Source organism: Sturnira hondurensis, unplaced genomic scaffold (genome assembly GCF_014824575.4).
Source record: "Sturnira hondurensis isolate 20B ecotype Veracruz unplaced genomic scaffold, ASM1482457v3 Scaffold0002039, whole genome shotgun sequence".
Classification (NCBI taxonomy): Eukaryota; Metazoa; Chordata; class Mammalia; order Chiroptera; family Phyllostomidae; genus Sturnira; species Sturnira hondurensis.
In genome coordinates this window covers 371-144,549 of record NW_028074670.1, presented here as the reverse complement: position 1 = coordinate 144,549, position 144,179 = coordinate 371, and the positions used below count along the sequence as shown (strand labels likewise).

Below are 144,179 nucleotides of genomic sequence, written 5' to 3'. Positions count from 1 at the left end.
AGTTTATAATCACGTGTCTCAACTTCTTTGGATTCTATATTTCCCCCACTATTCTCGCCCTCCCCCCTATCTATTTTCTACCTACCATCTATGCTATTTTCTGTGCCTTCTCCCCACTTCTCCCCCTCTCACCCCCCTGTTTCTAACCCTCCATGTGTTCTTCATTTCTATGGTTCCACTCCTGATCTAGCTGTCCTCTTGGTTTGCTTTTGTTTTAGGTGTGGTTGTTAGTAACTGTGAGTTTGCTGTNGTCCTGGAGGTTCCTAAGCCTCTCCTCATTGTTTTGAATTCTCATTTCTTCATTCCTTTCGGGTGGGATGTTTTGTTCTTCCTTCTGGTCCATTCCATTGATTTGAGTCCCAGTTTCCTTTCCATCGCTATTGGTTTCCTGGACATCTCCCTCCATTTCAATTAGTTTAGCCTTCATATGTTCCTCTAATTTGTGACTAAGTTCCTCTAATTTGTGACTGTACTCTACCAATTCTGTGAGCATCCTGATAAATAGTGTCTTAAATTGGGCTTCTGAGAGGCTGGCAATCTGTTGGTCGCTTAGAGTTATTGGCTCTGGGACTTTGAGTTCTTCTTGCACCATCTTTTGGGCTGTTCATGCCTGGTAAGTAGCAGGAATGGAGCCCTAGGTTTTCACCAGAGCAGGGCAACTCAGTTGCTGGGTTGTGAAACGTCACAACGTGGGGGCCGGGTCAAAGAGGGACAATGGCTTCCCTCTGCCACCTGCTGCCACGACCCCCACCAGCACTGCAGCCACCACCGTCACCAGGCCCACGAGTTTCGTTCCACTGCACGCGAGTGTGCCACCGCTGTCAGCCCTCCACCACTGGGTTCGCCCCCTGGGGCCTGCGTGGTCCGTCTCACTGTGCGAGAATGTGCGACTGCAGTCAGTCTGCCCCGCACCCCGACTGGTTCTGGGCTGCCTGCGTGCCTGGGTCAGGGGATCTGTCCTGCCCGACCCCGCTCCGCTGCTGGCTCCACCTCTCTTACCGTCCCCGTTGAACGGTTCGTAGCTGTCGGACTTCTGTATAATTCCATTTTCTGGTCTTTGGGTGTGTCCTAGTTCTCCAAAACTTTTGTTGTATTCAAACTTGGTTGTGGGAGAAGGCACAGTGTTTCCACCTATGCCTCCATCTTGGCGGAAGTCGGGGTTTTTTTTCTTAATCCCTTCACCTTTCTTGCCCACCCCCACAATCCCCTTCCCCTCTGACAGCTATCAGTTTGGTCTCTATGAATCTGATTCTATTTTGTTTGTTAGTATATTTTGCTCATTAGTTCCACAGGAGTGAAATCATATGGAAACCATTTTCTTTCTCTGACCGGTTTATTTCACTTAGCATAATGTTCTCCTGGTTTATTCACGCTGTTGCAAAGGGTAAGATTCCCTTTTTTATGGCTGAGTACTATCCCATTGTGTAAATGTCTCAGTTGCTCTATCCACTCATCTACTGAGGGACACTTGTGCTGGTTCTAAATCTTGGCTACTGTAAATCTTGGCTATTGAACATAGGGGTGCACATATTCTTTTGGATTAGTGTTTTGGGTTTCTTTGGATATATTCCATCAGTGAAATTGCTGGGTCATAAGGTAGTTCCATTTTTAATTGTTTGAGGTAACTTCATACTGTTTCCACAGTGGCTGCACCAGTCTGCATTCCCACCCACAGTGCACAGGGTTCCTTTTCTCCACATCTTCGCCAATGCTTGTTGTTTGTTGATTTATTGATAACAGACATTCTTACAGGTGTGAGGTGATATCTCATTGTGGTTTTAATTAGCATTTCTGTGATGATTAGTGACATCAAACAATTTTTCATATGCCTAATGGCCATCTGTGTGTCCTCTTTGGAGAAGTGTGTATTCAGATCCTTTGCCCATTTTTTAAAATTTTTATTTATTTATCTTTAGAGGGGAAGGGAAGGAGAGAAGGAGAGAAATATCAATGTATGGTTGCCTCTCGTGAGTCCCCTGCTGGGAACTGGCTTGCAACCCAGGCATGTGCCCTGACTGGGAATCGAACCCCGATCGTGTGATTCACAGGCCCGCACTCAATCCACTGAGCTATCCCAGCCAGGGCCCTTTGCCCATTTTTTAAGTACATTTTTTGTTTTTTTTGGTGTTGAGTTTGGAAAAGGTTTTAATAAATTTTGGATATTAATCCCTTATTATATGTATTATTGGCAAATATGTTCTCCTATTTGGTAGGTTCTCTTTTCATTTTGTTGGTTTCCTTTGCTTTGCAAAAATTCTTTAGTTTGATGTAGTCCCATTTGTTTATTTGTCTTTTCTTTCCTTTGCCTGAGGTGATATATAAGAAAATATTGCTAAGAGAAATGGCTGAGATTTTACTGCCTATGTTTTCTTGTAGGATTTTCATGGTTCCAAGTCTAGCATTTAAGTCTTAAATCCATTTTGACTGTATTCTTGTGTATGGTGTAAGAAGGTGGTCTAGTTTCTTTCTTTCTTTTTTTTGCAAGTACCTGTCCAATTTTCCCAACACCATCTACTGAGTAGACTATCATTACCCCATTGTATGTTTTTTCCTCCTTTGTAAAAAATAAATCATAAAGGCATGGGTTTATTTCTGGGCCCTCTATTCTGTTCCATTGATCTGTGTGTCTGTTTTTATGCCAGTACCATGCTGTTTGGATTACTATGGCCTTGCAGTATAGTTTGATAATAAATAGTGTGATTCCTCCAACTTTGTTGTTCTTTCTCAAGATTGCTGTGGCTATTTGGGGTCTTTTGTGGTTCCATATAAATTTTTAGAATGTATGTTCCAGTTCTGTGAAATGTGCCATTGGTATCTTGATAGAAATAGCATTGAATCTACAGATTGTTTTGGGTAATATGGACTTTTTAACTTTGTAAATTCTTTCTTACCATGAACATGGTATATGTTTGCACTTATTTGTATCTTCTACAATTTCTTTCTTTAGTGTCCTAATTTTCCAAGTGCAAGTCTTTTACATCCTTGGTTAGGTTTATTACTAGGTATTTTATTTTATTTTTTGGTGCAATTGTGAATGGGATTGTTTTCTTTATGGTTCATTATTGGTGTATAAAATGTAAGTCATTTCTGGATGTTTATTTTGTATCCTGCTACTTTACTGAATTCACTTATTAGTTCTAGTAGATTTTTGGTGGAATCTTTGGGGTTCTCTATTACATGTTGGGGATCACCACCTCTGGTTCTTGCAGCCATAACCCTCAGGCAGTATGGCCTGAATACAGGTGCGGCGCCAGAAGCCAAACTCGGCTGGAGGGAAGTAGCAGCAGGTTTTCAGGGGAAGGTGTCCCAGAACATGATCCTTTGTATGAGGTAAACAAACCTATTAATCAACTTAAGCAATTGTAGTCTGCTTATCGAAGCATTTAGCTTTCGAGCCAGGCTGACCTTTACACACGTAGTTTATGTTCAACTCACATCCTGCTTAGTGGTTACACATTACTTTGTTAGCTCTAGAGGACACTGTCTTTTCCTATGAGACGAGTTGTACAAAGATTTGTGTGGCAACTGACACTGTTCTCTGTTTTCACAAACTATGTATGCTTTTGTACTGAAAACCAATTTCCCAAGCTTAGGGGATGATTTAAAATGAGTAAGAATCACAAGGTGAATGGGGAAAAGCGAATAAAAGCCCTGTGGGAAGACTGGTCAGGATCACTCTCTCTCTACGGAGGGTTGCTGCCCCGTTCTCTCTCCAGGCAAAACAGTTCAAGTTGGGCCTGGATAGTCTTTCATATGCATTTCGGGAGACTGGACCAGAATCCCGCCATACATTCTCATGTCATCTGCAAATAATGACAATTCTATGGCTTCCTTTCTGATTTGGTATTAGTTTTGGGTGGAATCTTCAGGATTCTCAATATATGGTATCATGTCATCTGCTAATAGTGACAATTTTACCACTTCTTTTCCAATTTGGATGCTTTTATTTATTCTTTTTATGTGATTGCTGTGGCTAGGGATTCCAGTACTATGTTGAATAAGAGAGGTAAAGGCAGACATACCTGTCTTGTTCCCAACCTTAAGGGGAATGCTTGTAGTTTTTGCCCATTGAGTGTGATGCTGGCAGTGGCTTTGCCTTTACTATGTAGAGGTATGTTCCCTCTGTTTCCGCTTTGCTGAGAGTTTTTATCACAAATGGGTGCTGGATTTTATCAAATGCTTTTTCTGCATCTATTAATGTGATAACGTGGTTTTTGTCTTTCATGTGGTTTATGTGGTATATCACATTTATTGATTTGTGAATATTGTACCAACCTTGCATCCACAGATAAATTCCATTTGATTATAGTGTATGATGCTCTTAATGTATTGCTGGATCCAATTTGCTAATATTTTGTTGAGGATTTTAGCATCTATGTTCACCAGAGTTATTGGCCTATAATTTTCTTTCTTTAAAGCATCTTTATTTGGTTTTGGAATTAGGATAATGCTGGCCTGGTAAAATGAGTTTGGGAGTCTTCCCTTCTCTTGCATTTTTTGGAATAGTTTGAGAATGACAGGTGTTAGCTCTTCTTGGAGTATTTGGTAAAATCCACCAATATTTGGTGAAGCCATCTGGTCCAGGAATTTTGTTTGTTGGGAGTTTTTTTTTTTTTTATCACTGCTTCAGTTTCACTGGTTGTAATTTGTCTGTTCAGATTTTCTGATTCTTCCTGATTCATTTTGGGAGATTGATTATTTCTAGGAATCTATGCGTTTCATCTAGATTGTCTAATGTATTGGCATATAGTTGTTTGTAATATTTTCTTACAATCCTTTGCATTTCTTTGGTGTCCGTTGTTACTTCTTTTCTCATTTCTGACTTTATTTAATTGGGACCTTTCTCTTTTTTTCTTGATGAGTCTGGTTACAGGTTCATCAGTCTAGCTTATCTCTTCAAAGAACCAGCTCTTGGTTGCACTGATCTTGTGTATATTTTTAGGCTCTATTTACTTGTCTGATGTTTATTATTCTCTTTACTCACTTTTGAGCTTTGTTTGTTCTTCTTTCTTTTAGTTCTTTTAAATATAAAGTTGGATTTTTAATTTGAGGTTTTTCTTGTTTTGGAGGTAGGCCTTAATGGTATAAATTTTCCTCTTTGTGCTGCTTTTGCTGTGTCCCATAGAATTTAGTTGTTGTGTTCTCATATTCCTTTGGCTCATGGTATCATTTGATTTTTTCCTTGATCTCCTTGTTAACCCATGCATTGTGTAGTAACATGTTATTTAGCTTCCATGCCTTTGTGTGTTTTCAGTTTTTTTCTTGTGATTGATTTCCAGTTTCATACCATTAGGGTCAGAGAAGATGCTTGATCTGATTTCAGTCTTTTAAAATTTATTGAGACTTTTTTTGTATCCTAACATGTGATCTATCCATGAAAATGTTCCATGTGTACTTGAAAGGAATGTATGTTCTGGAGATATCAATTAAATGCATCTGATCTAGTGTGTCATTTAAGGCCACTGTTTCCTTGTTGATTTTCTGTCTGGAAGATCTATCTATTGATATCTGTGGGGCATTAAAATCCCCTAATGTGATGGCATTACTGTCAATCTCTCCTTTATATCCATCAAGATTTGCTTTACATATTTAGGTTGCTCCTGTGTTGGGTATGTTAGGTAGTATGGGTAGTAAACCATACTACCAAGTAAACCAAGGCTGGGAGGAGGAGGGAGACATGTCTCATTCATTAACTCAGGAGTCTTAAATCTGATTTGAAGATTGCCAGGTGTTCTGAGAATCACAAGAAAAACCATGATAGCACAGGAGGAGGGGAGCCCTTGAAATTCTGTATGTGTCATTTCCACTAGCTAAGACAGAAAGCCTTTGAAACTGTGTATTAATCCCAAGGTCTGGAGTGGGGAGGAGAAGTAGGAACCTAGAAGCTGGCTGCAAGCATAAAACCCCTAAACTTTAATAGTTTTAGTTAAGGGGTTTAGTTTAGTGGGCACCCAGACTACCTGGGTGCCCACTTGCAGCTTTGTGCTAAAGTGTATAATACAAACATACTAACAAACTTCCTACCTTATTTCCACTGTACATGGGGCATTCAAACTAGCTGAGTGCTTGCTTACAGCTGCCTGCTCAATAACCTTGCTATCTCATTTCCACTATGTGTGTTGTCTCTCACACGAATTCTTCTCTTGTGAGCAAGGCAAGAATCGAGGAGGCAGAGGCCCCTAACTCAGGTCTCCCTGGTAACAGATGCATAAATGTTTTCAAGGGTTATATTGTCTTGTTGGATTGCTCCCTTTATCATTATGTAGTGACCTTCTTTGTCTCACTATATAACCTTTGTTTTAAAGTATATTTTGTCAGATATACTATTGCTACCCCAGCTTTTTTTCCTTTCCATTTGCATGAAATATCTTTTTCTTTCCCTTTACTTTTAATCTGTGTGTATCCTTCATTCTTAGGTGAGTCTCTGGTAGACAGCATATATGTGGGTCTTGTTACTTATCCATTCAGCTACCCTATGTCTTTTGATTAGAGCATTTAAGCCATTACATTTGAAGTGATTACTGATAGGTATGTATTTATTGCCATTTTATTCTTTTAACTATGTTCTTTTCTCCTCCTCCTCCTCGAAGACCCTTTAACATTTCTTATAATACTGGTCTGGTGGTAATGAACTCCTTTAGCTTTGTCTTTTCTAGGAAGCTCTTTATTTCTCCTTCAATTTTAAGTAACAGCCTTGCTGGGTAAAGTAGTCTTGGTTGTAGTTCCTGGCTTTTCATCACTTTGAATATTATGGGAGCTCCTTTGTAGTTAACTGTCTTTCTCTTGCTGCATTTAAGATTCTCTCTTTGTCTTTAATTTTTGCCAGTTTAATTATGATGTGTGTTGGTGTGGGCCTCTTAGGGTTCATCTTGTTTGGGACTCTCGGTGCTTCCTGGACTTGTGTATTTTCCTCCTTTATCAGATTAGGGAAGTTTTCAGTCATTATCTCTTCAAATGGGTTCTCGATCCCTTGCTGTGTCTCTTGTCCTTCTGATACACCTATGATGTGGATGTTGTTACATTTCATGTTGTCCCAAAGTCCCTTAAACTATCCAGATTAACAATTTTTCTTTTTATTTTTGCTGTTCTTATTGTGTGTGTTTTGAACCTTGTCTTACAAATTGCTAGTTTGATCCTCTGCTTTATCCAACCCACTGTTTATTTCTTCAAGTGTACTCCTCATTTTCAATATTGTATTCTTCATTTTGTTTTAAAAAAAGATTTTTTAAATTTATTTTTATAGGGAGGGAGGAGGGAGAGAAACACCAATGGGTTGCAACTGGGCATGAGTTGCCAACCAGGGACCTGGCCTGCAACCTAGGCATGTGCCCTGATCGGGAACTGAACTGCTGACCTTTTGGTCTGCAGGCTAGCACTGAATCCACTGTGAGCATCCTTATAATCAGTGCTTTGAACTGTATACCTGATAAATTGCTTGCCTCTACTTTATTCAGTTTGTTTTTTTTTCCTGGAGATTTATCCTGTTCTTTCACTTGTGGCATGTTTCTTTGTCTCCACATTTTGGCTGCCCCTTTTTGCTTGTTTCTATATATTTAGATAGATCTTCAATGGCTCCCAGTTTAGTGGGGTGGCCTTATGTAGTGGGTGTCCTGTGGGGTTCAGTGGTACAGTCCCCTTGATCACCTGACCTGTGTGCTCTAGGAATGTCCCCTGTGTGGGTTATGTGGGCCCTCCTGTTGTAATTCAGTCTTGATTGCTGTTGGCCCATTCATGCATGGAATCAACGCTCAGAGTGGCTGACAGTGAAGCTCAACCCCAACCATGGCATGTGAGCTGCTGTGCCGCTGCTGACCATATGAAGTGGAATTTGCCTCAGCAGGGTCTATTGACTGCTGAGATCTCTCTTTGAATATGCTATTTATGAAGCCTATTGGATTCTGCTCTGATGCTGTCTGAAACTGGCCATTAGTCTTGATTATGGGCCTCTTGGGAGGGATTCTGGTGCATACTGATGTCAAACATTGCCTGTGACTGGCCCTGGGCAACCTGTTTTGAGCTACAAGCCAATCTACAGTTTGTGGCTGCCTCTGCTATTCCTGGGTGTTCAGGGGAAGGACCAAGCTGTGCACCAAGGCTGACTTTTTACCAGTACTGGGCATGAAGGCAGACCAGCAAAAGTTCCAGAGCACCACAAGATCTGCCTCTGCCTGCAAGCTGCCTGTTAGGCTCAGTCACCAGAAGAGCCTCTGGCTGTACTCAAGTTGCATGAGGAAGGTTCTCGGTGAGTCACCAGGTTAGGGACAAATGGTGTTCACCAGATTGATACAGGTTCAAACTTGGTGTCACTGCTAGGTCTGAGGCCACACAGCTAATGTCCCAGGGTATACCAAGTCTATCTGCCACCTGTGGTTGTTCACACACCTTTGGGTTGGGGTGAGGTCTCAGGGAGTCATCAGGGTGAGGTCAACAGGGTTATCAGTCCTAAACAGACCAAGATCTGGCTGTGTGAAGGGAGGGCTCTGCTTCTGTTGGGCATGTGAGGAAAAAAATCAAGAAAATGTTTTGAACACAATGCTTTCAGTATAAAACCTCAGACTATGAAAATCATAAAAGAAATATAAATAAATATTAAGCTCTAGATACTGTATTTATCTTTTACAGTGATATAGGATACCAATTCTGAGACTAATTTCTATATATTCCAGAAGTAATTATATGAAGGACAATGGGAACCAGGTTTCCCACTGACAAAGAAAATATGGAAATGAGAAAGACAAGAATGAACCCTATAAAACTGGCTTGTAACTGAAGATATATATGAATTCATCTTTTAGAATTAGATATATGAGTAGATGTAGATGTACGGTTATTTATATTTCTTTGCTTTGATTACAAATGTGACCTAGTGGCTCCTCCGTAGCAGTGAGCACATCTAGCACTGTTTTGGTGTATAAATGCCATTCTCTGCTAAAATAAACAAGGGCTCCTTGGAGAAATGGCTAATTTTGGAGATGGATAGGGAGGGTCACGATGAACTCGGAGCATCTTGTTTTGCCAGAAAGTAAGAAAGTGGTCAAAGAATAATGAGGACATGTCAGAAGAATGCAGGCACCAGCTTGAGGTTGCTCCCACCCACTGACCGGATCTGGGACAATTTGAGCACCAAAACAAATAATGACAGCAATACATTGTAACTCATTGAATTGAGAAAGAATTCATGAGTCCATACTGATATAAATAAGTAAATGACTAAATATATAAGCAGAAAGTAAGAAAATCTCTTCCATATAGTACCGGGGTGTCAAACTGATTATCACATCATCCTTGAGGTTGCCTTCAAAGGGCCGAATGAAATATTAGGACTGCATAAATGTAACTACTCTGTAACAGTTAAACAAGAGCTCAGCACTGCCGCTGGGTAGAGAAACAAGGTGCTGGGCCAGATAAAACAAGGTGGAGGGCCAGATTCAGCCTGTGGGCCTTGTGTTTGCCACCTGTGGTATAGTAGAATACCAACAAATAAATATAGGAGGTATAGTATTTGAAAATCATTTGGTGACTGTTACATAATTAACTACTGGTAGTCCTAAAAATTGTCAAGGTCATGGAACAGACTTTAGGGAATACTTAGAGACTAAGGGTACTAAAGAGATAAGATCACTAAATGTGACCTGTGATCTTAGATTGGATCCTGAACCAGAAAAATGCATTGTTTGTTACAGAGGCAATTATTAGAACAATTGGTGAAATTTGAACAAACACTATACAATAGAAAATAGTTTTCCATCAATTTCCACTCCCTGAATATGAAAACTGTACCATTATCACACTGTTAGAGAATGTTGTCATTCTTGGGAAGTACACGCTGCAGTGTGTAGGGGTCAAGGGGCATCTTGTCTGGACTTACTCCCCCATGGTGCAGAAAGAAACAATACACACACAGAATGAGAGAATGATAAACCTGGTGAAGTAAATGTTAATCACTGAAAAATATGGATCTCTCTTCTTGCAACTTTTCCATAAGTTTGAAGTCATTTCAAATTAAAATTTTCCAAAAACTAAAAGAGAATGGATAGCTCACGTTTCCCAAAGCCCATACAGGGATATATACCTCAGTGTCCACATGGATGAAAGAGTTATGATTACTTGGTCAAAATGTATTAATGACTGGTTTATTGCCAGGCTGCTTTGCTCATTCTCTTTTGAGCCTTATGGGATATTTCTAAAGCTATAGTATAATTTATTTATAATTTAAAATTATACAACATAATTTCCAAGGAACAACAAGTATAAAAAATTTATGAAGAGCTGACTGTAGGCTGGGACTGAAAGATCCCCACCACTGGACACTGGACCAGCACCTGCTCTGGTGGAGTTTATTGCAACTGGCGTAAAACGTCACGGCCCAGAGACTGCCCCGGGGGGGGGGGAACGAGGCAGCAGCTGAGGCCACGGGCATCCCGTGGGCTCAAAATTCAATCCTGTTAATCAGATGCTTCTGGGTATGGTTAATAGCAAGAACAAATAAGTGCTATTTTACATAAAACTATTTTTTGTATTACTTTTATTTAAGATATTTGGGTTATATGAGAAATATTAAAAGATTGTTACACAAAGCCCTCTTTTACATACTTTCAGTTAGTTGCCTTTCAGTTTGACTTTTTTTCTTAATCTTTATTCTCATAAATGATCTTAGTTTTGAGTTGAGGCTCATGTATACATAAATGTGAAAATTGAAGTTCTGAAGGTTCCTTTTCACAAGAAACTTGTAATCATATATCCTATAAATATTTTTGCACCACATTTTCACTGTTCACTAAGGCTTTACAGACCTCTCCTATGCAACCCCTAAATTCATGGGCACTAAGAAATAGAACTGTTTCTAGAACACTAGCCAGTCCTCACCAGCAGGTGGCACTAGCAGATTGAATGTATCTTATATAAGAGCATGTTTACACTAAATGTCTTTTTAACCCAGAATTTACAGCTTCTAGCTTCCACTGGTGACGCTATACCTGTATAGGCCTCTAATTTAAATCATTAAAACCTTTTTAAAAAAGTTAACTCCCGTCATTGTTTCAGCCATGTTTCGCAGCACATGTTGTTGGCCCCCATCCCCAAAGTTTATCGGGCAGATTACAGAATGCCTTATACTTTCAAATCTGTGTGGTTTTAATCTTCAACCACATCTTCCCTGGAGCCGTTTTTCCCTCTTCAGACATCTGAAAGGCCTTTGCTCTTCCACATTCAGTGGTGAAAGAGAGAGATGCGTCTGCCTCTGAGAACATCCTCCCCTGACTCTTCTGCAGTGGGCTGGGGCTCACTGACGGCAGAGGGAAAGTTTCATGCACTGCACATATGAAACTAATATAATATTTCATATCAACCATAATTGAAAAATAAATTCAGAAAAAGGAAAAAACCTTAATGCAGTCAACAAACAAGTGTGCCTTATGCAGTGCCGTGTATTGCATATTTGTGCAGGTTGCCGATAATAGATTTAGCAGGAATAATACCTTATTAAAGAGCAATTATTTTCACTTCTTATTTAGGCATTTTTTTCTATTCTATTGCCACCTAGTTTCCAAGGCAGATTAGAACTAACATCATTGACTGAACCAATCAAATAGAATTTGGTACCTACTACATCCAAGGCACTGCCTGGGTAGGAAGGGATAAGATTGACAAGCACAGGCCATGCCACCACTACAAGGAGATGCCCATCCACAGAGCCCACCATGCAAGGCAGAATGGCTAAAGTCCTGAGTGTGGATATCAAGAGTATGTGAGGGCTGAGCTTTCTGGTTAAGATGGCAACGTAGGCAGACATGGCTCAGCTCTTCGCACAACCACACCAGAATTACAGCTAAAACATAGCACAACCATCACTCAGGAACATCAGAAATCGAATTGAATAGAAGTCTGACAACTATGGAATTGAAGACACCATATCCATCCAGACTGGGAGAAGGGGAGTGGATGCAGAAGAAGCTGTCCCCACACCCATGAAGATAAAAATTCAGGAGGGATATCTCAGGAGGGAGGAGTCCTAGACCCACCCCAGGCCCCCCAAACCCAGGGTCCCACTGCCAGGAAGATAAGTTCCCACAACTTCTGGCTGCAAAAAATGGTGAGGATTGAATCCGTGGAGGAGGCTGCTGGAGCCCCAAGCAGTTCCTCTGGGGAACCCACACATGGACCCACCTACTCAGACTCACTCCCTCTGAGCTCCAGCACTGGGGTGGCAGCTCAAAGGGCACCAATGGCATACAGGGAGAGAGTGAAGTGTCTGGCATCAGGGCAAGCAGAGGCCACTGTCCCTCTGCTGAGCCTTCCTGCCATAGAGCTGGTAGGTTGGTGCCATATCTGAGAAAATTACACTAAAGCACATCATAAGCAAATCGCACAAAATCAGTGGTAAAAACATTGTAAAAGCAGTCAGAGAAAAAAGACATGTTACATACAAAAGGAAAAATTATAAGGATGACATCCTTCTTGTCAGAAACAATGCAAGCAAGAAGACAATGGAGAAACACTTCAAATAGTACTCAAAAAAATCTTGTAACTTAAAATTCAACAGCCTGCAGAAACACCTTCAAAAATAAAGGAGAAATAGACATTTCAGATCTATAAAAACTGGGAGAATTCATCACGATAAGGCCAGCCCTTGGGGCTATTATGTTCACAAGATGATTGCAGATGGAAAACTGGATTTACACGAAGGAATGAAGGGCACTGGGAACGGGGACAGTGTGTGAACACGGGGTGAGACTAAAGTAGGTTTATAGTTGTGAGCACGTGAAACAAGGAGTTTATTCTTCTATTATCATGTATTAATTATTGTATTATTTTCCACATGTACAACTGTAAACCTGCTTTGCCCCACCCTACGTGTAAGATCTTTTCTTACAATTGAAATATTTTAAGAAGATATTTTACTGTTTAAACACAAAAACACTATTTTGAGGTCTATAACATATATATATATATATATGAGGGGTGAACCCCCTCCAAAAAACAAGATTATTTTTTGGAGGGCAGGCCCCTTGTGGTACAGGCTTCTCCCGCCAGGTGTGGGTTCTAGGATCCCATCTGCATCAGTGTACCGACTGGTGGTGGTGTGAGAGGCTGCATTCAGTTTCTGTGAATTTTGTTTGAAGACTGTTTCAAAGCGTTTATCCATTTCATGATGGGTGATTTACGAGCACACCTGCCCACACCACGCTGAGTGTTCAGCAGTTTTGGACCAAAAACAACATGACCTCTGTGCCCCACCCTCCCCAGTCATCTGATCTCACCTGGAGTGACTTTTTTATGTTTCTCGGGATGAAAAAAGTCCTCAAAGTGAAGCGTTTTGCCAATGTGGAAGAGGTGAAACCAAAAACAGCAGAAGCACGAAAGGGATCAAAATCTACGGGTTCAAAAAACTGTCTCGAGCAGTGGGAAAAGTCTCTATGGGTGTATTACATCAGATGGAGAGCGCTTTGAAGGTGACTGAAGTTTAAACGTGTAAGAATAAATATACAATATTTTATAAGTAAATTCCATTTTTGGGGTCCTTCTCATATGTATGTAAAATCCATGGCCCAGGGAAGGAGAAATGTAAATGCACTATTGTAAAGTTTTCATATTATATTTGATGTGGTTTATCAATTGAATATAGACTGTGATAAGCTGAGCATATTTAGTATAAAACATAAAGCAACCACTAGAAAAACAAAAGCAAAGAGTTATCAGTAATGAACCAAGATAGGAGATAAAATGGGATCATAAAAAAATATTTCATTATTTCAAAAAAAGGCAAAAAACTGGATCAAGGGAATGAATAACAAATAAAACAAATAAAAAAATAATTGCAAGATGACTGATTCAAAACCAACCTTATCAGTAATCATATTAGAATGTAAACTGTCTATCCTAATTAACAAGCAGCAATGTCAGCCCAGGCTCCAGGCTGAAGTGGGTCTTGGTCGGTTGGAGCGTCATCCCATTCTGTAAACCAAAAGGTCTTGGGTCTGATTCCCAGTCAGGGCACATGCTCCAGCTGAGGGTTCGATCCCTGGTCCGGGTGCACACAGGAAGCAACTGATAGATGTTTCTCTATCACATTGATGTTTCTCTTTCTCTTTCTTTCTCCTCCCCTTCCCCTTTTTCTAAAACCACTAAGCACGTACTCAGGTGAGGATAAATAAATAAATAAAAAGCAGCAATGTCAGATTGGTTGAGAAAAAACAGTATCTCACTATATGCTACCTACAAAAAAGGTACTTTAAATATAAAGACATGAATAGATTGAATGGAAAGAATGAAAAATGACATGACCTGCTAACAGTACAAAAAGGAAAGCTGGAATGACTGTGTTAACATCAAACTGGATTTCACAGCAGAGAATATTATGAAGGATTTAGGGAAAGCCATTTCATAATGAGAGAGGAGTTCCTTCATCAGGAGGACATGACAATCCTATACATTTACGCCTCTGATAACAGAACCTAAGATGAATAAAGCAAAAACTGGCAGGAAATTTAGAAAAATCTACAATTATAGTCAGAGATATGAGTAGTCTTCCCTAAGTAACTAACAGAAAAAGTAAACCCAAAATCTGTAAGAATACAGTGGACTTGAACAACACTACTGACTGACTTGACCTAAGTAATCATAATAGAACATTCCATCCCCAAACAGCAAAGTACACACTCTCTCAAGTTCACATAGAACATCTGCTAGATAGACCATACTCTGGGAAAATGTCCATATTGGTGAATTTGGAGCAGTGCTTAAATGAGTATTTGTAGGGGAGGAAAACAACTTTTTTCTCTATCTTCCTACGTTCTCTAGCTGGGACCCTGTAAATTAGACTGACAAACAAACAAACAAACAAATAAACATTAACAAGAAAAAACCAGGTAGCTTCAACCTGACTCTCAGCTTCTCACTTTCCTCTCTGAACAGCATGAGCCTCAGCATGTGCTCCAGCTTCTCCACAAGCTACTGGACCCTGGGCTCCATGTAGTTGCCCAGCTACTGGGTCTGGCTGGCCAACAACACAGCCAGTGTCTATGCAGGCACTGGTGGCTCAGGCTCCCAGATCTTGACGTCCCGCTTCATTGTGCAGGGCAGCTGGGGATCTGGGAGCCTGGCTGCAGGGATGGCCAGGGATCTGGTGGGCATAGGGGGCATCCAGAGTGAGAAGGAGACTATGCAATGCCTGAATGACCACCTGGCCTCCTACCTGGAGATGGTGAGAAGCCTGGAGGCTGATAATCAGAGACTGGAGAGCAAAATCTGGGAACATCTAGAGAAGAAGGGGCTCTGGGTCAGAGACTGGGGTCATTATTTGAAGACCATTGAGGACCTGAGGGCTCAGATCTTTGCAAATTCTGTGGACAATGCCTGCATCACTCTGCAGATTGACAATGCTCATCTTGCTGCTGATGACTTCAGAGTCAGGTATGAGACAGAGCTGGCCATGTGCCAGTCTGTGGAGAATGACATCAATGGGCTCTGAAAGGTCGCTGATGACACCAATATTACTTGGCTGCAGCTGGAGACAGAGATCAAGGTTCTCAAGGAGGGGCTGCTTTTCATGAAGAACCACGAGGAGCAAGTAAATGGTTTATGAAACCAGATTGCAAATTCTGGGTTGATTATGGAGTTGGATGTCCCCACATCTCAGGACCTTGACAAAATCATCGCAGACATCTGGGCCCAGTATGAACATTGCTATGTTTGTCAAGCTGGTTTGAAAGAACTGAGAGGAGCTAGACAAGTACTGGTCCCATCAGACTGAAGAGAGCACCACAGTGGTCACCTTGCAGACCGCTGAGGTAGGTGCTGCTGAGATGACACTTGCGGAGCTGAGGCATATGGTCCAGTTGTTGGAGACTGACCTGGACTCAATGAGGACTTTTAAGCTCAGTTTGAAGAACAGCCTGAGGGAGGTGGAGACACGCTACACCATGCAGATGGAGCAGCTCAGTGGGATCCTGCTGCACCTGGAGTCAGAGCTGGCCCAGACCCGGGCAGAGGGGCAGTGCCAGGCCCAGGAGTATGAGGCCTTGCTGAATATCAAGGTCAAGCTGGAGGCTGAGATTGCCAGCTCCCACAGGCTACTGGAAGAAGGGGAGGACTTCAATCTCGTTGATGACCTGGACAAGAGCCACTCCTTAGAAACCATCCAAAAGACCACGACCCACAGGACTGTGGATGGCCAACTGGTGTCCGAGGTCAATGACAGCAGGGTTTTGAGGCATTAAAGGCAGCAGAAGTCGGGCATCCCTTGGCAGGGCAGGAGGCCAATGAAAAGTAGTAAAAAAAAAAAAATAAAACAAGAGAAAAACAAGTGATTGACATGTGTACATGTGGGAGAACTCAGTGATGAGTAACTCAAAAGGCTGGTTAGAACTTGGGCTTACAGAGTTTCCTACCAAAGACCAATACATTTGTAGAGAGGTGACAATGACAGAAGAAGAGTTGTTTTAGTCCTCCAAGGGGGCAAGCTGTGAGAAGGTAGATACCTGGGGGAAACTGATGGGATAGGGTTTGTTTGTGAGGGTCCATCTTGGCTGACTTGCCCTCTTCTTTATCATCCTAAAATTTTCCCAGCAGAGCAAATTTGTGTTAGTTTTTATTTGTCAGAAGTTTCTGCTTTGGGTCAGATAAGGGAAGCTTGGAGAAAGCTTCTTTCTGCATCTGTTGATTCTCAGTTGCCTCCAGCTCAAAATAATCCCTGTGCCACAGGGGTATGTTTGGAGGTGGCATACTCTAGTTTTCTTTGTGATATTAATATGAACACTTTCCTATATATTTGAAATATGCCCTAATTTAAAACATTGTAAAAACTGACCCTTTTGTCTAATTTTTCCAAGATAATTACTCAGATTTAATGTTTTATTTTTTGAACATATTGAAGCAAAAATGAAAAATCATCTATTGATTATATTAGGAATCCTTAAGAGAGAGTTTGCTTTTCACCATGTGCAGAAAGATATAGGATAAAGGAAGATTTCAGATATTTGAATGGGAAAGTAATACTTTTTTAAAAAGCTATTTTATTGTGACATAACTTGCATACCATAAAAACCACCTATTGTAAGTTAAAAGTCATGAGTTTCTAGTAAATTTTACAGAGTTCTGCAACTAATATGACAGTCTAGTTTAAGAACACTTCTTTTGCCCCTTTGTGACATTTCACAACATGAATGACACAATACAGTATGCAGTCTTTAGCATTTGCCTGCTTTCACTTAGCATAATGTTTTTGAGACTCAACAGGTCATAGTACATATCATTAGTTCTTCCCTTCTTCTGCTAAATAGTGTTCCATTATGGGATACACCACACTTTGTTTACGTACTCACCAGTTGATGGATATCTGAGTTGTTTCTTGTTTTATACTGTTATAAACAATGCTGCTATGAACATTCACATACATGTCTTTGTGTGGATATAAGTTTTTATTTGGTGGGTAGTTTCCAAGAAGTAGAAATCTTTGGGATTATGACAAGCTTATTTTTAACTTTTTAAGAAACTGTCAGTCCTTTCCTGGCCAAGATGGAGGCATAGGTAGATGTACTTTGCCTCCTTGAACAACCAAAGAAGGACAACAGCGGATCTAAAAACAAAAAATAACCAGAACTTCCGTAAAGTTGAATTGTAAAGAAGTGCAACAACCAAGGAGTTAAGGAAGAAACAATCATCTAGACCGGTAGGAGGAGTGGAGATGGGCAGTTGGGGTGGAGAGGACAAGCAGCAAGGTAGCTGGCTGGAGGACCAGGTGGGTGCGGTTGCTGGTGGACTGGGCAAGTCCCACATTTATGGGCAGATAAACTGGGAGGAACAACTGTGGAGCGAGACAGATCATGCAACCCAGGGTTCCAATTCAGGGAAATAAAGCCTGAAAACTTCTGGCTGTACACCCTGTGGGGGTTGCAGCAGCAGGAGAAACTCCCAGCCTCACAGCAGATTTTGTTGGAGAGACACACAAGGTTCTAGAATGTACACAAATACACCAACCTGGGAATCAGCACCAGAAGGGCCCAATTTGCTTGTGGGTGGTGGGGGAAGTGACTGAAATCCAGCTGAGAGCTGAGCAAGCAGCATGATTCTCTTATAAACCCCTCCCCCACATACAGAGCTACAATGCAGAGATGTGGGTTGCCCTGTCCTAGCGAGTACCTAAGGCTCTGCCCCTTACTATGTAACAGGCACACCCAGGCAAAAAATATGGCCCAAATGAAAGAACAGATCAAAGCTCCAAAAACAGAACTAAGCAATGAAGAGATAGCACAGTTCAAAACACTGGTAATCAGGATGCTCACGGAAATGGTTGAGGATGATTGCAAAATAGAGGAAAAAGTAAAGGCTATGAAAAGTGAAATAAAGGAAAATGTACAGAGAACCAACAGTGAAGGGAAGGAAATAGGGACTCAAATTAATGATCTGGAACAGAAGGAAGAAATAAACTTTCAACTGGAACAGAATTAAGAAACAAGAATTCACAAAAATGAGGAGAGGTTTAAGAACCTCCAGGACAACTTTAAAGACTACAACATCCAAATCATATTGGTGCCAGAGGAGAAGAGAAATAGCAAAAAATGGAAAACTTATTTCAAAACATAATGAAGGAGGACTTCCCCAATCTGGCAAAGGAAATAGACTTCCAGGAAGTCCAGGAAGCTCAGAGAGTCCAAAGAAGTTGGACCCAAAGAAGCACACACCAAGACACATCATAATCACATTACCCAAAATTAAAGATAAGGAAACTTCAAAGCAGCAAGAGAAAAGGAGATGGTTACCTACAAAGGAGTTCTTACGTAGTTGCCTACATAAGCCTATCAGTTGATTTCTCAGAAGAAATCTTACAGGCAAGAAGGGGCTGGAAAGAAGTATTCCAAGTCATGAAAGGCAAGGACCTCCATCCTAGATTGCTCTATCCAGCAAAGCTTTCATTTAGAATGGAAGGGCAGATAAAGTGCTTCTCAGATAAGATCAAATTCAAGGAGTTCATCACCACCAAGCCCTTATTATATGAAATGTTAAAGGGACTTACCAAAGAAAAAGAAGATCAAAACTATAAACAGTAAAATGACAACAAACTCACAATTATCAACAACTGAACCCCAAAAACAAAATGAAAACAAACTAAACAAACAGCTAGAAAAGGAACAGAATCATAGAAATGGAGATCACATTGAGGGTTATCAGTAGGGAGAGGGAAGGGGAAATGGAGGAAAAGGTACAGGGAATAAAAAGCATAAATGGTTGGTGCAAAAATAGGCAGGGGGAGGTTAAGAATAGTGTAGGAAATGGAGAAGCCACAGAACTTAATATATGACCCATGGACATGAACTAAGGGGGAGGGAATGCTGGTGGGAATGTGGGTGCAGAGCAGAGGGGAATAAAGGGAAGAAAAAAATGGGACAATTGTAATAGCAGAATCAATAAAATATCTTTTCTAAAAAAGAAACTGCCAAACTCTTTTCCAAAGTGACTCTGTTTTCTCCAATAGCAATGTACCAAGGGTCTCAGGCCGTATGTTTGCCAACATTTGGTGTTTGTCTTCACGACGACCGTTCTAGTGTTCATGAAGTGGTGTCCCACCACATGGTTTCATTTTCATTTCCCAATGGCTAATGACGTTGATAATTATTGTCATTTCATTTTCTTAAGAGCATCTTTCACAGAACAATACTCTAAAATTTTGAAGAAGTCCAATTTATCTATTTATCCTTTTATGGACTGTGCCTGCCTCAAGGTCACAGAAATTTTCTTCTATGCCTTCTAGAAGTTTTAGCTGTTACATTTAGGTCTATAATCAATTTTGAGTTAATTTTTGTGTATTTTTCTTTTTTCTTTTTGGCCGATGGATCTCCATTGTCACAACCGCATTTCTTTAAATGCTTTGAATCTAACTTTGTTCTTTTTCTAAAGTATTTTAGTTACAGGAGATCCCCCCACCCCTGGCGGTCTTGTTGTTTGCCCACCACTGATTAAGAACTGTGGCTCTCAGTGCCAGAGCCTGGTAAAAAGGAAAGGAACTATTTGTTCAAAAGTTCTACAGGTTCAGAATAATGGTGGAACATCACTATTAAATCCCCAAATCCCTTTAAAACACCCACAAACACAGTCCTGCCTCCCCCTTGGAAAACCAGTCTGTTCCATTCCGGGATCCATTCCTGTGTCTCAGGAAAAGAAATAGGAAGTCTGTAGCCTGGCCAGGCTCCTGTTCTTAATTCAAAATCACATGGCACTTGCCTATGGTACGCCAGTGGGAGTCCTGCATCCTTTCAAACCACGTGGCCAAGACCGGGCACTGCTGCTACCCGGTCAAGAGGCTCCTCCGTCCCCAGCCACATGGTCAGGAGCCCTGCACGGCTACTACATCCTTCCTTTCTGCTTCGTTCTAAGCTGCAGGGTCAAAAGAGCCCCCTCTGTGCTCCCAAACCACATGGTAAAAAGCCCCAGATGGCTACCGTGCCTGGGTTTAAGTCCTGGCACGGATCTCCCTCCTTAACCCCATTTCTGACTCCTCTCACACTGGCTTACACCTGCCAGTAGTCTGGTTTCTTCTGCCTTTCTCAGCTGCCATGGTTAGTCTGGGCAAGCGTGGCCCCTTGATGTAAAAGCTGCCTCCAAATCGCTCTTGCAGGCGCCGGAAGTCCCTCCAACTATACTGTATCACAGGTTAGAGTCACACCCACCTGTCTGGCTCTGAGTGCAGGCACAGCTTTTTAACATTATTAAAACACAGGCCAAGTTTTTCACACATGCAAAGTAGCTCTCAGTGGCCCTGCTCTACTTCCCTCATCCCCCAAGTGATAGCCGTGGGGGTTTCTCCATTTTGGGGGGACAGCAGCCTCTTACATTTTGGTTCTTTGCATTACTATATACACATTAGGGTCAGCTTCTCAATTTCTACAAAAAAAACTGCAGGGATTTTTATTGCAATTATGTTGAAATTACAGATCAATTTGGGAAGAACTGTCATCTTGGCCATTTGGGGTGTTTCAATCCATGAACACGAAGTGTCTTCCCAGTTCTTTAGAGCTTCTTTGCTTTTCGTCAGCATTTTGTGTTTTCGGTGTACATGTCTTGCACTTCAGATGTTAGATTTGTTTCTACATATTCTATTTCTTTAGATAACATTGTGACTAGAATTTTTCTTCATTTCATATTTTGATTGTTCACAGCACGAATGCAATGAGTTTTGCATACTGATGTTACATCCTGTGACTTTGCTAAGATCACTGGTTACCTCTCACTTCTTTTTTCTGAGCATGGATTACTTGGGATTTTTCTACATACATAATCATCTCATTTGTGAATAAAGAAAGCTTACTCTACCTCTTTTCCAACTGAGGCACCTTGCTTTATTTTCTGTAATTTTACACCCTGTGGGGCAGGGCTGTAGAGCTCCGGGTCTCTTGTTCTGAGGTTTGTTAGTCTCAGTAGCACTTGAGGCTCAGCTGATCTGCTTCACTGTGGCACTAATGAACTTGGTGTGCAAGTCAGGGCATTCTGAAGATATTCTTTAAAAGAGAGTGTGTACTGGAAGCTGTCTGTTCCCTCCTCCGGGCTGTGACTCATGATGGCAAGGCCTTGGTGGCTATTGTTGGAAAACCCCAATGTCCGGAACAGAGCCTTCTGCTCTGTGAAATGTTGAGAGTGAGGGAGTGTATTGCGTGTCTTCATGTGACTTGTTTCCACAGAATTTATAATTGTGCAGTCTTAATAAACCCATGAATCATTTACAGTTATAGCATCCTTAAGGGGCATCTTTCAAATTTCTGTATGTGCAACCTATTCCATTAGAAGAATTGTACATGAAAATATCCTGAAGTAGCATTCTTTGGGTTACAGTTTCTAGAAGCAATCATTACATTTAAAAACAAAGGAGCTAAGTCATTTAGACATGCTTTTTAAAGCTAAAAAGAAGGCCAGTTTTACTTCTGTTCTTAGAGCTTTAAAAGAAAGAAAATCCACGTGTAGAAACACTGTTCATTACTGAAATGTTCATTAAAGAAAACAAAACTTCCGTTTTCCATTTGTCACCCAAGGTTAGTAAAATGGCTTTAGAGAAGTTAAGTTGCTGTGGTAGCTGATTTACTTTGCGGCTAAGTCATTTTCCCATTGACTCAGCAGATGCTCTGGCTTGCTTTTGCTGATGACCAGAAGTTATAAAGGTCAGGACTAGTCTGGCAAGAATCAATCTGGTTTCTAAGATAAGAAAGTGGTGTTTGCCCTGTTTCCTCAGCAGGGAACCTCAGCTTGGTCGGGGTGGGGGGACGACATGGAGGCGGAGAAAGAACCTCACCCTTCCAAGAGGGCACTGACTCCCCTCAGGTCCCCAAGTCCTGTTGATGAAGCCACCACTGCTTGCCCTCACCTGCATCTGGGGAGGGGCAGGCCCTGAGGCTGACAGGAACTGAACTCAGGGGGAGACTGAAAGGGGGGAATCTTTGGCCATCGACGTGTCTGGATCTGCCCACCTGTGAGCCTAACAGCCATTTGAGGTGAGCGGTGGGGGCCAGTCCTCCCCGCTACACCCAACAACTACCCAACTGTGAGTGTCACTGGTAAAGATGGATTTTTTTTTTCCAGTCAGTTTGTATTACTTTGGAGTGAGTTGGTAACAGAATCAGGGTAAATATTTCTAATATGACAAATAGTGAGTTTATACACCATAAGGAATGAAAATGTCAGAAGCCGCTGTCAGGATGGGTGGGGTAGGACAAAATGGCGGCTGGACTACAACCCGGAAAAGACATCTGACATCAAACCAGAGAGCTGAAAGGGCGGGCTTTGCTAAAATGGATATCTGCATAGCAACCTGAGTCTGAGGAAAAACCATCAATGATGTATCACCACTTTGTTCATAGGGGACCAATCCCCAGCTCCCACAGAGAGAGCCAACAAAAATACCGCGCCCCCCCCCATTCCCTGCTGGGGTGCAACTTCCCCAGCCCCACTCTGTGGACCAGAGAACCTTGCCCGGGTGCGCAAACCCCAATAAAGCTCTATACCGCCTAACTTTGTGGCTGATTGGCATTTCTTCCTCCGCGGAGCCTAAGAAAACCTCTCATTTGGTGCCAGAACCGGGAAGGGTTGTTGTCTGCTGAAGACCGCTCCTCTCCCTACCCCCCAGGAGGCCTCTCGGCTGCCCCACCAGTCCAGACTAAGAACCAGGGTAAGTGCCAGTGCCCTTAAATTTCTGGTCCCCAAACGCTGATTCCGGGCCCCGTCTGCTGGGAGAGACTGCTCTCACACCAAAACCGCAGCGCTGCGTCGGGGTGACCCTTCTTGGAGGGACTGCTCTCCCCTGCTGAGAGGTTCTGGGCACCAGAGGAGATGTCCCTGGACCCAGACCCCCGTTTTTACCCGACCAGATCAGCAGATTGGGTTGAGGGATGCCGATTCCCATCTGCTGCTCCTCGTGGGACCAGGAATTGGGGGGCAGGAGTCCAAACCAGACCCTAAGTCACCTCTAGGGTGCCTCCTGAAAAATTTGCCAACAACTGATCCTGGCCTCAAGCAAAAATGGCTGATTTTTCTATCTACTATGGCCTGGTCATTATATTAGCTCAGTAATCATGAAACCTGGCCTCCTGAAGGCACTTTCGATTTCGTTACCCTTACTGACCTAGATAATTTTTGCAGATGGACTGGCAAATGGTCTGAGGTCCCCTACATTCAGGGCTTTTGGGCCTTGCACTCCCTCCTGGATCTGTGCACGCAGTGCTCCACAGCCCAAGTTCTCCTCGCCCGAGGGAACCCTGAACCCATCTGGCCTCCTAAGCCTCCTGCCCCAGAACCTCCCTCCTCCTTCTCTGATTCCCCTGAAGATCTTGCTTCTCCTCCTTTTTCCCCTCCTTATCAGCTCCCAGGGATGGCTACTCCAGCCCTGGCCCTCCCCTCTCAGTCGGATTCTTCCCCTCCCTGTGAAGACCTTTCTTCCCCGGGGCAGCTCACACACCCGCTCCCACCTGAATCTAGGGCCCCTAGACTCCCGTATTTGCCCTCTACTGGAAGTGGCAGGAGCAGAAGGTGTCGTTTGGGTCCATGTTCCCTTCTCAGTAACTGACCTCTCTTTGATTGGAAAATGCTTAGGCTCGTTCTCCACTAACCCTACCATTTTTATCAGGGAATTCCAGTACCTAGTCCAGGCTTATGACCTCACATAGCATGACCTGCACATCATTTTAACTTCCACCATGACCCCGGACGAGCATGACTGAGTCCTAACTGTAGCTAGGGCTCATGCAGACCAAACCCACACTGCTAATCCCCTCATGCCAATAGGGGCTGAAGCCAAGCCAGAGGTGGAACCAGACTGGGAGTACCAGGTAGGATAGGTGGGTCGGAGGTGACCAGACCAAACGGTCGAGTGCCTGATAGCGGGTATGCACCAATCTGCCCAGAAAGCAGTCATCTATGATAAGCTCAGAGAGGTCACCCAAGGCCCCAGAGAAAATCGGGCGCTGTTTCTCAACAGACTAACTGAGGCAATGGTGCTCCATACCCGTCTTGACCCGGCTTCTAATGCTGGGGCCACTGTCTTACCTACCCACTTTATCTCCCCGTCAGCCCCAGATATTAGAAGGAAACTGAAAAAGGCCAAGGGTAGCCCCCCAAACCCCATCTAAGATCTGGTGAATATGGCATTTAAGGTTTTCAATAACCGGGAAGCAGAGGCTGAGGCTGCCTGCCAGGCTCGCCTACAGCAAAAGGTAGCCCTGCAAACCCAGGCCATGCTAGCGGCCCTGAGGCTGGTGGCAAACACTGGCACAGGGGCGAAGCCTAAGTCTGGGCCAAAGAATCCTCCACCGGGGCCCTGTTTCAAGTGTGGCAAAGAAGGGCACTGGGCCTGCCAGTGTCCTCAACCTTGGCCACTAACGAAGCCTTGCCCCAACTGCTGACAGCTTGGCCACTGGAGGGATGCCTGTCCCCTTGGAGGCCCGTCTCTGGCGCCTCCACGTGGGGGACCAGCTGATCAAGGTGCAGACTCTTCCCTGGCTGCACTGGAACTTCTCAGACTCCTGGATCTCTGAAGCAGCCCAGACTTGAAGACCCCCCATCACCCTCGCTGAGCCCAGGGTAATGCTGCAGGTAGTGGGTAAGTCCATCTCTTTCCTAGTGGACACGGAGGCCACCTACTCTGTTTTACCATCTTTTTCAGGACCTCTTACTCCTTCCCAGATCTTGATCGTAGCGGTTGATAGGACCCCATCTCACCCATGGAGAACCTCCCTGCTTAGCTGCAGTCTGGATGGCTTTCCCTTTTCCTATTCATTCCTTGTCATACTCTCCTGCCCTATTCCGCCCCTAGGAGGGGATGTTCTCCAATTATTAAGCATCACTGTTCAGTTCGCCCAAAACCCCACCCCTTCCTCCTGCCTTATCCTTCCGATATTGGAAAACCCTACTCCTCCTCCAACTCTGCCCATTTCCCCTTCCCTTGTCAACCCACAAGTATGGGACACTTCTATCCCAACCATGGCTTCTTATCACCTCCCCCCACCACCCCATTGTCATCTGCCTGAAATGGCCTGACGTGGCCTGATGTTTTCCCATCCTGACCCCAATTTCCTATTTCCCACGCAAACTTAAAATCATTACAGCCTATCATCACCTACCTCCTAGACCAGAAACTTCTTGTCCCTGTTAATTCTCCATGTAATTCTCCCATTCTCCCGGTCAAAAAACTGTCCGGAGCCTACCGCCTGGTCCAGGACCTTAGACTCATCAATGAAGTGGTCATCCCTATCCACCCGGTAGTCCCTAACCCCTATACTATTCTCTCTCACATTCCTCCTAATACAACCCACTTCTCAGTCTTAGACCTCAAAGACACCTTCTTCACTATTCCACTACACCCAGAGTCCCAGTTTCTTTTCGCCTTCACATGGACAGACCCTGACACTGCTCTGTCACAACAGCTCATGTGGACTGTCTTGCCACAAGGGTTCAGAGATAGCCCTCAGCTATTTGGTCAGGCTTTAGCTCAGGACTTAGCCTCCTGTGACCTAGGCCCCAGCAAAGTCCTCCAATATGTAGATGACCTTCTTCTCTGCAGCCCCACTTTATAAGATTCCAGACAACATACTGCAGATCTCCTTAACTTCCTTGTCCAAAAAGGATACCAAGTCTCTCCTGACAAGGCTCAGTTGTCAAGCCAGCAAGTCACCTACTCCCTCACCTACCTCATGTAGTCTCTCCTCCGCACTCAGCTCCTCCGTAATCTCCAACTACCTATGACGGGAGATCAAATTCTCTCTCTTGGGGCTAGTTGGATTTTTCAGACACTGGATCCCCAACTTTGCCCTACTCACCAAGCCGCTGTATGAAGTGGCCAAAGACACTCCTACTGGCCCCCTCATATCCCCCAAGCTAGTACAAAGCCTTTGCCATCCTGCAGGACATTTTATTACAGGCCCCCGCCCTTAGTCTTCCCAATCCCTCTCGTCCTTTCCGTCTATTCATGGATGAGAGACAGGGAATTGCAATTGGAGTCTTGGCTCAACCGGTAGGCCCAACATACCGCCCAGTAGCCTACTTATCAAAACAGCTTGACCCTAACCTATGTGGATGGCAGACGTGCCTCCGGGTGTTAGGGAGCGTGGCAGAACTTGGGAAGGAAGCCCTCAAGCTCACTCTATGCCAACCTGTTACCGTATTTTCCTCTCATTGCCTTACAGACCTGTTATCCCACCGAGCTCTCTCTCTTTTGAGCCCTTCCTGTCTACGGGAGGAATTCCACCTCCTGTTCGTCGAGGGGACGGCCCTGTCTCTCCAGCTCTCACCACGCCTCAACCCAGCTACTCTCCTTCCAACCCCCACTACAGACAGAACCTGCCCACTCTTGCCCAGAAGTACTAGACATCCTTAGTCAGCCTCTAGACCGTATATCTGACAAGCCTCTCCCCAAGGCAGATCTCACTCTGTTTGTAGATGGAAGTTCAGTGCTCCAAGCTGACAGCCGAAGATGAGCGGCCTATGCAGTAGCAACTTTGACTGAAACGCTTGAAGCCAATAAGCTCCCTGAAGGTACCACCTCTCAGAAAGCTGAACTCATGGCTCTTACCCGGGCACTTACCCTAGCCCCGGGTAAAAAGGTTACTATCTACACAGACTCCAAATATGCTTTCTCAATTGTTCATAGCCACTTGGCTTTGTGGAAGGAAAGGGGCTTCCTCACTACGAAAGGTTTGCCCATTGTTAATGCCTCTCTCATTGCCAAACTCCTCTAGGCCACAGACCTGCCCACTACCATAGCAGTGGTCCACTGTAAGGGTCACCAGGCCTCATAGGACCCTGTTTCCTGTGGCAATGCCCGGGTGGATGCTGCAGCTCGAGAACTCACCACACACGCCCCGCCACACCCCATCCTCTTTCTGACCACTGATACTCGCCCAGCCTACTCCCCCCAAAGTACTCCACTCTCCTCCAGCAGGGCGGGCACCCAGGAAATGACGGGTGGGTCTTCCTCAATGGAAAAAATAGCCCTACCCCAAGAACATGCCACTGCACTTCTCTCTGAAATTCACCAATCTTTACATATTGGTCTGAAAGCTCTGATGAGGTTTCTAAAACCCTTGTTTATTCATCCCACTCTTCTCCAAGCCATCAAGGAAGTCCACTCTAAATGTGCCATCTGCTCCAAGACATCCGCCCAGGGAGGAATGAAGAAGCCTCAGGTCCCGAGCCAGCAACTACACAGACACCTCCCGGAACAGGATTGGCAGGTCAACTTTACACACATACCTCCCCATAAGAAATTCCGCTACCTTTTAACTTTTGTTGACACGTTTTCAGGTTGGATTGAGGCCTATCCCATGACAAGAGAAACAGCGGATACGGTAGCTGACTCCCTCCTCAACCACATCATCCTACGATTTGGGCTGCCCTCCTCTATCCAGTCGGACAATGGCCCAGGCTTCATCTCCCAAATCATCCAGCAGGTCTCCTCCTCCCTTGGCATCACCTGGAAGCTGCACATTCCTTATCCCCGGTCTTCTGATAAAGTAGAACGGGCTAATGGCACCCTACAAACCCACCTAACCAAACTTACCCTAGAAACCAGACATTCCTGGCCCTCTCTGCTCCCTCTGGTCCTCACTCGAATACAGGCAGCCCCACGGGAACCAGCAGGACTTAGCCCTTTCGAACTACTGTCAGGCTGCTTTTTCCTTATTAACCATAACCTGCCAGTATATACTCCTCCTCTGGCCTCCTATCTGCCCTATCTCCCTCTCCTCCGGCATCTTCTCCATGAACACACAGACAGAGTTCTTCCTCCTGTGGGGGGCTGTCTGGAGACAGGCCCAGCCCCTCTCCTACAGCCTGGAGACCAGGTATTGCTCAAGGAGCTCCAACCTGGACCGCTCCAGCCCAAGTGGACAGGGCCCCATACTGTTATTCTAACCACCCCCACAGCAGCGATACTAGTGGGTCAGCCAGTGTGGTCCACCTCTCCTGCCTCAAGCCGGCCCCTGACTCAAGAAAGTGGTCAGCGCAGCCCATAGGAGATACCCGAGTCCGCTTTACTCAAACACCCGGTTCTCCGGATGAAGTCTCTACAAATCCTCCTTCCCTTCCTTCTTGCCTACCCATGCCTGTCAAAAACCCCTCCTAAACTACAAAGCAAATACATTTGGAGGTTCTTCGTACACCAAATATATGACAAAGATAGAGGGGTAATTTTTCACCCTGTCACTTCTGCGGACTGCCCTCCCACTGGCTGCTCTACATCTATCCTTCTCTCTGCTCCCAAGAGTAGCTTTAGGAGGCTAGACGGCTAGACTGCCCCGTAAGGATGGCACACTCTCTGCTTCCTGTATGATCAGATAGATTGTAATTGCAAACTCTGGCCAGACTTATATGGAGGCTGCCCCTACTACTATTGCAAATACCATGAATGGAGTACTCTCCAGCTGTGGCGCTTTACCATTTATGACCCATGGGACTCCAAAAGGGAGCAGGGAGTGAAGGGAAAACTATACCAAAGCCTCTTATATTTGCATCTCCAGAGTTCCAGTGAAATATACCGAACTCTTGTTGCAGGACCATGGAATAAAACCCTACCGACTAACACCATATTAACACATGAACAATCCTTGCAAACACTGATCTGACAAGGAAAACAGGAGAGTGCCCCTTTCTCTTGGCTGAGCTTCATACGCCAAGGAATTCAGCTCTTCAATATCACTGACATAGGAAACGTCACCGACTGTTTCCTATGTGCTTTTCTTGACCGCTCCTCTATTACGACAGTTTCCATACCCACTCCTCTCAAGGTCACGAACTCCCCAACACCTTTTTTCCTAAAAGATGTCTCTCTCTTTCAAAACATAATGAACAGTCCCAAAGTACGTTACACTACTGCAGGTGCTCCTCATGCGACCAGACTGTGCAGATATCGGAAACCACCACCAGTCCCCCAGATACGTTTCTCAGGTGCAATGGAATGCTACTGCGGACCATTAACTCCTCCTCGGCCTTCCCCTGATTTCCGACCGTGCTGACCCCACAGCTTATGCATTATGGAGGAGACCTCAGGGACAAACTAACCAAGCATAAAGAAAAACGAGCCGTCTTCCTGCCCATACTAGTAGGTCTAACCCTCACCACAACCCTGGCAGCAGCTGGGATAGGCAGTGCTGGGTTAACACACAGTCTCAGAACTACTCACCTATTATGAGCTGAGTTGGAGCAGGCCCTTGAGGCCTCTGCCACTTCTCTAGCATCTTTGCAGAGACAGATGACCTCGGTAGCCCAGGTTGCCCTCCAGAACCACAGCGCCCTAGACCAACTAACAGCAGAAAAAGGGGGAACATGTCTCTTCTTGCAAGAACAGTGCTGCTTCTATGCGAATGAGAGCAGTGTAGTAGAAGAGAATGTTAATACTCTACGGAACCTCAGATACAAATTACGCCAAGACCCCACCACTCTCAAAACAATAACCCTGTGGTGGCCTTCCCTGTTTTTTACCACCCTGGCCCCAGTCCTAGGGCCAGTCATAATAATCTGCATACTATTAATGCTCGGCCCTGTTTCCTGAGATTCCTCCGGGAAAGAATTCACGAAGCCTCCGGGGTTACCTTTAACCAGATGTTGCTTCAGACCCAAACCTACTCGCCCCTCCCTGATGAACCAGAAACAGCTGACCTCTAGCCCCTCCCCTCTATGCCCCCCTGACAGCAGGAAGTAGCCGGATTGAACAGACACCCCTTATCCTATCAAAGAGGTCGGATTGTCAGGATGGGTGGGGTAGGACAAAATGGCGGCTGAACTACAACCCAGAAAAGGCGGCTGACATCAAACCAGAGAGCCAAAAGGGCGGGCTTTGCCAAAATGGATATCCATGTAGCAACCTGAGTCCGAGGAAAAACCACTAATGATGCATTCCCACTTTGTTCAGAGGGGACCAATCCCCAGCTCCCACAGAGAGAGTGACGAAAATAAAACCCCACCATTTCCCCTACTTGGGTAGCGACTTCCCTGGCCCTGCTCTGAGGACTGGAGAACCTCGCCCAGGTGCGCAAACCCCCCAAAAGCTCTCTACTGCCTAGCTTTGTGGTTGATTGACATTCCTTCCTCGGCGGAGCCTAAGAAAACCTTTCAGTTGCCAATTGGGAAGCGTAAAGTTCTCTGAGAGAACCTGCCCACCCCTTCCTATGCAGCCACCAGGGGTGCAGGGGCAGGCGTGGCCATGTTTACAGTGCGCCCACGGAAACTCAGGCTCCAGGAGAGTGGAGCACCCTGCCCTATTGCCCAGGAACTGTGTGTGGGACAGGCTTCTGTCCAGCCTTTGCTGCTGGCTGTGTCCCTGCTCCTGGGACCCTGATCCACGCTTCCTCTTTCTATTAAGAAAAGTCAGGAAAACGAGGCAGGGTGTGGGGGGAAGAGGGGGGAAGAAGGGAGAAAAGGAAAAAAAGCACAAAGGACCCTCACAAGGCACAAATAGCCTCCACCTGCAGGTCACGAGTGTTTCTGTATTTCTCTTGACTTGTTCACCGACCTCCCTGGCCCCATCCAAGCCTGGCTGAAGACAAAGACCCAGCTTGTTTCTCTCAGTGTTCTCTCCCCCATTGTTGGCCCATAAGAGCCACTTACGAAAGTACTTAGAGTTTACACAAAGGAGAACTTGAAAGGCTATTTTTAGCTCATGCTCAGAAGACAGTACCCGAGTTTGCTAGATTGGAGTCCCTGAACGTCCGGTCTTTCAAAACCTTCAGACATTCAAACATGGCTGAGAGGACACTGGGGTTGCAAAGTTCTGTGAGATTTCCAATGTCTGAATGATGGAGATCCTGCTCGTTTTCCTCAGGAGAAAAGCAAGTGGGTTGTGGAGGGGATACTCCTCACACCCTGGGCCACCCGGGCCCCAGTGCATGGCTGCGGGGGGATGAAGGAAGGGCCTGTTTTCTGAGGTCCCAGGAAAAGCCAGAAGCCACTGCTGCCTCGCTTCTCTGCTCTCCTTGGCAGACTCGGTCCAGGGGTCCCCACCCTCCTCAGGCCACGCAGCACACACAGAGCAAACGGGGCAGGGTCTGGGGCACCGCGGGGGTCTGATGAACTTTTCATTATATACCTGTTGACATTAGATAACTAAAAGTGGAACTGTAAAACAGAGTACAGTAAGCCCTCGCTTAACAGCCCCAATAGGTCCTTGGAAACCGTGGTTTAAGCAACGTGACACATGATGAAACCATCTTTACCAGAACTTTACCAGTTAAACAAGAACGCAGTTCCTACATCTTACAAACTTCTAAATGGAAGACGCAAAACACTCCCAATATTAAACATTGAAATAAATGGGATCTCTGCATACATTTTAGAGAGATGAATAAAAACATCTAAGATGACAATTTTCCAGCCCTCTGATTCCAGTGGCTGGGCCCTCCCCCAGCCCCGAGGGGCACCAGGAGGGACTACCCTGGACGGAGAGCAAGCGGGGACTTGCTCCTGTCGCTGTAGGGTCACTCACACCCACACTCACTCTGCCCGGGACAGTGTGGCCTGCAGACTGGCCTCACACGCACATCCCTACAGTGTGACAGGAAACCAGGGTCCCTGGAGAAAACACGCCCAGACCCCCGGAGACAGTGCCAACTCCATGCAGATGGCAACCCTGGCCCCACACCAATGTTTTCTTCTCATTCATGTTACAGTGAAGTGATGTTATCCAAGGACCTGTTGTATATTAGACAGTTAATGTGAAATTCATATAAAGCTAGCAAATAACAGTTTTTAAAATTTGTTCACAGACATGAACACACCTTTTATGCTTGGTTTGTGTGTTTTTGCTTGGACTAACCAGTCAGCTCCTGATCATGACTTTACTGACAAGCTATTCACTCTTCAGTCACTGTCAACAAGAAACTTTGTTCAATAGCATAAAAATGCTTCTTTTTTTGAAACAACTATTCAAAAATTTCTAACAGTAGCAATGATTTTCCTTTTCTTTCACTGATAAATGTGGTGCGGGCATTTCTCGTAGCAGTGCAGATTCTTTGCCTGCCCTCAGAACTCTCTCGTGCAGGGCATTTCACAGTAACAGGGGGGCTGCTTACCCTGGAGTCAGGGACACTGGGGCTGGCAGCCAGGACCAGGATCCACACCGGGAAGGCCACAGCCCTGGGCCTGGCGCAGATGCTGACTCCACAGGCTGCGGTGGCCTGTGTGAGGCTGACCCTACAGGGGTCACAAGGTGGCCTGCACGAGGTGACTCACCAGTGGTGAACGACAGGCCCGAAGATGGCAGTGGTCCCAGACCAGCCATGCTGCCCCGAGGGCTGAGCAGTCAACTGACCGTATCAGGCTACTGCCCTTGTGAGCAGAGGAAGGTAGCCTCTGCCTGCCCCAGTCGGCCCATCTGTGACGTAGAGATAATAGTACCTGGTCGGGTTGTTGGGAGGACTGCTGCTGTGCCTGGCACATAGGAAGAGCCATCTATGTTTATTAATCACATTAAAAAGGCTTGCCCCTGGCTGGGTACTCAGTTGGTTAAAGTGTGGTCCTGAAACACCAAGGCTGTAGGTTTGATCTGCGGTCAGGGCACATACTAGAATCAACAAATGAATGCATCAATAAATGAAACAAATTGATGTTTCTCTCTCTCTCTCCCCCTTCCCCTTAAAAATCAATACATAAAAAAACTGGAAAAAAAGGTGGAGAGGCCCTGGAGCAGACCCGGAAACCCCATGCTCAGAACCAGCCAGAAGCTGATGGTTTGGCGTTTCCACTCCTCCCTCCTCCAGGTGTGGGCCACCACAGACCACTCGACTCGGCAGCCTCACTTTGGGGCCCCCACACGATGACGACACTGGCACCGTGGTCGTGGTGATGCACAGATTCACAGGTCAGTTTCCGCGAAGAGGCAGGGACGTCACAGTAACTCAGAAACAAGGCTGCTGTGAGGAGGACCCGGGCACTAAGGCCGCTCCCCGCTGCACCTGCCGCCCAAGCAGGAAAGCCTTCACTGTCCCAGGCTCCTCTGCAATTCATCTGAACTCCTCCCATCCACGCTGCATTTTCCAACCCTCTTATATTTTCTGTTCTTCACCTTTGGTCTCTCTTCAGCATGTTTTTTTTTCCAATCTTTAAGGAACATCCAAGAATGGCCAGAGCAAGTGCCTTGAAGGTCAGGCACCAGGGGGATGAATTCCTTTGCAAGGACACGAGGTTGCCGGTGACCTGCCTTTCCACGCCAACCAGGCACAACACATCCCTCCTCATTTGTATTTTATTAGAGAGTTGTATCAAAGAATTAATCAGTTATGAAACTTTAAATGTCAAAAGTCATTTTTATCAAACATGATTCACAGAAGAATATCATATTTTTCTTAAGACCAGAAGCAATGTCAAATGTGGCATTTCATTTTACAAATATTTTTACATTTAATAGTAAGAAAAAAGATAAAAAACGTTAAAAAAACAACTTTGTGCAAATGTTAACATCAAGGAGCAGCTCTAGAGATGAAGCTGTTAAAGCTTAAATTTTAAAATCTGCAAGATAAGTGACATAAAATAAGTCATCTCTTATTAAAATATAATATCTATATCTCTTTCCACCATATACATACATATTTTTCTCTTGAAATAAATATTGTGTATTTTTAATGATGATGACATACTTAGCAACAATCTTCTGGTGCTTTTGTGCCGTGGCATTTACTTGGAAAGGAAGACAGACACCAGAAACTTCGGGTGAACAAGGATCTCAAAGGCAGAGGAAGCTCCCTGGTTTGGGACTGTCTGTTGGATCTCCTTACACAAGGGCTTCTGAGTCTTCGAAGGAGTCATCAGCAAACAGAAGTTCATCTGGCAGTGGGCTCCCCGAGGGCAGAGTGCTGCACTGGGACCAGGAGACCCCGTTCCTTACAGGCTTGTCCTCCAGGAAAGCACCGCTCGTGCCCACTGTCCCTGTTGCTGAGGCGGCAGAAGTCAGGTCTTCCCAGTTCTCACCACCCGCATTTAGAATGTACCTTCCCTCGTGAGGTCCGTTCTCATGCACCTGTGCCGTGACCACGCTGACAGCAGCGTGGGACGCGCAGGCGGCGATGATGGAGTCCGGGTCGATGTCCATGTCCAGCTGCGCAAGCATGGGGCCCTCAGCCGGGCCCTCGCCGCTCTCTGGAAACTGGGTGTTGATGTAAATGACCTCAGCTTTGTCCTGCGCTTCTGGCAAACTTTCCAAGAGCTTTTCTAGCTGCAGCCTCAGCATGGAAAAGGTGGGCCGGTCCAAGGGCTCCGCCCTCCAGCAAGAGTGCATGATCCCATACCTACAAGTAGAGAACACGAGTTACCTGAGTTACCTCAGCACTGAGCCCTGAGTGCAGTCCACCCTGTTTCTACCTAGTCTTGGGTTTTACTGCAGTTTAATCTACACTAAGTTTTCTTTTTACTGAAATTACTGAAGTTCTCCTTGTGCCATAATATTTGGTCAGTTTGTATTAATGCTCCATGGCTGTGTGATAGTTCCCCCCTTCTCCGGGAATATAGGACACACTATGGCCTAGGGACCAAATCCGGCCCACGGTCTGTTTTGTGAATAAAGTTTTACTGGAATATGGGTACATCGATTTGTTTCTGTGTGGCTGCTTCTACTGCAAAGGCAGAGTTAAGTAGTTGCCACAGAGACCATATGGACTCACAATCAAACTTGGTTACTACTTGGCCCTTTACAGAAAAAGTGAGCTGCCCTCCGTCCTGCACCACCTGACTGGGCTTGTCACTAGGAGAGCTGAGTGAGAAGGGCCTGGGGTGGGTGAAGGAGCTTGTGCCTCACTGAGCAGGTGTCTTGTGGGCGCTGCTACACTTAATCTTTTAAACAGCCCTTGTTACGTAGGATGCAGTGAAAAGGGGAGTGGGCCCAGGAACAATACAGAACATGCCATGGCTATGTGGGCAGCAGGGGGCCGTGCGGGACCTGGCCTCCCACCGCCAGGGCTCATGATGCCCCCACTGTGCTCTGCAGGGAAGACTCCCTTCAGGGGGTGTCCTCACTCCCTGTGAAACTAAGAATTACGGTGAAGGGACACTGACAGGAGCACAGCAAAACAGGGAGCTGACTGAAGTAGGGAGACTGAGTTCCACCACCACTTCATTTGGATTCTTTTCTGTTTTGAGAACATTGGTATTTGTGCTGCTGGGTAAGGAAATGACCCAAATGTTAATCATCTCACACATGTAGTAGATTGCTGCTATCTTGTGAGCATAAATATGAAATTCCTATATTCACAAGTAATCGCATCCTGTAGAACTTTGGCTAATTCTACTAACATTCACACAGGTACAGATAGATCTCACTCATGCAGACATATGACAATCGGTATCTGCATTTCTTACTTTTCAGCTTCTATCAACAAAGCATGAGCTTCTGCAAGTGCTGTGCCCGTGAGCACAGGACACCGAGCTACCAAGCAGCAGGCGTGTGTCCCCAACAAGCCTGACTCGCTCTTGCGCATCCCCTCAGCTGTCTGACTCTCCCTTTTACCTTCAGGAGACAGAGGCTGAGACTTGGCAAACAGCTTCTGTTTCCATGTTTGAGGGTTTTACAGTATAAATCGATTTGCATGGTTTCCTTGATTTCCACAGAGCCTTGACTATTTGCAGTCTGAGATGAGCCTGGGGAAATTCTGTTCTTAGACACACTTCCTTTTCATTAGGCCACAAAGGCGCTGTTACTTAATTCACCCACATTTATCCTATGTTTTAGGAGAAAGTGTTTACATAATCCAGCAATTTTCAACTGTGTGCTACAAGAATTTTTAAAACATGCAGTACCTGGCTATTTAGTCAGGGGTACTGACCTCTTTTCTCTCAGATTGTCAAATAAAAAAATGACAACAGTCAACACATTAATAACCATCTGAGGTAAGTGAATGAAAATTATGCCCATTTATTTTTGTAAGATTGGCAAAAAATATATTTTTGGAGTGCCACTGAATTTTAGTAATTAGTTTGTGTGCCATGAGATGAAAAAGATCAAAAATCACTGACATAATCTAGACTCTTCTTTGTATGACATGGTAGCAATGTCACTTTCAAAGTTCTTTTCCTTCTCCTCTCAACCCTTTATGAAAGATGTAACGGCATAAACATGACCTGCAACACGGCAGCCTGTGTGCTGCACGGGCCGCTCCCACGGTGGCGGGCCCAGGAGGGCGGCAGCAGGGCCGTCCCTGGTCGGTAAGGGGAGGTCCGTGACGGTCAGTGATTTCAGTTTCAGAGACGGAAAAAAACGAAGTTTGGCAGATGCCTTTGTAAATGGTCATGTTCGTTTTTCTATTGCGGCTTTTATACAAGATACAATCACAGAGGTTGCTGGGGCTGGGGGAGCGGAGGACGGGCACTACTGAGTCACGGGGGACAGAGCCTCAGTTCCCTAAGATGGAAAGAGTTCTGGAGCTGATGGTGGTGATGGCTGCACAGCACGGTGAATGTACCTGCACTACTGAACTACGTACGCATCTGAAAATGGCTAAGATGGCAAACAACAGTTTTTTTAAAAAGGAGTTGAAAACACGTAATCATACAAATCTACAAAATGTATGGACTTATGAATTTACCCATATTGGTCAGGCACCTGTTTTCCCTGGCTCTGAGGGTGGCCAGGTGTGTCACATGTGCTCAGAGAAGTGCCATCTGAGAGGCTGGCGTCCTGTTCGCAGCATGTGTCTCTAGCGCTACGCAGGGTCTGAGCTCTGACAGCCGCACAGGGCAAGCCCTGCTGCTCCGCTTCCCGGGGCCCGAGGTGCCAGTGGTGGAAGCGGAGGGACTGATCCGTGAGTATGGGAGGGTTTCTGAGAGGGGGAAGGCGGTGTGAGCGGCATGATGCCAATGTGCCACCATTTCCTCATGCGTGGTGAGGGAGTGGAAGCAGACGACGCCAGGCCCCGCCAGCCTGGGCTTCTCTGAGTCGGTGATATTACTGGTAGGACTGGAGGGCGGGGCACTCTGAAGGATATATGCTGGTTGATGGGACACAGTGGGGTAAATAAAGACCGAGGCAGCTCCCGCATGTCACTAGAGGGTGATGGCAGTGAGCACCAATGCATGAACCACAGGGGTCAGCGGGTGGGGATGTCTGCAGACGACAGCAGGGAGGCCGTGGGCTCAGCCGAGGAAATGCCCTACAGAGACGATGAGGATATCGTGCAGAGGGGCCTCTCGGGCCCGGGGAGAAGACCCGCAGCCTGCTCAGTTGGAGGTGGGTGACACCCTGAGAAGAGGCAGCCTCGGAGGGCAGGGCAGAGGAGCAGGGCACGGAGTGCGCTCTGTCACACCACTGCACTTCTCGGAGCTGGCTTCAAAAACACCGAGGGGCAAGGACCACAGGTGTGACCTCGTCTCAGCTAAGGCTTCACAGCAAACGAAGGTGAGCAGCTCAGAAGTATGTCTCATTTTTAAAAGAAAATGCCCCAGACACAGAGACAGAGGCCCCTTTGTTGGGCAGCATGCAGATGGGACAGGGGACCCAAGAAAGAGGCCTGGTTCAAGCCTGAGGTACAGGGCCAGCGGGAAGGACGGCTGGGGACCACAGGGCCACCTGACCCTCGGTCTGACCACGTGGCACCTGCCGACTCTGCGGCTCTCACCCAAACGCTCCTCCGGAAAGCCGAGTTGGCGTTCTTCGTCTGGCTCTGCGAGGCACCGAGAAACCACAGGGTGACCCAGCTCAGACCTCGTTAAAACCTCAGATAATCGCTGCGAATACCGGCTGCTTGTAGCGCAAAACAAGCCAAGAAAGAACAGCCACAGAACCCTTCATTCAGCATTGTTTGGGTAAAGCAGCTTCCCCTTTCCAGAAGAAACATCTCATTCACGTGGCCCTTTCAAAAACCACCATGAGACCCCAGATCTGACTTAATTAGGATTTCAGAATGTTTTTAAAGGGCTTAACCTTTTTTTCTTTCTGTCATTAACATTATAGTTTACAACCTCAGGAACAACAGCCACTGCGGCCAGGCAGGCCGAGGCCCTGGTCAAAGAAGTTCCCTTCCGGGAATTTCCATGCTCATGTGCGTTCTCCATGTGCATGTATTAAAATCTGATTTTCTCCTGTTAAAAAATAAAATAAAAATAAAGTTTCCTTCTGTTTGGGTTGGACGAGGTCCGGGAGGCCTGCGTGCCGCCTAACCTAGCCCTCCCCTGAGTGAGGCAGCAGGGCCAGAGTGGGGTGTGTGTGCGACAGTTGATGGGGGGCCCCACATATGCGCCCCCAGCACTTCCAAGCCTGAGCCCACGCAGGCCTAAGGTCCTGAAATCTCGCTGAATATGGAGAAAATGTCTGTAACCCCTGTTATGTGGGGAAGATACTCAACACTAGGAAGTTTCACATCACAAGCTGGAGGCAATGCCACAAGCAATTATTTTAAGAAGGTCAGCAAGGGGTTTGGGCAGATGGGCCTGTAACGATGTTGTTACCAATCAGCACCACGTGTGACATGTGCTCTGTGCCTCCAGCAGGCTGAGCACACCACATGTTCTTTGACCCTCCCAACACCTCTGATGAATGTGCGACTAGCCTATAGGGAGCCGTTCCACATGGCGTGGGAATATAGCCCAGCTCTCACTCGGAAAAGCCAGTGGGGAGCAAGGTCCAGCACGCAGGAGCCAGGCCCACAGATAGGTTCTCCTGTGGGGAATCAGACCTGCATTGTACCTGGGCTTTTGCTAAAAAGAGAGACTTGCTTTTGCTAAAACTCCCTCACCCTGGATTGAGGCAGAAAATGTTTACTGCCTATCTCTAAAGTAACTTCCTAAAATCTGTGCTAAACCTCCCAAGTTTGGAGCATAACCAGTTAACCAATTTTCCCCTTGATCTGTAACATCCTTTTCTCTGAAGTAATTAGCAACATTCTTTCCTTTGTTTTCTGTAAAAGGTAATCAGCTACAGCGAACCTGTGCATAGTAAACGCACAGGACCATCCTCAATGTAATGTACCCAGAAAGGCAATAGAAGCCTGTCCAGGCAGGGGTCAGGGCTCTCTCTCTCTCACTCAGAGAGCAGCCATACTGTCCCCTTTTCTCCACAGGACTTCTGTAGTCCGTGTGAATTTGTTCATCGTGGCCACAACGCAACACACAGATCCTGCCAGCCAGGGTCCACATCACTACATTGTACTTATGGCTAACAGTGAGGCACAGAGAGGTCAAGTCAGCTTCAAGGCCTCCCCAGTGGGTCGCTGGAGGCAGCACCTGGGCCCTGTGCCTTGTGAGCCTAGGCCTGTCCCCACACTGCCCACCCCGGAGAGAAGGGGCCTGTCGAGCATGGGCTGTGCACTGGGCCTGCACACCCAGAACCAAGGCTCTCACACTGGGCTGAGAACCTGGTCTCCCACAGAGTGTTTTAAGACATGCGCTTCTGGGCTCACTTTGTTCCAGCAGACTCTCAGTGCCCAGGCACAGAGCTTAAGGAATCGCACCGTGAGGACGTCCTTAGCGTGATTCTGATGGCCAGCCTGACCTCAGACCTCAGAGCCATGGGTTTAGGTTTCTAAGCTTCCTGAGTATGGACATTATTGCAATTTGTTTGTTCGGAATGCTGCACACTCGGGGAGAGAAGCATGACGGCAGCTCAAGAGGGCAAATGGTCATTCAGGTTCCCACGTGCGGTAAGTCACCCCCATCCATCCAGGGCGCGTTTCCTAGAGGTGCCTGCAGACCTGTAGGATGCGTCGGTTCACTGCACTAGTGCATGTACCTCCTCTCACGCCAGAGAGGCTTTGGCCTGGATCTCCCACCTCTGCACACATGGCCTGGCTGAAAGTGGCCCCACTCCCTGCGGCTGGGTGTCCCCAGGTCTTCGAAGACCCACTGGCTGGCCCATGCAGGTGCCTGGTGACATCGAGAAGCTCACTCACAGTTCGTCCAGGCAGTCCTCCGGCTGCTTCAGCCTGTGGCCATGGAGAAGGTAGTCGTACATCTCATGGTTCTGGACCCCGGGGTAGGGCGTCATCCCCCGAGTTGCAATTTCCCACATGGTCACACCAAATGCCCACTGAGAACAAAGCAATGAGAAGTTCAGATGTGAGTCCTTTCAGAAAGGCTGAATGGACTTTTTCATTTGGAAAGGTCATTTCCAAAAGCCCTGATGACCGTGCACAAAGCTGACAATTGTGCCTGAGAGGCTGCGCTCCCAACACGGCAGTAACGTGGGGTTGGAGCGTCACAGCCCGTTTTCTGCTGAGGCTGCTCGAGGAGCTCTGGCGCAGCAGAGGGGGTCTGTTGAGCGCTTCCGTTCCTCCCCTCTGGGTGAGGGGCAACCACCCAGCACCTTTTCTACTACATTTCGGTCCCGCAGAGCCACTGCATGAACTTACTGAATTTAACATAAATATCTTGGTTGTGGGCAATAAGTCACTATATAGTGGCAAATGAAAATGGGAATACATTAAGGGCCCATGTAAAGACAGATCTTTTGAATGTCAGGGGACATCACCAGAATCAAGGACTCCATCTGAATGAGCATCTAGCAATAAAAATGAGAGCTGTGAGCATGCTTCCAACACTCAGTTTATCAGAGTGAAATGTTTGGTAACACCAGCTAAGTCACTTCATTCAGTGTGGTTCACCTCTGAAACTCAAGGTCCTGAATCAAAATTCTGTACCTACCACGTCGCTTTTACTGGTGTAGACTCGGTCCGCGAGGCTCTCTATTGCAATCCACTTCACAGGCATCTTAGCAATGCGGCCTTGACGGTAGTAATCGCCACTGTAAATCTTCTTAGAGAGGCCAAAGTCCGCAACACACACAGTCATGTCATCTCGCAACCTACAGAGAGGGAATTCAAGTCCTCAGACACGTCACAGGCAAAGCTTTAAAGCACAGGCCTGCGTCACAAACAGTTGAGGACAGGCATGCTAAGTGGCCCAAAGACACAGACCCACCAGCCTGGAAGGGTCCTGCTTGGGGACCAAAGGCAGAGCAAGCAAGGGGGAGTTGGGGAGAGGTGGCCCTGCACCCTTCTGGTCTGCTTGGGGATCTGGACCAGCAAGGCCACCCGTGCACCGCCACCTGTCCACCCAGAAGGAGGAGAGGAGCTGCACGGGACGAGCAGAAGGAGCCCAGCTCAAATCCAAGCCTTCGGTGACTCGAGTGCCCCAGCGGCCTTCCTGCCTGACGTTTGGAAGTGGCACTGGCTCTGTGGACCCAGGGAGGCCCCCGGTGGCTTGGGGAAAGTGGGAACGCACAACCCATAAGAGGGGGACCCTGGGCTCCCTGCAAACACGGCCAGGTGGTACTTGAGGAGTTACTTGGGAAATCAAAGACATAAAATCACATTTATAGCCCAACTTGTTAAAACACATCCTACACAAGGAGGAGAAGGAAGAGAAGAAACGAGTGGTATGGAGGGCGGGTGGTGACTGTCCCTGTTTTCCCAACACTGACTTTTAAAGCTGGACGCCCTGTGTCCTGGGAGACCCCTCAGTTCAGGGCACCCTACCTGGGAGGAAAAACATGCAGGAAATATTAAGGGGAATAAAGACTTTCACAGGTCTCCCTCCATTGTAGAAAAACTATTTAAATAAAGAAAAACAAGACCCTCCAAAAATGAGGGGAAAATGTTTGGGGCTGGTCAGGAGGTGGGCAGGCCCCACTGCCATGGCTCCAACCAAAAAGAGCAAATAAAAGCAACACATTTCAGGAACATTCCCTCTCCTTGGAGCATCAAATTAAAATCAAGACACAGCTATTCCTTTGGAGATTCACAGCAGACGGCAGCTCTGCTGGGGCAGGGTAAGCTCACAGCTCTTGTGTACATCCTTGTCACGCTGGCCGGCATGTCCACAGAACAGCGCATCTTCACAAGGCAGCACCACAAGAACTCAGGGACAGACCTTCATGAATGTCACCACTGACTGGAACAGTGACAGGCCACCCCTGTGTCCCTGCCACAAACTCCAACGCAGTGAGGTCCAACCCCCAGGACATAGCAGGACCCTTACATGCAGTTTCGAGCAGCTAAGTCTCGATGAAGGAAATTCCTGTTGCTCAGATACTCCATCCCCTGGGCGATGTCCACCATGAACTTCACCAGTGTCTGCACAGGAATGTACTGGCGGATGGAGCAAGAAAGAAGATTACTTTTCATTTATTTATATTTTTTTAGATTACTTTTAAAAGAAAAACTTGCATGTTATCTCTGCCTGGGGGAAAAATGATGTTTTTACATCTTAAATATGTGGCTGCGAAACACGAAAACAAACCTTTCATTTCTGGATCACTAATAGCACGACTAAGTTTTTAAAAAAGGAATGAAAAAACAAGAAGACAAAACACAAACACTAAAACTGTTCAGCAGACATCACATTTTTTTCTCCCCCCACATTTAAACGTACTGACAGTGAAGGACATTTGTTCCCAAGTTATGCGATCCAGTGGGACCCTCTGTGTCCGGAGTGGCCGTGGACCAACCATGCGTGCCACATGGAGAGCGGACCCAAGGGTGGTCTATCTTCATGGAGGGGGAGTTTGTGCGGGGGGCGAGGATTCTAATGTTTTGAGGCAAAAAGTCCCCATTAAAGGAGCTGTTTCCAACTGTGCACCCGCATCTGCTATCACTTTACTTTGAAATGTTTTAAAAAATGCTTTTCTGTTACAGAGAAATTAGGATGGTCTTTGCTCCTCATCACGGCAATGTTCATTTTTGCTCCTCTAGGGCCCGCCTGTAAGTTTCAGCAGTCCAGTGTTCCCTCCACGTGGTAAAAGCACACTAGGCTGCTGTGTTAGCAACCTCCCAGGTTGGAACTGATTCCGAGGGTCGCAACAGAAGAAGCCCTAACTCAGCCTGACTGGTGTGGCTCGGTGGCTTGGGAGTCATCCTGCAAATCTTAAGGTCGCTGGTTTGCTTCCTGGTCAGGGCATATGCCTGGGTTGTGGGTTTGGTCCCCAGTGGGAGTGCAAACAAGAGGCAACTGATCAATATTTCTCTCGCACATCAATGCTTCTCTTCCTCTCTCTCTCCCTTGCTTCCCCTCTAAAAATAAATAAATAAAATCTTAAAAAGAAGAAGCTCTCTCTGCAGTGATGCACGTGTGAATGCAGCCAGAGCCTGAGAGAGAAGGGTTTACAGGCTCCTGGCAACCACAAATGTGTCCATCCATGACATACTTTCCTCAACACACCGGATCTGTCACGTCTCCTCTGGGCGGCATGAGTCCTCCGAGTGGCAGAAACAAAGCCACTGAAGCCACGTAAACATTTTAATGATTCATGTTTTCCAGGTAAGACCTATGTCAATCACCCGTGGTCTATACAACCAAATGCTTTCCTTATCTTTTACTTTTACACAATGGAATTGTTTAAGAAAAGTACACAGGTCAGGAAGGAAAGTCGTATGCCTGTGTTCTGTATATTTGGGGCTTTAATTTCCTGCGTGTTAATTTCCAGAGAAAGACTTGGGTACCAAGAAATATAAAATCTGCTCACATTCAGGAAGGTAGAATGAGTATCAGGAACTACTCATTTATGTATTTTTCTTGGCACAATGGTTTTATTCTTGCAAACTGTGACCAAAAGTCACTTAAAAGATAATTGCGTGGCAGAACTAATAAATGAGTTCAACACGGCTGCGGGACACTGGATTGATACACAAAAATCAACTGTACTTCTAGACACTAGCAATGAACAATCTGAAAACGAGGTCAAGACAATAATTTTATCTGCATAAAAATGAAGAATAAAATTTTTAGTAACAGATTTAACAAAAGAATTGCAAAACTTATACTTTGACAACTACAACATAGAAGAAACTAAAGATCATCTAAGCAAACGAAATGACAGCCTGTGTTCATGGATCGGAGACAAGGGCAGCAAAGCACTGAGGCCCAGCTGCAGGGACACGTTATGCAACTGAGACCTTGTCCTGGGCCACACTAGCAGGGACAGATGGTATTTATTTCCCCCAAATGGACGGAACCGACAGCAAAGAAAGTCTGAATAAAAGCTTGATTTTCCAGTTTCTCTGGAAAATTTCTGTTTTCGCTGTGACTTCCAGCTTTATTTACGGCTACAAAAGTATTAAAATATGGAAATATATTCCCTTTTCATGTCAATAAGACATGGGAGTTAGTTTCCAACATTGGAGATACACTTGTATTTTTGCAAATAGAAACTATTCATTAGTCAGTGAAACGCTGTGTGCTTGTTTCTCATTACTTTGTTCAAAAGGATGTGAGAGACAGCAGCACATCCGGCAGGCACAGACGAGCTGCTTCTGAGATCATGTGGAAGGCAACACAACCGGAAAAGCTGGAACAGTTCTGGAAAGTAGAATGAATCTGGGGGAATCTCGCTACGTGATCTTAAGAATTACAATAAAGCTGCAGCAACCATCACGGGGATTCTGCCGACAGAGGGGCTCAGGATGAAGAGACGGGCAGGGTAAGTTCACCCTCCGAGTCTCTGACGGACAGCTCAGGGCACCTGCCCTCTGAAAACTGAGTCGGCCCGACACCCAGCGATGTCAGAGTGAACAAGTGAAAGAGAGGTGAGTTCAAAGGAAGCAGGCCACTCTGACAGCCCTCGGATGGACTGTGCTCCCAGCTGCCCCTTCCCCCACAAACAGGAATGACAGGACCTGGGAGCAGGCCTGCCGTGAGGTGGACACCCCATTTCAAACTCTGGGGTGTACAGTGGGCACCAAACAAAGGCCAACGTCCTTGCCTTCCCTCCTTTATTTTCTGGGTTGGACTCTGAGGTTGTCCAGGCCTTGTCACGGCTGAGAGGTGCCCAGAGGGCATGCGCCTGGTAATGAATTACCTTTGATCCCGCCTCCAGTCGGGAGTAGAGTAAATAGGTATGCAGGTCTCCGTATTTCATAAAGGGTAAAATCACCATGGGCTTCGGGGTGCCTTGAGAGCCCATTTCTATACAAACACCTGAAATTAAGAGCAGAGTTAGTTACAAAGAGCCCTTGTTAGCAGTGGCCAGAAAAAACACGGCAGCAGCCGGGCCAAATCAAAACCACATGCTGCCGAGTGAACGGCAAAGAAAACAGTACGTGCTTGTACTCACACACCGTGTTCCAGAACCTGGAACGCGCACTGAGTCCACATCTTGGTGTTTTCTATCTTTCAGATTAGTGCCAGTCTTTGCACGAGAGCTCTCAAAAGTTAAGGTGCAAGAAGTACGGCTGCCTAGAAACCTGGGTTTTCACTGGACTGAGTCCCAGTGAGGGGCAGTGCCTGCACTAGAGTTCAGAAGCAAACCAGTTCCACGTGTTGAGTTAAATACTTAATTGTATGAAGACGTGCACTGAAACCAAATGCTTACAACGATGAAAAGTGCTTTGAGGGCCATTAGATAAAATCCACTCTCTTAAGTTTTCGCGGTTCTACAGAGCGAAAGCTGCGACCCCGTTTACCGTGGAATTCCAGACCTAGAGCCTGTCACCTGATACCAGGCTTGCGAAGCCAGTCTGGCACATTTCGGTGCAATTACAAAGCACGATTGTTCTCGGTCTGCTGAAGTCAATAGCTGCGAACGAGTAACAGTGGTTTCTTTGACATACTATTGTATCCAAACATTAGTATTCACATCTCCCTTAAGTGCCAAAGACACTTTGAAAGTTCCCCAAAGAATTTAGCGGTTATTAAATTGCAGGAGAGCAAACGTAAGTCGTCAGAAGGCCCCCTTATTTTTAGGCTGCGCTCCCTCTTGGAACGGCGTGTCGCTTACACAGCAACCACTGGAACCTGACCTCCCCTTCTGTGTTTTTTAGCTAGTGGTGCTAAAAGCTAAATCCTGATGTTAAATCCTGTCCCATTTTTACCATTTTACCATCAGCCTCTGAAAGTGTGACTGTAAGGTGAAGCCGTTGGAGTGAAAAGGTCCATGTTATGAGTCACTTTGGGTTATGCCAGGTTTCCCCGGGGCACAGAGTGGGTGTGCAGGGCCCCCTGGCCCCAGCCCCTGCCTCTCTGGAGGTACCTAGGAGCCGGATGACGTTGGGGTGGCTGAAGTCTTTCATGCAGGCGGCCTCACTGAGGAACTCCTCAATCTCTCGCTGAGAAAAGCTGTCCACTGAAAGAAGAAATGGGAAATCTCAGGCACGAATGACGTGCTCCATGAAGGGGAGGGGCAACAGCAATTTTGTTCTCTAAAAGTAAAATCGGGAAAGACAAAACATGGCAATGGCAAACAGATGGGTGGCTGTCAGGGGCTGGGCGTGGAGACACTGCAACCCGTGGCATTACGTACCTGTCAAACCCACAGGAGGTACAACACAGAGTGAACCCTAATGTAACTTCAGTCACTAATGTTTGCACGTGGAGTCTTCAACTGTAAAAACGCACCACGCTAGTGCAAGATGTTAACACTGGAGGGCTGTGTATGGGGAGGGTAACGGGGACTCTGTACTTGCTGCCCAGATTTTCTATAAATCCAACACTGCTCTAAAAATTAAAGTGTATTGGTTTAAAAAATCTTAAGCAAATCCAATTAATCTGTTGCAATCAGTTTGGCCTTAAAAAAAAAGAAGGAACATGTGTCCCCCCCTCTCTGCGCCGTGCAAGTCTGCTTGCTCAGTCCTGCCTTGGGAACTGGATACACTTTCACACTAAGTTTCTGGAGTTAATCCAACTTAAGAGAGACATTTAAAAATCTATGCTAAGTGACACAAGTCAGTGACAAGAGGACACACAGTGTGTGACCACACTTGTACAAGGCAGGCAGACGAGTCAACTTCATAGACATAAGTAGTAGGGGCTGTGCTGGGGGTCTGGGGGCAGAGAGCTGTTTACAGAACCAAGTTCAGTTTTGCAAGATGAAGTTCGGGAGCTGAAGGTGTTGGTGGCCGCACAGCAACGTGAATGCACTTAAAGCCGCTGAAATCAGAAACGGTGAGAAATGTTTGGTCTGCCACAATTAAAACTAAGCAAAACCACACCTGAAGCCAGGTGTGCCTTGGGGAGTCTGTTTCAACGGTGTGCAAGGATTAACTAAAATCACTTCGGAGCATCTAGAAGTGTCAGTACACCCAATGGGTTTAGTATATATATTACTCTTCCTACAAAAATAAAGTTTAAAAAAGGTAAAAAAATAATTCTATAGACCTGCCAAATGTCTGCCACTTAGTCCTCACCTTTAGCCTTTGCTGCAGACACAACAGGAGGAACGAAAGGCGGCTCTGCCTGCAAGCCCCTGGCCCAGCGGCCAGCACCCAGGCACATGCAGAGAGGCCCACAGTTAGAGGCCGGAGACTAGTCTTGATTTGTGATGACTGGCATGAATCCAACTTGAATGCAAGTTATTCTAATTAAGTTGAAGAACAGCAGAGCCAAAGCGGGACAAAACAGGTCCCAGGCTCAGCTGCTCTGACCGGGTTCCTTAAGTAAGTGGGGACGATGAAAGGAGCCTCCCTGAGGACACACTGCGGGGTTCCAGGGCAATATTGTGAGGCAGGACCAGCGCTGAGTGTGGCTCCGTGCCACGCAATCGAGGTCCACTTTATGGGTGCCCAGCTGCACAGCTGACGAATCGAACCAGGACAATCACGGGGCCACCTGCTGTCAGCCCATCAGCCCTGCCCAGAGATGCATGCCTTACCTGGAGTCGTGAGTGAGACAAAATGAATGACATGTCATGGCCTTGAGGGTGACAAGTATACAGTGCAGGTATGAAGAGCTCATTCGAGTAACTGTTACAAGGCAGGCCCCTGGGTGCCCTGGGATCCATGGGCGACCCGTGAACTCCAGCCTGGCTTCACGGAGCCCCAGACTGGCGCGGCTGTCCACACCCAGAAGGACGGTTTGACGGGTGGTAACTCACACTTCATGGTCTTCACGGCCACTTTCTGGGAGGTTCCGTCTTGTTGACTAAGACTTCCTTCCATCACGGACCCAAACTCTCCTGCGAAGCCAAACAACACCTGCGTGGGCCTTGTGCGAAATCCCTCCTGCCCACAGAAACACCACGGTGCCAGGGCCCCGGTTCTCCTGGGGCCCAAGGGCCCCACACACGGTGGCTGGGAAGAGCTGCCAGGCCTCCCACACTTGAAAACCAGGGCACAGGCCAGGCTGTGACACCCTGCTTGTCACCACCATGTTGGTGTGGACTTCGCTCCGTTTACTTTGTTATAGGACAACATAGAAAAATGTTTTTAAAATTCATAAAGTAGAAACTCTGAACACTATCACCATTCATCCTAATGTCAGGTTGACAAATTAAATGTGTTTTCCTACTGCACTAGGAAGGTGCCAGCAATTAAAAACTCGACAATGAGGAATACATGTAAATGAGAGAGCACACCCCCCTCCATGAATTCCGTGCCTTTTCCGTGGAGGCAGGGAGTTCGCGGTTTCAGGGCCTGCTCTGTGCCAGGCACTGCAGAGCCCCACTCATGTGCCAAGTCTTAGTTTCAAAAGCACTATTTTTTCATTTTAAATGATAAAACAGACTACTTGTGTTATCAAAGTCACAAAATATTACTTGTTTAATAATATGTACGGGGTTCGGCAGAAGTGATGCTGATGCCATTGAGCGTGGCTGGTAGGTTACGTGTCCATGCCTCGCATGAGATGGACCGCAACTTGAACATCGCGCCTAAAATGTCCTGTGCTGGCTTGATGTGAAGTTGTTATGTTTCAGAATTCTGTGCCAGTGATTTTGTAGTAAAAGATCTGGTAGAGATTACCAGCTCACAAAGGAGGAGTGTTATTTGTGCTGGACCCTGAATTTTAAAAAATTACTGTGAACTGCTTTCTTACCCTGTCTGTTAAAAGAATAAAACTGCCTTACCTTCGCCCAGAATTTTTCCAAGAGTTAGAAGGTTCCTGTCAATCACGACATCTTCCAGCTTATTCTGCAGCTCCTCGCTGACTCCCAAGCTGCGCACTATAAAAGAAGTGACAGGGGACATGTGAGTTGTCACAGTGTTTCCTTTCATTTGAACATAATTCAAACTATATAGAGTCCATAAAATAGCTAAACACTTTCCCATTTTATGCCCCACAAATCTCACCGCCACCCCACAAATGGCCAGTGATAAAATACCACACTTAATTCTCCTACAATTAAAGTGAGTAAAATGAGTCCTTTGGGACAAGATTAATTCTGAGGGACTACAAAAACCTGAGCCATATTCCTCCTTCCCGTGTGTGCTGCCAGCAGCTGGACACCCCAGCTGGACACCCCATTCCTGTTGGGTAGGTTCTCCCCTGACCAGGAGGGCGACAGAGAAGTCAAAAGATTTTTCCAGCACAGTGTTTACTGTTATATCCCAAGGACGGGGCACAAAGGAGCCACCAGGCATCTCCCAACCAACTTGCCAGGGCGGGCGGCACGGAAGCCACAGGAAGCACAGAGCAGGAGCTCCTGCTCACGCTCGGTACGTGGAGCCCCGTGTGCCCACACGGACGGTGCTACACTGGGGCCTGGTGGGAGGACTGGAGAACAAGACCTGGGGCAACGAGCGCGGATGTGCAGCACTGGCAGGGAGTGCCGTCAGTGGGCGCAGTGGCCCAGGGGAGGGGACCCATTCGATGGCTACCTGGCGAAGGACTCAGTTTGTGCCCCGGCAGGCAATGTGCGCACGGCTTTGAGAGAAGACTAAAATGCGGATGATCTGGACACTTCAGCTATTAGTGAAAACACTTTACCCAAGTGGTCCTCTAATTAAGGAAACAAACTCATCTAAATTAAGACTTTTAAAAAATATATGAACATCTAAAAGCCAAAACTTCTAGACTAGAAAAGTAAGGAAGTTGTAACATTCTATATTACGTGAGTGTTTATTTCACAGCAACCTGTGTTTCACCATTCCTGTATCTGGCTGTTGTTGTGGCTGTTCTGCCAAACACACAGAAGTTTCCATTTGAAAGTCATACTTTCTACACAGCCTCTGAAATTACCCGAGAACATACAATGAACTGTTCATTCCCCCTTCGACTAGGAGAGTGCCTGCTCTGATGCAGCAGAGCTCAAACCACCATCGGTACAAAGTGTCTTAGCAAATCGTTCTCTGACTTGAGGGCCAGCAAAAACAAAAAATAAGAAGCTCTGAAACTGTGACATGTTTTCTTGTTGAAATCCCTGATCGATACACACATCTCCTATCACCCCGGCTACTTCACCCTGCATTTCTAGTAAATGGGCTGGTAGTGAAGCGCAGGGCCAGGTCCGACCATGTCTTTGCTGCTTGCTGAAGGCATGTTGCACATTAAAAATATCCATTCTTTGACTCCTTTGGCTTTTGTGAGGTATCTGTCACTGAATTTGTTTTTCTTTCTTCACTCTCAACTATTTTGACTTTTACCAGAAAAGGGAAATGAGAAAGTCAGCTTACAGGTGAGTTGGATGGCTCGCCGAGAGAAGGACTTCTTGGCTGTGTAATTGACGACCAGTTCCAAATCCTCCCCCGTGAAGGCGTTCCTGGGTGACGGAACACAGACATCTCGAGTTCTCACCGCAGCAGGTGCTCACCCCCGCCCCCTGCCTGGGCTCTCCCAGCTCATTTGCTCTTTGACCCACGTTTAAATCAGCTTGCCAAGTGTTATCAACAACCCTGCAGCCGATTAGATGGTGATTATACCCAATGTACTCGGGAAACAGCCCACTCTCAAACAAAGCTGAGCCTTCCCATCCATACGCATGCTACACATTTCCCATTTACTTAAGTCGTCTTATGCATTTTTGGGAAAGGTTGCTAATTTTACCCCACCAAGTTCCTGAACATCTATTGAGTTTATTCCTATGGACGTGATAGTTTGCACTGTGTTGTGGGTAAAATCTCATTCTAGCACTTTGTCTTCCACGTATTTTCAAACCAGAATCAAAATATTTTTATAACATGTACCCGGCTGGTGTGGCTCTGTGGATTGAGTGCTGGCCTGCGAACCAAAGGGTCACCGGTCCGATTCCCAGTCAGGGCACCTGCCTGGGTTGTGGGCCAGGACCCCATTAGGGGGTGTGTGGGAGGCAACTACACATTGATGTTCCTCTCCCACTCTTTATCCTTCCTTTCCCCTCTATTTAAAAAGAAATAACATTTAAAAATATATTTTTACAACATGCAGTGGCCTAAAAGCATTTCCTCCTAAAGGAAAGCAAGAAAAGAGGAGGCCTAAGGGAAGACTTCAGAAGGAGCAAAATGGTACTGAGTTTCCACAGACTGGGAAGGGCAGTGTGACTGCATGCGGTTCCTAAACGCTCGGCTGAGCCTCAGAAAACAAAGCAGCACCTTCTGCTTCTGTGCCCACCCCTCCAAATGCCTCGACTGCATGTCCAGGGGCCCCCACCTGGCCCCTGGACTCAGGCCCACCATGGTAGCCCTGACTGATATCCTGAAGGCTCTGTCTCTACTGAGCCTGCCTTTGAGGAGCCTGAGCAAATGTGTCCATGCATTGTTCTATTTTAGTCACTGTTTCCTGGGTGATAAGGATATATGCCACCTTGATGACCCAAACTGCATGCGGCCACTATTTTTGAGGACACTAACCTCTTCCACTTGGCACCTCTCCATGAAAGACTGTGTCTGAATGTCTCAAAGCGAGAAAACTGATGATAACCTTGGAGACCACTTAGAGCGGGGTAACACAACAGAAGCCTAGATACATGAAAAGACTCGTCTAAGGGACAAGACCCCAGGCGTCACATTCTGCATCCTGGTGCGGTCCCTTTGTGGGCCGGACTTCCAGCACCACAGGGCCTTTACATGCACTGTCCTTTCCGGCTGAAATGCTCTTCCCTTCCCTCTCACCTAATAAACACTTTTACCTCAGGTGTCCGCTCTGCAGGGGGGTCTTTCCTGCCTTTCTTAATGTGATCAACCTGCTGCTGTGTACGCATAAAGGTCCTTTTACATAGAATTTTTCACAGCTGCCATTTGATATTAAGTTGTGTGATGACTGCCCGATTCCCTGCTAACAGGAGTCCCACGAACAGTGCCTGGAAGAGTGCCTGCTTTGTCCACCACGTGCCCCAGGCCATCCCAGCGCCCAGAGCCTTGCAGGCCTTCAGCAAGCCACTCCTGCACCTTCTGCAGAGGGTCTCTGCAATGAGCCCCAAACTACAGACTCTGGGGTGCACTTTAGTCAACCCAGGATGTAGGTGAGATTTTGTCCATGTCTTTGAAACTATCGCCTTTAGAATTTACATACTAAGACATACTCATTACAAGGAGAGAGTTGTTAAGCACAGCGGGTACCTGACTACAAGACTGAGATGGACACACGTAAAGGACAGCCCAGCCTCCGCATTCCTGGGAGGGACCAAGTGCATCTCACGGAAACCCAAACTCTCCTCACAGGCCTGTGTGCCCAGGCTGCTCTGCTGGGGCTTCTCCTTGTTCCCGACACCCAACTGCTGTTTGGCTGTAAAAGCCATACGTACAGAAAATAAGAAAAGAGCTTCTTATGAATTTGATTGTGAAAATACACAGCTTTTCTCCACTGGAAAAATAACCGATCATTACAGAAAATGTGTTAAATGTGTATCTAGAGTCTGTGAGCTATTTCTTCCATAACTCCACACACATTCAACCCAAATTTTACTGCGACACTCCTCCTTTCTTTACTACACTTCCATCTTTGTTGGCCAGCTCCCTCTTTCAATTACCCATTTTTGCAAGATGTCACATGGGTTTGTCACTTGTAGACGAGACAGAAGCACAGAAAACAGGGAAAAAACAGGAAACACAGAATTGCTAATGCTTTGGTGAGTTTCTTCTAGTATTTCATTTGCACATGCATCTATTTGATTGTTGTTAATGGTTAGGATCATTTAAAGACTTTTAAACAAAAGTCCTCACTTAACAGCAACTGAGTTTGGTTAGCGAAGGCCCGTTGATGGCCTTCTCTGCCAGTGAGCCCTCCAGGCCAGCTCTCCCTGCTGGCTGCCGCTGCAGCACCGGCCTCGAGAGGACACTGCCTGCCCCGGGGGAGCACAGGACAGGGCGCCCAGCTGGGACACTGAGCAGCTGGCCCAGCAGGACAGGCATTGTCACTTGGCATAACAGCCTCATCAATACCACTGAACACAACATTTTTACCTGGGACACTTACCCGAACTGTGTCTCCTGGACTCTTTTTCTGATGGCCAGAGACACGTACAAAAGCAGCCCAATCAGAACAATGCCGCAGAAGCAGCCAAGGACAATGAGCACGGGGTCTGTGTTGCCAGGTGCTGGAGTTGACGAGGGGGCAAAATCTACCCACCCTGGTGAAAGACCAATGGAAGAAATTCAGAACACTCTTTGGGATCCGAAATACATACAAAACACTGGCTTGTAACAGGCAGAGAGTCATGAGCTTCATTGGGAACCAGTCCCTCTAGATTCCTCGATCCACAAACACGGGCAGTCCTGCTGTGCCAGCGCAAGCTGAGACTGTGCAGGGTGCTGTCAGAAACCAATGGGTGACTGCGCCAGCCACAAAGATACAAGGAAGTAAAAAAACGGTCAGATTAATCCTGACTGGCACACTGTAACTAAAATACTAGAACACCGAGAATTGGAATGTTTATTTCTTTGGAAACACTTATCAAGAGTGGTGTGAACAGGGCTTGCCTCCTTCCAGTCGTATAGCTTATGCTGTGGACAGAATCTGCTCTCTGTGCCTGTGAGTTGTCATGCTCTGTTCTCAGTGTGGATCCGCTTCCAACATCTTATCCTTTGTGCTTTTGATGCTGTGCAGTATCTCTGAGAGTTCCTTCGTGGAAAGGTCCCTGCTGACATGCCTTCCTCTGGGATATGTCCATCCTCTGGGGCACGGTCACTCCATTCAGGTGGGTAAGCTCGCCTTGTCTGAGTCCCTGGTTGTGTATCTAGAGTCTGTGAGCTATTTCTTCCATAATTCCACACACATTCAACCCAAATTTTACTGCGACACTCCTCCTTTCTTTACTACACTTCCATCTTTGTTGGCCAGCTCCCTCTTTCAATTACCCATTTTTGCAAGATGTCACATGGGTTTGTCACTCGTAGATGAGACAGAAGCACAGTGACATGCCTTAGATGCGAGTGAACTGAGTAACAGAAGTGCAGTGACCAACCACCACCGGACTTGGAGATGCAGCACACTGGGCACGGTCACGCTGAGCCCGTGATGTATGTGGATTTGTGGACCGAAGAGCTGGTGGTACAGTGCATATTCCCCGCAGTCCTCACAGCTAATACCCCATAGCTCACATTCGAAACATACTGTTAAGGAATGGTGTTAACTCAAAGGGGTAACGGCAATGTGTGCACACTGGAATCACGCAAAGCACCAACTGCAATTATGGCAAAGCCCTCTAATAATTCTGGACAGTTTACTATGCGTGAAGATAAAAGCCCTGTCATCTTTTAAAAAAATTTTTGTTTTAATCCCCACCGGAGGACATTTTTTCATTGCTTTTAGAGACAGGAAGAGGGAGAGGAGGGGAGAGAGAAAGAAAAACACCAACATAACAGAAACAAAGACTGGTGTCTCCCCAAGGCACCGATCTTTTTGTAGGCTCCCCAAGTGGGGACCAAACTGGCAACCTAAGCATGTGCCCTGATCAGAAATCAAACCCATACCTTTGCAGTTACAGGATGACGCTCCAACCAACTGAGCCATCCAGCCAGGGCAAAAGCTCTGACATCTTAAAGTCTGATTAAAAAAACTGCGTGTTTAGAATCAGAATGTCATTGTCTTTGAATTTCTACCAGGCAGACAAGCCTTGTGTCCCCATCACCAGTTACTAACAGTCCCAGGTACAGAGCCTATGGGCTGCAGGACCTGTAAAATGACTCCACTTCTTCACTAAAGGGGCAGTGTGTGTGAGGGTCACTAGAACAGACTGCTGGGAACCCACTGGTCTGCTCACAAGTCCTGTCTGCTATGAGTATAAAGGCCATGTTTGCAAGGACTTGTGAAAGCCCAGGGCGCACGGATACAGACATCTGTGCAAAGAGTCGATCACAGCAGTTTAACATCAAAGAACCAAACCCAGAGCACAGTCAGAACAGAGCTGTTTCCCCTGCCTATGGAGGTGAGCACAGCGTTTGGGTCACTTGGGGCACTGTGGTGGCACCTTGCCGAAAGAGAGAGACTCCAACAACTGAAGAAGCCGGCATGCAGCGCTGGGCACTTAGCTCGGGGAGCCCAGGGCCGTCTGAGGGCGGCTTCTGCAGGAGACCCTGTGTGTTCTGGACTGGACAATCATGGAACGTGCTGGCCAGTGCCTGAATGGGCAATAATTTGACAAGCAGCACTGATTACAGCAGCAAAACAAACGCTAGCAAGTAAACAAACAGTACCAATTCTAGAGAGTGAAGTATCTGCCTTTCCAACATTTCCATACATCATTTAACTACTCAGTAATCCAAGTCAAACAAAGTACCATGAGTGGACCAGCCCTCCTAGTAAGTTAGAACCATTTACAGTCATGCTACTGGGAAAACTCACATGTTGATGAGGTGCGTTACCCTACCGACTCTCTTTACCATGGGGAAAATTCCCTTTGGTCTTTATGTTTCAGTCTTAACCCAGCCATTCACTCTCTGGCAACCTGTGCACCGCCTGGGCGGGCCTGCTCCAGCAGCCCATGGGGACCCCGACTCTCACCGCGTACAGGGACGAATATTTTCACGGGGGCACTGAAAGGTCCGACCCCTCCCGTGGTGACAGCGGCGATCCTCACTGTGCACGTGGCATTGTGGACTTGAACAGGAATCTGCGCCCGGCTGCCATTCTGGCCAACTTCTTCAAACAGCTCTTTCTGGGGACGAACAAGGAAAGGAAATGAAACATGGTGCTGCCTGGGGTGTGTCACCTGCTGCACCACAGTCCCTCCTGAGGGAAGTCACCCCACCACATCCCAGGGCCGTGGCCATGTCTGCACACCAACCCTTCCCTCACTCAGGCCACAGCCAGCAGAACAAAAGCGCAGGGATGCAGGATGGGCTGGCGGCAACCAGGGTTGTGAGGGCACGGCACTCAGAGTGGCAGTGAAGGCGCCTCTGCAAGAGCAGGGTGTGGAGCCGAGCAGCCAGACGACACGAGCAAGGTGACTCCAGACTCCCCGGGATTTCTAGAGAGCACTGCCCAGGAGCCTTGCTGCACCTTGACACTGGTCGCCTGCCAGCCTCCCTCAGCCCAGTGCGAGTGGGCTTGTAAGTATAAGAATTCTGACTAAAATCTCCATTTAGGAAGGTACTGACACTTTTTTTTTCTGCCAGTGTGATAAACGCACAATTTTCAAAAATGTGGTTTTATTGTTGTGTTTGAAAGCCACTGTCAAGTGCCATTATGACACAGAAGAAAATGACTTTTGAAAAAGTAACCAGGACCTGCACCACTAGGGTGGCTCAGTTGGTTGGGCGTCATCCCGCAAACCGAAAGGTCACAGGTTCGATTCCCGGTCAGGGCACATGCCTGGGTTTCAGGTTCAGTCCCCGGTTGGGTATTTACAGAAGGCAGCCATTTGATGTTTCTCACTCATATCAATGTTTCTCTCCCTTCCTACTACTCCCTCTAAAGAAAAAAGAAATAAAGAAAAAGTAACCAGGACTAAGTGTTTATACAGCTCTCTACCCTTTGTTTCCAAACCTCAACTGTAATGCTGGTCTCTGGGGTAGGAAACTAATTGTGTGCCTGGGGCTGGCTTTTCAGACAGGGACCGGATGGGTTCTGGAACTCTGACTTCACAGAGAGAAAGGAGGCTGTCATGTCATGTGGAGCACAGATGTCATGGGTTACCTGTGAACAGAAGGGCCTAGTTTGGGGGCCCCTGGTCCCCCTCTTAACATTATCCCCTGGTCACTCAGTTAAGTGCAGTCACTTCTAACCATTGCAAAGGAGGGAACCAGAAAGAGGGCAGTCCCACCTCGTAGCCAGGGGAACCTGGGTTAGCCCCCAGAGACTGTCTCTAAATCTGACAGGCAGTGACCATCAGGCCCCAGAAATGCCTCAGACAAGTGATGATAAGGGAAAGTATGGACTGAAAAATTGTTGGTTTTTCTATCCCACTGGATTCTATTGTTGTAGAAAGACTTGCCATAGGTTTTTTTGTTTGTTAATTAAGTGAGCAAATTAATAATTACAACTTTGGGGGATATTTCACAATATCTTTTTAGAAACAGCATTTATTTATGGCAAACACAGTTTTTGTCTAAAATCAAAATATATTTGACATGTAAATTGGGTGAAGTTAAGATGTACAACATGTTGATTTGAAACATAGATTATATAATTGCTGTTGTAGCCACAGTTAACACTTCTATTATGTCTCGTAATTGTCATTTCCTTTCAGTGGGTGCAATAGTGAAGACCTAGTCCCTTGGCAGGTGTGGCAATTACACTACAATACTATTGTCTGTGTCTGCATTAAATCCGTGGGACTTACTTGCTGGCTTGCAGCGTGTTTGTCCCAAACCCAGTTTTGCTTCTGGGTTACCTGGCCATTCTCTAATTTGGGGGGGACAGGAGATCATCAGGCAGCATAACTCCCCGCCCCCACTGCCCTGCGGTGAGTGAGGTGGGCGGCCGAGGACCCCACGCCTGCCTCAGCACTGACCACCTGGCAGTTCCTCGGGTGCACACCTCCAGGCCTCACCGGGGCAGAGGCCTGCTTCCAGCTCTGCACCTCTGTCTACACTCAAATATGAGACCTCATTTCTGAGAGAAATTATCTCAAAGTAAGAGAAAAATGAGTAACTATGAAAGAATCAAATCTCTAGAAGGAGAGAAATCCTAACAAAACCAGAATTATCCTTTTGGAAATAAACGTAACCTTTATGATACCAGTTGGCCCAGGGCCTATACCTGACTATGAAAACCTGGAGAAGTGACTTTTTAATTTCCCCATCCCACCCCTTAAACAACTAAAGAGCTAATCAGTGCACAGTGCCTGGCGTGGCGCCTGGCCTGCAGTGAGTGTCGGCCAAGTGCAGCGCTAGCACCCTTCACAGCTGCTGCCCTTGCGCTGCACCGAGGTACCGCTGTGACTGGTGCGGGGCACCGCTTCCTGGCCACACATATTGAAAAGACATAAAAATTATTCACTGTAGGAGTGCAATTATAATAAATTTTGAAGTAGTAATTAGAAAGATACATGATAAACATTTCAGTGGAGGTTTAACAATTTTTTTTCCAAAAATATTCTTAAATGGTAACCTCCAATGTTGTTTTAAAATGATCACTGTCTTAAAAAAGTAATGTCTTCCATCCTTTCTGTTTTGATGCCAAATGTGTAAAGAGAGGTGTGACCATATCCATATCCTCAAATATTATTTTAATTTTGATTCTAAAAGCTGACAGAGAAACCCATTTAATAATCACATACATGGTCCTGGCTGGGTAGATCAGTTGGTTAGAGCATTATCCCGAAATGCCCAGGTTGTGGGTTTGACCCCTGACCCCCAGTCAGGGCACGTAAAAGAATCAACCAATGAATGCATAAATATGTGGAACAGAAAATTGATGTTTTTCTCTTTCTCTAAAAGCAATGAAAAAATTAAAACACACACATGTAGGAGCTGAACTGTGTGCATAACCCCTGTAGTGTCAGGTGCCAAGCACAGAAGGTGGGGCTGCATCCCTGGCATGACACAATCTGGTCATGGGCACACGTCGTGGGCCAACTGCACATTTCTCATTTACGGCCTTTCATTTTCTCCAACACAGGCCCACATCCTCAAAGACTTAAAATATAAGATTTCAGGAAGTGGAATTGGAAATACAGCATGACATTGATTACAACTTTACTCACGGATAAAACACGTGGATCTGGCCTATTGGGGAATATAAAAGCACATCTTCTGAAACATTATGACTTGTTTCTCATGTGGGCGTTAGTTCATTAGGGTGACCTCAGTGGTGTTTGTGTTCAGTTATCAAAAGACTTTTTAACTTAATCTTCAGCTCTGTGAGAAAGCACAACCCTATCTTTTTAGCTGTATTTAAGAAAATGACCCTTTTTATTGCCTCAAAGAACAGCAACATTCAATTGGGAAGGACTAGCAGATAAAAGTTTCTGTAATGTTAGCTGATACACAGAAACAAACACCAGGGAGGCTGCCGAAATGAGGAGGCAAAGAAACATGTCCCAGATGAAAGAAAAGAACAAAACTCCACAAAAAGAATGATACAAAATGGAGACAAGATGCAGAGCTCAAAATACTGGTTCTAAGGATGCTCAAGGAACCTAGGGGAAGAACAGATGAACCAAGTGAAAACTTCAACAAAGAGAGAGGAAACATAAAAACAGAACTAGAAGACATAAAAGAAAACCAGTCAGAAATGAAGAATACACTAACTGAAATGAAGACTATATTATGTCCTGACTGGTGTGGCTCAGTGGATTGAGTGCCAGCCTGTACCACAAACTCAAAGGTCACTGGTTCGATTTCCAATCAGGGCACATGCCTGGGTTGTGGGCCAGGTCCCTGGTTGGGGGTGTGCAAGAGGCAACCGACTGATGTTTCTCTTGCACATTGATGTTTCTTGCCCTCTCTTTCTCCCTCCCTCTCTCTGAAAATAAATAAATAACATCTTTAAAAAAGAAGAACATATTACTACAGAAAATCAGCAGAGGAGTAAATGAAGCAGAGGATCACATCAGAGATTTGGAAGATAACAAAGGAGAAAACACTCAATCAGAACAGCAAAAACAAAAAAGAGTCCAAAAATGTAAGGATAGTATAAAGAGTCTCTGGGACAACTTCGACCCTGTCTCTGCACCAACAGTCACATCATGGGGATGCTGGAAGAAGAAGAGAGAGAGCAAAAAATTGAAAACTGATTTGAAAAAATAATGATGGGAAACAGTGGCCTTGCCCTGCTGAAGGAAATAAACAGGTAAGTCTAGAAAGTGAAGAGAGTCCCAAACAAGAAAAACTCAAGAGGCTTGTACCAAGACACATCATAATTAAAATGCAAAAGTTTAAAGACAAAGAGGGAATCTTAAAAGCAGCAAGACAAAAGCAGTTACTACATTCAAGAGAGCTCCCAAAAGACTGTTATGTGAGTTCTCAAAAGAACCTTTGCAGGACAGAAGGGAGTGGCACAAAATACTCACAGTGATGAAAAGCAAGAACCTGCAACCAAGATTACTAACCTAGCAAAGCTGTCATTTAGCACTGAAAGATAAAGAGCTTCTCACACAAGAAAAAGCTGAAGTAGTTCATCACCACCAAACCAGTATCATATAAATGTTGCAGGGGCTTCTTTATGAAGAAGAAGAAGAAGAAGAAAAGAACTGATAAAAATATGAATAAAATGGCAATAAATACATATCTATCAACAATTACTTTAAATGAAAATGGATAAAATGCTCCAATCAAAAAACATATGGAGGCTGAATGGATAACAAAACAAGAGCCTTACATATGCTGCTACAAGAGACATAGTTTAGACTGAAAGACACACAAAGACTAAAAGTAAAGGGATGGAATAAGATACTTCATCAAAGTGGAAACAAACAAACAAAAAAAGAGCTTGGGTAGCAATACTTACACCAGACAAAACAGACTTTAAAACAAAGGCTATGTAAGAAGAGACAAAGAAGGCCTCAGCAATTCCACTTCCAGGTACCTGTATTTTGCTGTGTATAACGTGCACTTTTCTGCCCAAATTTTTGAGGGAAAAATAAGGATGCATATAACACATCATATAATAATGGATATAATAATCCATGTATAATGCAAACAGAAACACAAGTGCTCATTGTACCCAGCAAAATAGGACACTTACCCAGAGAAACCCAGAACAGTAATTAAAAAAGGCATATACATCCAAATATTTGTTGCAGCATTATGTATAACAGTCAAGACATGGAAGCAACCTAAGTCTCCATCAACAGATGAGCGGATAAGGAAGAAATGGAGCATGTACACAGTAGAGTATGGCTCAGCCATGAAAAAGAGTGAACTCTTGCCATCTGCAACAATGTGGACGGACTTAGAATTATACTAAGTGAAATAAGTCCAACAGAGGAAGATAAACGTCCTTTTTTCACTTATATGTGAAATCTAAAAAATAAAACAACTGAACAAGCAGAACAGAAACATATTCATGGGTATAGGGATATTCTGATGGTTGCCAGGTGGGAGAAGAATTGGGAATGGGTGACAAAGGCGAAGGGGTTAAGAAGTACAAATTGGTAGCTGCAGACAGCCATGGGGTGGAAGGTACATCACAGGGAATACAGCCAATAATATTGTAATAACCAAGCCTGGTATCAAAGGGTCTAGATTTATCAGAGTGATTATCTAGTAAGTTATATAAATGTCTAATCACTGGCTTGTACACATGAAACTAATAAAATACTTTTTGTCAACTGTAATGAAAAATTAAAAATTACTCAAAGAAAAAAACCAAAAGAATCGTCCCATTCAGAGAAAAATTCTCCCGCTGGTTGAAAGGTCTGCCAGGTGCACGTGTGGAGTCCACAGTGCCGCAAATGCCTACAGAGAAAGTGCGAGGCCCTACATTCAGACAGTGCAAAGGCAGGCAAGACATGCTCCAGCTTCAAGGAGAAAAGACCATGCTTGCTCCTGACTTTGGACTTTTATTGAAACAGCAAAGGACATAAGAAAAATAGAACAAAAAAAAAGGATAAATGATGTCTGCATGGTAAATATCACAAATTTCTTGGTCTGGAAGTAACGCAACAGTTGTGATAACAAAGGTATAAACTTTGAAAGCCAGGTTCTCAGCATAACTGCAACAATCCACCCGAAGGCTGTCCCAGCAAAGCTCCAAAAGTGCGTACGAAATCTACCCTTCTTAGAGCGTGTCTGGGAATCCTGTTGAGAAATATCTAGTTCTGGTGCCGTCATAAAGATGATAGATGTGGATTTGGTAACTGTTCTCTAAAAATGGAAATGAAAGGACAACTTTGAGAGATCAAAGTGTGCCCAACTCTTGCCCCTTGGAAATGAAGGGCGTTTGAGAAACAGAGGTGAAGGGGCAGAGGTCGTTTCAACTGCACTTCCGGTTTCAGGCTCCTCCCGGGTTGGCCGTGCTCGTGTTTTCATTTGCCTCCCATTGCAGCTCCTGAGCGGGAAGCTCAGTGGCATCACAGGATTTGTCCGAAGTTCAGTGGGGCCACTAACCCTTCTGTTGTCACAAACCATCACAACGCCCAGAGCGTAGCGTGATTTCAGCACAAGTGACCTTCTCACTGGGATGGCCCAGCATCTCCGAGGAGGCAAGGACTGGAGAGGTCACAGCCCTAACTGGCAGCACTGTTCCTGCTGCATCATCTCTCCTGCCCTTCAGCTCGTCTCCCTCTAAAGAAGCAGCTGCCACCCGTGCCAGAGGAGGAGGAGGACAAAGGACCTTCACTGTCTGCTGGTAATCACTGCCTTCTGCCAACCAGAGGGAAAAATTTCCCATTGCATTGAAACAGAATGATTGTCCTTCCTGCACTATCCTAAGAATCTAGCATTGTGACAAGGAGCTGCCCTCTAAGATTTGATTCCCCCGACCCAGCCACAGTGCAGATGCCGCTAACCCACAGGCACCCGCACAAAGCCCTGGGACGAGAGTCTGGGGGAGGTGAGGCTCCTTCTTTCAGAGCTGCAACTCTCTAACTCAGGGTTTGACTGTGATCCTTTACTATGAGACCAGAGAAACCATGGACGTCTAAGCCCTCTTCTGTCTCCTCTATCTCCATCACCTGCTTCCTGATAGGTAAACTGAGGCAACAAAAGGAAAAGAATGGCTTTCAACTGTCCTATTGGAAAACAGCAGTTTTGGTACAAGTTGAATGACGTGAGCTTGAAAATGACTATAACAAGCTTGGACGTCATCCGTGGGAGCAGCTGTGTCCCCTGTCCTTTCTTCTGCCAAGAAGCTGTGCTACTTCCATCCACCCCATCGCAGAGAAGTCAGCACCTCCTCAACCCTCCTCCTCTCCCAGGTGAGAAGGGGGCCCGTCTGGGACCTGCCCAGCCTCTCCACCCAGGCCTCATCGCTCAGCTGCGTCCCCCACTCCTGTCCTCGGCCAAGCGCTCCCACCACAGCCGTGATCGTTACACCTCACAGCAATCAAGTCAGGGTGTCCGTCTGGCTCCACTGGAGTCTGCCCTAAAAATGTCACTCCACTGGAAGGGCCCTGGCTGGTACTTAGGGGGCAGTCACAATTTCACACGTAGACCCTTGTTTTTTGTTTGCTACTGTGCAATGAAACCAGCATTTACACCAGACAGTCCTTACTGCACTGCAGAGGATTTGCCGTCTCTGTTGATAAAAGAGATGGGGGGTTGGACCTGACATTCTGACACATTGACGTACCCCCGGTTCCAGCACAGATTATTATCCGGTCAACACTCAATGACTATGTCCATGGTTAATTTAATGTTATCAGTGGTACTTACTCATTGTCCAACACTCACCTGGATGTTGCTGTGAAAGGTATTTTTAGATGAGTTTAATATTTATATGTGGAGCTTGAGAGAAGAAATCAGGGTTGCCTTCAGGGACGAGGGTACCCTCAGAACCCCCGGCCCTCCTTTCCCAGCTGGTGTGCCCCTCCCCTAATCACACTGCAGGTGGGGGGCAGGGTTGTCCCTACATTCTCAGTGAGCAGCAGGAGCAAGCTTCTGAGTGACCTGCCAGTGGGCAGTATGCTCTGGTGGAAAGAAGGCGGACTGAGGCTGCTTTAAACAAACTCAATTTTCTCATTTGTGGGGGGGTAATGAGATAGCCATATTAGCCATCTCTGTAATACACGGCTCTCTAATTGGACTCCTAAATTCCAGGTGCCCATTGGCTCCCTTGCCATCTATCAAACTGTCTGACGCCTTGGCCAACTCCCAGGGCCCTGCAGACATGGCCATGACTCTCCAGTCCAGCTCCCCNTGGAAAGAAGGCGGACTGAGGCTGCTTTAAGCAAACTCAACTTTCTCATTTGTGGGGGGGTAATGAGATAGCCATATTAGCCATCTCTGTAATACACGGCTCTCTAATTGGACTCCTAAATTCCAGGTGCCCATTGGCTCCCTTGCCATCTATCAAACTGTCTGACGCCTTGGCCAACTCCCAGGGCCCTGCAGACATGGCCATGACTCTTCAGTCCAGCTCCCCCCCCACTACATGCCCCTACAAGCATTCATGTTCTGGGGCTTTGAGTGAGTCACGATCCCCAAAAGCTGTCACATTGTGCCTGGTCTCTCGTTATCTTTCTCCATCTGGAACTCCTCCATCATCACTTGTCCAGATTACTCCAAGCCCAGACCAAGCACCACCTTTACTGGAGAGGCATCCGCACGGCCTGAGCATCCTTGCACACCCTTGCTGAGCGGGCCAAACTGCAAGGCCTAACCACTCCTGCCGCTGAGCCATACTGGGCCTGGTCACAGAGGCAGTGAAGTCGGTGATGGTGGCAGCGGTGAGACCACTGCACCACTGCACAGCGCACGGGCTGTCTGTCCTCGCTGCACAGGGTGCCGAGCTGCCGGCCCGAGAACCCTCAGTAACTGGACCATCGCACAGCTCCAAGGAGCTTGGGGGCAGGGAACCTGCGTACCAGGCTGTCTGCTCCTGCTGTCTGCTGTGCTGTGGGTGACAAACACTTTGCTCTGGTTGGTTCAGATTTGTGTCTAATTACAGCTGCTACAGAAATGTGTCAAGGCAGCATGTTGTTTGCTGAGCCCCCTTCTTCAGAGTCTGGTGACCCTTTGCTATTCTCTGTGTGGCTGGGTTCTTCCCTGACAGTCTTCTTAAGAAGTGTCCCCTGCAATTCCAAGAGGTGATGAATTGCTGGCCTGCTAAGCCCTGAAGCTTCTCAACCACCTGCTTTGTTATGTGCGTAGTTCACAGGTCTACCTAGAAGAGTCAAGCTCCCCGAAGGCAGGAGTCAGGTGATAACAAAGATGAGTTCTACATATACATACATATATATATATATATATATATATACACACATATATATATATATACATATATATGAATAAATAAATGAATGGATAAATGAGTAATGAGGAAAGCGCCAAAGATGCCTTGACATTTTATGAACTATTCAGTCACCTCTAACTTTTGTGATGCTCTTCATACCCCACTGAAAGTTGCCTTGCCTATCTCAGTAACACCTGGCGTTCTCACAACAAAACGAAAGCTTCTAAAACAGTATTAAGCCAGCCAATCAGAGGAGACAGACATGCTCTGTCGGCGCTCAGACTTACGGAAGCATCGGTACTCTGCCACACGTGGGACACCCGGTAGCCCACCAGGTCCCCGTCCTGCCGCTGAATTGGAGGCTCGATCCACCTGATGTCCAGCTTGTTACCAGATTCATTCAGAAACACAGTGACATTCAGAGGTGCTGCCGATGGGGCTAAAAGGAAAAGGAAAGAAGGATGAGGAACCACAAAGAAAAGCACACAGAGACTCAGCCACTTCTTGGTTTCTGAATGTTTGGTTTCACACATTCCAGGAAAGCACTCAAATGAGACTGACAAACAGCACATTTCACCCTCTTTTCAACGAAGGGCCATCGAGGTTGCACATTAGTCTTGAAAAGTCAGCCCTTTCCAAACTAAATGATCAAGGAAGAGGAAGACAGGGAAGGCAGTGTGGGGTGGGGGGGCACCTGGACTCCCCAAGGGGCAGAAGGTCAGCCAGACCGAGAGGATATGAAGTCTGTGTCATGTGAGACGCACACGGCAGGGAACTCCACACACCTCAGAAGGAAACCACCACTTCAACACCCAGAGGCAGGGGACCGATGGTATGAAGAGAACTAGTCAGTCAGGGAGTCACTCTCTGTGTGTAAGGTGTCTCATTATCATAGACCTGAGGCTCAAAGGTTAATTACTAGGCTAGGGGTCAAAACACAGCATTTAGCCTGATCTTCACTCTCCTGGTTATAGTAGATTCTGCAAAGGCACACACCTACTTTACGTCAAGACATCATCTCTCACATGGATAATAAAAGTTAAAGCACTTTGGAAAGTATGTATGTACACATATATTAGGAAACAGGTCAAGGTCATCACTACCTTCTATTTGGGAGGGAGGAACCTTGACTATATTTATTAAAATGGAAAATAATATGTTCTTTTACTAAACATTTTATTTCCAGGAATTTTATCTATAAAAATTCTCTTGTGGGTAGCATTATATTCATTGTAACAAAACAGTGACAAAAAGGAATAAATGTAATCAGTCAATAATAGTGATACAATGAATGAATTTTGATACATTTTTTCCAATGGAAAACTTACAATTTGGCCAGTAAAGAAAAAAAGGTAGACCATGTGTATCAATATGACAAAATATCTAATGGAGGTAAAGATCAAACTGCTGAAAAGTATGACCAATGACCCATTTTAGAAATTTAAAAAGTGTTTTATATATACAAAAGAATAAAGACAATTGGAATAATATATACCAAATTGTCGCCTGTAGTTGTATATTTCGGAAGCGCTTGACAGAAAAAGAGGAGGGAACCCTAACCTTCTTCGTCTCTGCTGGTCCCAGGAGCAGCTGGAAGGAATTTCAGCACAGGGAATGTCATACGGCTGGAGCTGTGTCTGTGAAACGACTCACGCTTCCAAATCTGTTGTAGAATTTATGGATAAACATGGCCAACTCAACATGTCCTTACATCTGCTCCCTCCTGAGACCCCTCTATGATGATAGTAAGAAATTTAAAACAGTATAAACTCGTAAGGTTAAGAGGAGTCAACAGTGGAAGAGAAATTTCAACATATAAATGAAAGCTGAAAAAGAAACAATGAAGGTGTAATGAACTCAGTAAGCCAATTCTCCCAAAAGCACCAGGAGAGACTCAGAAGGTGTGGGCCCAGGAACTCGAACTGGAAGACCGAAAGTTTGATCCAGAAGTTGTTAGTCCTTGAGACTCCTCTAACCTATTCCCGCACACCTGGCAGGATCTCCCTCAAATCCCCACAGGAGGCAGGATATCTTATCGTATGAACTGAAATGCCTACGGACTCAAGAGTACCAATAGAATGGAGGCATGAGAAGGGCTAGACTGGCAAGTGGGGAACTAAGTAAAAGTCTGTGCCCTGAATGAGGAGGGAGGGCTCCACCTTACCTGTCCTCCTCACCTGGCTACTATTCATGAGGCAGCGAACAGGAGACATCTTTCCTAGAGAAAGTGAGAGGTCCCAGAGGAAAGAAAACCAATACTGACACTTGGGGATATCCTAACCCAAACACTGAAGGTCACTGCCCAATCACCTGACAGTGATGTCTATAAGCCCCACCCACAGTCTCAGAGCATCCAATCAAGTTGCTGGTTCTGTACTTTTCAGTGGGAGTGGACAGTGGATGATCAGCAGAGGTCAAGGAAGCCAGGACCAAAGGACACACAGGGCAGAGGGATCAGAGGAGACAAAGCCAATGTAGGGAATTAGAGAAAACTAAAGTGACAAAAACCTGATAATTAATATACCCAAAGATAGGTAAAGGTTCTCATATGTGAGAACTAAAAAAAATTGTCAACAAAATAGAAAACTCTTGAAATTAGCAATATGATAAAATAAAATATTTAATAGAAGAATTAGAAAAGAAATATAGCAAACCTCCAAAAGAGTAGAATAAAAATTTAAGAAGTCAATTTGAGAAAAGAAAATTGAGGAAGGCATCAAAGAGGTCCAACAACTGTCTAATACAATTTCTGGACAGAAAAGAAAATATTTTCAAAGAAAAAAATGTTTCAGAAAAAGTCTCAAAACCAAAACACTTGCATTTCTAGGTCAAAAGGGCCACTTAAAGGTTACGATGATGACAAACAGATTCCACATCACGGCCCATCATAGCTCCACGATTAAAGTATTTTAAAAAACAAATTAAGCACTTTATGTAGAAAATATTGAAATTCTCCACAGTAACACCTAAAGATCAAAAACAATGCAGAAATACTTTTAAAATTTTGAGAGAAAATAATTTCCAACATAAAATTCTGTATTAGGAAAAACTATCACTCCAGTATGACATAAAGACACGAAAGTTCCCACAGTTTATATATATATATTTAAACTTAAAAAAAAGATTTTATTTATTTATCTTTAGAGCAGAAGGGAAGGAGAGAAGGAGAGAAGTATCAATGTATGGTTGCCTCTCGTGAGTCCCCTGCTGGGAACTGGTCTGCAACCCAGGCATGTGCCCTGACTGGGATTCGAACTGCGATCCTTTGGTTCACAGGCCTGCGCTCAATCCACTGAGCTACACCAGCCAGGGCCCACAGTTTTTATATTTTACACATACTTTCCCTGGAGCACTTGACAATGTGCTCCATGAAAATGAGGGAGTGAACCAAGAAGGGCAAACGCCTGGGAGAAGGCTACGGAGTCACTAGGGTGACTCTGGAGGGAGACAGGAAAGCAACACGGGAAAGAATTAAAGATAACAGTGCCTGGGCCTCACTCAGGGCTAGGAGCAGTGTCTGTTTTCTGCTATCAGATGGGAAAATCTGACAAGTCAAGGAGCACCAGACAGAGCACACACAATGGCCCTGTCTCACTAGTGAGTAACAACAGACTTGCCAGAGTGAGCACTGTTCTTATCCTGCCTCACAAATCTGAAAAGCAAGATCCAAAAGGATCAAACTTCTTCCAATAGTTTAACAATGTCCGCATGAACAGCTCAATACTTACAGGAATATAAAAATATCTAGTATCGCATAAGGTTAAACTCACAATGTCAGGAATCCAATCAAAGATTACTCGGACATAACAGGTGCGAACAGACCAAACATTATGACTCAAGAACAGCTCAGAGCCCCAGAGCCTATAATTCTAAGTGAACAAAAGAAAAATAGCCAACCTTTCAGACACACAGTTCAAAACACTGGTGATCAGGATGCTCACAGAATTGGTTGATTTTAGCCACAAATTAGAGGAACATATGAAGGCTAAACTAATTGAAATGAAGGGAAATGCACAGGAAACCAATAGTGATGGAAAGGAAACTGGGACTCAAATCAAGGGAGTGGACCAGAAGGAAGAACGAAACATCCAACCAGAAAAGAATGCAGAAACAAGAATTCAAAAAAATGAGGGGAGTGTTAGGAACCTCCAGGACATCTTTAAACGTTCCAAATTATAGGGGTACCAGAAGGGGAAGAGGAACAGCCACGAGTGGAAAACATATTTGAACAAATAATAAAGGAGAACTTCCCCAGTCTGGCAAAGGAAATAGACTTCCAGGAAATCCAGGAAGCTCACAGAGTCCCAAAGAAGTTGGACCCAAGATGGAACACACCAAGGCACATCATAATTACATTAGCCAAGATGAAAATGAAGGAGAGAATTCTAGAAGCAGCAAGGGATAAGGTGACAGTCACCTACAAAGGAGTTCCCATCAGACTGTCAGCTGACTTCTCAAAAGAGACCTTACAGACAAGAAGGGACTGGAAAGAAGTATTCCAAGTCATGAAATCCAAAGACCTACATCCAAGATTGCTCTATCCAGCAAGGCTTTCATTTAGAATGGAAGGGCAGATAAAGTGCTTCTCAGATAACATCAAATTCAAGGAGTTCATCATCACCAAGCCCTTATTATATGAAATGTTAAAGGGACTTATATAAGAAAAAGAAGATGAAAAATATGAACAGTGAAAGGACAGCAAACTCACAGTTATTAACAACCACACCTAAAACAAAAGCAAACTAAGAGGACAGCTAGATCAGGAGTGGAAACATAGAAATGGAGATCACATGGAGGGTTAGCAACAGGGGAGTGGGAGGAGGAGAAGGGGGGAGAAGGTACAGAGAATAAGTAGCATAGATGGTGGGTAGAAAATAGACGGGGGGAAGGGCAGGAATACTATGGGAAATACAGAATCTAAAGAACTTGTGACACATGGACATGAATGAAAGGAGGGGAATGGTAGGGGAGGGGTGTGCAGGGTGGAGGGGAGTGAAGAGGGGAATGAGACAACTGTAATGGCATAATTAATAAAAATTTTTTTTTAAAAAAGCTTACCAGCTACACAAAGAAATCCCAAAAACCTCTACATAACATGAATATAAAATGAATCAATCAAAACTGCCCCAGAAATAGCACAGATGTTAGAATTAGCAAGGACATTAAAATAGTTATTACAACTGCATTCTATGTGGTCTGAAAGTTAAGTACAAACATGAAAGATACAAAAATTACAATGTGAGAGATGAAATACACACTAGGTATAATTAATGGCAGATTAGACACCACACAAATCCAATAAATTTGAAAACATCATAGAAACTATGCAAAATTAAAAAAAGAAAAGCAGGTGAAAAACCTAACTGAGTATCAGTGAGTTATGAGGCAACTTCAAGTGATCAAATTTGAGGTCTGTCTGGAAAAAGTTCATCCACTGTTAATATGATGAGAACAGTTTACGTGACATCAGTGTGACCTGGCAGCCAAGGAGAGTGGACTGGAAGGCACATGCATGAACAATGATGACTTCACTGTACTAGTCAGTGGGGGTGGTAGACAGCACTGAGTGAGCATGTGTACTGTGTGGCTGTCACATTCAAAATGACTGAGTAGAGGAACAAATATTCATCAAATTTTGCGTTAAGCTTGAACATTTCTCTCCAGAAATTATTCGGATGATTCAGAAGGCTGCAGCTATGGGCAACTGGTGATTGACAGTTTCATCATGACAAGGCACCTGCTCCTGCATTACATCTCATGCAGACCTTTTGGCAAAACATCAAAATCATCCATGTGACTCAGTCCTCCTACAACCCAGGATTGGTGGCCTACGACTTCCGGCTTTTCCAAAAACTAAAATCACCTTTGAAAGGGAAGAGCTTTCAGACTGCTGATGAGATTAAGGAAAATATGACAGGGTAGCTGATGGCAATTAGAACTGTGTGAGGTCCCATGGTGTCTACTTTGAAGGGGACTGAGGTGTCATTGTCCTGTGTATAATGTTTCTTGTATCTTCAATAAATGTCTCTATTTTTCATAGTACATGGCTGGGTACTTTCTGGACAGACCTTGCATCTACGTAATTAGAGTCCTTTTAGAAGGAGAGGGGTGGGAACAGAAAAAATATTTGAAAAAGCAATTGCTAAAATGTTTATAAATTGGATGCAAAGCATAAACACAAGGATCCAAGAAATTCAATGACCCACAAGTGTAAGTACTATAAAAAAATTACACCTGCTGGTGTGGCTCAGTTGGTTAGAGCATCATCCTGTACACTGACAAGTCGTGGGTTTGATTCCTGGTCAGGGCACATGCCTAGGTTGTGGGTTTAGTCCCTGGTTAGGGTGCATGGGAGAGGCAACCAATGATGTTTCTCACATCGATGTTTCTGTTTCTCTCCTACTCCCTCCCTTCTCCCTCATTAAATCAATAAACACATCCTTGGGTGAAGATTAAAAAAATTATACCAAAGTACATCACAAATTGCTCAAAGTCAGTAATAGAGGGCAAACCAGAGACAAATACATGCCGATACATTGCACACAGAGGAACAAATAAAGACCACTATAGATTTCTTAATAGAAATAATTCAAGCAAGAAGACAGTGATACAACATTTTTAAAGTACTGAAAGGTAAAAAATAAAAATGAACCTAGGATCCTATATCTAGTAAAACTGTCTTTCAAAAACAAAGGCAAAAGAAATATATCAAAGGTAAAATAAAGATTTTTCTCAGACAGACAGAAGCTCAACCTCACCAGATCCATGGTGTAAGAAATGATGAAGGCCTTTAGGAAAGAAAGTGACGCTGCATGAAAATGGGGATCTATATCAATAAATGAGTTAAATCAGAAATGGTAACTTTATGGGTATATATGTTTTTTCTAATTATATAAATCACCCAAAAAAACTTACTGATTGGAGTTCCCACCAAAATGGAGGCCTAGGTAGAAACCCTTCGCTTCCTCGCACAACCAAAAAAAGGATAACAACCCATCTAAAATCAATAAACAACCCAAAGTGCCAGAAAATCAAACTGTATGGAACTCGGACAACCACGGAATCAAAGAAAAAATCAACTGGAACAACCAGACCGAAAGGTGGTGGACGACTATGCGGCCCAACTCGGAAAACCAGGTGAGGCAGCTGAGAGGCAAGGCTGGCTGATGAGCTCTGAGGGCTGCGTGGGCAGGGGTGACTTGAGGGGGAAACTGAGGCTGGGAGCCGACTGTGGGCTAAGGCTGGGTTTGCCGCAGTGGGAGAGTTCGTGAATAAACGAACTTGCTGCAGTCTGACATGAGAGTTCATGAAAAGTGCCCTAGAACCAGGCAGGCAAGCTGCACGGTTCCCTCTCTGGCCCCTCCCCCACAGGCAGTGCTGCAGCGCAGCCAGGAGGGTTGCCCTGCCCCGGTGAATGCCTAAGGCCCCGCCCCCTTACAACTTGTCAGCTGGGCCAAGACAAAGAAATATGGCACAAAGGAAAGAACAGAGCAAAACCTCAGAACTAAGCGATGAGGAGATTGCCAACCTATCTGATGAAGAATTTAAAGCCCTGGTAATAAAAATGCTTACAGAACTGATTGAGCTTGGTTGAAAATGAAAGAACAAATAAAAGATACCCAGAATGAAATAAAGCAAAATATTCAGAGAACTAACAGGGACAGGAAGGGAACCAGGAGTCAAAGCGAAGATTTGGTACAAAAGGAAAAAATAAACATCCAACCAGATCAGAATGAAGAAATAAGAATTTTAAAAAATGAAGGGACTCTTACAAACCTCTGGGACAACTTGAAATATTCCAATATCTGCATTATAGGGGTGCCAGAAGGAGAAGAACAGCAAGAAATTGAAAACTTATTTGAAAAAATAATGAAGGAAAACTTCCCCAATCTGGCAAAGGAAATAGACTTCTACGAAGTCCAGGAAGCTCAGAGAGTCCCAAAAAAGTTGGACCCAAAGAGGAACACACCAAGGCACTTCATTATTAAATTACCCAAGATGAAATATAAAGAGAATCCTAAAAGAAGCAAGAGGAAAGGAGATGGTTACCTACAAAGGAGAATGTTCCTACAGTCTATGCTACTTACTCTCGGTACCCTCTTCTCCTCCCACCCCCCTATTACAGATCTCCAGAAAACCACCAAATATTTGAAAACTAAGATACATACCTGAATAATTCATGGGCAAAGAAGAAACCAGAAAGTATCCTGAACTTACTGAAAATGGAACTCAGCATATAAAAATTGTTCTCCAAGGTTTTCCTTTCTCATTTGAGAAAAGGGGATAATTTACCATTTGGGCAACTAGCGTTGCATCTCTGCAAGCACTGAGCGCGAACGGTCTCTGATGCGGAGCTGTCACCAGCCTGTGTGGCGACCAGCGCACTGACGGTGCAGGGCTGGAGCTAAGGGCACGTGAGAGGTGCTGCGTGCGCTAGAACTCTAAGCTAGAACTCTAACCGGGAAGAATGGAGACTGTGCGGCTCGGATGTAACACAACTGCAGGATTCACTCCACCACTGATAGACGAGGAAAAAATCTCAGAACTCAAAAACAGCACCCAGAACATTTCTGTAAAGTTTAAAGATGCAAATGAAATTTGCTGTGAGCAAGAAAATACAGAGATAACAGCACCTACTGCGCAGGGCCACTGTGAGGATCTAATGATGTCGTGAAGCACCTAACAGGGCCCCTGGCACGCAGCATTTGGTGAACGTTAGCCACCTTCAAATTCATTGGTTTTCTTGAGTTTGATGCTATGAGTAATAACATTTTTGTTGTTATATTTTAATTAAAATAATATATGCTATAAAGAGTGTGCTGCTATTAATATCTTCTTATACCCAAAAATAATACCTATATGTAGTTTTGCAGTTTTTTTCTTATTTTCACTGGCCACCACAATAAAAACTTCCTCCGGAAACAAAGACCAAACAAAGCAAAGTTTAAACCCTAAATCAGGCCACTGGGAGGGACTTTTTAACCCCATGCCATTAGAAGCAATATACTGAATGACAGGAATTACCTCCTTCGGTCGTGCTGGCCAGGATCCAAGGGCTCCATGCAGACCAGCCGATCTCATTCCTGCAGGACACGCTGATGCTGTAATTAGCCAGAGCTCCCAGCTGCTCAATTTGATACAGAGGTGGAGAAGCAGAGGTGTTAAAAATCACGATGGAGCCATTACTCAGAGGACCGACTTCCTTGACCTACGTGAAGAGTGAAGAGGTGGAGCCGGCATTAGTAAGGTGGTGGGAATGTCAGGCGTGGGGCTCTCAGGCATCCCGAGCACGCGGCCCTTCCTGTCCACAGAAAGGAAGTACCTGCTTCCTTCCAGGCCAGGCACCAATGCCCCCCCCAGCATTACTGACTGTTACTCATGCTGCTGGAGCAACAATGGAGGACCCGAGGAAGGACCTAAAATAAATGTTCTCAGTGTGGTAGGCAACAAAGTAAATAATTGCCATTATGTTATGATTATTATAATACATGTCATGAAATAGCCCTTCCTTTCTCAGAAGCACCTCAAGTCTTGATTTCTTCCAGCTGTTTTACACAATATGCACAAAGTCAACAGACAGGTGGTGACGTGGCCTTCAAGGTACTATCCAGACTGTTAAAGAGAACCTGTTCCAAACCTACTTTAAAAGACGGGATACTGGGTTTTGTTTTAGTCTGTATTTCTTTTCGTCATATATCCTGAGGACCCTCTGCTCTTCCTTGAGGAGAATTTTAGTGTGTTTATTATTCTTTCCCCCACTCCACTCCAGTATAAATTCACTGCAAAAGCAAACACAGTTAAGGTGGGTATTGTGACATTTTTTTGGTGGGGAGACATAGGAGAGAGCCATTTATACCTCACCCAACAAACTTTTCTCCAAATCACTTTAAAACATATCAGTGCTCTCTCTGAGTTCCTTCTCTTCGCTCTTCCCTCCATAAACCCTGCGCCTCCCCACTGCCCTCTCCAGGTGCCCTCTGTCTGCACAGGCAGCATACCTCCTGTCTGGGAATGGGGGAACTGGGGAGTGTTTTTTTCACCACACACTTAAAAATTTTCTATAAAATAGAGCACTTATAAAATCAGAAAGACAAAATGGTGTTGAATAAAAAAAGAAATAACCAAAAGCAATTTGGGGAAAAAAATCATAAACCCTATATTTATTCCTGATAACAATGGGCTGGCAATCGTGGGGTGTGGATACACAACGCTATCATTTCAGGATATAGGTGCTGAAATGTGGGCCAAGGAGCCACAGATAACATTTCCGAATTCCAGATCCACCAGCGACACCTCACGGGAGGTGCTGGGGCCGAGCCTCACCTCCAACTAACAACTAGAGGCCCCACTGGGTGACAAGAAGCACCAGCTGGGCCCGAGGAGCTACAACGAGCTACAAGCTCATCTCGGTGGTGGCTATTGGTAGAAACCACTTTTTTTCTTCACTTCAGAGTAAGCTCTTCCTTCCCAGTGACCGACCACACAAACTAAGGTGGAGGAGACCTGTGGTTCCAGCCACCCACTTGGGGAGCAACGTGTAGAGCATTTCCAGGCTCAAGACACCCCTTGAGAGCACATTCCTGGAAGGCGACAGGGTTTCTATACCAGTCCTGCTCAGTGGGTCCTGGGGGAAAAGAGGGAATGAAACAGCAAGAAGCACATGGGAGAGTTAAAAATAGACCTGGAATATGCAGCCCAAAAATGGGTGAAGAAAGGGATTCATGTCAGGACCAAAGGAAGTGGGAGGGCGTGTCCTGTTGCAGCATGGATCTGAATCTCGGCCAGAACATTCATTTGTTACCGAGTCACAGTTTAAAACCGTAATGGGCTCGTAACTTACTACAAAACTATCCTTGGTTCCTTTAGAAGTGGAATATATTATTAATAATATATAATAAGTAAAATGGAATATAAATTTTAACTCCTCAAGCCTGATAGTCCTGACTAACCCTGTTAGGAGTGCAGAAGAAAATAAAGGGTTCAGTTGTTTTAGGGCCAGAGGGCCTCTCCAGTGACCCCTACCAGATATTTAGATAGAAGGAAGAGCGACCTTTCGCAGACTCTTCCCAGAAACAGTAGAGGAGGAACGCATAGTTCACGAGGCCAGTATCACCCACATACTGAAACTGGAAGAAGCCAACATGAGGAAACTACAGCCCAGTATCTCTTCTTAATACAGACACAAGAGACAGCAGTGAGGGCTGCCCAACTCTGTGAGCAAACTAAAAACCACCAAACTGTACCCTTTAAATGAGTGAATGCTATGGTATGTGAAATATATCTAAAAAAAAAAGCTGTTAAAAATACTCCTGGTGAGGACTTTGTAGACACAACAAGAATTCCTGACACTTACCAGTACTTGGGGGGTTTACAAATGAAGCTGGGCAAGGACTAAGCAAGGCGGGGGGTGGCAGGGTGTGGGTGCAGACTATTGGGGGGATAATGCGTGTTTTCCACCTTCAAAGTAAAGGGCAGCTGTTAGACAACAGTGGGAGGCAGTGAGGGCAGGGAAACTAATCCCATTTGGCATTAAAAACATCTGGCTGTCGACCCCAAACTCTTTGGAAGTCACTGCCTTAAGGTGAGTGGGTATAAATGGCCTATGTCAGGTTAACACGTTTTTGACTAATAAGACCAGACATTTATGAAACTAAGAATGAATCCTGACCACACTGTATGACAAAGTACCAGGCAGAACACACTCACATTTTCAGCAGATAATCGGCACGCATTCACTACCTGCCCCATGCCCTGTGTCTCTCCTGACACATGGGGGGGAGGGTATGCGGCTCCGAGCACTGCTTGTGGCATAAGCAGGCCTGGCCCCAAATCTGGTCCGGCCCCTCTGGGCTCTGGGCCTGCAGTGCTGCTGTGAGTTTCAGTGAGACAGTGTCTGCAAAGCCCCTAGGCCACATTAGGCACTCAGGAAACAAAGAGCAGGTTTACTTTCCATGTTTACAAAACTAACACTCAGAGCAGAGACTGCATCAGGGCACGGAATCATCATAGGATGGCTAACGTCTATTTTATATCAGTTTTAGGTAATGGTTAAAAATGAGTGAACCCTTCGCAAGGCTTGTTATGGCTCAGGTGTCCCAGGCAAGGGGAAAAGTGTTACATTCAGTAGCAAAGATAACCCAGTTCTTGCCTTCATGCCTGTCCTTTATGGCTACCAGCCCAGGAGGAGCCAGGATGATGAGTACCTGGCTTCCTGAACTCCTGGTCACAAGCCAGTCCTACTTTAGGGATGTGTTTTCATACCTGGCCAAAATTAATTTGCCCTGGCCTCATGGTTCCCGCTGGTTGGGCCCTGGCCACTCACAAGAGGGAGGCAGTGTTCTGGGGAAGAAGACCGTGAGATGGTGCCCACAGGTGAACAGTGAGGTGGGAGGAGGTCAAGGGCTCTGAAGGAGGTGCCGACATGGCCTCAGCACCCGACCACAGGAGAAAGAAAAAGTCAGGGAGACCTACAGGACACCAACAGTGATTCCTTTCTGTACCCTTGAGGTTCATTCACCTGAATGCTGCAATTGCTGAGCGTGGAGTACCCGTCAAAGCCGGGGACCCAGGAGATCAGGAAGCCGTGCGCGCTCCTGTTGTGAAGGCTGACTTCAGCTGGTGGGGAGGGCAGGACTATATAAAAACAAAGACACACACACAAACGCACTTAGAAAACTCAGGAGGCCAAGCGACCAAACAGACACACCGATTCCAAGCCTCTCTCCATTTCTTAACATTAGAAAAATGAAACACAAGTTTTAAAGAAGAGCCACCCTATGCCTGAGGGTGACTGTACGAACCTACAGACAGGCCTTCCAGGGATGGGGGGGCTCCGCCCGGGGTGGGTGGAGCACAGGCCTGTTTCTCTGTCCACAGATGGAGAGCTTTTAGCTGGAAAGGATGCGGAGATGCCCATCTCCTTTACTGAGCAGGTGCCTTGCTGGGCGCTCAGTAGAGAAGAGACACAGCCCTGCCCTGCCCTTGTGGAGCACTTGCCTGAGCTGGGGAACCCACTGAGCGGAGGATAAGAGCATCCTGTGCAGAGAAGAGAGGGGTCCCAGGAGCACGTGCATGTGTGTGTCTGTGTGTGTGCGTGTGTGTTTAGGGGTACCATAATGAGTGTGCGATGACCTCAGCCACACGTGGGATGTGGACAAGAATTTCAATTAGAATCTAAGAAGAATCTGAAGTTTGGGGGGGGGTTACTTTTTTGTGCTAAATTTAATTCTTAATTAATAGTAATAATCACTTTTAATAAAACCTGATGACTAATGTTGTTGTGTGCCTACTATGTGGCCTTCTTTATGGTCTCCACCTCATCTCATTATGATTAGAACCCTATCAGACAGGTCATCTTACACCCTCCATCCACAGATGTGGAAACTGAGGATCTCAGAAGTGAAAACCTGCTAAAGGTCACAGAGCAGGGGAATGCAAACTTGAACTCAGGTCTGCCTGATCCCAGAGCTTGTGTCCCTCAACAGGACATGGGAGGCTGGTTGAGGGGGCAGCAAGCAGACCAGTGGGAGCACCAGCAAGGACTGGGCATCTGATTGCCACTTGGCCGGGCACATGGCCCAGGGCACAGCTGAGTGCCCTCTAAACTCAGTTCCCTCTTCCATCACGGGGGCAGTAACACGGCTGTTCCAGGGGCGGTGGTGCGGGTTCGGCGAGCTGATACACTGAGGTCTGAGGAAGGCGTGGAGGCGGGGAAGGAAACAACAGGATGGGCGGGAGCACTGGGCCATGTTAAGCGCACGCTGGGTGGTATGTTCCGTAGTTTCAGTTTTACCAGCAGACATGCAGCCTGGTGAGTGGGGGAGGGGGAGCATTTTGTTTGACTCACCCCCCCCCCCCCAAAAACAGATTAGCTATAGAACTGCCATAAAATGCCTACTTTTCCACATCAAAATTTGGCTACAGACACTACAGTTAATAGCAGATTAGAAGAAGAAAGTCTTCATTGCTTGGACAAAAAAATTTAAATAAATAAAAGCCAAGAACATACGTTTGTGATATAGGATTTATTTTCTTAAAAAGCTGAGATTCTGTGAGAAGCAAAAGCTGAGCTTCTGTGAGAAGCAAAAAATTAAAGAAGTATTTCACCTATTCTGGATTTTTAGGATGTTTATACTTGATGAAAATGTCTTTATAAATTTATGCCCACTCATGCATTTTGGAATCACCAACAGTTCCTCTGAAAGTGGCAGTGATGGGATTCGGAACAGAGGAAGGAAGTCATACAGCTCCCCCAGCGCTGACGTGCAATGGGCTCATTTTTTCTCCCAATGAGCTTCCAGAAATTGCCCTCTCGTTAAGAACAAATACTGAAACAAAAAATTTGCCTGAATTTCTGTGAGAGCGGGTAAGGCAGATGATTTGAAATGGAATAAAAAGACAGTATTTACATTTGGGTTTTCCTTTCAAGTTTGAGCTTTAAAATGCCTTTCATCCCACAGAAAAAGGAGGAAGAGGCAGCTGGCTGGATTGGAATGTGTCCACATAAGCCTTCCGTTATCTTATGTCCCAGTTTAAAAGAAGCCGGAGGCACAGGGAGCTGAGGAGGAGAGGACAGAAGCAGGAGGGTGACCCTGACCTGCGCTCGCCCCCACTGTCCCCCGTGAGGAGCAGAGGCAGCAGACTGGCTGCGCCCCAGCTGCCCTGGGAAGGGCAGAGCCCACTCCTGGAGCAAGGACTCCGCCCGCTCCCACCCTGGGGGCTCTTCCAGGAGTGATGGGAACTAGTTCGGGCTGGAAGGGGGAAAAGTGAAAACAGGGGCTAAGGTGATGAAAGTAAACATTTCAGCCTATTTTCTTCTCAGACTGAGCAGAGCTAAACTGGCCAATGTTTACCAAACTTATGTGCCAGGCACTGTTGTGAGTGCTTTAATGATATCATCTCATTTAGCCTCAAGAGCAGGTAGGTTCTGTAATTACCCCATTTACAGAGGAGACACAAGCCAGAGAGGTCTCGTGACTTGTCCAAGTTCACAGAGGCAGTCAATAGGGACAGCCCAGCTGTCTCCCACACCCAACTCCCAAACATGCTCAAGGGACAGGCTCTGCTTCTCACCTTTGATGTTGACCTGTATGCCCTTGGACACGGTCAGCCCCTTGTCATTGTGGGCCTCACAGCTGAAGACCGCCATCTCTGTCAGACCTGAAGCGGAAGGAGACAGTGAGACCATCAGCAGAAACACAGGCCACCACTTTGCAGAACCCTACAGGTGTCTGGGCATGCTTTTACTTCCTGGTTCATTGCCTCAAGCCATACATGCAAAGTTAATTTTAAAAGTGTTCCGATGTTTTGAAAAAGAAAAAAACACACCTGGGATTAAACAGTACATACCAGGGAGCAACCAAGGGCCTGGGAGGCACTGGTCCTCCATTCAAAAGCTTTCTTTTTCCCTGATGGGAGATGCATCGGGCAACAAAGCGCTATCATTTAGATTTTTACATTTCTACAAGGAAGTGTGGGAGTCGCAGACCCCAATATCAAAAAAGTGGTCTCTAAGGCTCCCTGGGTAGTCCCCTGGGTAGTCCCCTGGGCCGTAGCTGCCCAGGACAGCATGGACACTTCACAATTCCAAAAACAGCAGGATAAAACCCACAGTTTAAAGAATTTCAGAAGATCTTCTGTAATGAGTCCTTATTTAGTAGTAAAAAATCAGTGAACTCATTAGGAATTACTATACAAACATGAGAACAGTGCTAAACAAAAAGAAACTTTAAATTATTTCCAAGGTGTAAAGACTTCTGATTCACTAATTTTAAGTAGAAAGGAAGAGAGGTGACCCAGGTCTAATTCCACTTTCCAATAAAGGAACCCGGGGGGACCTTGGAGAAATGGCTGACTCGCAGATGGGAGCAAGGATGAGCCTGGGCAAAACATAACACAAACCTGAGCATCACAGACGCACAGGCACACGCACGGAAGTGGTACGTATGGCAGAGACATGGGAGCAACTGAAAGCACCTCTGGTGGCCGCAGTTGGAACAAAACGTGAGCAAGAAAATACAACTGCCACTGGATTGTAACCCAAAGTATAGAACAAATGCCCGTGGGTCTATACCGATATAAATAAACAATAAAAGGGGGAGACTAGGCAAGCCTCCCCAAGAATTAACATGGGTGCTCGGTCTTTAGGAGGGAGCATAACTCACCCTACCAGAGCGTGGGCCGTGCACAGTGACTTCCTTCCAAAGAGGACAGTGTGGAAAGGAAAACAAAAGAAAAACTTTAGCCTGGAGAAACTGACAAACACTGGCTCACCCAGATGATCAAGGTCAACGCCCACAATGATAAGTCACGCGGACAGAGCGTCTGCTGGATACCCTGTGATGGCACTTCTCCTCTAAAGTCTTCTTCCCCAAACAGATCACCCAAGTCTACTCATTCGGGAAACCATGGACAGGCCCAACTCCACAGTTGGACCAGTCTACAAACCTGTCCTGTCCTCCTGAAAACTGGCGAGGTCATTCTGACAGCTGTCAGACAGGAGTGGGGTTGGGGGTTTGGGTGAAAAATGTGACGGGATTAAGTAAAAAACACAAAACTTCCGAGACACAGACAATGGTATGGTGACTGCCAGAGGGAAGGGGGATGGGGATGGATAGAAAGGGCGTGTAGGTGGGTAAATGGTGATGGAAAGTGACTTCTTACTTGGGCTGATGAACACACAATACGATATACACGCGAAGTATTATAGAGTGGTACATGTGAAACCAGTGTCATCCTAGTCAATTCAGTTAAAAAATACATTTAAAAAAATGTCAAGGTCACTGAAAACAAAAACAGTTGGAGACCCTGTCACAGCCAAGAGGAGCCCACGCAGACCTGGCAACTAAACCCTGAGTGAAATCCTGGAATAGCAAAAGGACTTAGGTAAAAACAAAGGAAATGTGAATGAGGTGTGGACTTCAGCTAGCAACACTGTACCAGTGTTGGCTCATCAATTGTAACAAATGTGCCACATTAATGTACAACAGTAAGGAATGGTAGGGGAGAGCATTCTCTGTCCCACTTCCACAAGTTTTCTATAACTTGAAAACTATTCTAAAAATTAAAAGGTTATATTTAAAAAACACAGCCATATATACCCTCTGGAAACTTTTCTGTCTCTGGCACAAAGGCCGCATCAAGAAGTGGAGGACGCCCTGGCTGGTGTAGTTCAGTGGACTGAGTGCGGGCCTGTGAACCAAACAACTGCGGTTCGATTCCCAGGCAGGGCACATGCCTGGGTTGCAGGCCAGTTCCCAGCAGGGAACTCACGAGAGGCAACCATACATTGATATTTCTCGCCCTCTCTCCTTCCCTTCCCCTCTAAAGACAAATAAATAAAATCTTTAAAAAAAAAGTGGAGGAAGACAGACAGACAGAATTCTTGAAAATACACCACTGTTCGCCTCTTGCCTAAAAAACTTGTTTTGTTTTCTTTTATGATCTACTTGCACAGGCAATGTTCCATCTGATATTCTTAAAATTCAAAGTTTGTCAGGAGTGAAGCAGTTAAATATTTTAAAAACCAAAAAGCAACATGCTGCCAGGCAGGAACCAAGAAAGGCAAGTGGCCAGAGGACCAGAGCGGATCTGGGAAGAAATGCAAACCCGATCCTCTCTGCGCTGGTGCTTCTCCAGAGCAAATCTGCCCCCGAGTCTGACACAGCCCCTGAAAACGGACCTCTGGGCCCCTGTCCTACCGCCCTGTGGTGACCACTTACTCACTAAAATAATGTTATGTCAGAACCAGACATTTCAGGTATTTTAACTTAGCTAAAATGCACACCTCCAGCCTAACGGAGGAGTATTTTGGTCCGGCTGGAGGAAAACCCTACACTGGCTGCTAAGCTAGATCCTGCAGACAGCGGCAGGTGCCCAGCAGATGCAGCTCCAGGCAGCCTCCAGGCTCTTTTCCCAGCTGGCCAACTCCTCTCGAGTCCGGGATGAGGCCACTAACAGCCTGTGTGGTAGTTTAGGAAAGATTTGCTGCACTGCAGAGAAGTATTTCTTTCAGACCCACCAGCCACACCTACACAGGGACATCTGTGAAGACCCTGCCTCTGGAGTCTTTGTAGCTGCTGCTGGATTTCCTCACAAAAAAAAACACATTTTGAGGTTTGCATGTTAAACTGCTCCTAATTTAAACAGCTGCTAAGAATGTCATTTCAGGCACCCTGAATATATCCCGATGTTCTCCGGTAAAACTCCTCTGAAGGGTCCTATGCAACGTGCACAGGAAGGCATGAGGTTTTCCGAGGTCGTACGCTGTGTGATGCCATTAGGCCTATTGGCTTTTGAAAGACGCTTGTGTATTCTCGCGTTAGAAGTTTTCAGTTTTGATTTCTGTTTCAGTACATATCAACCGAGAGGATTCATTCACATAACCAAAACTCACATAACTTGGGTTCTCCATCATTTTTAAACTTTAATTTTACAGGTATCTTGAGACCAAAGCATCTGAGAACTGAGGCTCCACAGAGCTCTGAGGTAAGTCTGAGGGGGTCTCTTTTCTTTTGTGAAGACAGGGAGCAATGATAGGGAAGCAGGAGATCAGGGGGAGCTGGCACAGCGCCTGGACTTTGGGCACTGTGTCGGGCTTGGATTTTAGGAGCGACGACGCCCTGGGTGAGGATGAAGACACAGACCCCTCTAAGCCACCCCTTGGGGCCCCTGGCTGCCACCTGTGACACTTTGCTTTTCATGCTGAACTATCACTTTTCACTTTCCAGTTGTAAGCTCCCCACCAAGACGTGCATGTCGCAAGGTGCCATGAACTTGCAAAACTTGACTTATATTTAGAAAAGTCAGCTTTGGCTCAATCAGAAGACACAGGGAGTGGCTTTGGCCGTGAGGGAAGAACTGGCCCTTACGTAAACCGAGCGGGGCTCGCTGAGATGCTAGCCCGAGTCCTTCAGGCCTGCTGGCTTTATCGCCGCAGGAAGTAGAAGTGCTTATCACGGGACGTGACTCCAGGTTAAACGGAAAGTCCACTTTCCTCTTTGTGTTTCTTGTCAGAGCGAACACAAAGTCAGGAAAACCATCTGCAGCAAACTCTTTGGCCCCACCCCCTTTCAGAAGCACCCAGACCGAGCCAACCACTGATGACAGCAGTTCCCAACAGATGCCTTGTAGGTTCCGGCAGAGGGAGTAGAGGTTGGTCCAAACCAGTGACCTCTCTCCAAAACTAGATGGGCAGTGGGGCCAAGTACACTCTTCTTTGCTTACTCTGTGTTACACTTCTTTTGGCACAAACGGTCCCAGGAGAGAGACTCACTCAGCCTGTCTCCCCAGGTGTGTCCAGGAGGGACAGCTCCCTCTCACCGTCCTGCCTTCCCTCTGGGGAACGCGAACCGCCAGACTGGAACAGACCTGCAAGTTCTACAACCAAACTCTGTGGCTTTCCAAGGAAGAAATGATTCAGCCCTCTGTCTCCACCCTACCACCCACTCCACCCGCCTCAACGCCCCCCAGAGTGCCCTGGGCCCCCTGAGCGGTCCTCTGCCCAGGCTGCCCCTTACTCCATTCAGTCACACCCAATTCCAAGATGGCTCATGCCCCTCTTGCCTGATTCTCTGCTGGTTTTAATGAAAGACAGCCTCTGACACAAAGTCTGAAAGATATTTTAAGGAACATCCAGTCACAGGATGTTCCCTTGAGGGAAGGACATTCAGAACTGCTGAAGGAGCAACTTCTAAGAGCACAGTGAGGCCAGTTCCTTGAGTTCTGGTTTCAGCAATTCAGTCCTTTCATTCCCCGCCCTGCCCCGGGGTCTATCTTTCCACCAAAAGAAGCAAGAAACAGAAGAATATGTGCATAATGGAAGGAACTTATGCTCACTAACTTTGAACTCACTGTCTGCACTGAATTCATTCACTTACCTAGTTCTTACTGTGCACCAGACATTTTTCCAGGCACTGGGGATGTGTCCGCAAATAAAATAAAGGCCTCTGCCCTTTATTTTATGAGACATCTCACATCTCACGGAGGACGTGGGCGAGAAACAATAACCTCTTCGGTAAGTGAGCTGCATGTGCCCTTAGAAGGTGATTAGTACTATGAGGAGAGTGGAGCAGTGGGCTGTGACTTTCAACACGTGGGTCAGACTGGCTCCTTGAGAAATGTCCTCTGAGGAGAGTCAGGGTGAGGGAATGGGCCAAGTTTTTATTGGAGGTGACGACACGGTCTAGGTAGGAAAACAGGTGGGACAGGCCTTCGCATTGTCCTCTAAGTAGAGTGGGAAACCTGGAGCTTGAGCAGAAGATGGACACGATCTAACATGTTCCACTGGGATCGTGCCAGCTGCATAGAAAGACTAGAATAATGGAGCGTGTGGGTCCCTAACTAACTCCATTTTTCCTGGTCTGTAAAATAGGTATTCAAAGTGACTATCACACTTTGCTACAAGGTTCAAAGTAAATCTTCATAGAAAGCACTGTGAGAATAATGGACTGATTTATGTAAGAACAAGAGTCTCAAGGGCTGGGCAGTTCTAAATGTTATCCTGTCCTTGCTAAATGTTAAAATGTAGCACAGTATTTTGCAGACCAGCCGTAAACAGGGTAATCTTGGAGGGGGAGGGGCAAAACCCAACCTGATAAATGTAGCCAACTAAAAAGAAGAAATCAACAGGTCACTGACCAAATAGTATACATAAGCAATGTTTTAAGTTCCTTTCAAGAACCGTGTCTGGTTCTTGAACAGAACACCCTGAGCAGCAAACCCCTTGAGTTCAGTGACATTACTATTATTATTACAATGAATATTAATTAAGAAGTATATCCAACTAAATAAAAAACTAGCTTAGGTGTTTCCCAAATGTAGATTTAAATATAAAATAAGTATGTAAAAAACCAGAAAGATCAGCATAAGTCTATACCACTCTTCTTAGGAAGGTAGGTCACAATTGACAGTCACTCCTGCAGGTAAAAATTTATAATAGAACAACAGAGTCATTCCTGGAGGCTGCTTCTGTACCGAGGACTTCTCATTCATTAGTTCTCTGGAACCTCATAAATGTTCCATGAAGTAGACACGGTTATCATGCCCACGGTATATAAAGAAGTGGAGTAGCTCGCCTAGGGGCACACGACAGTGAGGGAGCATCAGTTTCCAATGTCGAAGCTGGGGAGCTCTTCCTCTGGCCTAGAATAAGCACATCCCACTGCCAGATACCATGCAACAAGTTCTCTCCACAGTTCCTCTCCGTTGGCAGAACTGAGCTTTGCCCTGACAAAGTGGTTCTTTAAAAAGGAAAAAAACCCTTTGTTTTGAAATAATTTTCGATTCAGAAGAAATTGCAGAAATAGTACAGAGTTCATGTCCACCCTTCACTCAGCTTCCCTTGTGATAAGATCTTACACAATTAGAGAACATCCCCTAACACCGGGAAAGAGACCTGGTGCAATATCATTAACTAAAATACAAATCTGAAACTGATTCAGATTTTGCCAGTTTCTGTTTTGCTTTGTTTTGTTTGGGGGAGGAGGAGTGCACATTGTAGTTCCATGAAATTTTATTTATTTATTTTAAACTATATTTTATTGATTATGCCATTACAGTTGTCCCATTCCCCCACCTTCACTCCCCTCCACCCTGCACACCCCTCCCCGACCATTCCCTTTCGTTCATGTCCATGTGTCACAAGTTCTTTAGATTCTGTATTTCCCATAGTATTCCTGCCCTCCCCCCTGTCTATTTTCTACCTACCATCTATGCTACTTAGTCTCTGTACGTTCTCCCCCCTTCTCTTCCTCCCACTCCCCTGTTGTTAACCCTCCATGTGATCTCCATTTCTATGGTTCTGCTCCTGATCTAGCTGTCCTCTTAGTCTGCTTTTGTTTTAGGTGTGCTTGTTAATAACTGTGAGTTTGCTGTCCTTTCACTGTTCATATTTTTTATCTTTTTTTCTTAGATAAGTCCCTTTAACATTTCATATAATAAGGGCTTGGTGGTGATGAACTCCTTGAATTTGATCTTATCTGAGAAGCACTTTATCTGCCCTTCCATTCTAAATGAAAGCTTTGCTGGATAGAGCAATCTTGGATGTAGGTCTTTGGATTTCATGACTTGGAATACCTCTTTCAAGCCCCTTCTTGCCTGTAAGGTCTCTTTTGAGAAATCAGCTGACAGTCTGATGGGAACTCCTTTGTAGGTAACTGTCCCCTTATCTCTTGCTGTTTCTACAATTCTCTCCTTCATTTTCATCTTGGCTAATGTAATTATGATGTGCCTTGGTGTGTTCCATCTTGGGTCCAACTTCTTTGGGACTCTGTGAGCTTCCTGGATTTCCTGGAAGTCTATTTCCTTTGCCAGATTAGGGAAGTTCTCCTTTATTATTTGTTCAAACATGTTTTCCACTCATGGCTGTTCCTCTTACCCTTCTGGTACCCCTATAATTTGGAATGTTTAAAGATGTCCTGGAGGTTCCTAATACTCCCCTCATTTTTTTGAATTCTTGTTTCTTCATTCTTTTCTGTTTGGTTGTTTCTTTCTTTCTTCTGGTCCACTCCCTTGATTTGAGTCCCAGTTTCCTTTTGATCACTATTGGTTTCCTGTGCATTTCCCTTCATTTCAATTAGTTTAGCCTTCATATGTTCCTCTAATTTGTGACTAAAATCAACCAATTCTGTGAGCATCCTGATCACCAGTGTTTTGAACTGTGCATCTGAAAGGTTGGCTATTTCTTGTTCACCTAGAATTATAGGCTCTGGGGCTTTGAGCTGTTCTTGTGTCATGTTTGGTCTGTTTGCATCTGTTATGTTTGAGGGGCAGAGCCTCAGGTGTACATCAGGGCCGGGCGACCCAGTCGCTGTACGTGGGGGTGGGGTCAGAGAGGGAAAAAAATGGCATTTTGCTCCGCTTTGCTCTCTCTCAGATTTCTGTCCCCTCTTCAGCTTCCCACAAGCAAATTGGGCCTCTCTGGTGCTGGTTTCCGGGTGTGTGGGCCCATGTACTCTCCAGGACCCTGTGGGTCTCTCTAACGAACTCTCTGTGAGCCTAGGAGCCTCTCCTGGCCCCTCAACCCTGAGAAAGTCTTTCCAGTTGGTGCTTTCAGGCTGTAATTCCCGTCGCTGAGGCCCTAGCCTGAGTGGACTGTCTCACTGTTTGCTCCTTCGCTTGGTTTATCTACACACGAATATCTATAGTCAGCCAGGTGTCCTGTGCCCTCACTGGGTCCACCCATTGCCACCCCACACCTGGGGTCCACCAACCACCTCCGCCTCCGCTCCTGGGTTGGTCAGACCGAACGATCTTTCCAGCCCGACCCTACTCCGCCACTGACTCCGCCCCTCTTACTGGTCTGGCTGAGTGGTTTGTTGTTGTCAGACTTCCGTACAGTTCAATTTTCTGTGTTTTGGCTGCGTTTTTCTTACTAAAACTTCGCTGTCTTTAAATTCAGTTGTGGGAGGGGGCACAGCGTTTCCACCTATGACTCCATCTTGGCCGGAAGTCTAGTTCTATGAAATTTTATTACAGGTTGTGCAGAGAAATAGAACTGTGTTCCATTACCAGAAAGAAGCTCATTTCCGCTAACCCTTTTAGGGACATCCTCCTCCAACCTAAACTCAGCAAGAGCCGGTCCATCTGCCATCACCACAACCCTGTCCTTTTGAGACTGTTACATAAATGAAACCCTACAGCATGGGACTTTTGAGACTGGCTTGTTGATTCAGAATAACGTCCTTTATCTTAAAGATAGCTCTTACATCACTAGGCAAAAAAAACTGATATCAAGGGCACAGTGTGTGACCTTCCTGTTCAGGAACTCGCTAGCTCAGAGCAGCCTACGCAATTGAGGCTCTTCACACACTTCCTTAGGTCACACTCTCTCAGGCGGGGATCAGGAAGGTCTACCTGAGGGTGCATTCAAGGCAGAACTGTGCCTCCCTGCACACACCCTGCTTTACATCAGCATGCAACCCTCTGCAGGCATCTCAGGACAGAATGGCCTGAGCTCCCGGTTCCTCAAACCTGAACTTGAGGGAGGGCTCAGGGGCCACACAAAAGGACCTCAAAATTAAAAACGTGTTTAAATAAAGTTTCTGTTTTACATCATTAAAAAAAAATTCTTACCTGAGGACATGCTTACTGACTTTAGAGAGAGGGGAAGAGAAAAAGAGAGGGAGAGGAACAGTGATGCGAGAGACAAGTATCGATGGGTTTCCTCCTATCTGTGCCTTAACCTGCAACTTGGATACGGGTCTTGGCAGGGAACTGAACCTGGGACCTTTGGTTTACCAGACTATCCCCCAACCAACCAAGCCACACTGGCCAGGGCTATGTCATTCTTCTCTGACGTTACAAAGTTCAGATGCTTGGGCATAGCCCAAGTGGCTGCGTGGATCTCACTCAGTAGCCTTCACTCAGGGCCCTTCTTCCCTCTGTGCCTACAAAATGGATGTAGAAAACCCTGTTCTATCAATTTCACAGCACTGGTTAAAGATGTAAATGAGAAAAGAGATAAGACTTGAAGTATAAAAATAATCATACAAATACAAGTTACTTTAGTATCACTGGGTCTCTTTGTTCCAGTGAAGGGACCTAAGATATGGGACTGTCATTCATTTGTTTGTTCATTAGGTCATTCATTTGGTCTCAGAGTTCTGCCAGGCACTGTGTTGGGTGAGGGGGGCTAAGCTACTTAATAATTAATATATGATAGTCACACTCTTTAACAACTAAACGGGCAGACAAGCAGATGGTCCTGCCTCCATGTGGTGGGGAGGTACAAGAGCTTATGGAAGAGGCTCTCTGGGGGCACAGACAAGCCCGGGGTATCTAGCAAGGTTTTCAGAGAAGAATTACATAGGGGTACAAAGATGTCTCCATAAGCAACAGAAAAAAATTAAAACCTACATGTCCATCAACAAGGGAATGGTTAAGTAAATTACAGTCCACCCCCTCGCTGTGGCCACTTCACAATCGACCGGGCAGACCCACGAGCCCACACTCGGAAAGCGCTAGGTGGCTCGGCTGTCGGTGCACATGCGCATGTGAAGGCAGTTTAAGAAGTGGGAGGGGCCTGGACGGAGGGGAGCCAAAGGCTGGTGGTGGGTGTTCTGTCGCGCAGGGCGGTGAAAGCTAGAGAAAAAAAGGGAGATGTTCACTTTCTGTTTTGTTATGTCTGTGGTGTGAATGTTTTGGCGTGAATGTGTTCGCATATTACTTGTGTAATAACAAGGCTGGAATTAATCTGCACAAGTATTATCATTCTCACTTTAAGGAAAATCACTTATAGCCACACATATATTTATAGAAAATAGGGAGAAAACACATTAGTGTTTTCATTGTAATTGTAAATGTATAATAAGCTGTAAAAGCACTTTTCTGAATTTTCTACATTTTCAACATATGATTATTTAATAATTATGCAAAATAAAGGTTTTAAAAATCTTACCTTGAATTAAGTATAGATTCACAGAAAGATGCAAAGAAATACACAGGGAAGATGCCGTTTCCTTCACCCTATGACCCCAGTGTGAACACTGCACATAACCTAAGTCTCCGGTCAAAACCAAGAACAAAATATCCAAAACACAGGGGACTGGTGCCTCCGCCGCACCTGGTGCATGCTCTCTCGCCCTCCTGATGCTTTCAGAACATGGAGGAGGTGGTGAATGTTGAGTTTAAGGGTAACTGAAACCCCCAGGTCGTTTTCCCTCATTAAATTGCTGCAGAGCCAAAACTCTCTCACTTCTGGTGTAATTAATTTTGGAATCATATTCTACCATGTGACATTCATCCTTACAAAAGTTTAATCTACCGTCCCAGCCTCCTGAACCCATTTTGAACCTTGACCCACTGGACCAGCTGATTTTCTCCCTGCTTTGTGCCAGCTGCCATTTCATTGTTGATGGAAATCCAGATTCTGATCCAATCAAGAGCAGAGCCAAGAGTCTGTTAACAAAGGCAGTCTCTGAGTTGACATCAGTTCATGAAATCAGTATTCCTGGCTACTGTTCAACCCAGGATAAGTCTGTTTACTTTTATTTTTTTCCATTTATTTCTCCGTCTTGATTCTGAGACATTCCCTGATATATCATCTAGTAACTATTAAAGACTGGAAATCAGTTTGGAATTCATTTTGAAATCACGCCTGACACTGCTGATGAGCTGAACACCTAGATAAGATCGTTTTCCACATCCTTACAGGCACCAGATGGATACCCGTTCTTTAAGTTTTGCTGTGTGTTTTCATGTCTCATGATTCCATACTTAGCAGAATCAATGTCATTTTCATATGAAAACAAGACACTCTGTCCATCTCCATTTATCTAGAACCTTTCTTCTCTGTGATTTCAGAATAATCAGAAGTGTGTTTCTGTGATAAGATCTATGAATTCTTTTAACACCCAAGGCCACAAGTAATTTGTCTCAGCTCAGAGATCTGATTTATTTACAAGTGGCCAGAGACATCCTTAAAACTACCACCTACTTGGGGGTTCCATGTTCTTTGAGATCTTTATTTATTTATTTTTTTAATTTTTTTTTAATATTTTATTTATTTATTTATTTTTTAGAGGGGAAGGAGAGAGGGAGAGAAACATCAATGTATGGTTGCCTTTTTGTGCATTCCCTGCTGGGAGTTGGCCTGCAAGGAACTGGTTTGCAACCCAGGCATGTGCCCTGACTGGGAATCGAACCGCGATCGTCTGGTTCGCAGGCCCGCGCTCAATCCACTGAGCTACGCAAGCCAGGTGAGATCTTTATTTTACTCTCACTAATTTGAAGATTTTTGGGGGGTGGAGAAGACAGATGCAAAATAGGAATTGAGGAGTTAATAACCTAGTAGTGTGCTTTTCAAAATAGCCTTTATGTGATACTGTGATTTCACAAAGCTATACATGATAAATTTACATAGAGCAACGTGTGAGCCATGTGCACACTCATGAGTCCATGTATAGCTGGTACCAGTGTCAGTTCCCTGATTTAGGTTTTTTTTTTAAAGATTTTACTTATTTATTTTAGAGAGAAGGGAAAAAGAAAGAGAGGAAAACATCAATGTGTGTTTGCCTCACAAGCATTCCCTACTGGGGACCCAACCCACAATCCAGGCATTTGCCCTGACTGGGAATTGAACTAGCAACCCTTTGGTTCTCAACCCAGAACTCAACCCATTGAGCTACATGAGCCAGAGCATTTTCCTGCTTTGAGAGTAGACTTATGTTATGTGAAATGTTCATACTGGGGATGTAGGATATGCATGGTGCGACTGGAATGCTCCTCTGTGGCTCTGGGGTACATGCCATGGTCCAATCCCTTTGGAGAATAGATTCCTAGTTTCTTTAAAAGTTAAACATATGCTTACATATGACTCAGCTGCTGCTCTCCCAGCTATTTGTACAAGGGAAATAAAAATATATGTCCCCCAAGACACTTGCACATGAATATTCAGTTATTCACAGTAGCCAATAGCCGTAAACATCTCAAATGCTCAACAAATGAATGGATAGCAAAATACAGCACCTTCCTACGACAGAGCACTGTCGAGATAAAAAGTATTGCACTGCTGACACCACAACGTGGGTGCATCTCAAACACACCACACTGAGCCAAAGAATCCCGACACAGAAGAACACACACTTTCTGATTCTATTTATGTAAAGCATGAGACCAGGCAACAGTAATCTGAGGACAGACACCAGAACAGGGCTGCCTGTGGGAGGTGGGGCCCAATCAGAAGGGAGAAGGGGGAAGCTCCTGAGGCGACAGCACGTTAAGCATCTTGGTTCACCTGGTGGTTACAGGGTTCTCTACACTTATCTAACTCCCTGAGTTGTGCGTTCAAGTTCTATGCATTTCACTTACTTGTAGGTCGCTTTTACCTCAATGAAGGAAATCTTTCTTTATGGGACTTCAGAGCAACCAGCCTGGAAAGGATGGAGTATATTTTAAAACCAACTTTGAAAAGAAGTCGCTGATGCTCAACTCCTTGGAGAAACTCAAAGGAAACTCAGATGAAGGCAGAGGAAACCATAAGGTTCCTGGCAGAGTCAGGAGTCAGAAAAGTGACTCAATACTTATGGGCAGGCATTCACTTGCTGATCCATTCTTGCCGTGAATATTTAGTGACTAACACTACGGGTCAGGCACTGCCTTAGGAGAGACCAAGCCCTTGTCCTTACTGGGCACATACTCTCTAAGAAGAGATAATAAATAAACAGGGTCATTTTAGACTGACAAGTACAATAAGGAAGTCCACAAGGATTCGTGATTGGAAGTCAACAAAAAGGTGGCAAAATCTGAAACAGTTCAGAGTGACCAGAAAAGGCTGACGTGATATTTGAGTTGTGTCACGGAACAAAGGGCAGATGGCCGAACACGGCAGGCAGACAAGAGAGAGAGTGCAAAGGTCCTGAGGCAGGAGGAGGGTCATGTGCTGAGGAAATGAAAGACAACCCGTGTGAGTGGTGCTCAGAGAGAAGGGAGAGTGGGATGGGGTTGGCTCGGCGAGTTGGACGGAGCCAGGAAAGACTCCGAGACACAGTTTAAGACAACAGCAGTCACGGAAGGGCTTCCAGCAGGCAGGTGACATGATCTGCCATGAGGAGGAAGACTTCAAGTGAGGACAAGGCTGCGAGCAAGACCAGCTAGGAAACTACTGGAGTGGGGCTGCAGGGCTGACAGCAACGAGGACCAGGACATTGCATCAAAGATGAAGAAAAGACGGATTTTGGATGTACTGTAGAAGCAAAACTGACGGAACTTGCCAATCCACTCACGTGAAAGATGAGAAAAAGAAAGGACAGGCAAATGGTGGCATCACTTACTAAGACGAGAAATGCAGGGTGGCACACATCCCGGGGAAGAGCAAGAGCTTCATTTTAAGATGCCAAGGAACCCAGCAAGTAGACATGCCAGCGAGACGGTTGCTTACAGGAGCCTGAAGCTCTGGAGAGAGGTCTGGGTTAGAGAAGCAAAATTTGAAGTTCCCGTCACACAGACGGGGCTGAAGCCAGCAGCCCAGAGGAGCTCTCCCAGAATGAAGGATCTCAGGGGAAGAGAAGTGAGTCCAGAACTAAGACCCAGGGCACCAGCCACCCCAGGGCACCAGCCATTCAGAACTCCTGCCACGGACACAAAAGGAGCCTGAGGTTCAAGGAAGCAAAAAGATGGCTTCCTAGCCTTGGCTGGTGTAGCTCAGTGGATTGAGCGTGAGCCTGCGAACCACACGATCGCGGTTCGATTCCCAGTCAGGGCACATGCCTTGGTTGCAGGCCAGTTCCTGGCAGGCAACACGATACATTGTGTGCCCTTGGCAGAGGCAACCATACATTGATAAAAAAAAAAAAAAAAGATGGCTTCCAGGAGCCGCTGCTGCCACATTTTCAGTGCCCAGAACATCCTCTGCTTACAGAAGCCCCAAATACATGAGCAAAGGAAGGGTTAGGGGTGTGGGGTTAAGAAAGAGTCATGCCAAGGTGTGCCTCTGGGAGAAACTTCTGGCCCTCCCTTTGCTACCTGGATAACTTGAATTAGGGGGCCTGCCCATAAGAAGAGATTACCAGAGATAACCTCTTTTGACCTATGCGCCAGGACAAACTTCTATCTACTGAACACCTGGCTCTCCCTGCAATGACCCTCTGAACCCGCAAGGCGCCTTACCTCCTCCCTAGTTCAGGATGTCTCACTCACACTATGTATGCTTGCTGTCTCTGAACCGCTCCTGTATGTGGGAGGGGAGGGTCTCTGACTCTATCATGTATGTGGGGCACCCATACACACATACACATTAAATTTGGTCATTTTCTCTTGCTAATCTGTCTCACCTCTATTTGATTATTAGACCAGCAAAGAACCCTGAAGGTAGAGAAGAAGGGTTCCCCCTCCCCGACAGGGGTGATACCCTGGCCAGACGTCGCTGAAAGATGCAATGGGAAGAGCAAACAGGAACACCAACGGCGTTGACCCTAGAACACAGTCAGAGCGATGGGAACCAAGTTGGGGCACTTCCCCTTGGATGGACGTCAAGACGACCACTGATCAGCAACGCAGCCCCAATCCCACGATGACTCACTTGGCCCACAGTGGCTTCTGTGACACATGCGGTCACGCCTTGCGGTCAAACCTCACTGAGGTCTTCCCATCACTGGCTCCTGAAGTGTCAGACCTGCCAGGCCAGTGAGGCCATGGCCCTGATGGGAGATGTAAGCGGGCTCCACTGCCTGGCTGGGGGATTCCGGCTGCATCCCCACCTGAACCACCAACACCCTTGGGAAGGAGAGCACTCAGCCCCTTCCCAGCTCTCACACCTGGGAGTCCTGACTGCTTCCCCACCCATGGGTCCCGCACCTCAGCCACTACATCTGTTTTCATCCTCTCAGTTCACGGCACGCTCATCAAAGCTTTTTCCTGAGAAGAAATAAAGAAATAGGCACAAACTCACCAGGAACAGTTAGCACAGACGGCGATTTTTCAGGCCGTTCATTCACACGGCTGCTGTTCTGAATCCAGAAAATGCTAACGGGCTCTGGTGGGCCCACGGCCTGACAGGTGAGGTTGAAGGCAGTGTTTCTGGTGACGTTCATGCTCTCAGGCTGCCTGGTAAAGTGAGGAAGTCCTGCAGAGAAAAGGTTAATAGAAGGAATGCTTCCAATCCACAGCGAAGGCAGAGCCCTGGGGGGAATGGAAATGACCAGAACTGGGCCACAGGAGATTCTATACCACCTCAGGTCCAAAACCCCATTTCTCACTTGAAACCTGGGTAAGAAAGAAAACAGGTGCTAATCTCCACCAGTCTATCTCCAGCTGACTTTACAGGACACTTTCCCAAAGGGCCTGTTACGGTGACTGGGAACTGGTTTGACCAGCAGAGAGGCCTGCCTGGTTTGAAATCAGGCGTTGCTCACACTCCTGGGGCAGGTCGGCAGGTTTCAGCACTCCTTCCTCACCAGAACACACAGAGCGAAAACGCAAGCCACACAATAGGTCTGCTGCTTTTGAGGACAATGTACTGTGTGTGAGGCTTTGAGATGGGTGACATGAATTTTAAGTTCCGTGCATGTGTAGAGAGCTGAGCGCCTTTCAAAGCACAGTCTCCTGAAAACACTGCAGACGCAGTTACGCAGCCACAGCCCTAAGATCTCTGACCGTAGTTCTGGGACCAAGGCCGTGAGGAAAGGCACTTCAGGACTGTCTCAGAGGAACGCAAGTAACTCACTCACTCGGATGTATGCCAAAAACGTGTCAGGTGAGCTAACGGTCCTCACACATAGAAACTGTGTTCTTTTGGGACTGCAAACTCACGGACCTACCTGGTCCCAATAGGAATGATGTGAAGTAGTAAATGGAAAACATTTTTCCTGCTTCAAAGTTTTGCAAAACTCCATTTGGACCTAACGTGAACCTGCCCCGGGTGTTTTTCTGAGATTTTGACAAGTAAAATGTCCTTTAAATATTTTTCCCAGATAAACAGCAAATGTAGGATCCACCCCTCCCCACAATGCTGACACAACACTAGATTTTAATCTAGGATGGGCCCAGGACAAGCTATAAGGAGACTGCTGAGGGCCTGCCTCCCTCAGGCCTCCTGCAGCGTTAGTGCCTGTAGGGTTTGTGTTTACAGAAGAATGGGGAGCAGGAGCCTTGTAGTAGAAGATGTTTCCACTTGAATTTCCCTGAAAAGCTAATCACTTGCTCTACAGCCCCTGTAAATGAGGGTCTGGACAAAGTAGGAAAGAAAGGTGTTCCCATAGTCTGCAGGCAGGGAACCCTGGGCGCAGCACCTGGGTGGTGAGGAGTGTCCACTGGGATGGCTCACGCGTGGCTCACGCTTCCTCCTTGAAGCCTCCCTTGACAGGGCCTGCCACCGCAGAGCCAGGCATGCAAACCCGGAGACCCAGGAACCTGGGCTCACTGGCTGGCTCACTTGTGGTTCAGCTCACATTCCCCACAGGAGTTCAAGTTTCTCCAGGGCAAAGACGGCCTGCTCTCCATCCTGTGTCTCACTTCTCACCCACACTGAGCCCAGCTCGTGTCATGGCCTGGAACTGAACCGAACCAATGCCCGATGAATCCCAGGCCCCTGAAAGAAGGCCTGGATGTGGTGTCGGGCCTGTCCAGGGAAGCTACTCACCCCCCTGGTCTCCTCGCCCACATACACAGATGGGAAGAGATGCTGGATGACAAGCAAACTGCCACCTGACCAGGTGAGCGGCACGTGGTGTCAGCACTGAGAGCTGGATAATGACATGCATTTGCTCTCTTAAAAAAGTCACCAACTCTTTTTAGTGTATATAACCTCAGGACAAGGAAGCCAATATTTTCTCTAATTTCAGGTGTACTGCTTAGAATGGAACTAAAACTTTAATCATTGAATTCATTTCATTATTACCTAAAGACTAAAAAGATTGGCTTATATAAACTCAGTGCCCATGGATCTACAGCGTTTGCAAACGGAATTATAAATGGGCCCACCACACTGTGGAGGACTACAGGCACAGCAGTTAATACCGGCCACTCTGCCACCTCTGTACTTACGTTGTACCTCGACGTAGATGGGGTCAGACACGATATCTTCGTTGTTTATGTTCATCTTACAGACATACGACCCACTGTCTGAATGCCGCACACTGGTTATGCTTTAGAGAAAACACATAAAGACATTTACAGTCACTACCCTTTGAGCTGCCACAGAAACAGAATATTCTTCAACTTCTGTGACACAGGCTGTGATGTTTCCCTTACATATAGACATGGCTAGGTTGTGGTGCCTGGACATTTGGCCTAATAACAGTTTAGGTGATTCTGGGAAGGTAGCTTTCCAATGAGATTAAATTGAAATCAGCNCGACGTAGATGGGGTCAGACACGATATCTTCGTTGTTTATGTTCACCTTACAGACATACGACCCACTGTCTGAATGCCGCACACTGGTTATGCTTTAGAGAAAACACATAAAGACATTTACAGTCACTACCTTTTGAGCTGCCACAGAAACAGAATATTCTTCAACTTCTGTGACACAGGCTGTGATGTTTCCCTTACATATAGACATGGCTAGGTTGTGGTGCCTGGACATTTGGCCTAATAACAGTTTAGGTGATTCTGGGAAGGTAGCTTTCCAATGAGATTAAATTGAAATCAGCAGACTCCAACTAAAGCAGATGACTCTCCATAACGGGGGTGGGTCTCATCCAGTCAGTCGAAGGCCTATGAGCAGAGATGGAAGTCCTCTGAGAAGAGGACTTCTGCCTCCAAATGGCCTTGGAACCCAAGACCACAGTAGCGATGCTTCCCTGGGCATCCAGCTGACGCCCTGCAGATTTCAGATTTGCCAGCATCCAGAGTCATGGTGGCCAATTCTTGACAACAAATGACTCTAATCCCTATGTCACTTGTCTTGACTTCTGTGGTAGATTCCAAATTGGAGTGCAGGCCATCCAAGACATTTCGCAAATCTGAAGGGTTGTTTGGGTGGTCACCAGGACTTTTGGGGGCCAGGGGCAACTGTTCCATATCCCAAATGACCCTCTGTGACCAGAACACACTCCATTATACACACACACACAGTATCTTGTGTGGGTTTAACATTCGCCTCATTTCCCAGAAGAACAATTATCATGAAAAGGGTGGCGGGTTGGGGGGTGGGCTGGCACTGGTCCTTTGGCCTGTTCGGACTTTGCAGGGACTAGGTCGCCACTTGGAAAAAGGGATCGCTGACATCAGAAGGCCGCATCTGCAACAGCCACATCGGGGAGTACGAGGGGCAGGGTGCAAGTCTCCGTACCCCTGGTGTGGCCATGCCCCGCTTTAACAAGTTCACATTCATATTCTTTTATTATAAGACAACATTCTTTTGTTTTTCTTGTATTATAGTGTGGACACTATGTTATAATACATCTGATAGTAAAAGATGGCCTTGGCTCTAAAAGGCTGAGAATTCTGCTTTCTACCTTCCCAGCGTGCTTATAAACAAGAATTACACAACATAGGTGAACCCTACAGTTGGCTGGCGGTGGGAAGGGCAAGGGGAGGAGAGACACGGTGAAGGGCTCTCAGATGCTCTCCCACAGAGGGTACTCTACTCACCCTCTGCTCGTCAGACACTGCAAAGACTGTGGCTGGGGGAGAAAAAGAGAAAAGGAAAACACAGAAGGGCCCACATACCTAGCAGTTTGCATCTGATTCAACTTATTTACCCAAAGCAAATGAAACCCAACTTTCAACCAGTCAAGGGCTGAGGCTTAAGGTTCAAAAGAGCAGAGAAAGCTGGCAAGGTCAGGGGGGCCCCAGCAACATTTGGCAGCCAACAGAGGGTAACAAGGCGCCATCAAGGCAGTGAGGCCCCTAGGCCTTGAGGAACCACAGTTGCCTTGGGTCAAACACATGGTTTTCAGAACACATACTGGACATTTTAAATACGACTTCCTTCCAACAACATCATTTTGCAAATCCCTATTGGCCTATGTTAAACATAGCATCTAAATTCCAGGTCAAGTGTGGTGTCAGTCAGAAGTAGGGGACCAGGCTGCTTGGGTTAACATCACCTCCATATTGCTCCCAGGACCCAGGCATGTGACTGTCACCTGTCACCTGCATTTCCTGATGGGCCAATGTGAGTGGCCCCTCACTGACAGCATACTGTGACTTCCCCTTTCCCTTCATTGCTGTGTAGGAGAAAACTAATTCTTGAATGCACCTGATGAACAAATGTTGGATGTGGGGAGGACCCAGAGTGAAGGAAAGACCAGCTCTCTCCATGCTCTAGGGCAGGAGCTGAATGTCACAAAGTTCAGAGGTCACCAGGAAAACAGGACAAGACAGAAAGAGACCTCACAGGGCAAGTATCTCCACATAAGGGGCTGGCCCTCCCCTGGTATCTTCCTGGATGTCGTGGTGACAGGAAGGAGCTGGAGAAAGAGGGAGAGAAACTTGTCTACTGTGGTGTCCTGCCCACTGTCAGTCAAGGGGCTGGATGGTACATCCTGGTTTTAGCAGCTCCTGAGGACTCTCCCCAGCTGACTGGTAAGTCTTGTCCTCTTTGCATTTGCAAGGGAAACCAAGCTACTGCAGAAGGAGTCCTTCCCACACGGTTCACAAGTTCACTTTAGAAGAGGTGTCACTTTTTTCAGGCAAGACCTGGGATTCCATGGAGTGGAGGACAAGATCTGACAGGCTGAAGACACCCATGCCTCAGGACCCCGGTGTGGCAGCAGGCTTGCCAGATGACATGAAGAACTGGCAACCAGGGGGAAAAATGACAGCCAGAGGGGGACCAGGACCCCAGAAAGGCACCTGAGGGGGACGCAGAACACACCCAAGTAACCACCGTGCCACGTACCCTGGGATATAGAAGTCAGACTGCACAGAACGCCCAGGAGGACCTTCAGTCAACCAGCAAGGAAAATTCAGGCCAGGACTAGAAAAGGGGACAGAGGGAATGTGACCAAACTCTGTCTTCAGTCATTTGTAGATGAAAAAAGGGGTCTATGGAGGCAGAGGTGGTTTGCGGATACTAGGCGTGGGGTGGTGACAGGAGGACCCAGTGAGGGCGCAAGGTGGCTGGCTGACCAAGGTCACACATTCCCGCACAGATAAACCAAGTGAAGGAGCAAACAGTGAGATAGACCGCTCAGGCCAGGGCCCCAGTGATGGGAATTAGAGCCTGAAAGCACCAATTGAAAAGACTTTCGGGTCGAGGTGCCGAGAGAGGTTCCCAGGCTCCCAGAGTTTGTTGGAGAGACCCACAGGGTCCTGGAGGGTGCAGAGGCCCACACACCTGGGAATCAGCACCAGAAGGGCCCAATCTGCTTGTGAGAAGCCGCAGAGGGGACAGATATCTGAGAGAGAGTGGAGCAGAGCAAAGCGACATTTTTTTCCCTCTCTGACCCCGCCTCCATGTACAGCATCACAACCCAGCAACTGGGTCACCCGGCCCTGGTGAACACCTAAGGCTCCGTCCCTCATACGCAACAGGTACAAACAGACCAAAATATGGCTCAAGAATAGCTCAAAGCCCCAGAGCCTATAATCTAAGTGACCAAGAAGTATCCAACCTTTTGGATGCACAGTTCAAAACACTGGTGATCAGGATGCTCACAGAATTGGTTGATTTTAGTCACAAATTAGAGGAACAAATGAAGGCTAAACTAATTGAAATGTAGGGAAATGCACAGGAAACCAATAATGCTGGAAAGGAAACTGGGACTCAAATCAAGGGAGTAGACCAAAAAGAAGAAAGAAACAACCAAACAGAAAAGAATGAAGAAACAAGAATTCAAAAAAATGAGGGGAGGCTTAGGAACCTCCAGGACATCTTTAAATGTTCCAACATCCAAATTATAGAGGTACCAGAAGGGGAAGAGGAACAGCCATGAGTAGAAAACTTATTTGAACAAATAATAAAGGAGAACTTCCCCAGTCTGGCAAAGGAAATAGACTTCCAGGAAATCCAGGAAGCTCACAGAGTCCCAAAGAAGTTGGACCCAAAGAGGAACATACCAAGGCACATCATAATTACATCAGCCAAGATTAAAATGAAGGAGAGAATTCTAGAAGCAGCAAGAGAAAAGGGGACAGTCACCTACAAAGGAGTGCCCATCAGACTGTCCGTGGATTTCTCAAAAGAGACCTTACAGGCAAGAAGGGGCTTGAAAGAAGTATTCCAAGTCATGAAATCCAAAGACCTACAGCCAAGATTGCTCTATCCAGCAAAGCTTTCATTTAGAATGGAAGGGCAGATAAAGTGCTTCTCAGATAAGATCAAATTCAAGGAGTTCATCACCACCAAGCCCTTATTATATGAAATGTTAAAGGGACTTATCTAAAAAAAAGAAGATGAAAAATATGAACAGTGAAAGGACAGCATACTCACAGTTATCAAGAACCACACCTAAAACAAAAGCAAACTAGGAGGACAGCTAGATCAGGAGTGGAAACATAGAAATGGAGATCACATGGAGGGTTAGCAACAGGGGAGTGGGAGGAGGAGAAGGGGGGAGAAGGTACAAAGAATAAGTAGCATAGATGGTGAGTAGAAAATAGACAGAGGGGAGGGCAGGAATACTATGGGAAATACAGAATCTAAAGAACTTGTGACACATGGACATGAACAAAAGGAGGGGAATGGTGGAGGAGGGGTGTGCAGGGTAGAGGGGAGTGAAGGGGGGGAAATAGGACAACTATAATGGCATAATCAATAAAATACACTTTAAAAAAGTAAGAATAATTATAGCACATGAAAAAAAAAGAAAAAGAAAAAAGGGGTCTATGGAAAGTAACTTTATAGGATGATCTGATTTTAAATTCCTAACCAGCCGGTCATGGTTGGTAGGCATGTGCCAGGCATATAACTTTTAGTAGAAGGTTTATCTTCGCCTTCAAAAAGCAATGTCCATTGTTTCTGTGCATCTAGGTTAACACACCTTAGAAATAAACTGTAACTACCCTCAAGTGAGGGCATAGTCTTGCTAATTATCCCATAATCCCATCCCCCCCCTTTGATTTCCCTGTCTTTCATGTAATCTTCCCTCCTTCTCCTCTTTAATTTCAAATGCCTAAAAGAAGCTGTAAAACTGTTATTCTTGGGAGCATTTGAGCTCTTGCTCCCAAGTTTATGTCTCCCATTTGCCTCAAATAAATTCTTATAAAAATTCTCGGAGTTCTGGTAAAGATGGCTAGTATAGGTAAATGAAGTGCTTGAATTCGCCACAACCAAAATTACAAGTAAACTTCAGAACAGTTATCACTCAGAATACCTGAAATCTAGCTGAACATAAGTCCTACAACTAAGGATACAAAGAAGTGGCCAGGGAGACAGGTAGGAGGGAAGAGACATGAAACAGGCAGGTCCCACACACACAGCAGATAAAAACCAGGAGGGATATCTTGGATGTGGAGGTCCACACCCTGAGGAGTGAGGCACCCCAGCGCCACACCAGGCTTGCCAGCCTGGGGTTCCCATGCCAGGAGAAGTCTCCATACCCTCTAGATGTAAAGACCAGTGGGAATTGTGGCTGAGCGAGACACAAGGATTCTGCAGTCCCAGGCTTTCCTCTGAATGGGCCTGTGCATGGACTTACTAGTACTCATGTGCTCTGATCTCAGTGCTGGGGCAGCAGGAACTATGGGGAAGAACAGAAGTATCTGGCATCAAGGCAAAAGGTAAAGTGACAGCTTTCTCCCAGACAGAAGTGCTGGCAGAGGCCATTGCTGCTTTTCTGGGCCCTCCCCTCACAGATTCATCAAACAGGTGACAAATATAAGTCTCCTTTAACCTAGCTAACACTGTTCTCCCCACCCTGGTGATTTCCCGAGACCCTACCCCACCCAACTTGGGGCCTACATAAGCTGCTTCCAGTGGCTTTTCCATACCAATGGCCTCTTGTGACTCATGCTTTGGACTTTCCTAAACTCTCATAAACAAGCAGCATTTGGCCTCAGCATATCCCATATCTCTTGATAAGAGGCCCCAGGCCCAGCACCAGTGGCAGCCAGTGACAGTTTGCAGCTTGGCCTCTCCAGAGCACCTTCAAACCCTGCACAAGTAGCAGCCATTTGCAGATAGCTTTGTAGCTTTTGCCAGGTGGCAGTGGGTAGGGCATAGGCAGTAGATGACCTTGATCTGCACCCCTGGGAGATCTCAGAGCCACTGTACCTGGTGGACAGCCTCAGACAATGAAGGATTACTACTTGACCACCTCCCCAGTGACTCATTGAAGAGGGGGCACTTGGCAGGCACCAAAGCCCCACTGAAGCATGCCCTGCTCTGTGAGGTCAGCCCCTACTCAGCACCTCCTCTGCTGTAGTTCCAGCCGGTCCTCACAGCCAATTGGCCTTGTGGTGAATCCCTGGTAGCGATATGCCAACAGTAATCAAGGCTCAAGTATAAAGAAGGGTGCACACAGCTCCTGGGGGTGGGGGAAGGAAGGGCCCACCTGAGCCCCTGGCTCAAGTTACTTTGGAGGCTGGCCATTGGGCCCTACAGGACACCTATTGCATAAGGCCACTCTACTAAAACTAGGAACCTACTAGATCTACCTAATAAACAGAAACAAGCACAGGGAAGCAGCCAAACTGAGCAGGCAAAGAAACATGCCCCAAATAAAAGAGAAATCTCCATAAATAGAACTAAATGAAATAGAGGCAAGCAAACTAACAGATACAGAGTTCAAAATGATGGTTATAAGAATGTTCAAGGTACTTAATGAGAACTTCAACAGCGTAAAAAAAAGGACATGGAAAACCATAAAAAAGAAGCAGTCAGATATAAAGAATACACTAACTAAAATGAATACATTACAGTGAACCAACAGTAGAGTAGATGAAACAGAGGACCAAATCAGCACTTTAGAAGATTAGAAAGCAGAAAACACCCAATCAGAATAGCAGAAACAAAAAGAATCCAAAAAAATGAAGAGTGTATAAGAAGCCTGTGGGACAACCTGAAGCACACCAACATTCACATTGTCGGGGTGCCAGAAGGGACAGAGAGGGAGCAAGGAATTGAAAGTCTATTTGAAAAAATAATGACAGAAAACTTCCCTAACCTGGTGAGGAAATAGACACACAAATCCAGAAAGCATAGGGAATCCCAAACAAGAGAACTCAAAGAGGCCCTCACTAAGACACATCATAATTAAAACTCAAAAGGTTAAAGACAAAGAGAGAATCTTAAAAGCAGTAAGACAGAAGCTGTTAGTTACCTACACGGGAGTTTCCAAAAGACTGTCAGCTATTTTTTTAACAGAAACTTTGCAGGCCAAAAGGGATTGATGTGAAATATTCAAAGTGATGAAAACCAAGGACCTACCACCAAGACTGCTCTACCCAGCAAAGCTATCATTTAGAATTGAAAGACAAAGAGCCTTCTAGATAAGAATAAACTAAAGGAGTTCATCACAACCAAATCAGTATTACAAGAAATGTCAAAGGGTCTTCTTTAAGAAGAAGAAGTAAACAAAAAAATTAAAATATGAATAATAAAATGACAATAAATACACATCTTATCAATAATCATAATACTTTAAATACAAATGGATTAAATGCTCCAATCAAAAGGCATACAGTGACTGGAAGGATAACAGGAGTCTTACTTCAGATTGAAGGGTGTGCAGACACTGAAAGTAAAGGGGCAGAAAGAGATATTTCATGAAAATGGAAACAAACAAAAAGGTGCAGTAGCAGTAATTATACCAGACAAAGAATATATGATTTAAAACAAAGGCTATATAACAAGAAACAAAGAAGGACCAAGCAACTCCACTTCTGGGTACTTGTCTGAAGAAACCCAAAACACTAAATCAAAAAGACACTAAATCAAAAGACATACAGCCATATGTTCATTGCAGCATTATTTACAATAGCCAAGCTGTGGACACAACCTAAGTGTCATCAATAGATGAATGGCTAAAGAAATGGTGCATGTATACAACAGATTATACCTCAGCCATGAAAAAGAATGAAATCTTGCCATCTGCAACGATATAGATGAACCTGGAGGGTACTGTGCTAAGGGAAATAAGTCAGGCAGAGAAAGACAAATACCATATAATGTAACTTACATGTAGAATCTTAACAAAAATAAGTAGACAAGCAGAAGAAGAACAGACTCATAGACACAGAGATCATTTTGATGGCTGGCAGATGGGAGGGGGCCTCAGGGGGATGCGGGAAAAAGGTGAGGGGATGAAGTTCAAATCGGTTGTTACAGAAGAGTCACAGGGGTGTGAAGTACAGAGTAAGGGATCTAGTCCATCATATTATAATAATGACGTATGGCGTCATATAGGTAGTAGATTACTCAGGATGATCACTTACTTATATAATGTCTGGTCACTGGGTTGTAGACCTAAAACTAATGTAATATTGAATATTAACTGTAATTAAAAGAGAAAACATTATTTAAAGTAAAAGGAAATTCTCTACAGATTTGGACAGTTCTTATGCTGACACATTCATGTCAGGAAGAGCTCAGCGGCGAGAAGGACTGTGTGCCCACAGCAGTTAGCAAGTCCAAGTCCATGGCACCCTTGCCCTACAGCAAAGGACAGGTTTTCCACAGAGAACTCTCAGCATTATTTCCACACATCGAGGAAAGGCTCCCATGGTGAAGGCCGGGAAGGGTGGGCGGGAGGCAAGAAGGACTTGTGGCTGGGGCCCTCCCTGCCCACGGCTGAAACAGAGGGCTGTCTCCATGCAGGCTCAGCAGGCAAGGCTCTGGGCTCATAACAGCAACGTGCACGTTCCAACACCCAGGAACTGTTCCAGAGAGAACACACAGAAGGCAGGGGAATGATGCAAGAAAATGTCCGGTCCTGGAAACTCAGGCCCTCCCTCAGCAGGCCCCTCAGTGGGCAGCACAGTGGGAGAGAAAAGACCTACTCAGGGTCTTCACCAGGAAATGTCACAAGCCCAAGGCAAAGTGGAGATCTCAGAGCTTCCGGAGGAAAGAGAAGCAGGTCTTTTACCTGTGAATCAAGGGAGCAAGAACAAATTTGAGAGTGAAAAGGAAGTATATTGATGACTTCCAGTGACAACAGGAAATTATTTTCCTTTCGAATTCTGCATCACACCGAATTCCCTCCAGGTGAGGCTAAGAAACAAAATGGCATTTTCAGAGACGCAAGTCCCAGGACGCCAGTGAGGATGGGCTCAGTGCCACGCGAGGGAGTGAACGCCAGGAAGGGGCCTGGGCTCCTGGGGGCAGCAGCTGGGAGTCAGAGGGACTGAGGGTCCCCAGGAGGAGCACAAAGATGGCTCAGCCGGACCCCAGACCAGATCAGGAGAGGGGATGCCTCTAGGACAGGTGTTGCCAGGGAAAACCTCAGGCTGATCCATTTGTCACTTTGAGGAGGAATGCCTATTTTCATGTAGAGTTCAGAGAAGTGATTGAGAAGTGATTTTCTAAGTGATTGATGCTTAGAAAATTAAACTAGCAAGTAAGGAAACAATATTTACTTCAGGGAAATAAAAATGCTAAGAAATAAATGTGATGACCATCTATGACATGATTCAGCTGAAAGCAGCATGTATACAGCCCCAAGGATGTGAGCCAGGGGTGCTCCACGGGTACTGAGTCACCACAACTGGGAGGAACACTCTATTAGCTTAGTCCACACATGGCGGCCCGGTGCACACTCAACCCAAGCACTGACTCTCTGGAAAGATTTCCGAGAAACGGCCAACTTCAGCTCCCCACGGGCAAAGGGTTGGGGGTTGAGTGGGAGAGAGAAGTTTTGAAGAGTTAAAATATTCTACTACATGAATGCACTGCTTTCACAAAGGTATAGAAATCCCTTAAAATTCTGGCCAAGTACAAACATCTGAACCAGGTGGAACCACAGGACCCATACGGATCGGCCATGGCATCTACACAGGAGCCACCTGGACAGACCACAGGGCCAGCAGCTGCAGAGCCTGTCACGCACGGCAGCCTTGCCTGGGCAGGCCCCAGAATGTCCTAAAGGGACAAACAGTGCCTCTGTGTCCCCAGGACCTGTCCTACCCAGGGTAGATGGCTCAGACATGGCTCTTATGTAGCAGGTAAGCTCTAAAGCCTTCTTATAAGAAATACAAAAAGGACAAATATTGTACATTTTCACTTATATAAGGCCCCCAGAGTAGAGAAATTCACAGAAAAGGAATCTAGAACAGAGGTTACAGGAGGTGGGAAGGGTGGGGAGTTAGTGCTCCCCAAGCAAGGAGTTTCTGTTCCGAAGAATGGAAACGTTTGGAGATGACGGTGGCGATGGCCGCACTGCATGTGCATGTGCTTAATGCCATGGAACTGCACACTCGAAACAGGCTAAAATGGTAAAGTTTACTTTTGTATATGTCACCATGATTAAAAAATGAAAACTATAAAAGAATTTTAAAAGACATGCAAAGTGCACTGATACGCGTCCTGTCTACCTATCACAGATCAAATGGTGCTGGTGGCATGCACCATGTCTAAAGCTGAAAGAACGTCTTCTGAGTATAAAGCAAGTTACAGTGTCAGTGATCTGCGGCCACTGCTAACTCTTCCAGCTGATGGTTTGACTTAAGAAATTATGTCCTTGTTTTCTACAGATTTTTGCTGCTTTGTCACGTATGATTCCATCTGGGGGCCACCAGAAGCAGCAGGCATCAGACCCTACAGGGCAGCTGTGAGAACGGGCATGTCAAACACCAGCTGCTTAGGGTGCAAGAAACCCAACTGACCACTTCACATCTTCACAGAGAAAATCGACTAAGAAAGCAACGTCCTCCCAGCGTTAGCAACCATCAAAAGGCCTTTGACTGCACAGAAAACAAACCACAAAAATGCCCCCTTTCTCACGAAATCACTGATCAGCAGGTCTGTGGGCGTACCAGCCATAGGAGCCCCAACCCCCGTTTTGCTGAGAGCTGCTTCCCAGACCCTGGCCCGGTGGCCAGTGCCCCCTGGGATGCTTCACCTGGGACAGCTGTCACTCTCGCACTAGGCCCCAGGGCTCATTATATCCGGGGCTACAACCAACTGGAAAGAGATCCTCCGTGCAGACTCTCTGATGCTAGTCTACACTCTGAATGGACCTGTGGAGCTGCAAACACAGAGAGCAGAGGCTGTTCTGTACTGAGGAGGCCTTTGTTTTAGAACCGTCAACCACAGAACATTGAAAGAGAGTGGAAATCGTACCTGAAGGATGCAATCACTGCTGTGGCTTCCTCATCTGGGTAAAAGTGAGTAACTGCGTGATGAGCCCCAAGCAATTCCTTCCCATCTTTCCACCAAGAAATATGGGTGTCCTGGTACATGTTAGGTATGCTGATGGAACAGTTAAACTTGACGTCCTTGTGTTCAGAAAGTATTATGTGGCTAACTGTGTGATCAAATGCAAGAGGTGGTATGAGCTTGGAGCTGGCCGAGGTCGTGCTGGGAAGGGCTGCGTTTCCTGTGTGGGCTCCTCCAGGCAGGACTAGCGGCAGGACCATAAAAGGCTGGGTCCCACTGGTGGGAGGAACGGCAGGTGGCACAAGGTCAGCCAGGTCTCCTGGGAATGGCAGGCTGGGCGTGGATTCTTTCCTCTCCTCGGCCAGAGCTGCAAAACAGAACAGCGCCTTTTAGCCTTTTAAATACACCGGAGTTTCCGAAGTAGGTTCTCAACTTATGAGGCCCCGATGAGGGAGAAGTGAGGCATCCTCACTGCCCTAGGAACGCATGTGCAGGAGGTTCGGAGACAGAAAGTGAATGTGGATATAGAAGACTTCCTGAGCAAGGGACAAGGAAAGGGGTCTTGGAGGCTTCAAAGGGTTGGATGATAAGAAGAGCATCTGCTTGGTAAATGGAAATTTGTCCTCCCCTACAGATAAGATAGAAGAGGTATGACTGATAATCTCTTATTATGGGTTAGGCTTCTAATACAAGTTCTTCTAGGTAGTTGAGAGGGGCACAGTGTCCCTTGAGCCTAGAAGAGGCTAAAGTTGTCTCTAGCTCAAAATAATCCACATACCACAGGCACATTTTGGAGTAACTTCTTCTGAACCGTACCCCCCCCCCCATCAAAAACATTCTGTTTGTGCGTAAGTCATCTCCAAGTCCTTCTGTTGCCGGTGGAAACTGGGGTTCTCCCATGGAGTTGTAAGAAGAGCATTTCAGGGATCCATGCACGGGAGAATGAGGTGCAGGGGTAAGATTTATTGGAGCTGGCTAGCTTAGTCTCTGCTCGAAGCTGCGTTCCAGCCGGCGCTGGGCTCATATGGCTGCAACAGACCTGCACTTGGAGTGTGCAGCTGCTACGGAGAGGGAATATAGCAAGCAAGTGAGCAAATGGGCCATCATGTGCCCCCAAAAGGGTCCTTTGTTAAGCTTTGGTTATGTTTCCTTGGGCTTGGGAAGGGATAAGATTTCTTTTAAACTAACCAATCTCATTCTTGGTTCTTCCCAGGATTTCTTGGGTCCTCCCCCTATCCAATCTCTTTCCCAGATTTTCTGGGTATGAGAGTTTCCTGCCCTCATCCAATCTGGTTCTTTTCCCAGATTAGACGCCTCCCCTTTACGGTCACCATCTTGCCACCTCCTGTGCACGCTCCTAGGTTGACCCTGAGAAGGTGGTCCCTCCTCCCTACAATGAGGGTGTTTCGGGGTAGAGGGATGCCAGTCCCCTTGGTGGGGATGCAGTCGTTCCCTGGGGCGTCTGAAGCTGTAACTTCCAGACTGAATCAGGCCCCGACATTCTAGCTTTCTCTTTTGTTGACTCCTAGTTGCCCATGCTAACACTTCATAGCCTCAAGAGCATGGCAGGAAGGTGACAGCACCTGAGATCACTTTCTATCTGCCCGGTCACAAGCCTGTGCCACAAATCTGGCCAGCAGCCTTGGAAGGCTTCTACTGGTCACAAACAGACACATCCCTAGGTATGTTGGGGGAGCGAGGTTTAGAGAATGCTCATGTCACCAGCTACAGAATGACTTGGAGCTTCCAGCAAAATGCTTGCCAGCTGGAATGGACCTAAAGAAATTTTCATTTCGTATGGCTCATAACTATTTATAAAAATATAAGCTTATAATAATTGTACTTTTTGTTCTTTTAACAGCATTTTTGGAACATACATTCTATGCTGGTTGCTACGTATTCAGATACACTGACCACCATTCTGGTGAAACAGGCAGGTAGGAGAAACATAGGGCTAACATTCTGCAGGTGGTGGCTGGCATGCACCAAGGTCCTGGTCCCTGCTCGAGGGCTGTGCCCCCTGTCATGTTCAAGATGTCACACCCTCCTGGGCTCCCGAGTGTGTGTGTGGAGTATGGTGGTCTCTGTTTAGGGCTGTGCCAGATGCAGTAAGAATGTGCAATGCCGGACTTGACTTTGGGAGATGAACACACCATGCATCATACAGATGATGTATCGCAGAAGTATATACTTAAAACCTATATAATTTTACTAACCAATGTCACCCTAATAAATTCTATAAAAATAAAAAAACAAGAAAAAATAAATAATTTTAAAAAAGAATGCACTACACCTACTTAAACTTGAATTTCAGATCAATGGCAAAGAATTTTTAGCATGAGTATCCAGCTAAGCACTTTTTGGTTAGTTGAGCTATAAGCAGGAGACGTGGTGGCAGAAGGAGGGACCTGAGAATGTTCTCCCCCGCCTCCTCCCTGCCAAGCCTCTCTGGACTGCAAACACACCTCCGCTGAAGGTCACAGTTCCAGTCACTGAGCCATGTCTACATGACTTTCTCCCACGTCAGGTCCACCTCCATGGCTGCTGCATTTGGGAACGTCTCCAGTAAAGATCAGGGTGGAGGAGAAGAGGCTTCACTGGAAGGAACCAGGGAACACTCACTGCTTGGCCTTACACTGAGTCTCAGGGGCACAGCCCCCTGAAAGCTTTGGCGGAGGGCTGTGTGGGACAGCCTTGACCAGTCATGCAGACAGGTGGGTGTGTGGGGCTGGGGTGCCCATTTATTCCAGGGCTGGGAGGTCAGGATGACTCAACTTGCCAGGCAAGCCTGACACATGACTGTGGGCCTGCACTTTCAGTAGGGGGAGGAGAAGCCCAGAGCCTGGGTCCCTTCCAGCCCCAACCTTTCTCTGATTTGAGGTGCTTTCTGCAGTAATGAAGGCTCTAGCTGTTTACCTATGGCCTGCACACTCTTCTCTAGTCTTCAAAGTCCTCCCAGCCCACCTCTGCCTCTTACACGGGCAAACTTACCTCCAGTCCCTCCCACTCACTAAGCTCCAGCGAGGGAGGTTTTGCCCAAATTACTATTTTTTCTTTAAATATATGAAACTTTCATAGAAGGCATTAAGTAGATTGAGGAAAGCAAATGATACTTTCTTTGGTTTGTTCAATTTACTTAAAAACATTTGACCTTTCTAATTACAAATGTCACACAGTCTGTTGTGAAGAATTAAAATATTTATAGAAGCATACATAGACAGTATAAAATAGAAACTTGTTTTGTAATCCCAACCCTGCATTTTCACCTCTGATTACAGTTTGGGGTATGACCCTCGTTTTCTACCCGCGGAGCTCCCTGCACAAACGGAGGGCAAGGGCCCCAGGCCGTGCAGATGACGTCACTGGAGGTGGGAGGCAGCCACACCCACCCTATAATCACTATACAGGGCTGAAAAGATAACTGGTCTCCATGATGTGATGTGCCAGAAGTCAGTAAAATGACTTAATTGCCAACAAATATTTATGTAGCACCTCCTGGGACTCAGAGTTGCTGTGACAGTCTATTGGGGTCACGAAGGCACCTGCCCAGGAGAGAGAAGCAGAGGGTCCCAGGATTAAACAAGAAACAACACGGCTCCCTGATCCCTCCCCACCCCGACCAGTCAGCCCTCCCAGCTGGGTGCTGGGCCCCCACCCTTGATCACTCATTCAGTCCCTTCTCCCTGCTGGACCCACTGAGAGCCCTGTGAGCCCTCATACACACACCACAGCCAGTTCAAACTGGTGCTCAAAATAGGTGTGTTGAATGAGTAAGTAAAGGCATAAATGGGGAGGAGGGAGGGATGCACAGGGTTTCCAGGGGCAGAGGTGGCAGGAAAATGGAGAGAAAGAAGAGGTCTTAACGGTCTGGGAACACCAATGTAGCTGTCAAGTGGTGCCACTATGAGCCTTGAATCCCGGGAGAAGCAGCAGGATTTCTGAAGGCACCTGCACACAGGAGGGGAGGGGCTGTGCTGGACCAGACCACCAGGAAGGAGGAGGCCTGGAAGTGTGGAAACCCACCAGGAGATACCAAAGACCTAACTTTAGGAGCAGCCAAAAAGGGCGAAGGACAGCGGAAGGCAGCGGGAGAGGCTGACCACATCAGCATTCTCTCCATCACCACCATTTCACACGAGAAACTCAGCCTGACCCAAATACTGAGGAGGGACACAGTCTCAAAGCACAGCACAGTTCTCTGGAGTGGTCAGTCCGCATCTGTATGCTGCCTGCTGCTTGAAGAACGCAGAGTGTGAGGCTGTTTGAGGTCCAGTCTCCTCGTGGTGAAAATGAGGATGGTCAAAGGGTCTCTGGTTCCATTCCCAGTCAGGGCACATTCCTGGGTTGCAGGCCAGGTCCCCAGTAGGGGGCACATGAGAAGCAAGCATACATTGATGTTTCTCTCCCTCTCTCTAAAAATAAATAAAATCTTTTAAAAAATGGGGATGGAATAACAGTGCTGCCCAGGACAGCTGTTAGAAGAAAAAAAGTATTGTTATGTTTGGGTCACAGTAAGCACTTGGTTAATCTTGGCTACTGTTTATACTGTTTTCTCATTTTACTATGAATCAGTGAAAATCTGCCATGGTGCAGTCCTCGAGAACCACTGATTTGTAGGGCTGGGGCTGCAGTCCACAGGGTTGGTGAAGTTCACACTGGAATTTTGTGTTGGGGGGCAGGGTGTTGCCGTTTACATGGTGGCCTGCATGAACGGTGCTTGTGAGCTAAATGAGTGGATCATGTGCAAAAAGGTAAGATGAAAATCATTCCAAAGCTTTGGACCCAAGGGCAATGATTGATTAGGAATTTCATCCTAAGCTGCCAATTTTTCACTGTTCTTACTACTTCAGTTGTATGATGCCCCCCCTTTTTTTCCTCCCAAAGTGGATTACTTTAACATTACTTTCCAGAAAGTGATGTAGGGGAAGGTCACACCAAAAATTTTAAAACTTTCCATTTTCATTATTAACCTGTTCTCACTAGCTCATCTTCAAGGTCACAACAGCAAAGGTGGGGGGCCAGCTTGCTTGACAACTGCCATTGTGGAGACAATGATTAGTCAGTGTGTGAGATGTGTGAAAACCCAGAGGCTTCATGAGCATGTATATGCTCTTCTGCAAAGCACCTTCCCTCAAGGCTATTTCCTTGTGTGGCTGGGCTAGTGGCTAAAGTGAGAAGTTTAACCTTACGAGCAACCTTGGATAAGTTGCTTCCCACTCAGGTCCAAGAGAAGCTGCCCAGGTGTTCCAGCAGCTGGAGGTCAACTATAGGGAGCCACACCCATCCAGCCCTGGAGACACATAATGGCAAACACCTTCCCTGCCCAGCACAGAGCAGGCCCATGGGTGTGAGTAGGAAATGTGTATTTATCCAGCAAAGAAATCAGTTAGGCATACTACTTATTGATTCATGTGGCTTTGCCTTGTTCTTCTGAACTAATTTGTTGGTAGCTTTCTTGAAGTCTGGAGGTGGCATTCTCTGAATTCAATATGGTGAAGGGAATGGAATTGACACGCAGTGAACATCTATGCAGTAAACGGGTGTGATGTGGGCACGGTGCTGAACAGCGTGCCAGCAGGGAAAAGAGGGGGTCCAGGCAAGAACACTGCTGCACTGGGAGGGGCACTGTCGGGGGGACTGCCTCTGAAGCAGCACTGCTTCTGCCAACCACAAGCAGCCACAGTGGGTCAGATGTTTAGGGACCTTAGTCACTTAGATTCAACACTGGTCAGTTAGGGGCCGCTAGTAGAGAAGCTGTTTTTTGAGTGATGAACTTGCACATCCCAGAGACTTCCAGCCAAGATGGAGGCATAGATAGATACACTTTGCCTTCCTGCACAACCAAAAGATGGACAACAACACATTAAAAATCGAAAAATAACCAGAAATGCCAGAAAACCTAACTATATGGAAGTCCAACAACAAAGGAGTTAAAGAAGAAACTCTCATTAGAATGGTAAGAGGGGTGGAGACGGGTAGTGGAGTGAAGAGGATGCATGTCAAGGTGGCTGCTGGAGGACTGGGCAGTTCTACAGTTGTGTGTAGATAAACTAGAAGGAACAGCTGGGGAGCAAAACAGACTGCGCTACCTAGGGTTCAAGTGTGGGGGAATACAGCCTAAAAACCTCTGGCTGTAAAAGGCTGTGGGGGTTGTGGCAGTGGGAAAAACTGCCTTCCTCATAAGAGGGTTCTCTAGAGAGACCTTCAGGGTCCTGGAATGTACACAAACCCACCTACTTGGGAATCAGCACCAGAAAGGCTCAATTTGCTTGTGGGTAGTGGGGGAAGTGACTGAAAGCCAGTGAGAGCCAAGCAAGTGGCATCGTTTCCTCTCAGACATGGGTTACCCCACCCTGGTGAATACCTAAGGCTCTGCCCCTTACAATGTAACAGGCACACCCAGACAAAGAAATATGGCCCAAATGAAAGAACAGATCAAAGCTTCAAAAACAGAATTAAGCAACGAAGAGATAGCCAACCTATCAGATGCACAGTTCAAAACACTGATAATCAGGGTACTCTCAGAAATGGTTGAGTACGGTCTCACGATAGATGAAAAAGCGAAGGCTATGCAAAGTGAAATAAAGAAAAATAAACAGGGAACCAATAATGAAGGGAAGGAAACTGGTTCTCAAATCAATGGTTTAGAGCAGAAGGAAGAAAAAACATGTAACCAGAACAGAATGAAGAAACAAGAATTCAACAAAATGAGGAGAGGCTTAGGAATCTCCGTGACAACTTTAAACATTACAACATCCGAATCACTGGGGTGTCAGAAGGAGAAGAGGAAGAGCAAGAAACGGAAAACTTATTTGAAAACATAATGAAGAAAACTTCCCACATCCAGCAAAGGAAATAGACTTCCATGAAGTCCGGGAAGCTCAGAGAGTCTCAAAGAAATTGGACCTAAACAAGCACACACCAAGGCACATCATAATTACATTAGCCAAGACTGAAGATGAGAGAATTTTAAAAGCAGCAAGAGGAAAGGAGACAGTGACCTACAAAGGAGTTCCCATAAGACTATCATCTGATTTCTCAAAAGAAACCTTGCAGGCGAGAAGGGGTTGGAAAGAAGTGTTCAAAGTCATGAAAAGCAAGGACCTCCATCCAAGATGACTCTATCCAGCAAAGCTGTCATTTAGAATGGAAGGGCAGATAAAGTGCTTCTCAGAAAAAGTCAAGTTAAAGGAGTTCATCATCATCAAGCCCTTATTATATGAAATGTTAAAGGGACTTATTGAAGAAAAAGAAGACCAAAACTATGAGCAGTAAAATGACAACAAATGCACAACTATCAACAACCAAATCTAAAAACAAAACAAAACAAACACCAAAGCAAACTAAGCAAACAACTGGAGTCAGCAGGAACAGAATCACAGAAATGGAAATCACGTGGAGTGTTATCAGTGGGAAGAGGGAGGGGGGAAATGGGGGGAAAGGTACAGGGAGTAAGAAGCATAAATGGAAGATACAAAATAGACAGGGGGAGGTTAAGAATAGTATAGGAAATAGTGAATCAAATAACTTATATGTATGACCAATGGACATAAACTAAGGGGGGAATGCTTGTGGGAGAGGAGGTGCAGAGTGGAAGGGAATAAAGGGAGGGGAAAAAATGGAACAACTGTAATAGCATAATCAATAAAATATATTTTAAAACAATAAAAGAACTAGTGCATTCCAAATCCAGAAATGTCTGCAGAGTGCACGCTGAGCATGCATGATGGCTGGGGGGTTGGGGCAGTGTTGGTTGGTGGCTGGCCAGCAGCAGCTCTTCAGATAGAGAGCGCCCAGTCTCGCACATGGAGATATACCCTCAGGGGAAGCACTTTACCCTGTGGGATCCCTTGCCAGGATCAGAGTCCCTCGGTGGATGAGGGTGATGAGATGTACAGGTCCAGTGCACTGCGCAGGTCCCAGCCAATGTGGAAGCCAGGACTGGGATTACCAGGAAGGTGTGTTTTAGACAAGGCACAGGCAATGGCATCACTGGAGCAGGGTAAGCGCCAGCCACGAACCAGAGAAAAAAATCTACTTCCAACTTGTGGCCAAAAAGCTCTGGGCTCGGGGGAACCGCTCTAGTGCTGGCCAGCACACCCTCTCCTAGCAGGAGCACCCTTAGGTTCTCCTGAAGACTCCGATCTCAGGAGGATACAGGGAGCAGCAGCTGCTGAAGTTGCAGGTCCCAGAGTCGCAGGTACAGTAGGTGTGCTGAGCGGCCTCCTGGCCCTGGAGGGCTGGACAGATGGAGAGCACAGGCTGGTAGCATTGCCTGACTCCTCTGCCCTCAGGTATCAGGTGCCCTCAGCCTGCTTCACAGCCCTGGGAACTGAGTGGTAGGATAAGGGCAGGGCTGAAGCATCGGCCTGTGGGACCTCTCCCCTGCTCTTCCTCAGACAGCACAATGGGCAGAGGCATGAGTCCAGGTCTCTGAAGTTCAGCCCAAACGTCAGCAGGCTGGGTGGGGGTGCTGGGTGGGGGGTATGGGGGTGCTGTAGAAGTGAGGAATGTCCTTGAACTCCCACCTGTGGAGCATGTGTGGGCAAGGATCAGGATGGCAGCCTGGGGATGGCACTGCCCAGTCCCACCAGCCTGCTGCCTGCTGAGCTTTGCTGTCCAGCAGCCCTACAGTGGAGGACAGAGGCTCCTGCTGGGGTGGATCTGAAAGGCTTTTGGCTTGCAGAATCCCATGTATGTCCACGCCCCTGCCACCCAACAGAGAGGCCCTGCCTAGACTGGTGCTCGGGCCCTCAATTCTGGCTGATATTTGCTATTCACATTGTGTCCTTGGGCCACCTCCCTGCCACAGTTTAAGGAACCTCCCCACCCCCACCCCTGTTGGATGAAGCCAAACCCAAAATAAACAGAAACTTCCTACTTAGTGTTCCTTCACTTTATGCTAAAGCCCAGAATTCTCCAGTGATAAAAAGCAGCAATAATAATGGGGAGAAAACTTCTAAAAACTTTGACCTAAGCTCACATGACCCAAGGTTCTCAAGTGGTAAGTGGTAAACATTAACCTCTGGAGGGACTGCACTCAGCCCCTTGGAGTTAGCTGGCCTGACAGGGGCCTCCCGGGACAGAAGCGGTGGGCTGTGTGTGCCTGAGGGGGTCCCAGCCGCCATGTAGTGGTGGGGCTGCCAGTGGGAACCCACTGAGATATCTGCACAGTGAAGACAGTGAAGTCGGGGACAAAACACGGCCCTGGTGCAGGTTCTCCACAAGAGTCCCAGCAGGCCCAGGCTGCCAGGTAAAAAAAACAGGATGCCCAGTTACACCTGCATTTCGGATGGACGATGACTGTGCAGGATGATATACTCAGTCACTAAACCTAACTTGGTATCACTTTGCAGAAGTAGCCCCAGGGAGTTCACCAGTAGGGCACAGGCTAGGGGAAGAGCGGGTCTGCGGGGCACAGAGAAACCACAGCACACCCACCTCTCTGAGTCCTCACCTGGAGGTGTGACATGCTCCCCTCTGAGCAGGAACAATGATTATCAGGTGTTCTCCCACTTACTTACCAGGTGCCCATACACTAGCTTATGAGACAGAAAGAGAGAGAGAGAGAGCGAGAGCGAGCCGGGCCTCTCCCCAGGCCAAGTGCATGCACACACACTTTAGCAGTGGGAGCCCCAAGGGCCTCCAAGGCCTTTAGGTAGCCCCTTACCATCCCCTTCAGCCTGAACCCCGCTTTTCAACTTGCACATTTGGCATTTTCTTGGTAGAAGTACTTTGCAAAAAAAAGCCCCCCAAGCAAGCTGCAGCCCCCAGTTCTCTCTGTGGGGGCACCAATGCAACCAGAAAAGAGTTCCAGAACCTGACCCTGACAGTCCACCATCCTCTCCACGCTCCCCCAAGCTCTCAAACCAGCAGAACACCAGCCTCCCCAGGGAGGGCTGTAAATCTCTGATGCCTGGGCACACCCACAGTGGGAATCCATTAGCCAGGGGGGGCAGCTGGGCATCAGAGTTTTAGGAAAACTCTTCTAGTGATTCTAACATGCTGCCAGGACCAGATACCCTGCCTTAAGGAACGAATCCCATCCCCTTGGTTGGGGTGTGCCTGAGGGCCTGGCCGGAGAAGCCTCAGGCTCAAGATCCAGGTTTGAACCCACACGACTTGGGAGTGTGGTGGGTATAAGAACTCCGAGTCAGACAGGCAGGGGTACCCCAGCTCACCCTTACTGAGGCCAGGGGACCTTGAGCAAGTTACCTGAACATCTAAGACTCAGTGTCCTCACTAGAGTCAGAAGGTAACACCAAATGTGTCAGGTGAGACCAGAAGACGCACACAGAACACTGTGCACAATGCTTACTGTGCACAGACATGCAACACGTGGCAGTTACTATTTCGTAACACGGAACACACGATCTATCTTACTTCAAAGGTGCCACTAGGCATGCGCAGACAATCGATGCTAAACGTATGGAACTGATTATGCCTTAGACTGACTGTTCAGCCTCTTGCAGTGAAAGAGGAATATATGTTTACTTAGCCAAGGGTTTTGCCTCTCTTTCCCCTTCGGCAGCACACCAAGTGTCAGAGAAAGACACTGAAGGAACACTTTCTGGCCACGGTCTTGAGGCACCTTCTCCTTGGGAGTCTGAGGCTGGTTCTTCCCCAAGGGCCAGACATGACCTTCCCGGGACCCAGGAGAACTCTCAGACTCACAGTTTCTTTCCTCCACAAACCACCCCCAATGCAGACCCTGGCTCACCAAAGAATTACCTCCAAACAGAGATGTAGGATTTCCAGTCACGATGGAGGTGTAGGTAAAAATGGCTCGCCTCCTTGCACAGTCACATCAAATTACAGTGAAACCATTGAATAACCATCACTCAGAACTGTCAGAAATCTGACAACTATGGAACTGAAGGCACCACATCCACCCAAGCTGGTAGGAGGGATGGAGACAAGGAACAGGCTGGTCCCACACCCACCAGCCCACACCCATGTTTGGTGGATACAAATCCTGGAGGGATATCTCAGGAGAGAGGAGTCCCCGCCCCATACCCAGACCCCAGCCCAGGGTTCCAGTGCCAGGAAGATAAATCCCCATAACGTCTAGCTGCAAAAACCAGCAAGTACTGAGTCAGTGGAAGAAACTTCTTGAGTCCCAAGCAGTTTCTCTTAAAGAACCCACACAGAGTTACTCAGACTCATTCCCCCTGAGCTCCAGCACCAGGGTAGTTAAGTAGCTTGGAAGGCACCAGTGGCATCCAGGGAGGAACCCAAGTGTCCATCATCAAGGCGCAGGCCGGGAGACAGCTTTCTCCCACACAGAAAAGCACGCAGAGGCTACTGTTCCTTCTCTGAACCCTCCCCCAACAGAGCCACAGAGCCACAGAGCCAGTAGGTGGGTACCACATCTGAGACTCCATCAACCTGCCTAACACTGTTTGCCCGCCCTGAAGATCCCCCTGAGGCTCTGCCCCCCCCCCCCAACTTATAGCCCACCAAACTGTTAACAGGCTTTTCTATATCAATGGCTGGTGTTGGCTCATGCTTCACAACTTCCTAAAACCTCTCAAACAAGGCACAGCCAGTCACAGTGAGCCCCCACCTAAGTAGGACTTGCTAAGTAGCCTCAAGCCCAGCACTAACAGCAGTCAGCCTAAGTTCACAGCTTGGCTTCGCCTGGGAACCTCCAAGGCCAGCACAAATTGCAGCCATCTCAGACTCCTGTATAGCTCAGGCAGGATGGCCCCAAGAAGAATGTAGGTGGGGGCTGACCTTGGCCTGCGCCATCTGGGAAACCACAGGGCCTGAGCACCCATGGACAGCTACAGACCATGCTGGAGTGCCACCACCCTGCCCCTGCACAGCTGATCCTCCACCGCAGGTGGAGGTTGGTGGACGGTGGTCACAGCCAGTCCTTGCAGCTGACTGGCCTGGGTAAATACCTCCCATTGATTTGCCAACAGCAACTAAGGCTCAACAACAAGAGGAAGGTGTACTCAGCCTACACAAAGGGCCCACCTTGAGTACCAAGCTAGGATGATGGGGGAGGCTGTGCCACTAAACCCTACAGGACACCTACTGCATTGGGCCACATGACCAAGAGAGAGAGTCATAGCAGCTTTACCTAATACACAGGAAGAAACACGGGGAGGCTGTCAACATGAGGAGACAAAGAAACATGATCCAAATGAAAGAGCAGATCAGAACTCCAGAAAAAGAACTAAATGAAATGGAGATTAAACAACCTATCAGATACAGAGTTCAAAACACTGGTTATAAGGGTGTTCAAGGAACTTAATAAGAACCTCAACAGCATAAAAAAATACAGTCAGAAATGAAGGATACCCTAATTGAAATAAAGAACAATTTACAGGGAAACAACAAGAGACTGAATGAAGCCAAGAAAAAAATCAATGATTTGGAACATAAGGTAGCAAAAATAACCAATCACAACAACAAGAAAAAATAACAATCCCCCCAAAATGAGGACAGTGTAAGCAGCCTCTGGGACAACTTCAAGTGTTCCAACATTCACATCATGGGGCAGGGCCAGAAGGATAAGAGAAAGAGCAAGAAATTGGAAATCTATTTGAAAAAATAATGAAAGTAAACTTCCTTAATTTGGTGAATGAAATATCCAGGAAGCACAGAGAGTCCCAAAGAAGATGGACGCAAAGAGGCCCACTCCAAAACACATCATAATTAAAATGCCAAAGGTTAAAGCTAAAAAAGAATCTTACAAGAAGCAAGAACAAAGCAAGTCGTTACCTACAGCAAATTCCCATTAGACTGTCAGCTGACTTCTCAAAAGAAACTACAGGCTAGAACAGACTGGCAAGAAATACTCAAAGTCATGAAAAGCAGGGACGTACTTCGCTCCCCCAAGATTGCCAAGCCTGCTCTTCCCAGCAAAGACATCATGTAGAATCAAAGGGCAGGTAGAGCTTCCCAGAGAAGAAAAAACTAAAGGAGTTCGTCATCACCAAACCATTATCATATGAAATCTTAAAGGGATTTAATTTAAAAAGATAAAAAACTATGAACAAAATGCTAGTAAATACCTATCTATCACAACTCAATCTAAAAAAGAAACTAAACAAACAAGAAGAACAGAGTGGATAAATAAACTATGATATATTCACATATTTGCCTATGAAGGTATATGAACTGGGGCAACACTTTTCAACTCAGATAAATCTAACAAACTTAACAGAGAGTGAAAAAGCAAGCTGAAGAAGACAGTACACCATTCATGTGAAATTGTACAACAGGCGCACGGCAGCAGCTGCTAGTATCCCACTCAATGCTCAGACCTGCTTTTCCTACAAATGCGACCTGGTCTCACTCAGGGTGGCAACCTGTCTAGCTAACATACTTGATTTGCCCTCTTACTTGTAGGTTAAAGTGGTCAGGGAAATGTAAGCACAAGTCCACAGCATGGAGCTTCGAATAAAGTTATCACCCTCTTGCCCTGGCCAGGGAGCTCAGTTGGTTAGAGCATCGTCCCAACGTACCAAGGTTGCAGGTCTGACCCCGATCGGGACACATGCAAGAGTTAACCAGTGAATGCATAAATGGGTGCGGCAACAGAACAATGCTTCTCTCTCTCTAAAATAAATAAATTGAAAATAAAAAGTTATCATCCTCTTGTGTCCTAAAAGAAACAGACTTGGCCCTAGCTGGTGTGGCTCAATGGATTGAGTGGCTGGTGTGGCTCACATATAGGTCACTGGTTTGATTCCCAGTCAGCGCACATGCCTGAGCTGCAGGCCAGGTTCCCAGTTGGGGGTGTGCCAGAGGCAGCCCACCCTTGTACCTCTTGCACATTAATGTTTCTCTTCCTTTCTCCCTCCCTTCCCCTCTCTAAAAAAATAGATAAATACAATCTAAAAAAAAAAAAAAAAAGAACAGACTCCTCTGGTATAAAACAGTTTACCTTTTGTCCTTCCTGTTTCCTTCTGCTTGGAATGCAAATGAAATGCCCAGAGGTGCAGCAGCCACTCTGAGGCATTGTGCTCCAACACCACACACTAAAGGTGGCAGGTAAAGAGGCAGGAAGAGCCAGGTCCCAGGCCACATCCTGCAGCCTCTGTCCCAACCCCAGCCTGGCAGTCCTCAGACTGCTTGTCAAATGGGAGAAATACCTCTCCTTTGCTTCACTGAGTGGGGTTTTCTCTTACACACAGCCAGATGGAAACCCAAACTGCCATGCAGGAAAACCACACTGTAGAATGCTGCCAGCACAATTTTGTCTGGTCAAAGGATAAAGAGATGCCTGGGAATTAAGGCACCTACTGTGGGGAAGTGGCTTTGTCTGAGGGAGAGGAGGCAGGGGATGTGAATGGCAAGAGGAGAAAGGGGTACTGCCCCTGTACTTCTGATGGCCGGTTTCTTAGGCTGGGTAGCGAGTACAGAGGTAAATTTTATTACCCTTTGTATCCTAAATACTACCTAATAAGATATGCATATAAAGAAAAAGAGTAGGTGAGAAAAACAAAGACAAAGTTCGCGCCCTGGCTGGTGTGGCTCAGTAGACTGAGTACGGGCCTGCAAACCAAAGGGTCATTGGTTCAATTCCCAGTCAGGGCACATGCCTGGGTTGCAGGCCAGGTCCCCAGTGGGGGGCGCATGAGAGGCAACCGTACATTGATGTTTCCCTCTCTTTCTCCCTCCCTTCTCCTCTGTCTAAAGTTAAATAAAACAAAATTAAAAAAAACAGAGAGAGAGAGAGAGAGAGAGAGGGGGAAGGTTCAGCCCTTATGTTCATTGGCCGGCCTACTGGATAACAATGGGATAACAGTGGCAGGATCCCCCCCAGAGTGGCTCACATGAGAAGCTTCCACCTTCCTTGCACCTGTCAGTCCAAACAGCGTAAGGGCACTTGGCGTGAGGCACTGTCCAGCCCTGCAGTTGTCACCTTGGTCAAAGACTTGCCCCCTCCCTTGGGTGAACATTACTATCTTATTTCTACCCTCACTGCCAGGGTCTAATGGGGCAAAGGGCTTGAGGCTCTCCAGCCCTACTCAGGAATCAGATGTACTCGATCTGTCGGGGGTAATGTGTGCACCCCAAAGACTGAGTCCATGTGTCCTGGGTGGGGCCTGGGCATCTCTATGGTGAAAAGCTTCCTCACTGACCCTCTCCTTGTCCTGGACGCTCACATCAAATCTGGGATGAGAAGGTACACTCTGGACTACCAAAGTGGTTTGTTTGTTTTCCTAATGCTTCAGATCTAATGAGCTTCCTTTTTTAATTCACGCCAGAACTTTCAAAGAACATTGTTCTCATCCACAATTCTGCAAATCACGCGCCAGAGCTGTAAATAGCCTTACAGGCTGCTTCCCCTTCCTGTGTGGGGACAGCCAGCCAGGGGCGAGTGGAAGCCTGCAGGTGCGGCTGCAGTGGGCGCCACTAACACGGATCAACTGGCTGCGCTCAGGGCAGTCAGTCCTGGACGGGAAGCACATTCGGCGAAGCTGGGTCCCCGTTCCACTATTCTGCACCAAGACGCCTACTCTGACTTCTAAAAACCATCATTTTCCAAAACCATGATGAGGCCAGTCTACTAGCAGCTTTAGTAATCCCGAAGCTTAAAATAGCAAAGCAATTGCTTCTCCCCAATAAGCAAGGCTTTTCCTTGTGTCTCACCAGAGGCAAGACTGCAGCTAAGGCAAAGTCTAAGGAAGGTGTTTATTGTTCCTGAATGTGGAGGTAACTGGACACCCCTTCCCTGAAGCACCCAGGGCGCCGTGACCAGAGCTTGCTGGGGCCTTAGGCTGCTCAGTAGGTGCGACTCAGCACCTTTGAAGGGAGCAAGAAATATCGAAGACATCACTAGTGACTAAGTACAAGGAGAAACACAAGAGCATAAAAAGAAACACTGAGATAGGAAATGGATTTTCTCCGAGGTAAGACTCTTGAATGTTCTTAGCTTTTGGTGTCAAAATTTTCTTATATGACCTTGTCCAAACATAAAGTCAACATTGGTTTCTCTATCTCCCTCTGTTCCCCCGACCCCTGCCACCCAAGACCCAATGGAAAATCCATTTTACCTTTAAGTAAAGAAAGAAGCATTGATAGTGGATAAAATGGGCAAAAGGATGAACTAAAATGCTTTGGAATTGAGCATGGATTTCTCAGCAAAATGTGGAAGGCATAATGACGCTTTATCCCTTTAAAACCCAGGGCCCGCAGGCGGCAGGGCCCACTGGAGGCTGCTGCGTAAGAGCAGCCCAGGGAGTGGGGACAACACAGCTGCCAAGCAGGGCTGCCCAGCTGCACGGCCTCACAAACGTGGTGGGGACCTGGGCCTTGGCCACAGTCAAGAATCTTCCTCATGTGTGGTTCAAAGCCACAGCTCAGATGAAGCAAACTCAGGCCTCCTTGGAGAGAGAAAGTGGGAGTTAGCTCCAGCCCCAAATCCCGATGGGATCCCCAACCCTGGTCAGGCTGAGACGGAGGCCTGAACAAGGAAGGGGTAACGAGAGGGTGCAGGTTCCCTTCCTGTCAGGGGTCAGCAAATGCCCGAGTGCCAGAGGCAGGCCAGCTCACACCTGCCGCCAACAGGCACTATCAGGTCAGGAGGGCGCCTGGGCACCCACACTGGGCACACGCACACCTGGCACGCACAAACCAGGCAGGTACACGGAGGCTGATCTAAGAAACAAAGCCATGTTCTCCATCCACTGCAGCCAAAAGACTTCACTTGACAGACCTGGTTTTGGCTGGTAAAAAGGAAATTTCTGGATGTTTATACTCAAAAACCAAAAACCAAACAAAAAAACACACCCACATGGATGCAGTTATGTGGGAGAGTAGAGCAGGAATTGGCCTTCATTTTTAACCTCCCAGAGAAGCACATGACAGGAAGCTATTCCTGGACTGAGTGAAGTCTGAATCCAGCAAGTGAAGGTAAGGGGGCGGCAGGGCAGGGGCGGCCAGGGCAGGCCCTGCCCATCCATGACAAGGGTGGGCTCTGCAAGGGAAACACCAGGAAACAAAACCCTAAAGGAGGGAGCCAGGCCTCAGAACTCAAGACTGACACCCCACAGCTTCATCCCAGAGGGAACAGGGGGGTGGCCCCCAGTCTGCCCTCATAGTTCGAGGTGCAATTTAAGGTACATTTTGATGAGAAAAGAACTTTCCCTCTAACTCTGTCTGTTCAGGTAAAACAATTACCCCCAAATGTGAGTTCACCCTGGCCAGGTAGGTCAGTTGTTCAGAGCGATGCCCCAATAAACCAGGTTATGGGTTCGATCCCCAGTCCGGGCACATATAAGATCAACTGATGAGTCCATAAACAAGTGAGACAGCACATCCATGTTTGCATGTGTCTCTGTCTCTCACTCCACACCTTCCCTCTCTCTGTCTAAAAATGAATAAATAATTTTTTTTTAAATACTGGCCCTGGCTGGCACAGTTTAGTTGGTTGAGTAATAGCCTACGAACCCAGGGGTGGCTGGTCTGATATCTAGTCAGGACACATGCATGGGTTGCAGGTTCAGTCCCTGGTTGGGGTGCGTGTGAGAGGCAACCAATCAATGTTTCTCTCTCACATTGATGTTTCTCCCTCTCCTTTTCCTTCTCTTCCCCTTACTCTAGAAGCGAATAAATAAAATCTTTTTAAAAATGAGCTCAGAATAATGGAGGAAGCCATGGGTAGTGATGATGAATATTTCTGCAGTACATACTACGTGCCAGTAGCTCCCTTCATCCCCCCACAATTCTGTGAGTAACTGAGAGTCCCGATGACCAGAGAGGAAACGAGGCTGGCCACGCAGGACAGGGGTGGGCTTGATGGATACTCATACCGTGAGCCACGCCCGTTACGCACTTCATTCCAGGTGAGTGCTTTCTCCAGTTTCTATGATCGTTAACCTCCTGCTGAGATGCATACCAACCACAGCCTCCTGCTCTGGGCTGAGATGAAGTCTGTGACCCTGGGCCAAAGCTAAGACGCTCAGGGCCGCTGCCACCTGAGCGCAGGCAACCTGCCCCTGCTGAGGAGCTGCTCAACCTGTGTTTTCAACATAAAAACCTCAGCTTTTGACTTTTTTCTAGCTGGAATACTTAAGAGAATATAAAACACAGTAACATATTACAAAGGGGTTAATGGAGTCCAAAAATCTAGTTTCTCTCAATGTCCTAACTTTTCTAGTAATGAAATCACTTCAGCATCACTGTGAAATGAAAGGTGATTTTTCTATGAATTGAGACCCTTCCACTCCCACCCACCAGAAAAGGGCACAGGAGCTGCAGCAATTCTGTTCCTGGAAAAATCAGCAGAGAAAGAGAGAGACAGAGGAGTGTATGTGAGGCCATGGAGGCCTGGCCCTGGATGTTACCTGGGCAATCACCAACTGAGCACCTGAGATGGGCTCAGCACCGTGCCATCTGCCACCAGGTGGTCAGAAGCATCATTAGGAATTAAAAATGGAGAGAAGGAGAGAGAGAGAAAGAGACTGGATGGGGAGGGAGTGAAAGAAGGCCCCTTCAGAAAATCTGAGCTGAAACCCAAATCTGAAGGTGCCAGCAAGAGAGAGTCTCCGAGAAACAGTCAGCCAGAGAGCATGTCCACTGCAGAAGTCCCAGGAAGGAGACCCTGTGGCTGAGGCACGCTGGACAAGAGAGACAACTGGGGACGAGTCGACAGGAGTGAGAGGCCCAGTGAGACCTTTCAAACCCTGGGAAGGAATGAAAAGCCACCTGAGGATTCTAAACCAGGGACAGCACAGTCAGACGCATCTTCGAACCTCACTCTGGCTACTGCGTGGGCAGCGGCTGTGAACTCTCGTGTCCATTTGCAGGTAGGAAATGGCCATCACTCCTGTGTTCACTTACAATGGTCCTGGCTCAGCCTGTCTACCTGGCAGCATGTTCCCAATTCAGAGGGATGTAAAGAGTCCACTTGTTCAGGAGCAACTCTGGCTAGTAACTCGCTGGTCCTGTCCCTAGGATTATCTGGAAATTATTTCTAAAACTAAGATTGAAAAACCACATTGCTGCTAATATAAAACATAATTATACTCTATTCAGCACTTTAAGAAAGTAGATCAGACTTTTGGCCAAGATGGAGACACAGGTAGATACACATTGCTTCCTTGCACAACTAAAAGGACAACAACCAATTTAGAAGCAAAAAACCCCCCAGAACTGCCAGAAAATCAAACTGTATGGAAGACAGACATCAAAGGAGCTAAAAAAGAAACATTCATCCACACCGGTAGGAGGGGTGGAGATGGGCATCTGGGGCAGAGCAGACACATGGCAAGGTGGCTGCTAGTGGACTGGGCAGTCCCACATTCACATGCAGATAAACAGGGAGGAACAACTGGGGAGTGAGACACACCATGCAATTCTGGGTTCCAGTGCAGGGAGATAAAGCCTCAACACCCCTGGTTGTAAAAATCTGTGTGGGCTACAGCAGAGAGATAAACTCCTAGTCTCACAGGAGAGTCCACTGGAGAGACCCATGAGGTCGTAGAATGTACACAAGCCCACCCACCCAGGAATCAGCACCAGAAGGGCCCAATTTGCTTATGGGGCAGGGGCAAATGACTGAAAGTGGGGCAAGAGCCAGGCAAGTGGTATTGTTCCCTCTCTGAGTTCCCCCCCCCACATGCAGTACCACAGTGCAGTGATTTGGGTTGCCCCACCCTGGCCAATGCTTAAGGCTCCATCCCTTACAATGTAACAGGTGTGCCAAGACAAAGAAACATGGCCCAAACTAAAGAATAGATCAAAACTCCAGAAAAAGAACTAAGCAATGAAGAGAGAGAAAACCTCCCAGACGCAAAGTTCAAAATACTGATAATCAGGATGCTCACAGAAATGCTCGAGTACAGATGGAAAATAAAGGAAGAAGTGGAGGTTATACATGGAGAAATAAAGAAAAATCTATAGGGAACCAACAGTGAAGGGAAGGAAACTTGAACTCAAATCAACAATTTGGAATAGAAGGAAGAAATAAACATTTAATCAGACAGAATGAAGAAACAAAACTTCAAAAAAATGAGGAGAGACTTAGGAACCTCTGAGAAACTTTAAACATTCCAACATTCAAATCATAGGGGTGCTAGAAGAAGAAGAAGAGCAAGAAATTGAAAACTAATTTGAAAAAATAATGAAGAAAAACTCCCCCAATTCTGGCAAAGGAAATAGACATACAAGTCCAGGAAGCTCAGAGAGTCCCAAAGAAATTGGACCCAAAGAGGAACATACCAAGGTACATCATCATTAAGTTATCAAAAATTAAAGATAAGGAGAGAATCTTAAAAGCAGCAGGATAAAAGGAGACAGTGACCTACAAAGGACTTCCCATAAGACTACCAGCTGGTTTCTCAGAAGAAACCTTGCAGGCAAGAAGGGGCTGGAAAGAAGTATTCAAAGTCATGAAAAGCAAGGACCGACCTCCAAGATTACTCTACCCAGCAAAACCATCATTTAGAATGGAAGGGCAGATAAATTGCTTCCCAGATAAGGTCAAGTTAAAGGAGTTCATCATCACCAAGCCCTTAATGTATGAAATGTTCAAGAGACTTATCTAAGAAAAAGATCAAAACTATGAACAGTAAAATGACAACCAACTCACAACTATCAACAACTGGACCTAAAAAACAAAAACAAAAACAGCACTGGCTGGTGTAACTCAGTGGATGGAGTGTTGGCCGGTAACTCAGAGCATTGCTGGTTTGATTCCCAGTCTGGGGCACATGCCTGGGTTGCAGGCCAGGTCCCCAGTAAGAGGTGCCTGAGAGGCCACCACACATTGATGTTTCTCTCCCTTTCTTTCTCCCACCCTTCCCCTCTATCTATAAATAAATAAAATCTTAAAACAAACAAACAAAGCAAGCAACTAGAACAGGAACAGAATCACAGAAATGGAGACCACATGGAGGGTTATCAGTGGGGTGGGGGAGGAGGGAGAATGGGAAATAGTTACTGGAAATAAGAAGCATAATTGGTAGGTACAAGATAGACAGGGGAAGGTTAAGAATAGCACAGGAAATGAAAAAGCCAAAGAAGTGATATGTACAACCCACGGACATTAGAACTAAAGCGGGAGGCACGGGGCACAATGCTGAAGGGAGGGTGGTGCAGGGTGGAGGGGGATAAAGGGGAGGGAAAAAAGGGGCAACAGTAATAGTCTACATACTCAATAAAATATACTTAAAAATACAAATTAAAGGAACAGAAAAGAAAAGGAAAGTGGATCCCAGTAACTTCTCCGAAATCCCTCACTTGGCCCTGCTAGTGTGGTTCAGTGGGTTGAGTGCTGGCTTGTGAACCAAAAGGTCCCTGGTTTGATCCACAGTCAAGGCACATGCCTGGGTTGTGGGCCAGGTCCCAGGTTGGGGGGTGTGACAGAGGCAACTGATCAATGTTTCTCTCCCTCTCTTTCTCCTTCCCTTACCCTCTTTTAAATAATAAATAAAATCTCTACAAATAAATAAATCAAAATAAAAATCATGTATTTGTGACATGTGCCCTGCTTACTTCCAGAAAGCACGTTAGGCCATTGTTACAAAGCCTAAGAAACAGGTCAAATTAAAGTGTTCCCTGGGAAGTGGATGGTATGTTACAGTATCAGTTTGGGAGGAACACATTAACATGTAAGAGCTTTAAAAGCCCAGTATGTTCTAAAGGTTGAGTGTAGCTGCACACACAGCTTTGTCATAGGCCTGGCTCTGGAAATGCCTTCACTGTCCCCTACTTTTACATCTCTCCTCTACCCTGTCCCCCCCCCCCCCGCACCCAAAAGGAACCCCGCCTTGCCAGGCTTTGCAGTACACTCGCACCCCCACACGAGACTGATCAGACTGGGAGGACTGAAACGCCTCTGGGTCAGCAGTTTCACTACTGCCCGCCTAACAGTTTCGAAGGATGGTATTTGTGTGTGTGCGGATGGAAGGATTCCTGGGTTAGAGCTATGGGTAAATGTTAATTATTTATCCATTCTTCCACAGTGCAGAGTCCACACACAGCCCACTAGATGCTGTCTCATAAAGATACCACTTGGACCCACACTATGAAAATCTTAAAACTAGAGAGAGAGTCTAATTCCCATTTTAAATCCCCTCACTACAGCATTCTTACTTCTGCTCTAGCGCTGCCAGTGAGCAACCCAGCCTTTAAGCTCTTCATAAGGCAAGTGCTGCGAGTCAGCTGTCTCCCAGGTAAATTCAAGGTGACGAGCAAAAAAGAACAAGAAAAATAAAGAAATGTTTCATCCTTCCCGCTGTGTGGATTGTAACGGACCTCTAATGATCATCTGACTAAAGCTGATTGTCAGCTTTATTATTCCAGCTTTTTAAAATTTTAGAAAAACTCTCTCTTTAACCAAAACTATCTTACACCAAAACTATGATTTCCATTACTTTTCCAATATATTCTCTACATTCACTAGTTCTAAGACTATTTATGGCCAGCCCTCACTTGTAAAACTAACAGGTTGGCAGATTATTAGAAGTAGGTCTGGCAGAAATGCTGAGAATTTTTTGAGGATTTGGGGGTGGGGTGGAGAACAGGCTTGTTTTAGTTCTTTGACTGGTTGTGGCTTTTGAAGTTTGTTTCAAATTGCTTGTTGCCCCAGATTATAAATAGCTTAGATGTAATTTAATGTGCAAAAAGAGGCACTGCTTAAGAATTTTTTATCTGGCCCTGACTAGGGTGGCTCAGTGGGTTGGCACGTTGCCATTTACCACGTGGCAAATGGCAAATCCAAAGGTGGTCCATTGGATTTCAGGTCAGGGCACATGGCTGGGCTGCCGGCTAACTTCCAAGTTGGGGTCCAGCCAGAGGCAAACTGTGGATGATTCTCTCCAATAACAGTGGGTGTTTCCCTCTCTTTCTCCCTTCCCTTTTATCTGAAAATAAATGAATAAAATCTTTTTTAAAGTTTTTTAAAAAGTAATTTTCATTTGACCAACTGACCTTGAAAGGAAATCACCAAAGGAAAAGTTTTAAGTAAACTGCCTAACAGTAACTTGCACTGTCCATGTATTCTTAAAAAACACCTTTGACTCTAATAGGTGAAAGCGACTCACCCATACTCATGGTCAAAAAAAATCCGCAGACTGGATGGAAATAGTTTAGCCACGGAAAAATGCCTGTAATGTGTTGTTTATTTAGCATACCTTTCACACACCCTCCCCGCCCCTTTTCTTTGTCTTTTTTGCTAAGCGTTGGTTACTTTTCTCCCTGCTTCCAGAAGTGGATCCCGACCAGATTTCTACACTGTTTATCCCTCACCCACAAACCACCTGTGGGTAAAGAACCCCCTCCCCACCCTGCGCTGATCGCTGACCGGCCTGCGCTCACCCAGCCAGCTACTACACTGGGTTACTTGTGGGCACACGTGCCTGAACCCGGATGAACCTAGACGATATCCTGTCGGACAACACCAGGAATACAGAAGGCGTCCCCGTTCTCCTGGCCCGGCACCCCCACAGGCCATCCTGCAGAGGGGTGGTAGTATTGCCCACGGGGACCCAGTGAGAGCCGCCGGAAGGCCACCCCTCCCCGGCTCCAGCCTCGGTCCATCAGGCCAAACAGCCACCCCAACTTTGCAGCCTGCGCTTCTGTGGGTGCAGATCCCGGGGAAGGTTGCTGCGGGACCCTCAGAGCTCCCGCCGAAGCGGGTCTAGCGGTGCAGAGGGATGCAGGAAAGTTCCTCCCACCCCTACCCCCGCCATTCCTGCCCAGACCAGCGACCACAGTCCTCTCCACGGAAAACCAGGGGGCTTAGAGCGCGCCCGCGAGCGCCATTTCTTCCATGAAGAAAGGCGCCCCCAGTGACCCCCGCCCGTACCAACCCGGGGTGGGAGGAGTAGTTACAAACTTGCCCACTAGCCGAGCACACTCCCCTCGCCGCCTACTGAGCCCGCACCCAGGGTCCCCGCATCCCGGTAATCCCAACACCGGCCCTCCTCCTCCACCTTTGCCCAGTTCCTTGACTCCGCCTGCCCCCTCCTCTAGCCGTAACCACAGCCCCAACCCCCAGCTTGTGGGCCGAGCACCCCCTCTCCCAGACCCCGTGTCCCGCGCACTCACCGCCTAACCAAAGCGGGGGGACGAAGAGCCAAGAAAGCTGCAGCAACATCAGCAGCTGCGGCCGCTGCCACAGCAGCGCCTGACCCATGCCCGGCCGCAGTTCTGGAAATTCTTCCCAACCTGCGGGCCGCCAGGGCCAGCGGAGCTACGCAGCCCACCGCTGGGCTGCGGGAGCTGGGAGCGCAGCTGGGAGGTGCCTAACTCTGACAGGGGTGGGACGCTGGAAAGGGGCGTGGCCAGTGGGAGAGCAAGGGGCGGGCCCAGGGCAAAAAGGGGACCCCGGGTCCGGAGCTCAGAGGAAGAAGGGGGAAGTAGAGGGACTTGAGTGAAGGCCCATCACGGGGAGGCATGGCTTTGGCAGGGTTGAGGAAAAAGGGACCGGTCTCCTAGCACCCTGCGTCCAGCTGAGCCCGTGGCAGAGGCCAAAGTTGTGGTGCCCGCCAGGGGTGGAGCAGCTAGAGCCCCATGTTTACCCCGGTAGGCAGAGCAGGAGGCAGAGCAGGAGGCAGGGCCTGATTCTGCTGGAGCGATGAACATCAAGGAAAAGCGCAGAACAGGAATGTCAACAGGCAGCTACTGACTTCACGGTTCTGGACCGCTGTGCCAGCTGCTTTGACTCACACCTCAGCTCCTCACTACAGACTCTTTGGACTGCCTACTGCGCTTCTAGTGTCTGGCCCATAGGAGGCGCACAACACATACCTGTTGAAGGGAGGCGGGAATGAATGCCACCTAACCTCTGAGACTAAATTCTGAGGGTAGAAAGTGTACTTTTTCAATTATAGACACTTCACTAGCAGGGAATTATTGTAAATCATTGAATAAATGTTGAGAGATACTGATGCGAGATGATTATCAAAGAATTACCCATAAAACAGAGAACAAAAGAATGTTAAGTCCATGCATTAGAGCTAAAATACATACTTTATGGCATACCAGGACACAGACCCTAGAAGGCATTTTTCAGAAAGATCTTCAATGTATGGCTTCCGGTCAAGATGGAGGCGCAGGTAGAGATGCTTCACCTCCTCCTGCGACCACAAGAAGAATCACAACTAAGCTCAAACAAAAAATCACCCAGAACTGGCCTAAAATTGAACTGTGTGGAAGTTGACAACCAAGAATTTGAAAAGCCGCATTCATCCAGATGGGTAGGAGGGACAGGGTCTGGGGACAAGGCACAAAGGCCACGGAGTGGTGCAGGAAGGTGGCAGAGGGCAGAACAGGCAGCCCCACATTCTCGTGTGGTGGACAACAGTCAGGAGGGATGCCTTGACAGCAAGCAACCCCAGGCCCAGGCCAGATGGCGCAGCCCAGGATCCCAGTGCCAGGAAGATGCAGCCTCACACTTCTGGCTGTAAAAAGCAGTGTGGGTTGGGATGGTGGAAGAAGCTGCTAGTTTCCTTTAAAGGGCCCACAGGGACTTAAAACATTGGCAAATGCACCCACTCTGGAAATTACCACCAGGGCCATGGCTAGAAGGATGCCAATGGCATAATGGATGGGGGTGTGGTGACTAGAAAGTGGGGCAAGTGATGGGCAAACCCCAGAAGCCAGGCAGAGGTACTGTCCCCTCTCTGACCCCTCCCCACACAGACACACAAGTAGTAAAGTGGGGTGCCCCACCCTAGCATATACCTAAGGCTCTGCCCCATGGAACTTAACAGGTGCACTCAGACAGGGAGTCAAGCAGCTCTAATACACAGAAACAGGCAGAGGGAGGCTGCCAAATTGAGGAGAAAAAGAAATAGCCCAAGTGGAAGAATAGAACAAAACCTCAGAAAAAGAGCTCAACAAGAAAGGGAGGCAGCCAAGCTATCAGACGCAGAGCTCAAAATCCTGATGATCAGGATGGTCAGAGAACTCACTCTGTCCTGCAAAAGCATAAGGGAAGAAAGGAGGGCTACACTGGGGGGAAATAAAGAAAAATGCACAGGGAAGCAACAGTGAAGGGAAGGAAGCCAGGATTCAAATCAATGATCTGGAGCATAAGGCAGAAAGAAACTGTCAGCCAGAACATACATAAGAAACAAACACTTTAATAAACAAGAAGAGCATGAGAAGACTGTGGGACAACTGCAAAACTGCCAGCATCCACATCACAGGGCTGCCAGAAGGAGAAGAGGAAGAGCAAGAAGCTGAAAACCCATTTCAAGAAATACTGGAAGGCAACATTCCTAACTTGGCAAAGGAAATAGATACACAAGTCCAGGAAGTACAAAGAGTCTCAAACAAGTTGGTCCCAAAGAGGACCACACCAAGACACATCATAACTAAAATATCAAAAGTTAAACAGAGAATCTTAAAAGAAGCAAGAGAAAAGCAGAGAGTTACCTACGAATGGGCTCCTGTAAGACTATCTGCTGATTTTTCAAAAGAAACCTTGCAAGCAAAAAGGGACTGGCAAGAAGTACTCAAAGTGATGAAAAGCAAGGCCCTACAACCAAGATGACTCTCCCCAGCAAAGTTATCATTTAGAATGGAAGGGCAGGTAAAATGCCTCCCAGAAAAGGTAAAGCTAAAGAAATTTATTATCACCACACCATTATTACATGAAACTTTCAAGGGATTTATTTAAGAAAGAGAAGATCACCAAAAGTGCATCGGGGAAAATGACAACCAACATACTACTATCAACAACTGAATCTAAAAAATAAAAACAAATTAGGCAAACAACTAGAATAGGCACAGAATCATAGATATGGACATCATTTGCAGGGTTATCGCCTGGGAGGGGAGGAAAACTTCCTCTTGAAAGTGACAGCTTATCCCTGGTCTTATTGTTGCAAACCCCCGTACTGGGCCTACCACTTTCGAGAGGTTTTGGCTGGGAGGAATGCCTCCGACCATCTGCCTGCTGCTTCAGCCTGCTCTCTCGGCCCAGGGACACCTGGCTCTGAGGCAGAACCTCATATTCAGTCTGCCCTCAGGTGCGAGGATGCTCAGCTCCGGTGCAGACCTCTAGGCCGTTTGAGTTGCGGACCCCCTTCTCAAACCTTCGCCCCTGCCACTGCCCCCTCAGTTGTTCTCCCTGAGATATCCTTCCCTCTTCTTTTTCTTAGTTCTCACCATGGGCAGTACTCAATCGACCCCACCCAAGGACTCCCCGTTGGGTTGTCTACTTAAGAACTTGAAGGCTCTGGCACTTACCAATCTCAAGGCCAAACACTGATTTTCTATTCCAGCACGGCCTGGCCTCAACACAAACTGGGTGACTAGGAAGTCTGGTCCATGAACACAATCTCGTAACTATGACACTGTCCCCCATCACGTGACTCTTCAACACCCCTTCCACCTCCTCCCACTACTTCTCCTTCTGGAGACCTGGGAGCTGCTAAATCCTGGGAGAAATTGGGGCTCCATCTCAATGCAGAGAAAAAAGTGGCATTTCAAGCTGCTTTTCCACCACTTTGCCTGATGAAACCAAAGTCTTTCTAGGAAAGAGGAGCTTGCTTTTCCTTCGCTACCTTTTTGAAGTGCAAACACCTTGTCTAGGCCATTTTTTAGAATACAAATTTTGGGGAAGTAATTCTTATCCAACAGGGGGAAACCTTAGCTATATCTGAGCAAATCAATTTAGTCTACTGCAGCCATTCCTTTCTAAATCAGTAAATTCTGATAAAAGGTATTGAACATCTACGTGTTTTGAAATAAAACCTGAAATACCGAAACACAGATTGCTAGACCTGCTTTTGACTTTCCGTTACAAAGAGGCTGCAGAGCGGACTTGGAGCTGTGGATGAGTGTCAGGTGCTGTATGGGAGGTGCACTCCTGAATGTGAGAGCGTTTGCCAGGAGAGGGACATGTTTGCAACGACCACGAGATGTGTTCACAAGTCGGTCTAGGGAAAGCCACTGCTTACTTGTTAATCATTATGCGAGATTGAGGTTTCCAAAAGGGAAGTTCAAATTAGGTTGGAAAGAAATTGTATGGTGTTATAATACAATAATGTTACAAAAATAGAAGGCATGAGGCGCGGAGAAGCAATTTAAAATGTTAATAAGTAACATTATTACTTTCAATAATGTTGAAAGTAAATTATTGCAAAAAATGGTTATTTCTAAAGGGATAAGAAAGTTTGTGAAAGTTGCAGAAAGGTTTATGAAGGTTGTGAAAGTTTTAAATTTGTGAAAAAAGAAAGCTCAGGCTCCAGCACCCTTTCCTCCACCTAATTTCTCCCTGGCGACATTCTGTGATGACTGTGGTGGCACCTGGAGTTGTTTCCTGTACACTTTCTCCTGCCCTCATCAGTGTGGGGAGTAAATCCAGTCAGCTGTGGATTTCTTCATCAAAATGTGTGTTTGTCACCAGGGGTGGAGGGGAGGGGTATGGCTCAGTGGATTGAGTTCTGGCCTGTGAACCAAAGGGTCACCAGTTCAATTCCCAGTCAGGGCGCATGCCGGGGTTGGGGGCCAGGTCCCTAGTTGGGGGCCTGTGATAGGCAGCTGATTGGTGTTTCTCTTGCACATGGATGTTTCTCTCTCTCCTTTTCCTTCCCTTCCCTTTTCTCTGAAAATAAATAAATAAAGTCTTTAAAAAGAAAAAGAAAAAAGTGTGTTTTGTCAATGCTGAGGTAGAAAGTAAGCCTGCCCTCTGGACATGGAGTCATCCTATATGACTGTCCCCAGGTGACCAGTGGGACACAAGGTCCAGTGAGTCAGGAAACCATCACCCTAACATTTGAAGGGACCTATTCCTTCCCCTTTGTTCGGTGCTCTGGTTGTTGGTAAGGCCACCCTCAGGGTATGGGGTAAACACATCCATGGGTCAAACAGCTTTCTCTTTCAAACATGCTTTCTTTCTCTCTTTCTTTCGAGTGGGGTAAATCCATTCCTAGGGCATCTGGATAATGCTCCCGTGATTGGTAAGGCCACCTTCAGACGCAGGAAACACATCAGTCTCTTCATATTTCTCCATTGGTGTGGACTCTAACGCTTGGGCCTCCACTTGGAGCACACACCTGTCTCCTGTTACCAGGTTTCTGACCTTTCAGGCGCCAAAGCAGCCGTGCCTTGCTGCTAGGCTGGGCTGTCTCTACCACTCACTAGCAGTCCTTAAAGCTTTTACTGAGAGTCTCAAGTATTCTCGCTTAGTGTTTAGGACCTTTCATTCCTTTTCCAGTCTTCTGGAAAGTAGTCAAAAGCAAATAAGAGAAATCTTACACTTTTTTCTGCAAAAATTAGTCACTCAAATTATGCGTGTGGTCTTTATGTGTTTCGGTCTTCATGCGTGCGGTCTTTACACGACATGCATTTCTCTGTTACATGTGAAGTGTTTTTTGCCTCCAGATGGCATAATTAGGGTGTGATATTCTATTGGCTTAAAAATATTAAGTACTTATATAAATTAAGCAGAATCCTATGTTCTGAACAAAAATATTGGATATTAAAACTGAATTTAAGTTTGATTAATGTCTTTTAATCAAAAGGTGTTTGCACTTTTGGTTATTACCAGAAATGTGTTGTTTTTCAAAAAGTTTATATTATAATCTTTTAGTTAAGCACATTTGACAACTTTCTCAAAGTTTCAACTTTAAAAACTGAGAAATACCTCTGAGTTATTCCAGTGGGAATAACTGGAATACCTCAAGTGTTGGTTCTCTCCTCACACAAAAAAGAAGATTTTGAATTAATCAGGCCAATTTAATATGCTCAAGATTACGTGGGAATCTTTGCCAAACAGAATAATGATAACTATTTTATTCATATACATATATTTTTTATCAAAATAGATTTTCTAGAAATTTCAACCTGACCCAGGGAGAAACTTGCAAAGATTCAGAATCAAGTTCAAACAGGACATTCTCGGGGGTAATAGGCGTCCTGTCAGTGAGGCTGGACAAGCCAAGAGTGATGTTCCCTGTGGGGCATCAAGCAGTGGTGTCCTGGCTGTTTGTAACCCACACATTGGAATTTGTGAATTGTTTCCAATGCTCAGTGCACACTTCCTTTGGTAAGTCCTGTACAGCATTTCGAAACCTTGTATACTCTTAGATCTTTATATATATTAAGATTATGTGTTAAATCCAAGAAAAATGGGCTTTATATTGTTATGTCATTTCATAGTAATTATTACTTATCAAGAGATTGGTATCTTGAAATATTATATTTTACAAAGAAGCAAAGTTATCTATTAATTGCATTTTAATTGGATCTGCAATCATGTCATTTTAAATTTGGGAATTTATAAACAGTCACTGTTTTACTCTAATGTATTTGCAAATGTAGCTTTGAATAGGTTCATGAAAAAGACACTGACTTACTCTAAATCACAGGTGTCTAAGTGGTTTATGGAAATACTGTCTAATAATCAAGACAGACAATATTGGTTACGTGGGACTAAAAGTAATTGTTCTTCTTGTGACTTTGTTAAAAACATTAATTTTAAATCTTTTTGTTTTGTAGATACACGGAAACATTTTTTCCCTAGAACAATTTGTAAATTATACCTTTGTATGCAATATCGAAACATTTATATTTTTCTCCCTACCTAATCCCTCCAGACTTTGGCAACTCTCAATGAGTGTTATTTTCATGGCAATATGTTTGTTTGCATAAACTCAACAAGAATCTGTTCTCTTTATAACAGCATCAGTTTCCAAAAGTGGTTTTATTAGCCAAGTCTTTGTCTGGGATGCCATGACTGAGAGTTATGCCTGGACTCTGCTAATCAGGAAAGCCTGAAGGAATTAAGAGTGACTCTCAAAGCCATTAAAAGCCCCTTGGTGAAATGGCCTGCTGCCTCATTTTGTTCCGTGGTTTCTGGAGGTCTTTCCAGGTTAGGAACAAAGATGGCTTCCCTGACAGATGACAATAAAAAAAGCTCAGGACATTTTGGGGGCCTCAAAAACTTGAGGAACCCACTCAAACTAATAGATATTTCAGACAAAGCCAGATGGCAACTGTGTGGCTTGGCTTCTTTGCCCTGGGAGGCTGACTGAAGCTCAGTCTGAAGGTTCTGTGTAAAATTCCAGCAAAACAAATTTGAGAGAAACTATGTGATCAAATACTATTCTTCTTGTGTTCGTGCAAATAATCAGGCCATACTGACAGTGGGCGTAATGCAGTCTCTTTAATAAAATGAGGGTGATTTTAGGGAGAGAAACTGTGTTTCATTGGAAATCACAACATCCAATCCTAATTTTTCTCATTTTTTTCCAAGCTGATGCTTCATTTTTTCATCCTTTGACTTGGAATTATCGAGAGCTACTGATGCAGAGTCAGCCACACAGAATTCACCTACCATATTTTTCAGACTGTGAGATGCACCTTTCCCTCCCCCAAATTTGGGAGGAATAATGGTTGTTAATGCTGCTGTTGAGTTCTGTTTACATTTACATTGGTGAAATAATATGTTATTTATGTTATTAAATATTTTATCACATTTTTTGCTTCAATTTTTTTTCCTATTTTTACTCCTCTAAAACCTAGGTGCATCTTATGATGCAAAAAAATATGTTACTACTCTGCCTCTCCCCGTCTGGGATTTTAAGTTCAATATCTGGTCTTGGATTTCCTGACTAATACCCTTCCTAGGACTTGTAGCAGCCTTTTTCTTCTTGTTTTTAGGCCGTGTCTCCTCACATAATTCATATTCTTCATTCAACAGAACATCCAGGCTCTGGAAGAGCCCCTCCACAAATGGCTTCCAGCCATAGCTCTTGCTTTTTGGGCTGCCCAATTCCACCCTCTTCTCCTTAATAACCCTTGCCTGGACCCATAGTCAGGGACAGCTCTACATTCCTAGCCTGCCTGAAGTAGCCACAGAAGAAGAGACCTTCATTCCTACTCCCCGAAACCAGGACCAAGCCAGGTCACTAAGAATACAACCAGAGTGGAGAATGGCAGGGGAAAGCCAGAGCCACTAGCTACGGTGGCACCATTTGCTGAGCTGACCTGTGACCTTGTTAAACACGACTCCCATTTCACTCTTCTGAGTCTGTGTCCCCAGGACTGGAAATTGCTGGCAAGCAAGAACAGAACTAACTACTCCCTACAGCCACGGGTGGAAGATAACACTGGAACAAACTGCAGCCCGGTGTGCCCAGCAGCCCAGGGGCCACACAGCAGCCACCCCTCCACCCTTTTTTAATCCAGTTACAATCCAATAACAACTCAAAACCCCACTCCTCAGGGCTGGTGTGTGTCTCACACCACCCCCTCTCCTTTCTTGGAGAGTGAATAAAAACTTTATTCTCTACACTTTCTTCTCTCTGTGAATTCTTTCACAGCCCACATCACCGAACACCCTAACATTAATCCTAAACTATGCGCACTTGAAAAGCAATTGGGTTAGTTTTGGTATACTGCAACTTGTATGAGCACTCATTTGTTTTAAGCCAATTGAACAGGGCTCTTTGTCAATCCACATTTGCATTGCCAGATAAATTTTGGCAATACTGTCTAAGAACAGAAAGACACCATTCTCTGTAACAGACAGACAAAGGTACACACTGGCAGATGGACCATGTGGAGTGTTGGCTCAGATGGCCAGAATTTTTGTATGCCCTATGAATTCCTTCAAGGTGTTTTTATAGCTCAGTTGGTTAGAGCATCATGCCGATAACACCATGGTTGCAGGCTCATTCCCCAATCAGGGCACATACCAGGATCAATCAATGAATGCACAAATGAACGTACCAACAAATCAATCTCTCTTCTCTCTCCTTCTCCCCGTTTTCTCTCTCTCTAAAAATCAATAAAGAAAATTTTCAAAATGTTGTAACGTAAAAAAATACATAAAGATGTTTTTTTGGAATCAAAGAATGCATTTCATGGTCTCTGAGAGGTTCAAGAGTCCCTCCTTTAAAGTTTCCCCTTAAGGTGGACTAATCCACAGACCCAATGAAGGGAAATGGAAAGCACGTGTGCACAATCAAGGCGGGACCTTCAGAGAGTGGAGAGAGCAGTTCCCCAAGGCCTGAGTTTGAAAAGGGGTGGGTTTTCCTGGGAGCAGGGAGATTGAGGAACCGGCTGCCGTAGCACAAGGAAAGGACCAGAGGACAGGCAGCTGTGGCCAGCAACGGGGTGCCGCCCAGTGAGGGATCTGCGGAGGATTTTACTGGTAAACCCAGCTTTCGAGCTGCAGGCCCAAGGTCAGAGGACTAGTTTTCCCATGATTCCCCTTTTGTTCCAGCTTCGCAGGCACTGCTATTTTTACTTTATCAAGGCATTTACCCAAGTTTTGAATTAACTTTGAGGAAGTCCATAGTAGCCTCTTGATTTTATTCAGAGCTCTCAAGTCACCGCTTTTTAAAAAAACCCAAAAGCTCCCATTATTTGTGGAAGGTATAGTATTTTCTTTGTTCCAGTTGAACACCCAGCAAAACAAGCTTTGGGGTTGCAAAGGAATCTCATCTTGGCCAACAAAGCCTGAGGTCACCTCGTGTGATTTTTGTCCAGAGGCCTAGCTCATTGCAGTTCTGTGGACCACTGCTTTGGTGCATGTACTTAACCCAAGTCCCACACAGTCGCCGATTATCATGTGGAAATTTGGAGCATAGGTTTGCCTTCTTTTACTCTTATGAAGGCATCCTTTCAAGTGCCTGTGAGCGTGAGTGTCCTCACAAACCACACGGATGAGGCCTTGTCCCCACCTGGAGGGCAGCTTTGCCAGTACCAAAAGCAACCAGGCGATAGATAACTTTCCTAGGTACCAAAAGCAACAGAGAAAATCCCTCCCTGGGGCAGGCTTTCCCAGTGCCAAGCGTGACTGAGGGACACCCCTCCTGGGCACCAAACCCAAATCATATGGAGGGGCCCTCTCAGTCTAAACTCATGAACCAAGGTCACCCAATGAGGGTCCCCTACCTCAACCTAAGTAAGTTGCTGAGACCTCAACCACAAGCATGGAAGGACTTGGATCTAAGAGACTTACCTGGGACCTCAGGCACCACTAGGAAGACACCTGGAACACAGGGGGCATGTGCAAGTTCCAGAAGCTTTGGTTTCAGGAAAAGGCTGGATACCAGATCAGGTAGGAAGCAGAACAGCATGACTGTGGGAGAGCCCTGCGTCCAGGCCTTCTCCAGCTAGAGTCTCTGCTCTACTTTGGTCTGCTGCACTCACTTCGGTCCAGACGGGGGGTGCCATGCTGCCCTGCTCTGCTCTGCCCCCGGGATCACATCTTCAGTGTTTCGTCTTTGGTATTTCAGTTTTGTCACAAGCAAAACTATCATGTTCATGATATAGCCTTTCCTGTAAGTCATCCAGGGAACTTCTGGGCTACCTACCTGCCAAGCAGCCGGGCACCAGGTAATAGGCAAGACTCACATACAATAACTGTGCCATTCACTCGGCTTTTATTGAAGGTAGGATCACTCACAGTAAAACACCAACATACATTAATATCATACGCACACTGTGATGGTCTAAGAGAAATACAACATACACACCCAGCACTAAATGGAGAATAATGAACCTGAGTCCCAGAGTCTCAGTCTGTGGTCCAGAAGACAACAGACTAGGAAAGGGAGTTGTCAGCATCTTGCCTGGAAGGATCTCCGGGGCCAGGTGGGCAGCAGGTCAGACCCGGTCCCCAGTTCCCCAGTGCAGCAGGGCAGAGCAGTCGGCCGAGCCAAGGGAGACCAGCACTGTGGCGAGTGGAGCTGGGCTGTCTCAACAGTGCTCTGGAGCCTGCCTCAGCTACACTGGAAAGTGGTGTACTCCACCCTTCTGGGTCTCCTGGATACATGTCTGGGCCCCCCTGACGCCAAGTGCAGAATTTGTCCAGGAGGCCATGGGTGTCTGTCCTGGCTACTCTGCTTGGCACTCTTGCTGGCAGGTGTGGAATTTTCCCAGGATCCTGTCTACAGGTGGTCCCGCTCTGCACACAGGGCTGTTCTGAACATCCAGAGCATGTCTCCTTGCCAGATGTGTCCAGCATGAGGGGAATCAAAGTGTCAGGCTGACTGGCAGGCATCTTGTTGACACGAGTGTCTCCATTTTCTTTTCTATTATTTATGCCATCTTGATCGGACCACGTCTTTTACTGGTCAAGCTATCCACAAATTTCTGCCTAGAAGCAACATACTCAGTGCAAAAGAACAGTGTGCTTCCCAGCCAGAGGGGTCTGGCCTATAAACACAGAAGTCCCTGCCTCCAGGATTTTTGCCAATAAGGGACCCAAATGCTGCTTAAATAAATAAACATCTCCCCTCCCATTGACAAATAGGCCTTGGGGAGAAATTATGAGGTAGGTGGGGGTGATTTCCCCTCCCTGCTGACTTTCAGGGGACATGCCAAAGAAGCCCTC

The 144,179-nt window shown here is 46.3% G+C and overlaps 1 protein-coding gene and 1 pseudogene across 2 annotated transcripts; one reads left to right on the top strand and one right to left on the bottom strand.

Annotated features, from left to right (window-relative positions):
- Positions 1-14,884: 14,884 nt before the first annotated feature.
- On the top strand, positions 14,885-16,217 carry LOC118982671 (keratin, type I cytoskeletal 18-like; annotated as a pseudogene).
- A 17,899-nt stretch (positions 16,218-34,116) lies between these two features.
- Positions 34,117-133,144, bottom strand: MERTK (MER proto-oncogene, tyrosine kinase). 2 transcript variants are annotated; one of them, XM_037038604.1, is made up of 20 exons: positions 132,926-133,144; positions 108,875-109,277; positions 98,108-98,153; positions 97,753-97,807; positions 95,660-95,833; positions 80,347-80,433; positions 77,792-77,907; positions 74,299-74,482; positions 65,562-65,713; positions 55,999-56,152; positions 53,473-53,626; positions 50,757-50,842; positions 49,211-49,306; positions 48,242-48,322; positions 46,403-46,495; positions 45,233-45,351; positions 42,418-42,527; positions 41,083-41,242; positions 40,332-40,468; positions 34,117-34,745 (listed from the first exon to the last, which is right to left on the bottom strand). In XM_037038604.1, exons 1-20 carry the CDS (start codon positions 133,011-133,013, stop codon positions 34,232-34,234), a joined length of 3,009 nt encoding a protein of 1,002 aa, XP_036894499.1. In that variant the 5' UTR covers positions 133,014-133,144; the 3' UTR covers positions 34,117-34,231. The 2 variants fall into 2 exon arrangements, with proteins under 2 accessions (XP_036894499.1, XP_036894495.1); XM_037038600.1 differs by lacking the exon at positions 98,108-98,153 and having other exon boundaries at positions 97,753-97,853.
- Between the last annotated feature and the right edge of the window lie 11,035 nt (positions 133,145-144,179).

Excerpts from the sequence above, each read along its gene's own strand:
- MERTK (XM_037038604.1), bottom strand. The coding sequence starts at position 133,013 with ATGGGTCAGGCGCTGCTGTGGCAGCGGCCGCAGCTGCTGATGTTGCTG. Across the intron at positions 41,243-42,417 it reads TTAGCTGCTCGAAACTGCAT|GTTGCGAGATGACATGACTG; the intron begins GTAAGGGTCCTG and ends CCCTCTCTGTAG. Across the intron at positions 34,746-40,331 it reads GAGGACTGCCTGGACGAACT|GTATGGGATCATGCACTCTT; the intron begins GTGAGTGAGCTT and ends CTCTACTTGTAG.